Source organism: Amblyomma mixtum, chromosome 5 (genome assembly GCF_055824585.1).
Source record: "Amblyomma mixtum isolate Tamu chromosome 5, ASM5582458v1, whole genome shotgun sequence".
Taxonomy (NCBI): domain Eukaryota; kingdom Metazoa; phylum Arthropoda; class Arachnida; order Ixodida; family Ixodidae; genus Amblyomma; species Amblyomma mixtum.
The window spans coordinates 44,825,585-44,933,055 of record NC_143016.1 but is presented as its reverse complement, the minus strand read 5'-3'; the positions used below and the strand labels follow the sequence as shown (position 1 = coordinate 44,933,055).

Here is a 107,471-nt window from a genome sequence, read left to right as displayed (position 1 = left end):
CTGACAACCCACGCAAGGGGTAGCCTCCATTACTGGGGCCAAAGATTGGAAAGGTTAAAAACAATCGCAAATTAAAGCTCTGTAAAAGGAACATAGGCCCCAAGTCAAAGGTGACTCAAAACTAAAGATTTGAAACAAGCGGAGCGTTTCCATCTGTTCCTGGGTTTGACACGGCTGTTAAGTTTGTAGTCATCCATCTGCGCTGGAAGAGGTGATTGTCCGTATATTTTTATGTCTGCGTTCAGTTATCCCCGCGACTGCGCACGGTCTGCGAACATTGAGCGGGTAACCGGACCTTTTCTGGACCGGTCGGGCCAGCACAGGATAGACCATGTGAAGAGACGTGCAAACGTGCTCCACGGGGGTCTCACTGCAGGCCGGGTGCCGTGCCACAGGATTTCCGGCCACGCACAGGTTGTGGCAGTCCTCTTGGCGCTCGAACAGCGCCAGCCTGCATGCCGTGGGAAAGTTTCTGCGCAGTTAGAGGTTCCATACGCGCCAAGGCCACACTGTGGACTACGAACACTCGTTGGTGGAGGACTCCCTGCTATATCTAGCACATGGGATCTACTGAAACCTCAGTAGTCCGGCGTTTTTGCATTTTGCATAAACTGAAATGCGACTTCCGGGGCAGCGTCAGACACTCAGTCTCGGTCTCAGCAACCCAATATGGCACAGCCTTGAGCCATAGTGGTGTGAGACAAAATACAAGACCCTAAAAGCAGTGAACGTCACGGTCGCCGAACCTTACGAAGAGTGGTGCCAAAACAAAAACGTTAATGCTGAAATCGTGTCCAAGAGTGTCCGAAAAGTCAATGTTGCACTTCGTATGAAAGATGGCAGCAGCAGCTCGTGAGGCAAAAATGCGCGACACTACTTTACTGAATTGTCGCAATAGTCTGACTGGCATAAATATTAAGGCGGAAGCCTTTAATGCTTCATCGTTGTAAGCAGGAGTTGTCGACATAAATGTCACGCTTTTCAATTGGTCGAAACGGTCGTGACGCCACAATGCGCGAATTTCAAACTATACTTCGTCTCACAAGATGTTTGCAGCACTGCGGAAGGTAGAGCTCTCTCGTCCAATCAGGGCTGCAGAAACGCAGAAAATAGTCCCTCGAATATTTGAGGAGTGTATGACTATTAATCAAAACAAAAAGCATTGCAACTAAAAACATGATTTGGACAGGTATATTTAAATTGTAGGGAGTGTTTCAATCACTGGTGAAATTACCAGACAAAGCCCGTACGGACACAGCTCTGCGGAGGCCTGCTGCGAGGTAGTGATGCGTCGCCACTTTCCAACATGGCGTCGGTCGAGTCTGTTGTGTCTCCTGTGTGCTCTACACCGACAGTGCGCTGTTTCCCCAAGCAGGCGAAGCAGGTGGCTTTAAATGTTCTTGAAGCGCTTCGCGTCGAGTGCGGGGGCAGTTGGAGTACAAATGCGCTCATCAAGAGGACGGCGAAACTCACGCAGGTGAGCGAGCGAACGCTTTACAAGTGGACAACGGAGACGTTGAACGCGGGCCGAGTGTTGTTGAACGCGGACCGTTTAACGTGCGTTGCCTCTCGCGCAGCACATGGGCTTGTTTTGCATTTCGCCACCATCGACACTCGGCTGCCTCGGCACGCTGGAGTAAATAAATTTATATGCACATGACACGATTACTGAAATTTACTGCGACGCGACAACAGAGGAACTGATGAGAACAGGTTGCGACAAAAAAAAAGTGGGGCTAGTCCCTTTGAAACGGGCGTTCGCCTGTGCAAAAACAAACCAAAAAAAGAATAAAAAGACATCAAGCGCCACCTGCTATAGGTAGAAAGAAGCCACCTGGACATCAGGTGGATCGAACCACAGGCGCGTAGGAACACACTAATGTAGTGCGCGCCATCCTGATTGGACGAGAGAGCTGTACCTTTCGTAGTGCTGCAAACAGCTTGTGAGACGGAGTATAGGCCAATTGTACTTTGGCTAGTAACCATGTAACCACTTAAAGGGATCCTATAGTGATGCTCCAAGTATGCGGGAATGAGTTTAGTTAATTGCTTAATCACCCAATTAGCCTAATTAACCTTTCTAATCAGACCAGAGGAATAAATAAAATCGAGTAGGAAATTGGTCGAGTTCTGAAATCGAACCCCGGTCTCCGGAGTGCGAGACGAGCATGCTAACCACTCCGCCACGCCAGCTCGATGGTTTGGAATGAACAAAGGCACGTCTAGTGAATACGGTGTCTTCGTTCATTCCATCTTCCTCTCTCCCCGTTACGGTGAGGTTCAGGTGTCCACCGAGGTATGCGAGATAGATACATTTCCTTTCCTCAAAAACAAATTTACCGACCAGCAAGGCGTAGAACCGAACGGGCCATGGCGCTTTGTGGACTCCCTGGCAGCGTTGCAAGACGCTGTCGCGTTTCACTCTCAGAGGCGAAGCTTAACATCTTAACACATCAGTGACACGAGCAGCAACACAGCGCTTAAGGCTTTCGCCTCACCGCACTTTAGGTCAATAAAGTGCCCCCCTGAATTTTTTTACAGCGCAGCTCTTTGGCGCCCGTTTCTGAGTTTCGTGGTGTTGCCGTCGCCGTTGTCCGTTGTAACCAGGAGTGGGCACCTCAGTCGCGCTTTAAGCTGCAAAACCAATGGAGCGGGAGCTTAGAAAGCAGAGGGCAAAATTGGTAAGTTGGTTTTTGAGGAAAGGAAATGGCGCGCTACCTGTCACAAATCTCCGTGGACACCTGAACCAGAGGTAAGACGCATAACTGCCCTCTTGAAACAGTGGACACCTCAATCATACTCTAAGCTACGTGGCGGTAGCGACAGATGTGCGCGGCATGCGTTTCATTGACAACGTTGTGCCAGAAACGCGGCGCTGAAGCCATAGGCCTTCTCATCCCATAATCACACTCGCACATTTACCCAGACAAGTACACGGGTACATGTAAATTCTGCCCTCAGCGAGCCAACCTCGCGCATATGATGTGGCGCTGCTCAAACCTTCCCAAACGACATAGCAACATTGAAAATATGGAGCAGTGGGAGGCACTGATGCGCAGCTCAGACTCAGCCGTCCAAGTGGCGGCATGCAAGTGGGCTGCGGAGGCCGCCGGGGCTCAAGGGCTCCCGTCTGCCTGATCCCATCACTCTTCCCTTTTAAATTTGCGCACAAATAAAGTCTTAAACAACAACGGCATTCGTTGTGTTCATTGGAGTTGGCGTTGACAACGTTTTACTCTCCGCTCATTTTAAGGAAAGTAAGTGAGCATATAACTGACTCCCTAGGTCAGTGGACGCCTGAATCTCGCTAAAGGCACGTGGGGTGATGAGAGAGAGATGTGGGCTGCAGGCATTGACAACGTTGTGCCAGAAACGCGGCGTTGAAGCCATAGTTCGTCGGCGTTCATTGTGTTATTTGGCGTTGACGTCGAGAACGTTTTACACTCCGATCATTTTAAGGAAAGGAAGTGGACATAACGGGCTCCCTGGGTCAGTGGACGCCTGAATCGCGCTTATGGGTACGGGGGTTGATGAGAGAGAATGTGGGCTGTGTGCGTTAGCGCTGACAACGGTGAGCGAACTGTTGTTGTTGTTGTGACTGAGAGAAGGATGAAAAGGAAATTGCACGGGCCTGCCACTGACTCGAGCCAAGCCACCACTGCTGCCACGTGCAGATAGAGGAGAGTTAAAAGATCAGAGGAAGGAGAGAGAGGAAAGGAAAGACGCGCGTCGCAGCAACAACCGCGTCCGCCGGAGCGGACGCTGCTCAAAAAACATAAGCGGCCGAAGCCGCGCTCGCCGAACTCTCGCGGTCAACCATTATCTGCCACTAGCAAGGGTGGCAGCGTGGGTGGGGACTTTAATGTAGATATGAAGACAAACAAACAAGAATTGCTTGCCACTCATGTGGGAGAACATCCCGTTCCTCTCGCTCGTAACGCCTGGCCAGGCTGTGACAACCTCGCGAAAACTTGCGTAAACCTCTTTGAGCACCAAGCATTGGTGCAGCAAATCGAGTACATATTTATCTATTTTTCCGACCACAAACCTTTCTTTATGACAATCAAGAAATGTTAGCGTAGTGTTTCTTTATGAAGGAATATCTGTGAAAAATAACAAGTTGTCTTTAATTGTACAAAGGCCTTGCTCGAATTTTTTGCCTCAGTGTATCGAAAAGCTGGAACAACTGATGTGCTGCGCTCAAATTGGCGTTGGCGTCGAGAACGTTTTACACTCATGACAAATGCTTATTACACTAGTTCCTTATGCGTGCGTTCTTTTCCTACTGGAAGTCTTGTTCATTTAAATCAGGCGTTCGCTTGCTGTCGTTCTCAGGTTGAGCTTTCTTTTGATCTAGTCGTTAGCTTTCCTAGAGTAACAGTACATACCTGGGCGACACGCAATTCGAATTCGGGAATTTCCAAGAGTGGCAAGTTCCTTCCTTGAGGTACCACCACTGTCGCACGATGTCCTCGGCGGTGCACCTCTGGAATACCGGCTGAACGGAGCACCTATGCTCGGGTACCTTAACACGGAGATAAAGCAACAAGCCGCTCTTGATGAGTACGTGTCGCTGTTTCACTGTTACGATGCTAGCAGCGCAAAGCGTCTAGTGGGTGCGAGTGTCCCGTAGTGCCATTTTGGTTCAAGCGAGAAAGAACAAAGCGTGACAGGATCATGGAGACGTAAGCCCTGCGACATGCGGCGCGGCGAATTTGCTGTCATGCGCTTGTGCCGATAATCGTTAGACTTGTACGTAATGAGTTAGAGTTGATGTATTTTATTACTTTTTTCTGATCAATTCTAATTGATTACATTTTCTTAAAATTTGTAATGCATTGGTCACTTTTCAGTGTAGCGTCCTCGGTAATCTATATATATTTTGAGTAATCGATTACCAATAATCTGCCACATTTTTTACCTCCAAAAACAGCTGTAACCAGTGGTATAAATTCGGGTGCCTGCACTCAGTGACAATCGCTGGGGAAGCGCGGTATTCTCTTGTATTAGACCAGTTGCTGCGGAGAAGCTGAGCGCGAGATGTCGCCCTCTGCTAGCCCGAGGGACCTCGTCTTGCGCGCATTTCGCGTTTCCCCATGACGTCAAAACGAAATATTATGTTCAGTGACACGGGGCTTTGTCCCCTACGAGCGCTAACAGAGAAGCGCGGAGCTTTGCGCAGCATCGAGGTGGAGGTCTTCGAATGTTAATGCAGCGCACGTCTCCTCCGGCGCGTACATCGACATGCTATTCAATGTCGCTTCTTGTATGTTCACAAGGAACCGTTGAAAAATGCCCAAGAAAACAGAAAAACAACTTCTGGGGAATTACGAACAAGCGTGCTGCAACAGACAAAAGATCAATCAAGCCACACGTGCTCATCGACGTCCGTGTATAATGTTTCATGCAAATAAAAGATGGATAAAAAGTCGTAATAATCGATTACTTCCTTGTAATTATTCAGGTACTTTTCATGGGTTTTTCATGAGCCACTGCAATCGGTTACATTTCAGATGAAGGCATTGTAATCGCAGTCAGTTGCTGCTTTCTGTAGCCTGCACAAGACTAACTTATCTTTCAGTTGGCCATTCCTGTGACGCCCAGAAATAGTACTGTGAAAATGACCACTGGCACGCAAAGTGGAAACAAATGTGTAAACGGACTACAGTAGAACATGTGAAGGACTGCATACATGAGGCCTATGCGTTGCTCACAACCATGGTTACAAGAACTCATTCCGTCCACTAGTGCCAAAGACATCATGTCTGTCTTCAAAATTATTGACCTCGTTATGCCTGCGAAGGCGCTGGTCTGGAATGCGGCGGGCGCTACAGAGGACAGACTGCCAGAAACAGCTAGAGGGGAGAAGACGAGAGGTCACATGTGTAGCGTGACTGTGCGGCAAGGGTTTGCAGTATAAGTGCTGCTCCAGTAATGAAGCGTAGCTTGGTGGCGCATGATCACGGAAAAACCAGCAGAAATCGACTTCAGAGCCCGCAGTGTAACAAGCAGAAGAGGTCGCGATTGCTCTCGCGGCCTCACATTCGGATTCAAAACACATAATCACCGACTAGTGAGGGGCCTGTCGGAACGTCTTAAACAAGGCTGCACTCCATTCCTAGCCTATCGAATCTACCAAAATTGCATACGGGGTACGGACCCCGCACACCGCTACCTTATATGGGCCCCTGCTCATCAGGGGTTGGCAGGAAACGAGGCGGCAGACGCAGCCGCCTACGCGCTCTCTCACCGGGCTGTTTTCTTCTCCCCCCCCCCCCCCCCCCCGATCAGGAACCCGATTTTAATCCGGTCTATACGTTCAAAGATATTACAACCTACTGTCAAGAGAGTCATCGCCTTTACCCTAGCTCTTGTAAAGGCCTCAAGAAGGCGGATTAGCGGCTCCTTCTCCGCCTTCTCACCAACACATTGCTGTGCCCGGCAGCATTAAAACATTTTGACCCCTCCTTTAGCGGCAACTGCCCGCACTGCAGTGCGGTGTCTTCTGACACCTATCACATGGTGTGGTCTTGCCCCTCCAATCCGGCCATTTCCCCCATCCCCAACCCAACCCGGGAGGACTGGGAGGCGACCCTGCTCGGCTGCCACGACTTACAGGCCCAACAAGCCTTAGTCGGGCGCGCCCGGGCGGCAGCCACCGCCACTGGGGTCCCATACTAGCGACCTCCACCTAGTGCTTGTAAGGACCGGTCTCTTACGGGCTGATCCAAACATATCTCCTGTCCCTTCTTAAATGTTTTCACCACCACCGCCACGCATTCACAATAAGGAGTAGGCTGGATGACGCTGGAAACAACTGAATTTTGCTCGGTGAAAGTTGTCACAACGGAGCTGGATACACACTGGGCGTAAGCGACAACGCCTACAAAAGATAACAAAACAAACAAAAAACAGTCATTTGATAGTGCAGGTGTGTTACCCTGCCCATGACAAACTATGTCCCGTTCATGAAATGGAAATTCTCTTGAGGTAAACCGGACCGAGCTACCACTGACGCATGCAGTGCCTAACTTCTCGATTTTAAAATCTTCCAGGATTTCTCGGTCTGTTTTTCTCCGATCGATGATCCTCACATCACTGAAGAGGGGGTTGCAGTCTTAAAAATGGTTGAAATGTTTAGGCAGATCGGCTGTCTTATCCGGTTGCAGGGAGGTTCGGTGCTGTCTAAGCGATCGTTCATACATTGGCCAGTCTGGCTGATCTAGACCTTTCCATATGACCTAGGGAGAGCGTAAACAACATTGGTAGCACATTTTGTGAACATACTCTGGTGCTTGATATTGCTTTTATTCTGTGTGCTCTTATTGGCCGAGATACGGCACACAGTGAAGACAGTTTCGTGGGAGCAGAAAAGGCAACCAGACTCTCTTAAAAAGGTTGCCACGCGATGCGGTGTCAACGTTTTCACTGAATCAGTCACTGAATGAGTCAGCCACTGGATGCCTCGCCGGCAGCTCGATCCGGTTTACTTCAAAAGAATTCCATTTCATGAACGGGACATAGTTTGTCACGTGAAAGATAACATGCCCCTTTGTTGTTTGTTTTGTTACGTTTTGTAGGCGTTGTTGCTTACGCACATGTGCATCCTTCTCTGTTGTGACAACTTCTACCGAGTAAACTTCACTTGTGTTTCCAGCGTCCTCCTGTGTACTCCTTTTAAGGAATGCGTTTATTTCTGCTGGTTTTTCCGTGATCTGCTCCAGTAAGAAATTCTGTGCCTTTGGCCTGCTCCACGGCATCGATATAATGACCCTATGTCGTATGATATTGGTAAAATAATTGTGCAGGCTTTAATACACAACCGCCAAAACACGATCAAAACGTAGCTGATATTTCCGCTGCACAAACACGCAAAAAAAGGGATTGCGCATGAAGCTGATGCTGCTGCCCATTTAGCAAAATAAGTAAATATGTCTGTAAAATATGGCCCTGCCTGCAGGCGATTAGCCCGTCCTCTGGAACCGCTGTTGGCTGTTTGCTCAACACCGTGAGTGGAGCGCCTATTTACAAGACTGCACAAGCCGCTGTGGTGTATGACGTGTGGCTGCAGTGTGTTGTGGTTGAAATGGAGATGTATGGAGGGAGACCTATTTTTTTTTTGTTTGGGGGGGGGGGGGGGGGGGGGGAGGGCGGACCATATACATTTGATGCCTATTACGCGTTCCACCGTAAAGCTTTAGCGCGTAATAAGCGTCATGCACAACCAACTAAGCACCGTACTCGCTCTCTTAGCAAATCCATTTGACAATGAGTACAACCAATTCATTCCGCGATCGCTACACTACATTCCTACCTGGTCCATGCAAGCGAGCCTGCATTCCCGGAAGGACTTGAACCGGTTCACTCCAGCCGGGCAGGGCGGCGGCAGCTCCCATGTTTTGGATCGGCACTGCTGGCTCTCAGAGTCGAAGAAGAACTCATGACGGCTGTCTGGGGTGCACGCCGCAAACTGCGCCTTTGCAACGCATGGACCGCTTGGCTGTAAGTGCAAACGCGGAGAGCCACTAAAAATGGGCTCTAAGCTTTGCCTCCTAAAATACTCTTTTATTCCTGATCACATTAGCAGCTTTCACCTATGACACTAATTTAGCGACCGTCTGATCGAATGACTGCTTAGCAAGTGGTTAGCGCGAAAGAACATGCCTTCCCGCACACACTCAGATAGCCCTTGCCCATGGTGTGCAGCGGTCGGCTTCAGACCAATACTTGCGGGGCACATGAAATCGGATAACGCGGTCCTGCGTTATGTGATTCGTCTTCATAGCCGTTTTGGTTCTGGCAAACAAAGAAGCAGGCCTCAATCGTTCTTTACCGCATTTTAGAACGGCGGTAAAACTCGCTGCGTGGATATTGTTACGTGGCGGCCAGCCTAAGCACACGACATAACGAGGGATGGCAATGAGATGATATAATGGCTGCTGGCATAGCGCGAGCACTCCGACCATCGCTGGCTACTGCCAGCTTCGTCTAGTCCGTGACGCGACCCGAGGCACCGAGCGATCATACTTACCGCGAACCAGAAGGATGGCACCAACAACAAGACGATGGGCATGTCAGAATGGTTAGACGTAGCAATGCCGCGCGCGCGCGCGCGCGTAACGTCGGAGGAGAGAGCCAGCAAACGTGACACGTCGCCATAGAAACGGAGAGGCTGCCGTCGCACCATCTGTTTAGGCGCGGCGGCGGCTCCTCGAGGAGCAGGGGGGTCCACGGACCACGCGACGAGCGGTTAGGCCTGGCGTAGTATTGCTTTCGCAATGAAAACGTTCAGGGCGGTGAACAGCTTCGCACCTCATCCGGAGGTATAGCCTGCGGAGCGTCCATCTGGCCAGTGACGTTGTTGGGCGCGTCCGAATCACTGTAGTCCACCGTCGTAGCATCGGGTAGGGTTGAAGCACGCATGTCAGCCTCCGTCTGAATGCGCTCGGTGGGCAGCAGGATGCGTGCCAGGGGCTTGACGCTCACCTGGCGAGCCGCATCGTCCTCGTCGTCAACCAGAGTGGCCACGGCAGGCTCCTGCGACCAAGAAAGACGGCGCTGCCTTCATTTCCCCACTCTTCTCTGCTCAACAGATACACGAGAGATATGGCGGTCTTGACGGTGCAGGTAGCATACGAGAGTTCGCGCACAGCTCCCGCCCTCCCCATTCGACCGCGTTCCACGTGTCGCTCGTGGTAGTTGAGGACGTCCGCGCCATGGACGAGAATGACGCTGGTGAACAGTCGCAAGGTTAGGCTACATACAACATATACTATATCCTAGAAAGTGAACATTTGGCGGCAGCCGCCGCAGCTCAGATGATACAGCACCGCTCGCAAACTTCGAAAGTCGTGCGTTCGGATCCCACCGGCGGTCTGTGGCTTTTCTTCTGCCTTCTAATAAATTATCTCTTATTCACAAAGCAAACACAACACTGATTTGCCATTAACAGCACAAATGAAAAAAAAAAAACATTCCCCTGTGCTCTTGCGTTCCAGTGACTGCTAGCTTCTTTCATATAGTCTGTGGAAATCTTTTTTGCTTGCAGATATACGGTTTATGGGGCTTTAGAAGAACGTCAATTTGGGCTGGATGGTGCATTATTTGACACTGAAATGGCAATAGCGCTACAGCAAGAGGTACATAAAAAAGACTGACGCAGGACATACACTGACTTTAGTTAGCGCATGTCCTGCGTCAGTCTTTTTTGTGTACGTCTTGCTGTAGCGCTATTGCCATTTCAGTCTCAAAGGTTTATGGGGATCCAAGGTCCCATAGCGACTCCCATATAGCGACCCATTCCTCTCATCATAACCTTGCTCGTATTCTTGTATTACAGTACTCTTCTCAGTGTATTTATTGTACTGAAGTGCCATCATCAGTTTGATGACACGATTGCTTTATTTATTATTGCCATTTGTATTGCATGTTTTGCCTTTATTTTCTACTCTTAAAAAAAAAAAAAATTAGCACTGAACCTGTATTTGTATGTTTTGCCCTCTCCGGTAAAAATCCCAAGAAGGGATTGACAGTATTCCGAAATAAAATGAGTGAGGCTGTAGTGAAATGTCGGAAATTTCGACCATATTGGGTTCTTTAACGTGCACTGACATCGCACAGTACACAGGCCGGAATTCGACCGCCGCGCCCGGGATCGAACCCGCGTCTTACGGGCGAGCAGCCCAGCGCCATAACCACTGAGCCACCGTGGTGGCTTGCTTGCAAATATACAGATCACAAGATATGGAAATACCGAGATCAACCCAACGCTCATCGCTCCATACTTTGCGCCTGCAGATAATAAGCGACATCAATCAACCCAGACCAGCACCAGATAGGCCAATTACAGGTATACCTGCGTTACTGAAGCCATAGACCCGGCCAGAAGTGCAAGCTAGTAGTTCTTTATTAAGACATCTTTTGACTTGAACAAATTTTCAAGTCGTTATAACCGGTTTCGCACTTCATGCCTTACACGATCTATGCGCCTGCTTAACCAACTTAGGCGGAGACGGATAGCCAGAATTAGCCTCATATACCCGATATGCGGAGATCAGCCTCCGTGGTTTGCCGTCGTGACAAACGATATCAGGAGTCATTTCTCGTTGCGTCGCGGAGGCTGTTCGACAAATTAGAGTGCATCACAAGTTGGTGACTTTGAAAAAAGTATGGCATACTGCGCCATACTGTGCCATACTGTGAGGCTGCACAAGGGCAAAGAGAGACGCCGCAGTGGAGGACGCCGGATTAATTTATAAAATACATCAAGTCAGCGCACTGACAGTGGAGCACACGGCAGTTTTTGCGCTTCAGCTCCACAGAAATGTGGCCGCAGCGCCGGCGCAGTTCGATCTCTCGTCTTTGCCCTGAACGTCTGTACGCTATAGACACTAATGCATGCGGTGGCTGCTTTGAAAAGTACCATATCATTAAAATTAAATTGCATGAAACAATTACGCCTCTTTGCATCCGTCTAACAGCATAAGGGCATGCTTCCTTGCAGCCTTATCCTAGCGGTTCTCCCGCAGATAACTACCGCGGCTGTTGCAAACATACTGTTGATCCACGTACACCCTGCGTTCGGGCTCGGCAAGCGCAACCAAGCTGACCTCAGGCGTCCCGTTCTATTAAACACTCCGCACATAACAATATGCGTCTAAGCTGTCAAATGACCAAGGTACCTTCCACGCATCTCTCTCGCTGTCTGGAATCAATATTGTTCACCACGCACCTCTTCGGTCCGAGGTGGCATCGTCACCAGGTACAACGCCACGGACAGTGCGCTGAGGACCAAGAGCAGGCAGCCAATCCTCAAGGGGTTGAGTAGGCTTCGGTTAGCGCCGGTAGTCGAAGGTTCCTCCTTGGACTCGATGCCGGTGCCCTTCTTGATGGAGCTGGAGCTCAGCCTATGCAACGGAGACATCCTGCAAGCCCTAGTCCTCGAAGGTTGCTCGATCGGGGCTCGGTGAAGCAAATGCGTACGCGCTGCTGCCTCTGTTGCAGAGCTCGTGCAGCCTGCCGGGCTCAAGCGAACCGACCACGAGCGGACAAGAACGCGAAATATCCTTGATGATGATGATGTCCTCAGGCTTAATGTTGTTGTTGCCTTGGTGGCATGACACATACCCACGACGGGTGATTGGCCAGGGTTCAGTGAGCAGAGACCAAAGAAGGTAAATTGGTGCCAAGCTAATGGATTAACTTTGGTTGCCAAGCTAATGATTTAACTTTGGGCAAGAATTCAGAGGGATTAAAGATGGAATTATAGATTAAAAAATAATAAAAAAATGAATTGGTAAAAATGAACGGTCGTAATGATTAGAGAACATAATACAAGAAAAGTTGCTGAATGATTTTGCAATGCGGATATTACGGATGCCATTAGCAAGAGAACCTGCCGGTAGCAATTATGTAATTGTGGAGGAAATTGCAAACTTGATGCAATGCGTAACCTCTGGCGCTAGCACCGAAGGAGAGAAGAAGCGGAACCGACAAAATGAGTCCTATTCGAGTAATTGGAAATTCTAGATATGTCTTTCTCTGAAGTGAGAACCTCCGGCAATAGAGTAGGAAATGCTCCAATGTTTCCATCTTTCCACAAGTCGCGCAAAGGTTTGAGGTACTGAACCATCATCTGCATAAGCGGGGGATTCTGCACCGCATGAGTGTCATCGCTACCTCGCACTGCCGGGATTTACATTCACGAACCTTCCATTGGTACGTGAGAGGATGTTAGTCACCGGTAGAGAGCAAGGGATCGTTGCACAGAGTGGTAATATACTGAAAGCGCTGAAAGCGAGACATTCCGAAAAGGATGCGATTAGGGACGCTACAGGCGACCGGTGCATTGAGAGCTGATTTTGCTAAGAAGTCTGCTGCATCATTTTGAAAAATACCGCAGTGACCTGGGATCCAAACGAAGCGCACCTTTTTCACCCATCCAGGAATGAAAGACTTTAATGAGCGGCTCAAGAGATCGTCCCGTTTGGACTCCAGCGCCAACAAAACAGAGCGGCAATCAGAAAGGAATATCACCTGGGAGACATTGGGCGGAATCTTCAAAGCTGCCAGCCCAAGAACCATACACTCCGCTAGAAATATGGGAATGTAACCCGGGACTCGAAGCGAATAACTCCAAGAGAGAGCCTCAGAAAAAATGCCAATCGCTGCCTTCTGGCCAGCCCCGGAAGCATCTGTAGCAATCACACTGTGGTGGGGGAAAGTGTCAAGGTGTTCTGAGAGGAGACTAATTAGTGCCCTGGACGGCAGATGCTTTGCATTAGGTGGTAAAATATAATCAATAGCAATATCCACAAGGGACGTTGCAGAACCTACTCTGCGCACTATACTGAAATCTACATGATCGACAAAAGGTTTTGAGTAAAAACGACTTGAGGGAGGCGGAACCTTGGCCAATGATGACTAAAAAAGAGCCGGGTGGGAAATAGAAATGGGTGCAGCCACACCAGAATCACGCTCAAATGCTCGTAAGAAATTCCTGACAGTTAATAGCTGAAAACGAGAGTTAAGGTCGGGAATACGTGCCTCCAGGTACAGAACTGCGGTGAAAACTGACTGAGGGAGACCAAGGCAGAGGCGCAGTGCGCGCCTTTCTAACAGCAGCAACGGACGAAGCTTGTAATTGGTGAACTCAGAAAAGAGTATGCAGCCTAATTTCAAAATGGGTCTGACATAGGCTTTTTAAAGGAGTAGGAGCATGTCCCGGCGCATGCCAAATTTCCTATTGATTATTCGAAGTAGCCGACCGAGTGCACGCTCTCCTTTCTCAACGTTATTCTTGATGTGAGGCCGCCAGTGCATACTAGCATCATAAATTACGCCTAGATACCGCAAGGATTCTACCTGCGGCATGTTGTCCGTGCGATATTGTAACGATATATACAGGGTGTCTCAGCTAACTTGGACCAAGATTTATAAAAAAACTAAGCAGTCTTCAGAACTGAAATTGCGTGGATGTTGTTAGGGTTTATCTAAAGTTACAGTACCAATTTTTTCATTCCTCCTATTTGAATAATTGGTCGAGGTAAATAAATTAACTTTTTAAATATAGCTTGAAACGTTCAGACGTCAATCGGAAAGTTGTGGAGCTCCACAAATATTGCCAAAACCAGGGACTTCCAACGAGATTGACTTAGCGTGGCCGTTTTTATTCGGGGAAAACGAAAGCCCGCGGAATTTAACAAAATACCACGTGACAGCGTGCTCCGTGCGCCCGAATGCGCCGCGATTACAGCGCTCTCATCCGTGCTTTGTAAAAGCATAACTCGCTTCGCGCCTTTTGTGCTGCCCAAGACAGGGCTTCGCCTTGGTTCCAAGATAAGCGCCAGTGGGTTCGGGCGGCAGTTGAAAGAAAGCGCGGCTTCTGTTTTTCGTCGTGATTCACACGACATTATCAATCTTATTATATGCAGCTTTGCTTGTTAGGATCTTGCTCTCAAGTTCGAACTCATGAGATTGTCATTGTTCCTCCGCATGCATTCTGCTAACGTGAGAGCGCAATTATCGTCGCAGAAACGAGAGCTGCGCTTTCTTTCAACTGCCGCCCGTGCCTACATTCGCTTATCTTGGAACCAAGCACAACGCGAAGCCCTGTCTTGGGCAGCACGAAAGGCGCGAAGCGATTTATGCTTTTTACAGAGCACGGACGAGAGCGCTGTAATCGCGGCGAATTCGAACGCGCGGAGCGCTCTGTTACGTGGTATTTTTTAAACTCCGCGGGCTTTCGTTTTTCCCAAATAAAAACTACCACGCTAAGTCTACCTCGTTGGAAGTGCCTGGGTAGGACAATATTTCTGGAGCTCCACAACTTTCCTATTGACGTCTGAACGTTTCAAGCTATATTTAGAAAGTTAATTTATTTATCTCGACTAATTAATCAAATAGAAGAAGCGAAAAATGCTACTGTAACTTTAGATAAACCCTAACAACATCCACGCGATTTCAGTTCTGAAGAACGCTTATTTTTTTATAAACGTTGGTCCAAGTTAGCTGGCACGCCCTGTATAAAGGCATGTTGGACTTAAAAAGCAACACACTGCTTTTATGCAGATTTAACACCAGATTAATGCTAATAATCCAAACCTCGAGTGCATTGAGGTAAGCCTGAAGACAACGATACAGGGCATGAATGTCTGTTGCCGAGGCAAAGAAGGCTATGTAGCTGCATAAACATAAAAGTCAGGGTGGATGGGAATGTCACACATCAGAATATTTAAAAGAAGAGGCGAAAGCACAAAACCTTTTGGCGCACCTCTGGTCTGGGGATAGGTGTCTGAAAGAAAGGAGCCGTCAGTCCAAAAAACTGCCGTCCAGCTAAAAATTCACGGATCCACGCATAAACGTGGTACGACGGGTGTAGTAATGACAATTTCGTGAGAAGGATGGAATGTTCATCACTGTCGTATGCTTTAGCAATGTCAAGCGTCACTAACGCTGATACTTCGTTGTTTCGCATAGCAAGGCGGATTCTGCTTTCTAAATCAACATGGGCAGACCATATTGAGCATCCACGGCGAAAGCCAATCTGAGCTGGACACAATGCGTTGATTTCTGAAACATGCTTTGATGGGCGGCATTGCACAATTCTTTCCACGAGCTTTACCAAATTGGATGTTAGAGCTATCGGCCGATTGTTATCAAGATGAAATCCTTTCTTTGAATATTTCAAGAGTAATACTATTTTCGCCACCTTCCCGAAGTGCGGCAGCCATGCAGCTTCCAATGAAGCGTTGACCAGATCGAGGAGGTCCTGAGTGGACTCATGAGCTAGGATTTGCAGCATACCGTAACACCATCCGAACCCGGAGCCGAAGGTCGCATCGAAGAAATTACAGTTAGTAGTTCTGATTTGCCAACCACCACATAGTCTGAGCAGGGGAAGGGGTCAAACAGGGGCACTCTGCGCTGCTCCTGAAAACGTAATGCGAGCCCTTGTGCGATTCGCTTTAACTCATCTTTCGCCTCATGTGGAGAAAGCACGACCGAGCTTGTTGACTGCATGGCTGAGGAGTGGACATTCCGTTCCATAAAATGGTACAAAGCCTGCCTATTGCTTTGGGCTGACAAATATGTGTTCAAATTTTGATTGTAGTCAGCCTTTGCATTTGCTATTGTTCTTTTAATCGAGGCCGAGAAAAATTTATAGTTGATCCAATTAGCAGGGCTCTGGTTATGCGAAAGGCTCTTCCATGCTGCTTTCCTACGGCGGAAGGCTGTCTCACACGCAGCGTTCCACCATGGGGATGGTGATTTATTACTAACAGAAGACCACAAAATGAACTGTGAACTCTCCGTAGCCTTCAAAACGGAATGAAACACTCGCTGAGCCCTGTCGTTTCCGTTGGAACAAACATCAGATGTAAAGGAGGCGCGCAAAGATGATTTGTAGGCTGCAAGATTAACTAATTTTTGGGCAGAACCATGATCAGAAAGAAGCCAATAACTTCTTTCTTCAACAGAGTCGCTCAGCGGGTGCTTGCATTTCACACAAAGGCAAAACAAAAATTCGCAGGGACTCATAAATACGAAAAGGGTTCAACAACGCAGCGAGCTAAGGAAAGAAAAAGTCATAGGTGCAACGTTAAGACACCGAAAGCGGGCATAGTGGGTGAGGGCACAAAAGCGAGTTAATGACACGAAAGTCGAAATCATGAGGAAGAAAAACCGCTCGTCCTTAAAGGTAACGGACTGGATCCCAAGACAACGCAAGCGCAGCAAGGGGCGGCAGAAAGGTGGGCGGATGAGATTAAGAAGTTTGTGGGGATGCGATGGCTTTAATTTGCAAAGGACAGGGTTAATTGGAGATACATGAAAAAGGTCTTTGCCCGACAGTGGATGTAGTCAGGCTGATGATGATGATGGCTTTAGATTTAGTTTTGTGTCACTCATGCATGGAGGTTTCTGCGGACCCCTAGGCGTCTTCTGCACACAATAAGACATTCCTTGCGGTCATCTTGGAGGTAGTTAGGGCTGTACCCTGTCTGGAGGTGGCGACGCCTATGTATAGTTGTAGCATCCGGTCTGGTGATGCCACTGCCTTCCAGCCAACGGCAATGATTGGTTGGAGGGCAGTCACATCACCAGACTAGAAGCTACAACTATGCATAGCCATCGCACAAGCCTATGCATAGCACGCACAAGATGGTAAACATCCCGGCATGAATCAGAGCCAATATATGCGTCCCGCCTATGCCGCGGAACATGCACCCCGTGTATAACAAGGAAAGGCGAGAACACAGAGATAAGGCCTACGAGAGGAAGATGAGGGAGCGACTGGCAGACCTGGTGGCTTATGTAGACGTGGCGCGCGGACAGCACGGAGCGGCTGCATCCGCGGTGGTCGACGGGGCAGGAATACCAACGGTAGCGGCTTCGAGGAGGGTCCATCCGCCGCCCAACCGTTCCCTCGGAAACGAGGAGGCAATTGCGTGAAGAAGATTACAAGTGGGAAGTTATATAAGCCCCTTCTGGGTATACATAACAATCTCGAAAGAGGAGAAAGAGCAATTTGCACAACGTGCAGGGAGAGGGACACTCTCGACCACGTAGTATGGGAATGTGCTGGCAGCCCGGGCGCTGAGCAAAAAGGCAGAAGATAGAGAAGCCTGGGAGACCTTGCTGCGGAGCGAGGACCTCGTTCAACAGCAACAGGCCATCCGCCTGGCGGCTGAAGCCGTGAAGCGACAATGTATCTTCACCAGACCTGTTTGCGAGGCCTGCGTGCCGGGGGGGGGGGGGGGGGGGGGGGGGGGGGGGTCGGGTCCAAAAAGGAGTTTCATTTCGGTGGAAATAGAAGTTTTGATGATGATGATGATGAATGACAATAATTGGGTCTGGCGACATGACTTTCCTCCAGCCAATGGGCGAAATTTATGACCGACGACACATTTTCTTCCACTGAGGCTTTTATGCTGTCGCACCGAAAATGCCCAGGCAACTCCGCCAAAGACAGCCTAGAGGAGAAGATATACGCCGACTTCTCTCATAAACCTCGCTGAGAGCCCACAAAATGATATCAAGAAATTTGTTACTGGATACGCTCGGGAATATGTATGAGCTTGTATGCGTGTTACCGGGCAGAATGAATAAAATGTTGTTAACCTTTTCCGAAGGCGACGAGGTCTTGAGCTGGATTGCTTAAATTTTATTGGGGAAAAAATTCGCAGCGAAAATTAAACGCTTCCACTCGAAAGCCCTATCGACTGCATAAACATGCGTGTTCAGGGTGCCCCGATACAATGTAGCAGGGAACAGGGACCCTATGTGCTAACACCAAGTCGGAATGCACAGGAGGCCTTAAGGTATTTTACAGTCCAGAACATAGCTCACACCGGGCTTTGTCCACGCGTAGGGTGGTAACAAAAATGAAGAAGTTATCAACTCTGTTTAGTAACTCTGTTTAGTTACTGCTTCGAAAAACCGTATTTTTGAGAAGCTGCATGGTTGAAGCTGGTTGTAGGATCAGTGATGATAACATGAATACGGTTTCGTAAGTAGAAGTAATGCTTCTTGGTCGATTAATAAGTTGAATTCGGCAGGACTAAATGCTAAAAAGTTAATATACCTTAAAACTTCAGTGCGGTTCTTTTTTTTTTTTTTTGCGACAGTGTGCCTGCTGTTTCATTCGTACAACACTCGTTGCGCGATGGTGTAGAGTTCTATACATCTAGAAGTCAGTTTGGACGCAGAACGGGAAGATTTTCGCTCGCCAAAGCATCACAAAGTATTCAGATAATGAATGAGAAAGACCTTGTTAAGATAGTCTCGCCGCTGCCCCCCGACAGCTGAGCACACTAGGCGTACATCTTTGCCTTCTCTGAAATGAATTACCTCGATTTTGTTTTTCCACACTGTGTTCGATCTCCTCTCCCATCAGAAAATTCAGTATGACAATTCAATGCACGCTCCGCTATAAATATTGAGCCAGTTTTCATTTAAATAAACATTATAATGATTACCGAAACTTGGTACTATGACAGCGGCGACAGGTTTTACCTTGGTGGTTACAAAAGCTTCGTCATTAATAGTAATGGCCGCCGTGGAGGTGGCGTAGCAATCTATAGTATTGACTCCTGAGATTATGGGTCTGTACCTGCATACTGCCTGATTACGAATGAGTATGGAACTTTAACACTTAAGCATAACTTCGAAATCTGGCCGTTGTTTTAATGTCCCCCCCCCCCCCCCCCCCCACCGTGGCAGGTATGGAGGGTTTATTGATTTTTTTTAGAAGTTTTTGGAATATTCGTGGAATATTCAGTGTAAGGAAGACGACGGGCATACGCGCGAGCCGCATTGCCATCGCCTGGTGCACGCTCCTGTCGAGCAGCGGACTTCGGACTTCGGACTGCTGTTAGCCCTGCTCCCGTTGTGAAGCTTCTCCGAACAAATCCCACCTTACATCGGTTAATTTGTGGCGGTGATTATAATGTGTGTGAGAGAGAGAGACTCTTTAATGAAGAGCAGAGAATTTAGCCGGCGTTTAAAAATCGCTGGCATGCTACTCTGCGTAGGGAGGGGAATTTGGGAGATAAAGACAGAAGGAGAGCAGAGTGGAATAGGTAAAAAAAAAACGAAGATAAAATGCGGCCATGAAATGTGTACTAAGGATGCAATGGCGAGTATTGATGTAACCTATGGAATGATGGAGTGCATAGTCCGTCAAATGGGCTGACGAAGTTCACTGCATGAAGAATGCATGAAGGTAACGTGCAAGTGAATTTAGAGCTTATCGAGATGCCCAATGTCTTTTAGATATGTGAACATGCTAGACGCTGACGCCAGTACCTATGATTTTGTGACAAGACTCACTTGAACCGGTTTCACGAATGTGATCACAACGCCAACCCGTGTCACAGTGTCCACATTCTCCGCTCTTGATCTGTTAATCACAAATATTGAAACAGCTGTGTCCGTCGCTGGTACGATCACTGCAGATATAAGTGACAATTGCCCTGTTTTCATGTTTTACCGTTCACCCAAAATGTCGAACAAAAATCGTCCCGGCGCTTTTACTTTCCAACACATTTCAGACGAAGCACTTAAATATTTCGAGCAGGACATTAGAACACATGACTGGTAGTTTATATTTAGGAAGCGAAATTCGAACGATGCATCCACAGGTTTCTTTCAAACGTTTATAAAAACATACTGCGCGCACTTTCTCTTCAGAACATTTCACCAATCAAAAAAGATAAAAAAAGCCATGGGCGACTCCTGTTCACTTAGCCATGATAAGAAAGAAAAACAATCTGTATCACGCATTTTTTAATGCGCGCACACTGAATGCGTTCAAAGATTTCAAAGCTTTTCGAAATAAGTTAAACAGTGAACTTCGACGTGAAAATACTGACTACTTTAAGCAATGTTTCTTGGCGCGCCTGATAAGATATTATTCAATAATCGTGAATTTTCTGGCCAAGAACTGACTGATCACTTCAATAAGGCATTTGTCGATAGCATCACGTCAGATGCTATTTACAGCACCTTCAGTCAATAGCCCAGTTAACAGTTTTGTTTGTCACCCAGTAACCGCGGAAGAAGTATCAGAACATTTATGCAACTTAACAATAGCAAAGCTCTCGACATTAATAATTTGCAAATAGAACTGATAAAGCATGTTTTACAGTTCATTGTTCCTGTTCTCACATACATTTTTAATTTGATCATTGAGGATGGTGAGTTTCCTATGCAAATAAAAAAATCAAGATAACAGTCACACACAAAGGTGACGACCGAAATGATGTTAAGAATGACAGGCCAGTATCAGTAATACCGGTGTTTTCGAAAGGGCTAGAAAAAATATTGTCATCTAGATTGAGATTTTTTGATAAGATGAAGCTTTTTTCTGACGCGCAGTATGGATTTAGAAAGGGGAGATCTACTGAAAATGCATTCTTAACACTGAAAGAAAACATCCTGGAAAATGTAGAAGGTAAGCATTTCACTCTCGGCCTATTCATTGACTTTTCTAAGGTGTTTAACTCCCTCAGCCATGACATTCTTTTACACAAATTACATCTGCACGAATTACGAGAAACGCCCCTTAATTTCATCCGATCTTATTTACGCGACAGAAGCCAGTGTGTGCATGTTACTAATCAGCCGTCCTCTTTTCTACCCATTAAAGCCGGAGTGCCACAGCGCAGTATTACAGGACCATTTCTCTTTAATGTATATATTAATGACATTGTAGCCATTGATTCAAAGGCTCAATTTATTATTTATGCCGATGACAGTAACATTATATTATCAGGCCCTGATGAAAATAAACTTGTAATATGGTGTAATGACCTGCTCGGAAAATTTGTTTTGTGGTCACAGTGTAACAGACTAAAGATTAATCCGACAAAAACAAAAAATAATTATTTTTCGGCCGCGAAAAAAAAATAGTGAACCTGCAATATGTTGTTCAGTACGAAGGGGAAGAAATTGCTATTGTTAAGGAACATAAAATTCTAGGAGTGACCTTTTCAGAAACATTAACGTGGGATTCACACATTGACAACATATGCTCAAAACTTTGCAGTACAGCCGGCGCCTTATCGCGATGCCACTGTTTTCTCCCAATTCATATTAAACTTCAAATATACCACGCCCTGTTCTCGTCATATATTAATCATTATTAATTAATTAATATTAATTATTGCAATTTAGTGTGGCTAACAACTACTAAAGGGAACCTGAAAAAGATCCCCATGTTACAAAAAAAGACTGTGCGCAACATAGCTAACATTGACTAATTTTCTCCTACTGAACAATATTTCCCTCAGTGCAATATCGTCCCCATACAAAATATGTATGAATTTCGCATGTTGCGCTCATTTTATGTTTCATTAGGCACTTTCAGACAATTTATTTCTACAATCGCATTCCTTGAATTCAATATAGCTGCAATAATGCACTTACACGCAGCACTGATTTATGGCAAATTCCCCGTTTCCGCACCAATTACAAACTACAGTCTCTTAAGCACAACCTCCCGTTAATTTTAAATAAACATTCGCAATTTACCGATCCCAGCCTTAACCAGTTGCGACAGTATTTTTTATCCGTATAGATGTTCTGGTGAATAACCATGAATAACCGTTTTCCATTGTTCCAAATATTTATCTTTATATTTTTTTCACCAAACAACCATTGTAACCACAGTCTATAAACTTTTTGTTGTTTTCTTTTGCACTGTTTTTCTACCTCGTGTTGGACTCAAGTTATTTATTTCGATTTTGAATGTGTTTAAAATCATCCATATACACGTTTCATTTTCAGTTTTACATTACTGCAAAACTCTATAGACGTTCTACTTGTAACCACATTTTACACGTCTGTCCGTGCTGTGTGTTTAAGTATTTATAGTTTAAAGTTAATTTATTTTTCTGTTTTCAATATTTATGCGAATTGCCCTGCCTTGTAATATGGTGGGTCCTGGGCCTCGTCAAGCTGACAAAAGCAGCTTTTAGCTCAGGTGTCCCAACATAATTTTTTCTGGAAATAAAATAAAATGAAATGAATACTGACATCGTTTTTATTCACCCATTTTCTGCAGCCTTGGCTATCGCCGTGCTCTGGGCGAATGGAAGCAGCGACAGGAAGAAGAAGTGGAAGAGGGAGACTGGAAGCCATGCTCGGCGAGTGGACGTTCTTCCTCCTCTCAGAGGACCTGGAGGAGATGGTGCCTTCGTTCAACCGGCGCGGTGCCATCGGCATGACGCTGTTCTGCTTCCTCTTCATCACCGGAGCGCTGCTTGAGGCGCGCCGGGTGTCTGCGGAACTAGACGCCGGGGGGAGGAGGCAGCAACCTCGACCGGCGGCCGTTGCAACACGGGCTGGGGCCGTGCTGGCGGCGGCAGCCAGGAACGCTTCCCGAACAACTCGCTCCTGGGTTCTCGCCGCTGTGCCGAACACCCAGGCTGACTCGGCTGACCTTAGTAGGCGTGGCTACCCCGAAGCCCTCGCGCCGGAGGAAGTCGTTGAGCGTGCTGAAGAATACGTAGACAGACCTCCGCTGCCGCCGAGTGAACGGCGATCCTCCTATGCTCGCGGTGCGCGCAAGAGGAAATAGTGCTTGTGCAGCCGCTGATATTGTGAGGCCAAACAGGATTTTCGAAGATTTGCGGTGGACTTGATATTCGATGTTATCGTTCTATCATTCGACGTGAACCACATGAGTGGAAGACACATCGCCTTGAAGAAGTGTTTACGTAGCCAGTCCATATGCTTATGTATGCCTTGTAGAAAATGAAATGTGCCATCAAGAAAACGACCTATCATCACTGATTATTCCCGCTATATTTGATTTAAATATATAAGCTCACTGCTCATTTAGTGGGTGTATATAGCGCCACGTGGTCTGCTGACAAGGTAGCGGCCTCGTGGTAGTGCACGTAACCACTTACTGAGCGTCATTCTTTGCAGTAGTGCATTATTTGATCAGCCCTCAAGCACCGCTGCTGCTGTCACTTTTGAAAGTGGGCGCGCATGACGGAAGTCACGTTTTTGTATAGTTCTCCGCATAACATTCACTCAAAATTGAAAACACCATTTGTTCTTCCATTACTACTATCGACTTATACTATGTACTTCGAAGTCTAAATATCGCGTAGGCAAAAGAGCGCGCACCTAGGAAAATGCCAACGTACAATTTAACTTTTATTCTTTAATGTCAAAAACAGCCAGAATTACGGCAAAGAGAAAAGAAACCGCACACGAAGCGCTTAACTTACTCTAAGTTATAAGTTCAGCGCTATTTGGGCCGTTTCTTTTCTCTGTCCGGTGTTTCGCGCCCTTTCCGACATTCGTCATAAGCAACTTAGAACAGTCCTCCCTTTTGTGGTTTATTTTTTTTCTCTGTTGAGTTGTAGTGGACGTCTACCGCTTCTCTCAGCGATAGCCGCTGAGCCCTACCATGAGTCGAATACCTCTATAAACAAAACCCTTTCTATCTCCTGTTGTCTCCTACTTTCGGCACGTGACCTCAGATGGGAACAAATTATTTCTCAGCTACTAGATAACTTCCAGAAGTACAGAAAGGTGGGCAAGTTGGTTATTACTATCCATGGTAAAACCATGGTTGACAAAGGCGGTACAGCATGCATTAGTAAGCCCTCATTATCACTGGCTAACCGCGAAATCACCTTTTTGGAGCATGCATTTGTAGATATGTAGATTTAATATTTTCAGTGATGATGCAGTGTTTTCTTTTGTTCTGTTTAGTGTTTGTCGGGAATGCTATATATGTACACATGTGCGTAATAAATCGTCAGTTGAAAGTCAGCGCTCGTGTTGTCGTGTTGTTCCGTCCTCGTGTTTTTTTCCGCGCTGTTTTACCATGGAGAGATAACTTCCCTTTTGCTATGTTCTCCCACACTGAACGCAGTATAGCCCTTCAAACTGCCCACCACCTGACGGCCTCACTTGGCTAACGTAAAGGTCCCCTCGAGCATCGTGTCATTCAGTCCTGAAGGCGCATAATAAGCACGGAGCACAATGGCAGCGCTTGCGAAGGGTTCGTCGCGGCCCGGAATGGGGTCGAGGACGGACTCTGGCCGGAGTCCAGAAATATTCTGCGCTTGGAGCTCTTCCTCGCTGTCTTTCGTTTTTCGACGGAACTTGTCGAGTCGGCGGTGCGGCAGCCGGAATCCCAGCCTGGTTCGCCCGCGCCTCGCCGCCTCTCGCAAACCCGAGACTAGGGTCGGTTTCAAAAATAGACCTCACGCTCGCGGAAGGCCGTGGTCACGTGACAGCTACGTTGGGAACGGTTGGGAACCACGTGGCTGGAAACGTCAGAGTCCACGCCCCAAACACATGGTCCCTCAGTCGGGTGCGCGCGTTGCTTTTTTTTATATGCCCGGAGAAGCCGGCTTAACCGCAGGGTAAGTCACCTTTGCTCTCCAGTTATTCTACTCAGGAAGGCACTGAGGAGCGCTTGCGAATGGCTGCTGTCTGATACTTACAAGGACGCTTTGCATTAGCAATAATTTCGAGAACAAATCGAAGTGTCGGGTAGAGCAATGCGGACAGCAAGTTTCGTGCCAGATTAGTCTGTAGAATGGGTACTAAGTGCAGGTCAATGGAAGTTATGACCGAATTGTAGACGCGTTACGAAATTGAAAATAGTGGGCTTTGTTGCATTATTCTTCAAACACATCCGTTGCTGAATGTGTGTAAGCTGGACGAAACAATGGGCGTGACAGCGTGGGTCGTGCAATCTCACTCTTAGAACACAACACCTGTGTTTAAATAACATTTTATTGTACAGGCCAGTGATCTTTTTCGTGGTTTCATGAAGGATCTTGAAAACTGGCTGCAGCTTCATAGGTGTTCCCGCTTGTATTTGAGAGCGGTATGCCTTTTCAAAGGTTTGCCTCTATAAGTTGTGCACCATTGCAATTATTATCGTTCGCAACAGACCCGGAAGTCTTAAAGTAATGCATTCCAGAGGCAGTACCTTTCTATAAACAACCAGGAGAGGGAACGGCTTTCAGAGTATTATCCCGGAAGTGTTGTGGTTATACTTGATTCTAGCTTTTTTCCGGAACCGCTTCAAAGCTGAGAAATTGTGCCTCAATTTCTGCGGGCTCAGCACAGGCATAAGGTGAAAGCTTCAAGGAGTTTGCACTAACTGTGTCCCGAAACGATTATACCACTAGAAGCTAAGACTGTATATGGCTGGTTGTGCCTAATTAACCCCACATGGAGGTCAGTGCGCTCTGAAACGCCGCAGGCACAGAGGGTGATATCAACACTGCAGTCGATGCCATACTGCATAAAACATGCCAGTCGCATAAAATGCCAGTTCGCATAAGCCCAACACTGCCTCGCGTGTAATTGTGTTCCGTTTTTTTTTTTTTTGACACCACAGTGCTGTTTGTACATGATGGCCAGCGCACAAGAGATTGCTGAAGCACTCCACATTACCAGAAAGGGCGAGGGGTGCGTGAGCAAAACGTCTATTAACTTGTCATGCAGGGAAATGAGCATGCTTCACTGTGGGTAGCGGGGTTGAGATAATAGCGCACGTGCCTCGGAAGGGTGTTTCCGCTTCCTTCTTTCATTATCGGTTTTATCGCATGTGGGTGGTTGCAGTGCATCTTTGTTTGACAAGACGCCTTTCAGCGCACGCGTGTGCAAGTGTATAAAATGACTGCTTACTTTCGAATAAAATTCAGTTGTAAGTAAATCAGTGCCTTCAGTTTGTTTCGTCACGTCCTCTGTCTGTGTTCGTAAGCGCTGGTTTACAGTAAGATGGAGCATAAAATATGTGCGACATGAAGGCGGCAGCAAAGCGAGCTGCTTAATTCAGTGCACTCTTTTAGAGCATGATATCATCTGTGCATTCTTGTGCATACTCAGAAAGGTGAACGGTTAGGCTGGTTGGAACTACTGACCGCATTCAGCGCGAAACGGGAGTTAAGGCGGCCAAGAAAAAACTGAAGCTTTTTCTGCTCAGAATCATTACGGAGCTAAGCTGTACTGTTTCCCTTGTCAGGCCTCCTGCTCCAAAGTGAGTACAAGGAAAATAACATGAATTTTCGACTACTACTTCAGCCCAGTAGTGTAGCCATAAAATATAAAGCTCGTCCGATTCAAGTCCACCGCGATGTCGTTGAAACTAAATATTGTGAAAAAGGGCTTTAGCTTACCCGCACTGCTATCGCTCAGAGCAAGATTCTGCTGACCGTCACACACCAGGGACTGTGTTTCGCCGCCGTAGTTTCTCCGCCGGCTATGTGCTGACCTAAGCACCCGTTGTTCGGTTTTCCATCCTCTTACCACCCTGGAACTCCACAGCCGCACGCTATTGACCCCCGATATGACCGAAAACGCCAGCCACAGAGCCTCCCGGTTAAGCAGTCCTCTGTTCCGGCTTCCTTCGCCAGCGGGACCCCCATCTGTTCAGCGGGACTGTCAATCATGAAGCTGGTGACTGGCTCACATCATACGAGCGGGTGAGCACATATGATTCGTGGGACGACGCCAGCAAGTAGAAAACCGTCATCTTTGACTTGACCGGCGTTGCCAACCTGTGGTTTCGAACCCCCGAAGCAGACTTCTCCTCGTGGACCACTTTCAAGGCGAATCGCACCGAAGCGTTCGGAGGTACTGCTGTGCGAAAGCTGCGCGCCGAGCGGCACTTGCGCAAGCGTTCCTAGTAGTTGGGTGAGACCTTCACGAGCTACACTGAAGATGTGGTCGATCTGCGTTCGCGCGTCAACGCCCAGATGTCCGGGGCTGACAAGATCAAGCATTTTCTGAAAGGCATCAAGGATGACGCATTTCAGATGCTGTTGTCGCGTGACCTACGCCCGTTGCCGAAGTTATCAGTCTTTCCCAGAGCTACGACCAGCTGTGCACGCAGAGGATCCTGACTCGCCAGCACGCCGTGCCTGTTGAGTCGCTAGCGATCCTGTCGGCTGCACCCGACCAATCGGCTCTATTGGCACACCTTAAAGACTTCGTGCCTGAGGAAGTTGCATGTCAGCTCTTGCTTCTGCCACCCCACTTCGAGCTATCTCCACACCTGGCGCCGGACCTTCGCCTTGTCATCAGCAAAGAAGTTGCTGATGACACGTTGCTATTCGCAAGACCCTCCAGCAGTGCGTGAATAAGAGATAGTGCAGACTGTGCCTTCATAAATGTTTTCTGAGATACTGTGCATCCACTGTATCGTGTCCGTCACCGAAAGTCCCGCACTAAGCCTCATGAGATGTCATCAAAAGCCCGCAGGTAGTAATTCACATCACAATTTCCGGTCAACAGCAAAGCAGCGACTGCGCGTATAGGGTGTGTTCCCTGCGACAAGCGGGGCTTTGTATTCTTTTGCTTTCTTTATTCTTTCGGAGAGATTTCCCTAGCTGTGTACGGTTGGAAAGGAGGGGCTGTCTCGGTGGCAAGCCGAGCGTAAATCTCTTCACCTTACACCTTCCTTGTGATTGAAGCAACTCTCTCACTCCCGTTCTGAACTCTGTCTCGTTGCCGTCGCCGACGTGCAGGACCATCGTCGAGACCTTAGTCGGGAGCATGCGAGGGGCCACGACGTCGGAGCGCTGATGTGTGTCCAGGTAGCCGCCGGATGGGCGTCTGGGCTTCGAGGGCACGAGACGACACCATGCAACTGACCAAGAACGGGCCCGTCGACCTGGCCTCCTCCGACGGGAGCACAGACGACGAAAAATCGGACATGGCGGACCAATCCGAGCCGTCATCATCGGCCGACTTGCACGGTGAGGAAACAACCGGCCGAACCCCGTTGCGCCCTCGCAGACAACTGGTAGTAGATCATAACTGCTTTCATTTCTTCTGCTACCACTTAACCATGAAATCAATCACAAGTAACGGAGGGATGTTTCAATACTCAGTCGGTACTCTCGAGCATCGCAACCACCTTGGCCATTGACTGTCGCACATTGTTTGTGAACAGTAAATAAGATCACATAATAATTACTCTCCTTAAGAGTGCTGAGCCCCGTAGCTCTCCAAGCGACTCTGTAAGGCACAAGGCCTCTTCCAGAATTTTTTGCCTGTACTACAGAATAAAAATGCGGTGCCTGATAGCAGATTGCGTGTTTAAGACCCAATGACTGCTCAGCGCGCTTTGTAGCCCTTAAAGGCACCCATGAGAACAACTGCTCTCAATTTTTGTCCTTAATGAATGCAATTGTTGACCCTTCCCTCGGAAGCAGGAGAATCATTTGTCGATGAGAAATATTTTTTCATGCCATTTGATTCAAACTAGCGACTTTTACAATGGCGTCGAGATTGCTGGTGGAAGTGGACCGCGGTGTGACCGAGCCTCAGGAATCCGCAACAAAAAGTCTTTTGCGTCATCGGAGTTCGCTTGTTTTAAGACTAAATGTAATGATTATTGTGCCGGTTGACGCTTTGAGTATAATACGGCCTTTTTTTTTTCGCGCATAGACCTGACGTTGAGAAATGACACGCTGAAGGTGAGGCCTGCACCTGCAGCACTTTCCAGGAAGCTCAAGCTTTCGTTTAATTTGGATTAAGTGATTTCCTTATTGATTCCCCCGACAAACAAAATGCTGTGAAGTTTTTCTAGACCGATGTATTGATGGACAGTCGAACAGGAACGATAAGATATTGCACAGACGGTAATAACGCTCAAGCATTTATATAAGTGACCTACCAAGTGTAACTGTTTGACTAAAATCAGCAAGCAAAGGAAAAACAACCCAACTTACTTACTTAAAGTGAACATCAGATTTAAGCGATCGTACATCTGAAGAGAAATTAAGAGAGGTTGAAACAAATAGAACCGGAAAGCTCAAAATCTTTCTAGAGACGGTCACCTATCAACTGGAATCTGACCAGAACCGGACAGTGTGTTTCATTCTTTGAAATTATCACTGCAACTCCAGCGTCGCAACTATGAAACCAAGATTCTCACTACCGCTGCTATCAGAACGTATAAAAATATTCCGTCTTTGCCTATCCCATAAGATTTATCACGACAACCCTATTCTTAAGAATAACATGTTAATATCAGCTTGTTATGTTTCACGTAGCATTGACTATCGTAATAACGTCGTTATTTCTTCACGCCAAAGCAACCATTTTTACGATTCATTCGTCCCAAGTGTGTCAGTGAGTTGGAATCACGTTCCCGGATCTATTGTCGGAATTTGTGATAATCCTGCTTTCAAGCCTGCATTTCCTAACCTGCTACTGTAATGTACCCAAAAACCTGCAGTGTTGTAATTTTTGTTCTTTTCGTAGTTATAGATATTCCTGCCCAGCCAATCTTTTTGAAACGGTTGTTGTTCTTGTTTTGTATCCGCGCATGTTAATGTTTTTTGAGTGCGATATCTCTTGTCGTTTGTTTTTTTTTTCCCTGACGGTGCAAAGGTTGTCGTTATGCCTTGTACGCTTATCTATTTTTTTTCTACTCTGCCCTATTTGCTGTTAATTTGTTTGAATATTTTGATGTAACCTTTCTGTCCTTTTTTTTCGTGAGTTTCATTTATATTCCGATTTGTGCATACATACTGCTATATTTATGTCTCACTTTCGTATGTAACCGATTCTCCCCTCCTATGCCCTCGGGCCCTGAGGGTAATGAAATACGTGAATGACCATGAACGATAAGCTCAGGTGAAATAATTATACATAATGCCACCAACAGTAAGGTGTTAGAGAACTGTGGGGAGCATATCCAACCCCTATATATAGCCCTCGTAGCTTCGAGAAAGCATTTGAGTAAGTCGAACCCACAGGAGTTCCCGAGTGTGGATTTGTGGGCTTGTTGGTTCATAGTCTTGAACTTCCTCAGGAGTTATGTAGGCATTGTGGAACCAGGATGTAAAAGAGACACATGTAAAGGCACTAGAAAATATCTACACCGGCCGAAAATTCGAGGCTATTGAAAAGGATTGAAACCAAGCTGAGGGCAGCACAGCTTCCTGTGGAAAGGAATATGACAGGTGTGACGTTAAGAGACAGGAAGAGAGCAGGATGGAAAAAACGCATGTTAATGATATCGTTGTCGATATCAAGAAGATAGCATGGGCAGGGCTTGCAATACGAAGGCAAGGTAACCGATGGTAATAACGGAATGATGGTATTAACGGAAGTTTGGCGAAATGGAATGCAAGAGAAGGCAAAGCGAGTAGGCGGCAGATTCATATGCCGGGATGGGATCAGTGGATCTCGGCTAGTTGGTTCATAATGCACTCAAAAAAGCAGTCAACGTGGGACACCACACGGCAAGGAGACCCGAAACGAGGCAGAACCAGCCTCGTGTCGTGTCTCCTTGCCGTGTGGTGTCCCTCGTTGACTGCTGCTTTAAGGAGATCAGGAAGTTTGCAGGGATAAGGTGGCCACAGTTGACACACGGCAGGGTTAATCGCAGACCTATAGGAGAGGCCTTTGCCCTCCAATGCACCTAGCGTAACTGATGATGAAGCACACTATCCTTGAGCAGTCACATTAACATTTAAGTCATATTTTGCTGTTTCTTTTCCGCTCTTCGGTCAATTCATTATCGAAACATCATCCTGTGAAAGACGCGCCCATCTCATTTAAGCAATCACATTCACAAGAAGCCTCCTCGAAATTTTGGTGGGGCTGTGCAGACTCTGGGATAACGGAGGCCGACGACGAGCCATGGGGCATCAATGTGACGCCACCGGACACCGTGACGCTACACTGGGGACCACCCGCGCGGGGCGTGATCCAGGCACTGTCGTACATCGTGGAGAAGAGGGACCCTTCAGACCAAGACTGGGTGCCCGTAGTCATTGTGGACGCCAACGTGACCAGCTACGTCATTCACGAGCTGGACCTACGCACCGAGCACTGGTTCCGCGTGCTCGCCAGGAGCTCCATGGGGCTGACCACTGTCCTCGAGTCGGATCGGTCTGTGCAGCTGCGGGACGACGAATGTAAGTAGTGAAACGTCGCAGGAGGCACACGGTATGCCAGCGTCATGCTTTGTTCAAAGCTTTATTGGAATGCAGAGAAACGCAAGCGAATTTTAGATCTCCTGTCGTATGGTGGAGAACGGAAAAGCTGAAAATAAACAGAATATTTATTTTATTTATTTATTTAAATACCCTAGGGGCCCGGCTGGGCGTTACTTATGGGGGAGAGCAGGTAGCAAAATTCCACTAGGGTTCACTTCATATATAATGCAAATATAGGGAAAACAGGAATGAAAGAACAAAGCGTGAATTATCAAATTGGGTCGCTGTTTTACATCGTGGGCATGGTGCAATGTGCAACAAACAAAATAATATGTACACGTACATGGCGAAGCACTGGTACAAGACGGCAAGTTCAAACAGACTGCAATGCTGCACCTGATTCAAGGTATGTTAACAACGACGCACGAACAAAGGATGGTTCGTTAATAGCCACAATACTACCAGGTGAAGCATTTCCCTCCCTTATAGCTAAGACTACTGGGGAATTCTGATACTTCTTTGTGTGGGTAAAAATTGATGAATTTTATGCGTGTGGTCGGAACGGGATGGTATGTGATGTGCTGCTGAGATGTGCCTGCGTGCGAAAGATGAATGTTTGTAGTAGAGGGAGCAGAACGACGATAGGTGCAGTAATTTCAATTCAATTCAATTTAATTCAATTTACTTTATTTCGAATCTCTTTTACGGAAAATAGAAAACACTTTTTGGACCCATAGCCAACGGCTAGTTCGGGTCCAAGTCCACAAAATATGTAAAAGCAAATTCAAGAACGGCAGACTTATACAAAATAGCGTAAGCGCAGCACAAGATTAAAAGCAAAGTAGTCTAAATAACACTGGTAGATGACATTCGGCGACACACAAAAAAAGAAAAATAGCTTTGAAAACCTTTTCTGGTTTCTGGACCTTCTGCTCCTGTTTCTGGTGTCAAGGTTTATGTTCCCTCGAGATCAACGCGACCCTTTCCTGCGGACATTTATTGAAGTGAGGCTTTCTTCGGCTTTGCCAAACTATGTTATTTCCAGTGTGGACGGGATGAGATACAGTGCAAGTAGGTTTGCTTTCCGGTTTCTTAATGCTCGCTTCAGTTTGGAATATCTTTCTAATGTCACACGTAAGAAATTGTTAAAAGATTTGCTTGACTCTGTCTTCCCGGAGGCGTGTTCGCCAAATGCAGCCGGTACAGCCAGCGATGACAGCGCCGCCATCCGGCAGGTAGCAGCCACATTAAGGCTGGTTATAAATATTCATTCAGAACGACGGCTTGACATCGCCGCTATGGCGCAGTGGATTAGAGGCACGTGTTGCGTACGGAAGGTCGGCCGTTCGACTCCGCTCTCTGCACTGTAATTTTACTGATTTTTTAATTTAATTTTTTTACAATTTCTTCCCTTTTAGGTCGCAAATCGTGATGCTTAGTGGCATATAACGCCGTTTAAGAGGATTTATTATCCCTTTTAGGTAAGCCGTTGTGACAATCTTTAGTCACCGTGATCAATTCACCGCGGTTTCAAGCCTTGTGGCTGTACAGGCTGCAGTTGGCGAATACGCTTCCCGGAGCCAGTATATCGATCTCTTTAGAGTGGAGGCCAAGCAGGAAATGTTTTAAAAAGAGTACGAAAAATGGTGGTGCCAGCGGGTGTGAACACGTTTTTCTTCAAGTTACGCACAGGGACGTTGCCGGTTAAAACATGGATGGAGGAGAAGGGATTGTTTCTACCATGGTGTGCTGACTGCTTGTTGTGTCACAAACCAGAGTCAATAGAGCACGTCTTTATTGATTGCTGGGATGCGCTGCTCTTTTGGGACGTGCTCCAGCGTACAATAAAGAAAGACTTACCCTTGACGCCGTATGGGATGCCATTCCTGGACGTTGAGCCGGATCTTTATAAATATGGTGTAATTTTCCTTCTTGGCCTGCACAGTATTTGGCGAAGCAGGATGGCTGTACGACACTGCGATGAAGATGCGCGTTCTGTCCGCGATTACTTCAAAGAAAACATATTTAAGCTACGTGAAGTGTACAAGGATCTATGTTTTGGAGATGAAGTTATCGAGTTGATGGGAGAGTTGTGTTCCCTGAAACAGTTTTGATTTTCTCACGCGAGTGAAACACATGTCCGCTCTTGATGTTTGAGAGTGCAGCGCAGAACATATCTATGATCTGTTGTAATCTGTCAAAACAGGCAATAAAGACAAAAAAAGCCTTCGTGGCGGAGTGGTAGCGTCTCCGCTTCAAATGCCAAAGGCCCTGGTTCGATTCCCACCCTCGGCGCAGCTTCTTTTTAAGCAGTGACGCCGAAAGGCGGACAAATCTGCCGACACGGCTGCCGATGCGTCTGTCGACACGGTAGCCGACGCGGGATTCGCCGCTAGGGGGCCAACGGGAGCGGATGCCTGCAACGTCGGCTCCGGCAAACGGTACGTGCTTCTCCTACCCAATCTCTCCTACGACCACTAATCTGCTCGAAAACCGACATAACTGCCTAAGGAGGACAGGAAAGCCGCCCATTACGGGCAAAATCCGACCTATTCTGAGAGAAGAACACTTATCGGACCGAGACGCCAAGCCGCACAGCTAGGCCGCACTAGGATTCCTCCCCTCCGCCGACTCCGTCGGCGACGGCAGCCGTTGTCATGGAGGTAACGGTTGAAGGCCGCACCATCACCGCGGAAGAGCAAAACTCAAGCGACTGGACACCGGTGCTGTATAAAGCCTACGCCTCCCGACCAGCCAGTTCGCCGAAACCTTACCGCTCCGACAACGCTACCTCAGACGCAGCTCACCCGAACGCCAACAACGCGTCGCGCCACGCAGCAGCCGTAACCGGCAGCGGCAAGACGCCGGCACGTCTACCACCTGCGACTAAGGAGGCTCGCCTCGCAGTACAGCGGAGCAAGCAGCTGCCACCACTCCCACCGAACGCTATTCGAGTAGTCGTTCGCCCGCGAGGTGAACTACGACTCCTAGATGTCCCAGCACCCCGGCTCTTGAAGACAGTGCAGACGCAGCTCGATATCATTCCACCGGACGACTTCTGCCTGCGCGTCCACCCGACCAATAATACTTTCACCATGGCAACCACACATTTCCCAACAGTCGAGACTCTCAAGACGCTGACCTCTCTCACCATCGGAGGCAAAACATATCCCTGCGCGGCATACGTAGCACCACCACCGGGGGCTACCAGAGGAGTCATCAAAAACGCGTATGACGACGAGACGCCGACGCAACTGTACCACGACCTGGTGAAAAGAAATCCTGAATACACCATTCTAGCAGCGCGACGCATGGGCAAGACACACTCCATCCTGATCACCTTCGACGAAACCACAGTCCCTCACTCCATCAAATACATGGGAGCCATCCACCGCTGCACCCCATACCGTGGCAGTCCGGATGCCTGTACAAACTGCAGACAGCCGGGTCACCGCCACGACGTATGCCCGAGTCCCAAGACAAATATCTGCCCCCGTTGTGGAACACAACACTCCCAAGAAGACACACTTTGCACGCCCAAGTGCATTCTGTGCGAGGGCCCACACCTGACAGGCACGGGATCCTGCAAGGGACGCAACATCCACCAGCCACGGAAACAGCCAAACCACCGACAAACGCAGCAGCACGACTTAGTCCTATCCAGAGAAAATTTTCCCCATTTGTCATCCGGACTCCCACAGCCCAACCAAAACAAACCAGCTTGGTCAGTGCCGTTGAAACAAGACTGGGACACCTCCGCCTCTTCACACAGGCACACGACATCCTTGCCTGCACAACCTAGTCTACAACAAGCCCTGGCAAAATCTCAGGAGGAGGCAGCAGCGGCTAAAGCAGAAGCTACAGCAGCCCGAGCAGAAGCCGCCGCCTTGCGTCAACACATCGCCAAGCTGGAAGCCCAGATAAGTGCTCTTGCCGCTCGTTCTACCCTTCCACCTGCTCCCGCTCCTACCACATCCCAAACTCCTCCTCCCAACCCGCCTACCGACGATACCTCGTCCTCCCACTCCGAGCCTAATTCCTCTCCTGATTTGCTAGCAATGGAGGCTGACACTGATCCCTTTACTAATTCACCTCCGTGCACAACGCCCTCTCCCTCCACACCCATGTCACTAAACAACATACCAACCCTGCTTGAATCATTTGCAGCTCGCTTTGAGGCAAAACTGCAGGACGCTTTAACTCGCATCAACGAGGAATACACACCCATCAAAGACGCAGTAATCCGCATAACACAAGACAACGCTATTCTTAACCACCGATTCGATGTGCTAACTCAAGGATTCTCTGAACGCTGTAACGATCTTGAGTCCCGACTCCCAAAGCGTGACTCCACACCAAACAGACGCAAGAAGCCCAAAGCACCGGAGGAACAGGCCAACTCTATCCCTACCATAGTTCAGGGCTCCCAACCCCCCGTTACAGCTCCCTCCTCTATAGATTGTCATGATGGCAGTTCCACTCCGTAATCTTACACTCTGGCAGTGGAACTGCCGGGGATTTGGTCACAAGCGTCACGTAATCCACCAACTGCTGTCCTGCGCTACAGGACCCGACATCCTTGCCCTGCAGGAACCCTCAAACCCACTCACCCTACCCGGCTATGCTCCTGTTCTGCCCATATCCCCCACACCCCCTCGGATAGCATTTCTGGTTCGTCGTTCACTCACCACCATCTCCCATTCCATATAGTGATTGAAGACATTGATCACCTTCTTATTGAGCTTGTGCCGCAACACACTCGAGCGAGCAGTGTCTTCATCCTAAATGTATATAGCCACCCTAAGTGCCTTCAAGGTAACTTCGAGCGCCTCTTTGCCCTCGCGAAGCGCATAGCCAACAAGTGCCCCTTACTCGTCGTGGGAGACTTTAACGCCCCACATACAGCCTGGGGTTACCCACACGACACACCGAAAGGACGTCGGGTATGGTTAGCCGCGCAACAAGCCGGTCTCTCCCTTCTCACAGACCCCACCTCTCCTACACGCACGGGAAACAGTGTCTGTAAAGACACTACGCCAGACCTTACGTTCGCACATCGCCTCCCTCACGCCACATGGTGCAACACACAAGAGAATCTTGGTAGCGACCATTTCATCATCGAGATTCTCTTACACATTCAACTACATCGCAGGCCTCCCAGAGGCTCCACTCTTACAAAGTGGGACTCTTTCCGCTCATGTAGAACAGCACGCACTTTCGTTCCCATCACGGACATCACCGCATGGACCGAGCAGCTAAAAAGCGATGTCCGATCCGTAACTTGTACTCTACCCGAAGACTGCCCAAGCGACACAATTGACTCCCGCCTCCTACATTTATGGGAGGCTAAAACAGGCCTAGAGCGCCGCTGGCAAAGGCAGCGATGGAATCGGACACTTAAGCGTCGCCTCGCCCGCCTTAACAAAGAGATAGAAATACACGCAGCGAATCTTTCACGTCAGAACTGGGAATCTATCTGCAACAAGCTTGATGGCAATATGAGTGTGCCTCAGACCTGGAACCTTTTTCGGCGCTTAATAGACTCCACTCACTCTAAGACTGCCCAGAGACACGCCCTCACCAAACTCATACATACTTCAGATATACCTCCACCAGACCTCCTCGAAGACCTTCGAAATCAATACTTCCCCACATACCCTCCTGCACACCACCCTGATTATGCAGGCCCCCCTAACGACCAGCTTGACCAACCCATTACAGAAGCAGAGGTCCAGGCTGAACTCCAGACGCTTAACACGTCCTCAGCCCCCGGCCCAGACGGGGTACATAACAAGGCTCTCAGGAATCTCGACGCACAATCCATTGCTGCACTTACAGCATACTTTAATGAGTGCTGGCGACTGGGCACCCTCCCACCACAATGGAAAGAGGCGAGAGTCATTTTCATACCCAAACCTGGCAAACCTCTGCTTACTTCTAACCTCAGACCCATCTCCCTCACATCTTCTGTTGGCAAACTCATGGAGCATGTACTCCAGCGCAGGCTTTGCCAATACCTAGAAAGCAACAATCTCATGCCCACTAGCATGTTTGGATTTCGACCAGGGCTTTCCACACAGGACGTCTTCTTGCAGCTAAAACATCACATTCTCGACTCACAGACCTCCGACACTAAAGCTATCCTAGGGGTGGATCTCACTAAGGCATTTGATAACGTTACACACTCAGCTATCCTAGAAAACCTTACGACCCTGGGAGTTGGCGCCAGGATGTACAACTACATCCGAGACTTCCTCAGCCACCGCACAGCCACACTTACCTTCGGCGATCACAGCCTACCAGGGATCACGCTGGGAGCACGAGGTACGCCCCAGGGAGCCGTGCTCTCCCCTATTTTATTCAACATAGCACTTCTTCACCTACCACAACAGCTAGCTCAAATTCCCGACATCCATTTCAGCCTCTACGCCGACGACATCACTGTCTGGGCAAACCATGGCAGCGATGCCGAAATAGAAGAACACCTACAATTGGCACTAACCACCATCGACGCATATGTACGGGAGCGTGGCCTGACCTGCTCCCCTTCAAAATCGGAGCTTTTCCTCTACCGGCCCAAGCAACACGATTCAGTCAATGCACCCATCTCCCTCGCTATAGGTACCCATCCCATCCCACTAGTACACAAAATCCGCGTGCTAGGACTAGTTTTCCACTCCCACGGTGCGCACGGAGAAGTCATAAAGACACTTCAAACACACGCTCAACACACCACTCGACTGATTCGCCGCATAGCGAACCGCAGGGCTGGCCTACGCGAGCGAAACACGACTCGCCTCACCCAGGCTTACATCATAAGCCGCACAACATATGCCCTTCCATACTTACCCCTCAAACAGAAGGAGAGAGACCGGGTTAATGCGCTCCTACGTAGTTGCACGAGAACGGCTCTACGTCTTCCCCCCAGCACATCCAACGACCGACTCCTCAAACTCGGTGTACACAACACCTTTGAGGAGCTGAAAGAAGCTACCTTTATGGCACAACTATCCCGTCTATCCAGCTCAGAGGCTGGTCGTACTTTATTGTCCCAGTTGAGCCTGACCCCAATTACAGAGCCTACCGAGGGGGTCCCCCTTTCTGCTACCCTCCGCTCTAACCTCAACGTAACCCCCATCCCCAAGAACATGCACCCTGAGCGAGACAGGGAACGCAGAGTAGCAAGGGCTCGGGTCCTTCACAAACAGTATAGCGAGGACCATGAGGTGGACTACGTGGACGCAGCGGAATATACGACAGGCTCCCGTATGGCCCTGGCGGTAGCCGACAATAATGCAAAGCTTCTAACCTCCAGCTCAATCATTACCAATTCGACCACAGAGGCAGAAGAGGCAGCCATCGCGCTTGCTCTCATTTCTACATCTGCCACAAAAATTATCTCCGATTCCAAATCTGCAATTCTAAATTATGCGAAGGGCTACATATCCAGCACCGCTGCTCGTTTACTACGTTTCTGGCAGCCCCGGCGCCTCATCACCCTCATCTGGACGCCAGCACATGCTGGCCTCCCTGGCAACGAGGAGGCTCATTCCCTAGCCCGAGGTCTCACATTCAGGGCAGGAGTCGAGCCCCCTCTACGAGCCTCGGAGCGCCTGCTCTCCTTCCGTGATATTCTCTCGTACTACCGAGACAAACGAAGGGAATACGCACCCCCAGCTCCATCCCTCACCATACCGCAGGCTACACATTGGCGACAACTACAAACCCGAACTGCTCCATACCCAATACTGCTGCATGCCCGATACCCAGAGCAATTCCCGTCATCATGCAAACTTTGCGGCAAACCAGGAGACTTCTTACACACCCTCCTCACATGCCCCACCTTCCCTCATCCCCCATCACCAACCGCGGCGGAGTCTTACTGGGAGTCTCTTCTGACCAGCTCGTCCGCTCAAGACCAGCGCCGGATCATCTCCAGCGCTCACAGAAGGATTGCGCTCCAGGGGCTATCCTTCGCGTTGTAAGGGTGCCTCCTCCTCACATTGAGGAGGCATCCAAGTGCCATGTAGGGGGCTTCGCCCCCACGATTTACATCATTGGCAATAAAAGTTTCCACCACCACCGCCGACGCGTCTGCTAACGACAGTATGAGGCATTAAAGGTTTTAGCCTTAATATTGACATATTCTTGTAGGCCTTTTATTGCGTAAGCAATACTGCGCCAGGTTTCGAGCCGTCGCGTGGGCCCTGGCGGTGGCCGCAGTTGACCTTAAACAGCGTTGCTTCAGCCGCGCTCCGCCAGACGGCAGCGCCGTCGGCGCGCCGCAGCGGCGCCGAGCAGTTTGCTCTGTCCACGACAGATGGCGCTACTAGTAGGTCCGCCACTTCTGGGCTTCGAAGCTGGCGTTATCAGCATTGGCGCGCAGTGCATCGATGGCATTCGAATGATATCAGTTAAGCAATTGGCGTCATTTCTAGTGAGACCACATGAATAAAAAAAATTACCGACGATTACGTTACTTCCTAATGCGAAATTTGAGCGCAGCAAATAAGTTGTTTCACCTTTTCGATAGATTGAGGCAAAGAAATCGAGCAACACATGTATGCGCTATCACAGAATGTATGCGCTATCACAGGTCTAGCCGTGGGAAGGTGGTCACGTATTCGTCGACGTGCCGGGGCCTACGTGAAATAACCGGCGCGTCGGCAACTGAAGAGCACCCTATCCGCCACACAAGAACAGGGGGGGGGGGGACCCTTTCCTCCTCTTTCTGCATGGCGGCGACGGTGTTCTATGCAGTCACGTTATCTTGACTCTCTAGCGGCGTCAGCGGCATCCAGCGGTATCAGTCGGTCGCTGCTAGCGCTGGGGGGATGAAAGGGGGGCGGAGCTGGTTACGAGGCCGACGACGACGCGAAACCCAGGAACGGACGCCAAAGAGCTGCGCTCTAAAATAACACCGATTAGTGTCTCTTGTCTTGGTGTTTTGCGCTGTTCCGTCACAAATGAGTAACCAACATGCGCAAGCTGCTGTGCTGGACCGAGTAGAAAATTCGTCGAGTTAGGGAATCGAACTATGGTCTCCGGAGTGAGAGACGAGCACGCTAACCACTCCGCCATGCCAGCTCGATAGTTTGGAATGGACAAAGGCGCGTCTAGTGAATACGGTGTCTTCGTTCACACCCATCTTCCTTCCCGTTACGGCGAGGTACAGGTGTCCACCGAGATATGCGAGACAGATACATTTCTTTTCCTCAAAAACCAATTTACCGACGAGTAAGGCGTACAGCCGAACGGGCGATGGCGTTCTGTGAACTCCCTGGCAGCTTGGCGGAATGGTCAGGCGACCAAATATGGCGGCGTCCATGCTGCCGCGCTGTTAAGCGTCTATCAATGCGCGCTTGCCTTGGCGTGAATGCTTTGCTATACAGTCCTCTATGGAGAAGTGACAACGACACGAAGAAGCGAGAAAGCGACAACGTGCACAAGAGACTCCAGAACAGCGTGAAAAACGTCTTGCAAAGTGTCATGCTAAGGATGCAGCTCGGCGACAACGTTCTACCTCGCAGAGTGGTTCCACGTCATCGGTCACCGATGAATCTCAACACCTGACGGCTCAGGAACGCCGCAATGCTACCAGGCGAAGGCAACGCGCCGAGGAATCGCCAGAAGAACGCGCAAATCATTGCTTACGCAATTTACTCGGTTTAACCACAGCTAAACCACGGCCAATTTTTTTCTTCGCTGGAAGGAGCGATGACAGAAGCCGCTGTTTTGGCAGGAATTTTCATTTTAAGCGAGGGAGAGATATCAACGATTAATGCATAAAATGGTTCGGTTGGCCCTTATTTCAGAAGCTCATTGGTTTTACCGCCGTCTTTCCAGGTTCACAAGCGAAAGCTAGTCTTCCGAATGTGAACTGGACAACGCCGCCTCCCAGTCCTTTGTTGTTGGGTTTTTGATTCGTTGCATAGCTGGGTTTTCGTAGCGAAAGCTACATTGGCCACGAACTTGCGATTTCGCTGTGGCAGTGCTCCGAGGAGGCACAGAGACCAACCTTGAGCCGTTGCCTAGCTACCGCCGCAGCTGGCGGATGCCGCGCGCTCGCCGTGCTTCTGGTATGACGTCACACCACTTACCTCGTCGTTGTGCTCGCCTCCGCACGCTTCGCCAGCTGTGTCGCATGATATGTCGGAGGATTGAAAAGGAGCGCCCGCGTGTGCCGCAACCGAGGCGGATGTAGAATGGTGGCGAAGGCTGGGCCGAAAAACGGTTTAGCTCGACTGCAGCACAGCCACTTTGGGCGCCAAAACACTTATATAAAGAAATTCAAAAGTACAAATAAAAATTGTACAAAACAACAAAAAGAAATGAATATTTTAATGCTACGTTTTATAAAATAGGTAAATTATTTCAGCAAAACATTGCGCCGAATTTTGTAATTTTTTGCAACGCTCTTGATGCGCCCTCTGTTTGAGTGTGAGGTGCATTTGCAGCGCGACTTTGCAGGCCTTGTTTCGGCGCCCGGCCACACTGGCCGCGGGAGCTTGCGAAGCGTTTTCTTATCTCCCGCTGTCTGCTATGGCGCGCCTGGGAAAGCGTGTAAATTAAGCTCGCCGGTCGCGAAATGGCCCCTTAGTGAAGTTTTTGTCGTTCTTGCTCGTCGCTTCACTGTCACCGCTTGAGAAGATTTGCACCCCGCCGCACCGCTGCAGCAGTTTTATTGGTTCTATCGTTTCCTTCGGTGTACGGCCAGTGCGAAACCTTTCCCGTCATTGTGTCACGCTCGCACAGTGTTCGTTTCAATCCTTTAGCTCTTCATTTCAAGACGAGTTCGCGGCATGTGAAGAAATTCTGCTCCGTGGCACATTGCGGCAGCGTGTACTGTACCGTTGGTGTCTTACTACACCGCTTCCCACTGTACCTGGCTGTACTTTCACAGGTGAGCTCTTGTCATTGTCGTCTGCTCTAGATGTGCTTTTGTCGGACTTTTTGCGTCTGTTTCGTAGCTTTCATGCTATCCCGGATATTTAAGTAAACCGCAGGGCACGCACTTGCAGTCCTAAGGTGTGCGAAAAAGGCCCACCATTTGTCTTATTTATAGTTAGTTTCCTGCAGCGTACCGTCACCAACGTGAACTTGATATCGGGCTCTCCGGAGCAACCACGTGCCCTCCACTCGTCGCAAGGCCAATTTAAAACCAACTGTGCTGCCTAACAGCTATGAGCATGACATTAATAGGTTTTTCAACACCGTGAAGCCAATTTGAGGATCCCCTCGCAACTGAAAGTGTCGAAACTCAACCACGTGTATGTGCGCCGCCTTGACGGTGCCTTAACTGAATTCGGTCAGCAGTAGTTACTGCTGTTCTACATATACGTGACCGTCAATGTAGTTTTAAACTCATTTCGCTGCTTCGCTCTCGTCACTCTTTCGGCATAGAAAAGGAGCTAGCTGCGTGGTATCAGGCTAGCGTAACCGCACTCTGAGGCCCGGAAGCTTGGCGCGAGCATTTACTGGCACAGTTAAAATATAATGTACTGCATTTAGATGAAAGGAATCATGGCGTAGTGACGTTTGGAGTATATGGTATTGATTTGGGTGCAGTTGTATAACGTGCACGCTGCATCATGTCCAGGTGCGAAACGTGGATGTAGTTCTGCCGCAACCTCATCCTGGAGAAGACGCCGTGCCAGCTGCGAGACCTGAGGGTTTGTTCCAAGCACTTCGCACCGTCTGCGTGTCTGCGGCCAGGATGGCTGCGTCACGATGCTGTGCCTACTAGAAGAACTGGCTGTATTGCATTAAGGATAGTTGCCGGGCCAGTTGGTACATGATCACACCGTAAAACAGCGCGCTTACACCGGACGAAGAAAGAAGACACGCACACACACAGCGCTGAACTTACAACTGCGTCCGGTGTAAGCGCGCTGTTTTACGGTGTGGCTGTATTGAATGTCCTTGTACTTCACTGTAAACTACACTTCTTGTATGTTTTAGTTTGATTAGAATTGCTTCAAATTACTGCGGTTAGCGACAAGAAGCAGGTCTCGAGGTTGCGCGCAGGCCCTACGTATGTTGTAATGCTCTAGCGTTGAGCAGGTTTGTTGATGTTATAACTTGTTCTTAATATTGTCGTGCAGGTGTAAACATAGCTGCTATATTCTTTCAGTGCTCTATGCCCCATGTGTATCTTGGTGCGCCTATTTGATGTCATTTTTTATCTCAATTGAAGTTGCCATAGCATGTTTTCTGTACGTTTAAATTTTCCAACTGGCAACATTTGTAGCACTTCAGGGGTTTTTCCTGTCTGCACTGAGTGTATTGACATGATTAGCCAGCTTAAACAGTGCTACTCTTTGTGCTGCCTGTGACATGCGTTTTTGATGGTGTGCTTTATCACTGTATTCGTTTGGTTGATGTAATAAACCAGCAATATGAAAACGATACTTGCCGTACACTCTGTTGTGAACTGTGCACATGAGCCAGTGCTTTGTGGATCATACCTTGGTATACTCAGAGACCAAGTACTTGTAAAGGTACTTGCACCAGCATTTGCGCTGCGATTTATGCATACCTAGCCTAGGTGTGTCTAGGGTTGCTGCCTTTCTACGCTGCCTTTTTTGGCAGCAACTTTCATTGGGTTTCCAATTGCTCATAAATAAGGATATCACTAGCAGGAACTCGAACACATTTGACTGGCAAAAGTTGGCGCGCGTTGAAAGGCAACAACCTCCAAGGGACGCGGTCTCGAAAATGCGGATTCTACAAAAAACAAAAAAAATAACTGATTTATAATTCGCGTCAAAAGCATACCTCGTCGCCTTTTCCGAGCTACTGCCATAGCGTGGGCCGACCAATTGGCAGATGTTACTGAGTGTTTTGCGTCCGAGGGCATGGTACAACCGGAGACGTCCCTGGATCGCATCGATATTAGCTCCGGGCTATCAGCCACTCAACAGCGCGACCTACGCGCCCTACTGCTTCAATACCAAACCTGCTTCGCATCCTCCTCGAAAGTGCGGCAAACGGCGGTCACAAAGCATCGAATCATCACTTCCGATGATGCTCGCCCCATACGACAGCAGCCGTACCGCATTTCCCCGAAGGAACGCGACGCCATCCAAACGCAGGTGAAGGAGATGCTTACAGACGGCATAATTCAGCCTTCTAAGAGCCCGTGGTCGTCGCCTGTTGTTCTGGTAAAGAAGAAGGATGGGACTTTGCGCTTTTGCGTCGATTACCGTAAGCTGAACGCCATAACGAAAAAGGACGTCTACCCGCTGCCTCGCATCGACGACTCACTCGACAGACTTCGCCGCGCCAAGTATTTTTCCTCGATCGACCTAAAGAGTGGATATTGGCAGATTGAGGTTGATGAACGTGACCGCGAAAAAACTGCCTTCATCACACCCGACGGCCTATATGAATTTAAGGTGTTGCCCTTCGGCCTTTGTTCAGCGCCTGCGACGTTTCAGCGCATGATGGACACTGTCCTGGCTGGCCTCAAATGGCAAACCTGTTTAGTTTATCTAGATGACGTGGTGGTGTTTTCAGAAACCTTCGACCAACACCTTGAACGACTGCGGACCGTGCTGGATGCCCTGCGGTTGGCCGACTTGACACTTAAACCCGAGAAGTGCCACTTTGGCTACAAAGAGCTCAAGTTTCTTGGCCATGTTGTGAGCGCCGACGGTGTAAAACCCGACCCCGAGAAAACTGCCGCCGTAGCCGAGTTTCCCCGTCCTACTACAAAGAAAGCGCTCAAGCGCTTCTTGGGTTTGTGCGCCTACTACCGCCGTTTTATCGCAGACTTCTCCAACATCGCTGAACCCTTGACCCGCTTAACGCGTGAAGATACACCGTTCGTCTGGACTGCCGCGCAAGAGGCTGCTTTCACAGAGCTGCGACAACGGCTGCACACTACCCCTGTGCTTGCTCACTTTGATGAGGAGGCTGCTACCGAGATACACACCGACGCTAGCAATATTGGGCTTGGTGCCGTCCTCGTTCAGCATCAAGAAGGCGTGGAACGTGTGATCGCGTATGCAAGTCGCACACTCTCGCGCACCGAAATCAACTATTCCACCTCAGAAAAGGAGTGCCTCGCCGTCATCTGGGCCACGATGAAATTTCGGCCCTATATCTACGGTCGCCCTTTCAAAGTCGTCACAGACCACCATTCCTTGTGCTGGCTGATCAATCTCCGGGACCCATCAGGCCGCCTGGCACGCTGGAGCCTTCGCCTTCAGGAATTTGATTATACAATTGTCTATAAGTCCGGACGTAAACACGAAGATGCCGACACGCTCTCGCGCGCACCCGTTGAGCAAGCTGATGACAGCGCAGAGGACGACCATCGTTTCCTAGGTGTGGTCAGCAGTTCGGACTTGGTGGCAAGGCAGCGTGCTGACGCTGGCCTGCGGTCTGTCATGGATCACCTAGAGGGCCATGCTTCCAACGTACCTCGACCCTTTTCCCGCCACCTGTCCTCTTTTTGTATTCGCAATGGCGTACTCTACAAGAAAAACTCACGTAACGGTGACCGGACCTACCTCCTAGTCGTACCATCAGACCTCCGCGACGACATCCTTTCAGCGTGTCATGATGAGCCCACATCTGGCCACTTGGGATTTGCACGCACGCTCGCCCGAGTGCGTCAGGCCTATTATTGGCCTAAACTTGCAGCGACCATTCATCGCTACGTCAGAGGTTGCCGTGAGTGCCAGCGTCGTAAGTCGCCACCGCTAAAGCCTGCAGGTTTGCTCCATCCAATTGAACCACCTCGCACACCTTTTGACCAAGTCGGCATTGATCTTCTGGGCCCATTTCCTGTATCAGCATCTGGCAATAAGTGGATTATAGTTGCGACTGATTATTTGACGCGCTATGCGGAAACCAAGGCGGTGCCGCGCAGTACATCCTCGGAAATCGCGCATTTCTTCATACACCACATCGTTTTACGACACGGCGCCCCGTCTTCCGTAATCACCGACAGAGGCACTGCGTTTACTGCGCAGCTCTTGCACGAGGTGTTCCAGCTGAGTCACACGACCCACCGCAAGACTACTGCATACCACCCGCAGTCAAACGGGCTCACGGAGCGCCTCAACAAAACCTTAGCGGACATGCTCGCCATGTACGTCGATGTACAGCACAAGACCTGGGACGAGATCCTCCCATACGTGACGTTTGCCTATAACCCGGCGCTTCAGGAAACGACTCGCTTTACGCCGTTTCGCCTCGTCTACGGGCGTGACGTACAGACAATGCTCGACGCCATGCTTCCGTGCGCCCCTGACGACCAGGAGCTCACGTCGGACGCCGAGGAGTTTACCCGGCACGCAGAGGAAGCCCGGCAACTGGCCCGTATGCACATCCGACGGCAGCAGGCCACGGATGCAAAACGCTACAACCAACGACATCGACACGTAGAGTACCACCCCGACGACAAAGTGTGGGTATGGACCCCAGTACGTCGCCCAGGTCTGTCGGAGAAGCTCCTGAGCCGCTACTTTGGACCGTACACAGTGTTGCGCCGTATCACGGATGTGACGTATGAAGTCCTCCCCGATGGCACTCTACCGAGTTCGCGCCGTCGACCTCAGCCTGAGGTCGTGCACGTACTGCGCATGAAGCCTTACTGTACACAGTAAGGGACGTAGCCTCTTCCGCGTGTTCTTTTTATTAGTGCCTGCAGCCGTTGAGCGGCATGTGACCGTTTGTTCACTTGCTTACTTCCTCCCGTTCACTCAATGTGCGCCCACGTTTTTGCTTTCTTTTTTGGGGAGGGGGAATAATGCCGCCAGGTGTCCCCGAGCGGCGCCGAAAGGACGAAGTGAGGAACTCGCGTGCTCTCGGAGCTGGGACTCTGCTTCTCTGTTGGCGGCTTGCGCCTAGCCTGTGTGATTAAGGACCCATCCGTGACAATACGTATGAGTGACGTCATTCAACGTCACTCATCCGTAGGTTGCCCCCTAAAATAGGGGCGCTGGGGTGCCCCATGAGCCGCCATTTTTGGACCAATGGGTGTCTATGGAGCCTTCGCTACCTTGGTATATCTACCTTGCCGCAACCACAGTTGAGGCGGCAGTATGGCAGAGTATCTCAGCGGAAAAGGGCGGCGGATGCTGCCAACGTCTCCGCGTCGACATCGTCCACATGTTCGGTTGCCTTTCACTCTGTATAACCTGGCTCAGCCGAGCTGAGCCACAGCCAATTTTCTCGCATGCCCATACCATATAAGTCCGCCACTTGACCGCAGAAGGCGCAATGCGGATCGTACGAATTAGGAAACATATAGCTGAATTTCGTTTGTTTGGTTTATGCGGGTTTTATGTCCCAAAGCGACTCAGGCTATGAGGGACGCCGTAGTGAAAGGCTCCGGAAATTTCGACCGCCTGGAGTTCTTTAACATGCACTGTCATCACACAGTACGTGGGGCTCTAGAATTTCGCCTCCACCGAAATTCGACCGCCGCGGCCGGGATCGAACCCGCGTCTTTGGGGTCAGCAGCCGAGCGCCATAACCACTGAGGCATCGCGGTGGTTATATAGCTGAAATTGAGAGGATTTATATGAGTATTCAATGACAATTTCCTTAAAATGACCCTTTGCTCCCTGTTCAGATTTTTGTGCGGTTCGTCGTACACTTTCCTCGTTAATCTCAAATGTTGGAGTAAATCCCCATAGGTTACTAGTGCATCAGAATAATTACGTTCCTGGGAATCTTGGGGGAAGCCGAGGTAACAGCGCGCGGGCAGCGGGGCGAGCTCCTTCGTTTCCAACATCCGCAGAGTGTCCCGGTGTCGATATGGCTGTGGATTTAAACTCTGTATCTTCTTTAGTACTGAGTATCCTGTTTGCGTGTTTACAGTTACGACATGCAGTCTGGGAGTCGGTAATTGCACACTATAGCTTTCTGGAAACCATCGCCAAACCCATCGCTGCTTCCTCAGCCTGGGCGATTCCCTGGCATTGAATTGATGCCCCATTAACTAATTTCCCATGCTATCGCTGATATCCCGTTGAGCGCTCCTGCCGCGTCCACGTAGATTGCCCCTTCCATCGCGCCCCATGTTCTCCTGATGGCGTTCGCCCTTGCCTTTCTTTCCGTTTGATATTCGGGGTGCATATTTCTCAGAATGGGCTGCACCTCGATCTTGCTTCTACGCTGATCTCCCAAATCCTCTCTGTCCTCCGTAGACCAAATGCATGGGAGCCCTAGTCTATCGAGTACGTCCCTTCCTGTCCTGCTTCCTGGTAGCCGTATCCTCTGTGATATCGAATGGCCTTCAGTAATTTCATCTACAGTATTGTGATTTCGCTTAGTAAAACACGTTGCGGTGCTAGATGGTGATGCATTTTATTTTCTTCAAAATTAAACAGCGCTAACTTTTCAGACGAATACACAGATAGACATGACAGGATGGGCGCCTACTCCAGCTATGTTTATTGACACATATTTTCGTTGAAGATATATGAAAGACCACTGTGAACGCACGCGCATCTACAACTGACCACAGAAGGAAAGGAAAGGAAAGAAGGAAGGGAAGTTTTAATTTTTTCTTCTTTTTTCCCCCAATGATGACAGCAAAAGTAGATTAACACGAGCAGACTGCATTTCGTCTCCTGTTTTAAGCAAAGTGAAAATGCTGGTATGCAGGAAGACAGAGGTGGTGCTTACACACATGTCGCCTCTCACCTTGATAAAAAAGGCTTCGGATATTTACTGTGCTAATCTATCTTTTCTCCTGGACAGAATTTTGATTTTATCAAGCCGTGGCTCACAGTTCTAATCGTTTAGATCCTTGCAAGAACGGCAACGGGCGGGCAGATACATGCATGAGTCTGTTGTGTTTCCCAAGGTTCGCTCATATTCCCTGGCACGTTCGTTAACACAACGCCCTGTCTGGCCAACGTACACACAAACTTCCCCGCAAGAAAGGGGGATCTCATAGACCACACCCATGGCACACCGCACAAAGGGCTTAGCGTGTTTTTTTTTCACAGCCGGATGTTACAGGACCACTGCTGCTGACTTTAGGGCACATCTTGGTCAGTTTACAAGGTGCAGAGAACACCATCGGAACGCCGTACTTGTTGCCCACCCTTTTCAGGTTATGGGACACCTTGTGGATGTATGGCGTAACCATTGGTTTGGCATTCCCAGGTCTTTCTATTCTGCGTGTCTTCTTTTGCCTTCCTTTGAATTTCTGTAGGAGCGCCTCGGTGACAGCTGTCAACACGTGGCCAAGGAGCCCTGCTTTTCGCAGTCTGGCTACCTCACCCCGAACGCTCTCTTGTATCAAGTGAGGGCATGACTTGACCAGTGCGGTTTCTAGAGAAGGGGTCGCAATAGCCCTCTTAACAGTTTTCCGTTGGGCCGAATCAAAAGGCAAAAAAATCTTTCTTGGCTCTAGGGCGGTAGCACCAGCATACACACTTATCTCCGAGCATGATGTTCAGGTCTAAAAACTGGAGGCGGTTAAGCACAGGTAACTCGTACGTAAAAGAGAGCCCTTTTCCATGCTGTCCGAACTGTTCTATCTAAAATATTCATCGCAATTTCCTCATACCGGCCTTGGTCACTTTTCCTTAAAAGTACTAAAAATCATCTACATATCTAAAAGTCTTCAAGACATTGCCTTCGTCAGTTAATGAAGCCAAAGCGTTGTCGAATGATGCAAGAAAAATGTTACACAAAACTGGAGCGACAAATGATCCAATGCAAATGCCCTGGCGCTGTATATAGCGCCGGTTGTTAAACTGGATAAAAGTAGCGTTGATATAAAATTCTCAAAGTGACATAAAATTGTCTACGCTTAAGCCGGCCGTATTTTGGAAGGCGATAGTACCATTTGTTTCAATGCACTGTTTGACAGGAATAAACAGGTCCTTATGTCGTATAGAATAGAACAGATCTTCTACGCCTATGGAAAAGGCATATTCAATTTGCTCTCCTTCCAACATACTGGCAACTTCCAATGAATTCTTGGTGGCAAAGGGATTAGAAAGAACGAGATTATTTAATTGCCTAAGCATGAACCTACTAATATGTTGCTGCAAGGTCCCTTTCTCGCTAACAATCGTCCTGAAGGGTGCATCGAGTTTATGACTTTTCACCGCGAAGAACACGGACAAGGTGTTCACTCGAGAGTCCACAGTGGCTCTTGCATTCACAGTATTGTCACGGCTTGACGTAGCCGGCGGCGAGAACGGGTGAAGACAGAGAGCACAGAACAAAACAGGCAGGTCCACCAGCAGCAACGTCGTCGTCGGCGCGCCGCAATCGCTACTCGTCTTTTTCTTCCACTCGCGACACTACCTCCCCCTATAAAGAAGCATCGTCCCGATGCTAGCACGGAAGCAAGAGCACAGGAAAGAAAACCACACACGCGCCCAGCAACTCCTGCTGGCCAGTGTAAAAGGGAGTGGTAAAATCAGTTCGGGTCCAGGCGATCATCGCGCGTAATACGGTTTAAGCCGCACTACGTGCACTATTTCAGGGCGGGGAGGTAGTGTCGGCGTCTTGATCAAAATGGCCTAGTATGGGGGATGTTGCAAGGGCGTGTTTTAATTGGCGGAATGCTGATTGTTGCTCCTCGGTCCACTCAAAGACAACGTTATCCTTCGTCAGGCGGTAAAGTGGCGCCGCGATCTGGGCAAAGTTCCGTACGAAACGTCGGAAGTATGCGCAGAGACCAAGAAAGCTTCTGACGGTCTTCTTGTCCGACGGTGGAGGGAAGGATGCGACGGCGGCCGTTTTCTCGGGGTCTGGCTTCACACCCACTTGGCTGACGATGTGACCAAGGAACTTTAGTTCACTGTATGCGAACCGGCACTTCGAAGGCTTGAGCGTGAGTCCGGCGTTCAGAAGAGCTTGAAGAACCGCTTCAAGACGCACCAGATGGTCTGCGAAAGTGCTTGAGAAGATGACAACGTCATCCAGATACACGAGACATGTCTGCCACTTTAGACCGGCGAGCACAGTATCCATGACTCGTTGAAATGTCGCGGGCGCTGTACACAGGCCAAACGGCATCACCTTAAACTCGTAGAGGCCATCCGGGGTTATAAATGCAGTCTTTTCGCGGTCGCGCTCATCCACTTCAATTTGCCAGTATCCACTCTTCAAGTCGATGGACGAAAAATAGCGGGCATGACGAAGACGGTCTAGGGTGTCGTCGATGCGTGGTAGTGGATACACGTCCTTCTTGGTCACCTTGTTGAGTCGCCGGTAGTCGACGCAAAATCGTAGGGTCCCGTCTTTTTTCTTCACTAGTACTACAGGTGCGGACCACGGACTGTTGGATGGTTGGATGACGTCGTCCTTTATCATTTCGCGCACTTGCTCCTGTATGGTTTCCCTTTCCTTCAAGGAAACGCGGTACGGCGGCTGACGAATCGGGTGCGTTGTGGTGTCGACAATAATTCGATGCTTGGCGACGGGTGTCTGGCGAACTCGGGATGTCGTCGCGAAACAGTTATTGTACCGATGCAAAAGAGAGAGCAGTTCACGTGTTTGGGAAGGCTCAAGTTTGGGGTCGATATCCAGGGGCAACGTTGCATGGTCTCGAGACTCGGGCGGGGCCGCCTCTGTAGGCAGCGCAACAGCTTCACGAACGCCTCTAAGTTCTTCCATTTGGGCTATAACTGACCCTTTTGTCAGGTGCTGCGGCTCGTTCCTGAAGTTGGTCACGAAGATGTTGGCACACCCTCGTCGAACATTTGCGACCCCTCGCGCAACACCAATGCCACGCGTAAGTAACAGCTGGACACTGCCTTCCAGAACGCCTTCTCCACATGCTGTTGTATCGGCTCGGACCGGCAGGAAAACTGTCGACAACGGCGGCAAGTGGACATGGTCGGCATCAACTTTCATCGCAAAGCCTGTGGCCCGAGGCGGTACTGGCGATGAAGAACGTGCGCGGAGGGTCAACCTGTTCTGCCCTATGTCGATTACGGCGCCATATTCACGGAGAAAATCCATGCCCAGAATAACATCTTTAGAGCAATTCTCCAATATCACGAATGTGGCGGGGCACGTCTCACCGTGGATCTCGACGCGGGCAGTGCACTTGCCAACAGGGTTTACGATGTGGCCTCCCGCGGTACGTATGGGCGGTCCGTCCCACTGGGTGGTAACCTTGCGAAGACGCCGAGAGAAACTTCCGCTGAAGACCGAGTAATCGGCGCCGGTGTCCACAAGCGCCGTTACGTCGCGTCCGTCGATCAGAATGTGCACATTGCTAGAGGTTACAAAACGATTCGCGCTTCCAAGGATGCCATCGGTCGAGCTGGGACATTCCAACGTAGGCGGAGGTTCTTTACTTCGTGCGACTCCGGCAACGCCACCTCCAGGCGTCGCCGTACTCAGTTTTCCCGAAGTGGCGAAAGGCTCTCACGGCGAGACCCGCGAGAAGGGGATGGTGGGCGGCGAGGTGGCGGCGACCGGGAGGTGCGAGGAGAAGCTATAACCGGTGATGGAGAACGTCGAAGGTAGTCTTGTATGTCGCGGGGCTGTTCACCGTAGCGGGGGCACGGATCAGCCCGGTTAAAACCCCTTAGGCCAAGCTCACGGTATGGACAGGAGCGATACATGTGGTCAGGCTCACCGCAGTGAAAACACAATGGTCGCCGGTCCGCAGTCCTCCAGATGTCGGTCTTCCTGCGTCTCGGCGGTCCCAGGCGGGCATCAGACGGGTGCAGGAACTCGCGGCGTTGAAGGCCAGAATCGGGAGCGCTCTGGACTTGGCGGCGGCGTAGCTCAGAGTTGGTGGGTCGGCTGCAGCTACAATTGGGATGTCTTCTGGCGCCAGCGTGTGTCGCAGTTCCTCGCGAACGGCCGACGCGATGGAGACAGAGGCGGGCTGCTCAGGAGAAGGGAAGAGCTTTTTCAGCTCCTCGCGGATGACGTCGCGAATTATTTCTCGAACATCGGCTAGACCAACTCCGCCCAGGCCAGACGAGGCAAGACTTGAGACGACAGGAAGGGCGCTCAGTCTCTGAAAGTGACTGGTTCTTGTCGCCAATGCGTGCTCGATATTTGTAGCTTCGGCGACAAATCCGGCTACTGTGGTCGGAGGATTGCGTATGAGGCCTCCAAAGATGTCATTCCGGACACCCCTCATCAACGCCCGTACCTTTTTCTCCTCAGTAGCCCGCGGGTCGGCGCGGGCACTCAGACGCAGCACGTCTTCGACGAAGCTCCTGACGCTTTCGGTGGGTCCCTGGATGCGAGCGTGGAGCAGATCTTCTGCTTGCTGTCGCCGGTGTTGGTTCGCGAACGTGCGCACCAGTTCGCTCTTGCATGTCTCCCATGATGTTAAAGAAGCCTCATGGTTCTCAAACCAATACTTTGCTGTGGCTTCCAGGGAGAAGTACAGATTCTGCAGGCATTGGTCGGGAGTCCACCCGTTATGTCGAGCTACTCTTTCATAGTGCTGGACCCAGTCTTCAACATCGTCGAGGCCATCGCCACGGAACGGGACGACAGATCTTGGAGTGACAGGCACGTAGACGATCCTCGACGCAATCGCGGGGTCGGTTTGTTGTGACTGGGACGCCATGGTGACGTTGGCTGTCCTAGATGTCCGCGATCCCTCGGGCAAGAGTCCGAATTCCGGCGCTTGGCCTTGCTGACGTCGGCTAGCGCGAGTCTCAGTTTCTGCCGAGGGCTCCTCCAAGAAAACTCGACGGCCAGGACTTAGGACGGGGCTCGAACTACGAGGCGGGGTGCGCTGCATGAGATGCGTTACCCAGCACCTCCACCAAATGTCACGGCTTGACGTACAGGCCGGCGGCGAGAACGGGTGAAGACAGAGAGCACATAACAAAACAGGCAGGTCCACCAGCAGCAACGTCGTCGTCGGCGCGCCGCAATCGCTACTCGTCTTTTTCTTCCACTCGCGACAGTATTGTGAATGCCGATGTGTAGTAATCTTTCTTTTCCTGCGTTGACCGGGACACCAAGTGCTCTTTTATATACTTTGCTTATTTGACGTCCAGCTCGTTCTCACTTTTCTTCCATTTCAGATATAGTGCTGTGTAAGCGATCCTGCTCGCAATAAAAGCCTGTATTACCTGTATGGTTTCATTTTCCTTTGGTCCATGCTTGTGGGTTGATACCCTACTAATCATATACTCGCCACTTGTTCAGTTGTTGCCTGCAATCTCCTAACCACTTCCGCTTTGTTGCCCTTGGCGCCTATTAACAGACCTAAGAATTTCGCATGTGGCACTTCTTGAATTTGCGCTCCCCCGACAAATACTATAACAGGCTCAGAGTCTCCTTTCTTCCTAAATATTAGTTTCATTTTAAATGGCAAAAAAAGTCAGACCTGTACGGACGGTGGCTCCATGCTGAGTTCAAACTGCGAAGTAGTGCATTCTCGCTGCGTCATTTAAATAAATATACTACATGTTTTCTTTTTTTGCATCTAGTCATCCTTTCTCGCTCGGTTAATCCTGGTTTCTCATGTGCTCTTAAAATATTTTGAAAGCACAGGCTGCCACTATGCTAACAATCGGCAATCGTTACTGTCGGCAACGCTGTTACAGGAAAAAAAAAAAAAAAAAAACAGGGATCTGTGATAGATATGGCCAGTGTTATTTCATTGGTATTTTTTTTGTAAAACCTTCTATGCATATCGGTTTACGTCACACTGATTACTGTCACTGCCTGCCGAGGCCTGTCGCGCCTCTCTATGTCAGGTTTCGCAGGCGCCGACAGCCACAGGAAAGCTAAATTATCACTGTACCCCAAAATTCTGGACTAGCGCATTTTTAGAACGGAAAGTTGTTTATGAACGCATTTTCTTTCGCATATCGTAAGCTTCCACCCTAATAATCAATTTGCACTCAGATCCCTCCTCGTGATGAATGTAGTTTTCTGCTATTTATTGCCAAAAATGCACTCCGTTGGTTTTCTACAGGAGTCCCAACTATTCGGTGGGAACGCAAAACAAATATTAAAAGATTTTGCTAGACTCCAGAAGTTTAGATGATTCCGTCAATACGTTCACAGCAGTATTTTACAGTATTCCACAGTTCCCTCAAGATTAAAAGTAATCTCCAAGGAAGCCGGAAATTGTCCAAAAATTACGTCTTAAGTTCTTTATACCGTGTTTCTCAGCCGCACAGCTACGTTTTTTCGCGCAAGAAGCTTTTGACTGCCGCAAAAGAAAATGTCTCCGGTAAAAATACTGACCCTTTGATGAAACCACGAAACGGGTGCTAGGAAGAATGGGGGCCGCAAAGTGAAGAAAGTGAACATTTTTCTTAGCCTGAGGACTTATCAAACTTTCAAACATTGCGGGCTTTTTAAAACCACAGCTGCCGCAATTCAACGCCAATAAGTGCAAACACGTGCATTGCCAGCGCCCTCTTTCGAGGAAAATTAGAATGAATCTCCGGCAAGGGGCTCCTGTGCTGCCCTACTTCGGAAGCGCGGCGCTCTCGAGAGGATTTCCTGAACGGAGGCGCGATTACTGAATATTGATATCTCCTATTTAAACCCTCTTCTAGGTCATACCTAAAGGCGCCGTCGGTGGTATGGATATGGTGCAGCTGGCCTGTCGCTGTACATTGCTCGAGAATATAATAACTCTGTTTGCAAGAGTGGTCTCTACCGCAAATAAGTAAAGCAAAAAAAAGCTCGTGAGCCTAGCATTCGTCTTATTCTTTTCGTGATTGCAATTATGACCTCTTTACAGCTTTAAGACGGAGGTTTACTTAAAGGGAAGCTGGAACGGTTTTTTGTGAATTCGAGCTTATTCAAGAATTCGAATCTATCAAGCTTCTAGATAAAGAAAAAGGAGCCACCCTGGCGACTTAGGGCTCAGGCAGGATGACAGAGTCGCAGAATGGCTTGAGGCGCTGGATGTGAACCGTCTGGCGTCCACGTCGACGGAGATAAGAAGACGGGATAAGAGGTTCTACGGTGTAATCAACAGATGTGCGCTCCAGGACGCGGTAGGGGCCATGGTACTTTGCGAGAAATTTTGAGGACAGACCCGGAGTATTTGTCGGAATCCAGAGCCACACAAGGGTGCCATTGAGGGAGTGTGGCCTAGAATGGTAAGTTGGCCTGCGGCAAAATGTCACTTCTTTAAGTTGAGCTGAAGGCCGACGTCAGAGAGGCAGGTCAAAACGCGCTTCAGGCGGTAGAGGTGTGTGTTGAAGTCAGGCGAGAACACGACGATGTCGTCGAGGTAACAGGTAACAGGATCAGGTCTGCCACTTTAGTCCACGCAGAACGGTATCCATCATACTCTCAGAGGTCTGGAGCAGCCTCGTAGACGACGTAGGCCCTCGTCGGGGCGCGCGAGCGTCCAACTGCAGGCACAAATAAAGTTTACTCCAATCCAATCCAATCAGAGGTGGCAGGAGCATTACAAAAGCCGAAAGGCATCACAGTAAATTCATAAAGGCCGTCAGGGGTTACAAAGGCGGTTTTAGGGCGATCGGCCTCTTCCATCAGTACATGTCAGCACCCGGAACGTAAATCTAAAGAAGAAAATATCGGGAAACCGTGCAAGCAGTCTAGCGTGTCATCGATGCGTGGCAGGGAATAGACGTCCTTACGCGTAATCTTGTTAAGGCGGCGGTAGTCTTGACAGAAACGGATGGAGCCGTCTTTCTTTTCGACGAGCACAACTGACAAAGCCCAGGGACTGCTTAACGGCTGGATGACGCCGTTCTTGAGCGTTAGGTCAACTTGATCTTCAATAACTTTACGCTCGGTTGCCGACGCACGATACGGGCGCTGTCGTAGTGGAGAGTGGGCACCTTTGCCGATGCGTGTGTGACAGTAGATGCTGGCCCAATGAGCTGTGATTGCGCCGAACGGGCAATTGCGTTCTGTGGACTCTCTGTCAGCGTTGCAAGACGCTGTCGCGTTCCACTCCTAAAGGCGAAGCTTAACATCTTAACCACACGTCAGTGACACAAGCAGCAACACCGCGCTTAAGGCTTTCGCCTCATCGCACTTTAGGTCAACAAAGTGCCCCCCTGAATTTTTTTCCGTGTGCTCCTCTTTCGTCTTCCGAAGTGCTCTATAGGTGCGTGGTGCTTTTTCCCTGTGCTGTTTTTTGCGCGCTGTTTTGACGTGTGGTGTTCTTTCGTGTCCCCGCTTTCGCCGACATGTTGGTCGAACACATGCCACCTGTCAGTGCAAAAAATTACGTCATCTTCAATTGTGCATGTAATATGAGCTTTGCATGTAAGCATTCTTGTGGACAGCTTGCACACATGCGGTTTAACAGTTGATGCTCGGCTGCGACTTCTTGTTTGTTTGTTCGCTTAACCTTTTTTTTTACAGTAGTAGAAACGAGCCGTCGCATTCCACAGCAGTGCAATTGGCACGTGAGCGCCTGTGGAAGTCGCTGCCACGCGTTCGTAGCTTTAGCTGCATTGAATGAAGAATGTGTCCCCAAATAAGGACAAACTGGGACGAAAGAGAAACTAAATTACGGTTATCATTGTGTAAACACGCACTGCATGAAGTAGACAAACATTACGGCAAAGAGTAATATTAGAGTATATCTTGCCCCTTTGAACTTGACTTCGTCCGGCGCCAGTAGGCCAGCTCTGTGTTGATGTGCTCCCTCTCCGGAACCTTTCACAGGGCAAGCAGCCGAGCGACCCGATCCGCCGTCGACACCTCTTCTGGTTGTGGTGACGGGGCCTTTCTCCATGGACGTCAAGTGGGCGGCACCCACCTACGATGGTGGCCGCCCTGTTCTTGGCTACGTGGTAGCTGTAAGAGAGCCACGAAGAACGCTTTGGATGGAGGTATTGACTTCTGAGCAACTGTCATTTAAGCGGTAATGAATGGGCCAAACTATTTCCCATGGCTGGCAAACAGTTTCGCTCTTTGATTGCAGGCTGGAAATTCAGAATCCTGAGCCTGGAAACAAAGACGCAAAGAGAATAATGGACTGTCCACTGCGCCCACATCCTGTAACTGCCTTTTGGACGCAAAAAATTGCATGCAAGAATAACAATGGCAGAACTAAGATTAAGGTGGCAGAAATTTGCTTAGAATTCATAATTCAACGTAGAGCGAAGCGTAAAATAAGGTAGGAGTTTAATTGTAATTTTCTGAGTAACCATTGGATTAAGAGAGCTTGTTGTTGGGCTAGTTGGCTTAGGTTCATTTTTGTTCTTTAAGGAGAGAGAACAGCACTAAAAACGACTGGTCAGCAGAACGAACGCTTCGTCCTGTTGTCTACCGCCATGTATTGTCCTGTTCTGGCGCCTTAAAAAGCAAGAATAGTCACTGGGTTCAGAAGAGGTCAGTTTTCAGTCGGACGGCATTTGCCCTATGCAAAAACGGTGCACGTTTTGGTTTATATTACGCGGTAGGTAAGTCAGCGTTTCCTGAAGAATTATAATGTCTAACAACTAATGAGAAAGAGGCCCCTCCTGGCTTACAAATACCATTCTATTCAACGTAACAATATTCAGCGTCGCGATTTTGTTTCCAAGATGAAAAAAAAATTCAGGGGTGCGCTTTGTTGACCTAAAGTGCGACGAGGCGAAAGCCTTAAGCGCGGTGGGATGTGCACGCAGGCGTCCGGAGAGGGGCAGCGTCGCAGCTGGAATACTAGCAACGATATAGTAGCGCAGCTTCTGCTGCCAGGTGGGTAGCGTATCGTTGTATGCTAAGGTCGGCACTTCTGAGTATGGTCTCCCATTCCTCTGCATTATTAATTCTGCCATATCCTGGGGCACTGGGGCATCTCCATAATATGTGTTCGAGTGTAGCGGTATGCTCGCAGAACTCGCAGACCTCCGCATTCTCCCTCGTGTCACCTCCTGCCCAGCGCCTCCACAGCGCGGATGCGAAGTTTCTAGCCTGGAGTCTCCTCCATTCATAGGCCTCAGCCGAGCTGAGCGATCTATCCGGAGGAGGATAGTTGCTGCTTGTGTCACTGATGCGTGGTTAAGATGTTAAGCTTCGCCTCTGTGTGGAACGCGACAGCGTCTCGCAACGCTGCCAGGGAGTCCACAGAACGCCATCGCGCGTTCGGCTCTACGCCTTGCTCGTCGGTAAATTGGTTTTTGAGGAAAGAAATGTATCTGCCTCGCATATGTCGGTGGGCACCTCAACCTCGCCGTAAGAGAAGGGAGAAAGATGGGAGTGAGCGAAGACTTGGTATTCACTAGACGCGTCTTTATCCATTCCAAACCATTGAGCTGGCATGACGGAGTGGTTAGCGTGCTCGTCTCGCACTCCGGAGACCCTGGTTGGATTCCCCGACTCCAACAATTTCCTACACGGTTTTATTTCATCATCATCATCATCAGCCTGACTACACCCACTACAGGGCAAAGGCCTCTTCCATGTCTCTTCAATTAACCCTGTCCTTTGTCAGTTGCCGCCACTGTATCCCCGCAAACTTCTTAATGTCATCCGCCCACCTAACTTTCTGCCAGCCCCTGCTACGTTTGCTACGGTTTTATTTATTTATTTATTCTACTTAGAGCATCACTACACCATCCCTATAATTGGCTGCATAGTTACTAGCCAACGTACAATTGGCCCCGATTGAAATTCGCGCACTGTGACGTCACGACCACTTCGACCAATTGAAAAGCGTGACATTTCTGTCGACAACTCCTGCTTACAACGATAAGGCATTAAAGGCTTCCGCCTTAAAAGCTGAAAACTTCCTTCTATAAGTACGTTCAAATGTAGACGACTTTGAACATACTGACTACTGTATGTGCGCACAAAATTCAGAGAGAACTATTGCCCTTTCAAGAGCATCGCTGCATCATGGTATTCTAAACGAATCGTGCCTGCGGAAAATGCACCGCTGCAGGTGAGCCAAGTGAACGCCCCGACCGTGAAGGCTCAGATCCAGGACCTCGAGGAAGGACACGAGTATCTAGTCCGCATCTACGCCTGGAACGAGATGGGCTTCAGCGACCCCCTCGAAACTCCCGAGGGCACCAAGATCGTCCGACCACCCGGTAAGAATGCCGCTCAAGCTTATTTTAAGAGCGTTAACTCTTACTCATCACGTTTCGAGATTTCGTGCGGACTACTACCACAGAGCCATCTGTGGTAGCAACTAGAAAACAGCATATCTCGCATTGAGACTTGTAGCACCATCTACAGTAGCGTTGTAGAAACAACCACATCCCGCGTGCCAATAATGACGTCACGGTCCAAAATGGTGGATAGAGGTGAAACTATGTGAGTATGACGTCAGGGAAGAAATGGAGGCATAGTTTCAGCTAATGCTCATTACTTCAACGTCTTCCAGACAGTCGCGGTTTTTTTATTACGACAGTCAATATATACGGGCTGATAAAAAAAAAATGGCTGAGGCTTAGCTAAGGTTAAGCCTAGTCAGATGCGAAGCATATTGATGGCTAGGCATGACTCTTCAGTTGTTGTAGAACGTTGTCGCCGAGCCGCATATTGAGCACGCCGCTTAGCCAGACGTTGCTCCCGCTCTTCATCGGTCTCTGTGGCACGCTGAAGCTTTCGCTTCTGGTTCAAATCAGCCCTGCTTCTAGGCGGCATCCCACCACCTGGCCGCCTCGTAAGTGCCCGGAGAGCGAGGCAAGCTCAGCTTTATACCGCTGCTGTAGCGTCACGTGGTCAGCTGCAGCGCCTCTGATGTGGAGCCTCCACCGCCGCGGCCGACCGCGCGAGCCGGCAGCCCATCTCTCCTCTGCTGTGACGTCATGTTGTCACGTGGTCAGCCGCCGCGCCTCTGATGTGGAGCCTCCACCGCCGCGGCCGACCGCGCGAGCCGGCAGCCCATCTCTCCTCTGCTGTGACGTCATGTTGTCACATGGTGTCACGTGGTCACGCTAAAGGTCAATGGTAGCTCCACCGCCGCGCTCGACGGGCTGTAGTGTAGCTCTAGTAATATGCTTCGCATAAAACTGTACAGGCCCGCCGCAGTGGCTCAGCGGTGGCACGGCGCTCGGCTGCGGACCCGAAAGACGCAGGTTCGATCCTGGCCACGGGGGCGGAATTTCTATGGAGGCGAATTTCTAGAGGCCCGTGTACTGTGCGATGTCAGTGCACGTTAAAGAACCTCAGGTGGTCGAAATTTCTGGAGCCCTTCACTACGGCGTCCCTCATAGCCTGAGTTGCTTCGGGACGTTAAACTCCAATAAACTAAACCAAACCAATACAATACAACGAAACTGGCAAGAATATTCATACTCCGTCGTGTACAAGTCATGGCGTTACCACCAGGACGCTGACTGTTTATCCCGATACCCTGTGGAGCCACCTGACCTAGAAGACTCTGAGATCCTGCCCTGCCTCTAAGCTATCTCCGATCTCACCGATATTGCCAACGAACAGCGCCACGACTCATCTTTACGATCTATCTTTGATGGCATCCGCTCTGCAAACCGATCTCCGCCTCTGAACCTTTATGTGTTCCAGAATGGTATTTTGTATCGCCGCAACCTACGCTCCGATGGTCCTCTGCTGCTGCTCGTCATACCCCGACATCTTCGCTCTTCTGTCCTTGAAGAATTGCACGATCTGCCGACAGCCGGCCACCTTGGCGTGTCCCGCACGTACTCTCGGGTGCGGCACCGCTTCTTTTGGCCTGGTCTGTATCGTTCCGTCAAGCGTTACGTTGCCGCTTACAACCTGTGTCAACGTCAGAAAAGGCCCTCCACTTTGCCTGCCGGTCTTCTACAACCGATCGACGTACCTCGGTACCTTTTTACCGTGTTGGCCTCGACCTTCTTGGCCCTTTTCCCACGTCCCTCTCCGGCAACAAGTGGATCGCTGTCGCAACTGCTTATACGACTCGGTACGCCATCACGCGTGCTTTGCCTACCAGTTGCGCTCCCGATGTCCCGATTTTCTTCTAGAAGACGTCATTCTTCACCATGGCATCCCCCGTCAACTGCTCACCGACCGCGGTCGTTATTTTCTGTCCAGAGTAGTTCATGACATTCTTCGTTCGTGTGCCACGCAGCACCAGCTCGCGACAACTTACTATCCACAAACCGGTGGGCTTACGGAAAGGTTCAGCCGCATGCTCACCGGCATGTTAGCCATGTACGTCTCGCCAGACCACCGAGATTGGGACGCAGCCTTGCCTTATGTGACGTTTGCGTATAAGTTTTCACTTCATGACAGAACACGCTATTCCCCTTTCTACCGTTTCTTTGGTAGGCACTCCACCTTGCCTTTGGACACACTCATGCCACCTTCTTCGCCACCACTGCTTACACTCGGGACGCCATCGTCCAGGCCACGCTGGCGCGCCAAATAGCCCGTAGTCGGCTCCATGCCTTTCAAGCTTCCCAGAAGTCCTCCTACGACTGCCGTCACCGGGCAATCCAGTATAACCCACGAACACCCGTCCTTCTCTGGACGCCGTCTCGCAGTGTCGGTCTCTCCGAGAAGCTTCTTTCTCACTACCGTGGCCTTAACGTGTGGTGCGCCCTGTCACCGGCGTGAACTATAAAATTGCTCCCCTTGCGTCCTCGCCATCGTCCTCTGGCCCCACTATCGACATTGTCCAGGTATGCCGCCTCAAATATTGTCACAACGCTCACGCGTCGCCACCCTAACGCCGAAACGGCGTTTCAGCAGCCGGGGGTCCTGAAGCGGGTAGACGACGACGACGACGACGACGACGACGATGAGCGATGGAACGAGTGGGAGGAGACGAAGATGACAACGAAGTTCTGGCTGTGTTCTCGGTGCCGCTCGCAGCTGTTCCCTTCGCTTGTCTAAATATCTGTAAATATATTCTTTCCCACAATATATTTCCTGTAAAGTCTGGTAACTACCAATCACTCACTTATTTTTCTCCGATACCGGCAACCACAAAAGTCCAAAAAATATTCCAAAAATATTAAAAGTAAAAAAATTAATTTCCCTGAGAAGTTCACTTGCATCCGAAAAATATTAAAAGAAAAGAAAATAATTTTACTCCCGTCTCTGTCGAACGAGCATGACATTTATACAAAAAAAAAATTTAGGGGGCACTTTGGCTCTCTAAAGTGGTGCAAGGCGAAAGCGTTTCCTGGCGCACTGTGTGCTTTTATTTATTTTTCATGTTTTATTTTTCATTTGTTGTTATTTTTGTTTCTTTTCTTATTTTTAATGCTTTTTTATTTTTTATTTTTCGTATTGTTTCCTCATTCTGTGTTAATTTTTGTTTCTTTTCTTATTTGTATTGTTTCTTATTTTCTTTTTCTTTTTATTCTTTTTATTTTATTCATGAAACACATGCATTCACTAGATGCGCCTTTATTCATGCTCAAATCTTGAGCATTCGTGCCTGAGACCATTGAGAAGAGAAGAGAGAAATGAATTTTAATGAGGGAAAGGTGGAGAGGTCGGCCGGTGGTGACATAGCCCTGGCCTGCTACTCCACACAGGGGAAAGGGAAGGGGAGGAAAAGGAAAGTGCGAACGAAGGCTGATGATGCCATGTTCTTTTGGGACATACTACAACGAACTCTTAAGAAGGACATTGAAATTACACCATACACTATTAGATTTTTGCCTGTTGGCAAAAACTCTGTTGTGCCTTATTATCTGTTTGTGTTGATGGGACTATTAAGTCTTTGGAAAAACCGTATGATGGACAGACATGCCGAGCCACCAAGAACGTTCAAATCTGTGTTTCGTGAACAGCGTGCTTTGGTGAGGAGTGTATATGCTGCACGCGAAGAACCTCCAAGCTGGCTGCCGTGCCTAGATCACGGTGTACACCGTGGCCTAGATGCATGTGTGTGCCTCCCTGAATTTTGATGTTTTGATGGGGATGCAGTGTTGAGTTAGGGCTATGGCGGGCTCCTATTAAGCAGCCCGGTAACTTGAGACGCGAACCAGTCTCATTGAAGTTTTCCCCCTTTTTACGGAAGTTCTTCCATGCAATAAAGAAAAAAAGAGCATTCGTGGTAGGCCGCTAGCGTCTCCGTTTCAAATGCCAGAGGCGTGGGTTCGATTCCCAGCCTGGACACAGTTCCTTTTTATTAAGTAGTGACGCCGAAACGCGGACATATCTGCCGACACGGCTGCTAACGACAGTATGCGGCATTAAAGGCTTTCGCCTTAAAAGTGCAATTTGCACAACGCCGAGATGCCGCAACGCGTTACAGACAGCCCTTTACGCTTGTCTGCATGTTTCTCTTGTGCATCTTTCGGTTCAGCCATGGCAACATGATTCACACAAGATTTCTTTTCCCATCCAACCAGTGTCGAGAATAGGACAACTGTTTGTATGCAACGCGCGCAGCCGCTGACGTTGTTGAACTCTGCTAGGCGTGAGCCAAGAAAACGTCCGTTATTTTAGACGCGCGACGGAAAGGCTGCGCCAGACCGACGACATGACCGCGTTACGTCGTGGTTGTGACTCATCCGCACCTCGACATAGGCAGCTCCGTCTCAGCATTTGGAGCGTGGTGTGGCGCACTACTTGCGGTTTACGGAGCACATCCACCAAATTACCTTTAACTACTCGGCGCTAGCGCTATTGCGTATTGTAACATTTAGCCTCGTCGACACGTATGCAGTGCTGCAAAATCATTAATGTGCGTTTCACAAACCACCTCTGCGTAACGAAGTTCTTTACATCATTTATTTTTTTCAGAGCATACGAGTTATTTTGACTTTTCGTAGCGACAATGAACACAGAACTTTTGAACTTCATTGCTTCCAGCTTCTAGTGTTCATTGCTGTTATGTGACTTTTGTAGGCAACGCCCTTTACGGAATACCGGTTGGAGAAGCTTCTGTCACAAGAGATGCTATTACTCTGCAAGGCTGGAGCCCCATATCACTGACAAGTTCCTCCTCAAAGTCTGCTACTTTCACGGCCAATCTGCATTGACAAATGACGTCCCGGAGTAGAATAACTTAAAGATGTGTTCTAAATTGTTATCCCGACCACCCGTTGACGTTTATGCGAGCATTTAATATGACGGAGATGTGTTTCGTGCTGACGAACAATTTACCACTGTGCGCCACCATTGCTTTTCAAAAACTTTGGGATCACTGCAGCGACTCGCATTGGAGCAATGCGAAAACAAAACATCCACATGCTATATCGACATCTGCGGCTGTTTTGACGTCCATGTACTATATCGAAGTACATGGCTATTTCGACGTCTATGTGTATTTGTTCGCGTTTAGTTAATGAACTATTTATACCTTACAAACGAATTTTTCCTAAGGCAACACTTTATCACACACTATCTGTAGCAATCACAATTACACACATTTATTTTCAAAGAAAGACGTAATCGTACGGAGAAATTTTGGGACAGTTTTTGCTGACGCGCCAGAATTCTCTTGCATGAAAAAAAAAACACTTATCTCAGAATTGAATGATTATAGCATTAGTGATGAGGCTACGAGGCTATGTGTTTCGCACCCCTGCTGCGGAACACAGGGTGCCTTGCTACGACCAAAACTGTTCTGTTAAGGCCCCTTTTACAGCAACCTATATGGCTGGCAAGCCCTAATATCTTCTGCTTGTGCAGCTAGTGGAAAGCGAGTAAAGTGCACCTGAAAAAAAAAAAAATTTAATCAACAACAAAGCGCTCTCGTATCAGTTTCTTGGTCGCGGCCCTCATTTTCAAATGTTCTTTTACATAAGATAGAAGAAAACGTCGGAAAGTTAACCAGGCATGACGCCCGTTTAGGTATCTTTGATAATCGCAGGGTGCAAATGCATGTAAATATGTGTGTTGTTACTATTACATACCACATGCCAAGGCCACAACTGGTTATTCCATCCCCATAATTGATTAAATGTTGCATGCGATCTTCCGCACACGAATCCCTAATGTCCTCGAAGCCTTAACTATCCCTGCCATTACGCTTGTCGATCGTAAAGCGACACCAAAAACACACGCTTCAACGAACATTTCCGCTGCTGTAAACGTAGTTTGGCGTAACTTCCTCCATGGTGGTCCGCGGCACAGACGCACACTGCGACTACTTTAATCGTCTAAAAAAGCCCCTTCACCGTCGAAGCGTTTGTTTTGTCTTCGCCTCCGCGGTCGCCGGAGTTTGTGGCGCTGCAATGCTCGCTGACCCGAGACATGGCTGACGACAGTGCACACAGTTGGCGACACCCGCCGAGCCGGAGCGCGCACGAGCGGGACGCCGACTCAGCGAGATCTAAATGAGTGGAGCCTCGCTCCGTGCATCAACCGAGAGAGAACCGTCTCGGCCAAGCGATTCTTGTGCCACCCGCAGCGAAGGAGGCGAGAATGATGCGGTCGAGGTGGGGGATGAGGCGGAGGGAAAAGCAGTGGTGCTAGCGCGAGCCCCAAACCGTCTCGGCCTAGCCCGTTTTTCGCCTGAATCAGGGTTTATTTCGGGAGCGCCGGAGAGCCATTCCCTCCTTTCCGACGACGGGCGCACCGGCTGCCTCCCCCCCCCCCCCCCCTTCCTCTCTCCAACTCAAGCACACTTTCTCCAAACCCTCTTCTCTGTTGCGAGCCGCATAGCCGAGCCTTCGGCTGAGCCGGATAGATAGTTGCGCCGGGGTCCCGTGTTTTCTCTCCTGCGGGTATTGTGTCTGTGTACGCCGAAGGCGCTTCCTTCCTGAGCTCGTTCCACGGTGCGCGAGCGGAGAGCCGGTGTGTATTCGCGGTGTTGGTCCGTCTTCGAAAGGAAGGCTTATACACAGGCTGCGTCCCGGCAGCCGACGCCGTTCACTCCAAGGTTCCTCGCACCGTCAGCAACCGCGCAGGGAGCCCCCAGACCTTGTGAGCAAAACGTCCGCTTCTCCCCTCAATCCCTGCCCACCGCCCCTGCATGAAGCGTCAAAGTCGCAGCGTAACATCAGCAGCAGCAGGAGAAGCGGCTGCTTGCGGGCGAGCTTTTCTTTGTCTTGTTTGGTGAGAGTGCTCTCGCTTCGGCTGACGCCGCGTGGCTTCGAGACGATTTTAGCTTGGCCTCAAGTGTAACCTCACGAGAGAGTGACGAAAAAGAAAGGGTGTCAAGCTTGAGTCTCCTTTCTGTTTCGAGGAGTTGGGGAGCTTGAAAGCGTTTCTATGTTTAATTGCCTCGGGACCCTGTGAAGGTCAGTGCGTTTTGTACCGCGCCCAACGCTCTCTTTGACTGCGATTGCAGCTAGAGCTTCTTTATATTAACGGCTGCTAGCTGTAGGTTGAAAGAGTTTGGAACGATAAAGGGCATGCACTTTGGAAGAAATCTCTTGTGCTTTCAAACGCAGCATTCTCTTCTACAGCAGAGAAATAACAGCTGCGCCCAACTGGTAAACGAAATAAAAGAGCGATCATTTCTTACAGATAAGTCCCTCTCTTGAAAACAACCGCTATCAGAAAGCTTAGTACACTAACAAGATTGCTCGACAACAAGAACGAAGGAAGTAAAACAAATCGAGTGCAAACAAATATATTAAGAAGACGGCACTTTCAGTGTTCATGGCGATGGTGTTTATAAAGATGGATGATAAATTCAAGTATGCATAGAGAGGACTTGATGCGGAAGAGATCAGTGAAAGTTGGCTTTTAAATTCTGAAGCTTGCAAAACTCAACGTAGCGTTTTTACGAGCGAACCGCGATGTTCAGAGAAGTTATTACCAACAGACTTTGGCGGCGGGAAGCCGGAATCACGACATGTAGAAATGAGGAAGACCGTATTTCACGCTCTCAGTCATGAGCTCGAGCTGCATAAAAAAAAGAAGATCAAGTAGGCTTTCTACCTTCATTCCACTGTGCGGCTGCTGTTCGCTCCACATCACTTCGGAAAGAAATAAAAAGCATAAAAAGCAACGCATAAAGAATGATTGGCTTCGAAATTTATACAGTTTTTTTAGGCGCAGCTGGTTGGAGAGAGAAAAAGCATAAAAGATGCAAAACTGCGAAGAGTTCTCACTGCTTTTTCTTTAAGTTCCTCTCGTTCTTATTCTCTTGAAAGGAGTTTTTTTTTTACTGAAGAGCTGTTGAAGCTTGCTGAGCACTCTGCATGTTCAACATTCTCGAAGAAAAATTTTTAAAATTGAAAAATTGTAAGGCATTATTATGGAAATATTGAAGGTAATGGTCCATTCTTCTGATACGGAGCAAAATATTTCTTTTAAAGTCTTCGATCAATCGCATCGAACAGTTAAGTCTACCATAGAAAACCAATGGGGAACGCTTTTGACAATAGCATAAACATTAATAGAAAAAAAATTCAAGACTGCCGTCGGGTGATCTGCGGTTATATTGACTGCTATATAGAAATCTTACATAATATGAAAAAATTGCGCTCATCAATGTTTCCCGCTCAAAAATGCTTCTGTCCAGATTTGTTTGTTATAAATTTTCTGTTTGCTGTACACAGTGTTGAAAACGGTTGTGAGTTTTGTTTAGACTTGTGTCAGTTTTCTGAGAGTCTGACCTCACTGACTTTAAGCCGTAAGTTTGCGTCACTGTCTAGCAAAAATTCAGATTGACATGTACAATTTCTGTCGTTTTTGTTTATAGGCTCGCAACATAGCCACCAATTAGCTGCTATATATTTTATCTTGACTGTTCTGGAAGACATCAAGCAAAGAAAGCGAAGCCGGAAGTTGGGCAAGTTGGATGACGTTCATGATGTAACAATAGCGCAAAAGAAACACGAGGGACGCGTGTGATGGTATTATGCCCACCCCAACTGCCTGGCAAAGTAAAAATCTTGCGCCAGAGAAGGAATCAACATTCCTCCCCGAAGCGCCTCAGTACGCCTTGCAGCCCGTATTTGTCCATCCATAGGAGACATTCGTAAAACCGATTCCGTAACATGCTACCTTAATTCCTTGTCGCTGAGCTTCAAAGTGAGGCTTGCTCGATTTTAGCCTCGAATTGCGCTTCTGTACAATCCTGCGTGGCTGGTGGAATTCAGCTAGAACGTGGGGAGTGAGCTAAAATGGAAACTTGACGCGGCTAAAACTTGCGTAAGGATTATATTGCTATGCAAGCACTGTGTCAAGCGGAATTCAAGTGAGCAAGTGAAAGTGTCGAAAATCTGCCGCGAATCTTCATCTTCGTCCAGTTTCCTGATCTTTGCTGCGGCGGTTTTTAGGGCAAATCTTCAGACCTAACAGTATGACTTAAAATGCGCTTGTCAACTTAAAGCATCATGCTTATTTTTTGTACAGCATGTAGCATGTTACCAGCACTGACATTTTTTTTTTCAATACAGGAGTGGTTGTTCCGCCCTCGGCGCCACTGGGACCACTAGTGATCGAAGAAATCGCCGAAAACTCTGTCAGGCTATCGTGGAAACCACCTCTAAACGACGGTGGAGATATCATCACAAACTACATCGTCGAATATCGAGATGTATCTGCTGCTGAGGTAACATCCTTATGCGCAAAATAATTTTGTAGTTGCGTATGCTATGCTCGATTAAAATACGACAGGCTAAGCCTAACAGTGTGAGGCTTTATGTGAGGGAAATCCTGATCGCTCGAAGAGCTTCGATCTCAGAAAAGTTTTTGGGAGAATATTTATACAGGGCACACTTATTGAGAGCACCACACAAAATTTCTTGTTCTCACAACTGATTTTCGTGCAGTGTTTTGTGATCTGATGAGAGAAATTCTTGTCGTGACAACAATTGTTTTAAGCTTGCTTTTTCAACGGGGTGCCGGTAAAACTCATAAACAAAAGTTAAATTTGAAAGTGGATCTTGCAAAAGGTTGAACTTTCTGTTCCTTAAAAAAATGCGCTGGTACCTCTCTGTTGGCAGCTGAAAACCAGCTCGGGCAGTTATGCCCTTTGTGAAGCTATGACGCCCATACGCGGTGAAACACCGCGATGCTACTGGCGTTATTGAGTGTGACAATCTAGTATGTTGTTTAAATAAGTTTACACGTACTGCTTGTGGAAACTCTCCAAGTAAGGGTCGCGAGATTTCATATAATAGTTTTTCTTTTCTCGCTGGTTGCTGTCCTGCTCTCTGGGATTGCAAAAATTTCTTTCTGAGCACTGGCTAGGCGAAACACTATCTAGGGTATCTGGCCGTCAGGCGAATAAAAGAAGCAGAAAATGCCGGGTTTTACAAGACAATATACCCAGTGAGTAGGAGAAAACTCTAGGCCAGCTGTCATAAGAAAAGTGCAAACACACATTCGCACATCTGAGTAGCAACACAGCCGTGAGCAAGTCCGTGGCTAAGCCGACCGTTGAAGGACCTTTCGTCAATTTTCACACACTGCTTTCAGCTGTTACCCTGTATAGCACACAGAGCCGTATTCCGTTTGTAAGCGCCTTAGGGTTAGACTCTACAGGTGCAAGCTGTGAGTCCTCAGTACTGCGGCTCGAAAACGAAGCAAGTCCTTCCTTCATAACTTTACCAAACCCTTCAAGATCATTTCACAATACAGTGACGCACCTTGCCTTGCGTCGAGCCAAACGAAGTCTTCGTTGGCTCTGGCCCCAAACCGATCGCATAACGGCGAGCGTTTGCTTCTGCCCTCCGGCACAGATTGCCAAGTTCTCCGTGAGGACGCCCGACGCCCGTACCCGTTTCACGGTCGAGGCTCTCAAGAGCCGCCACTTCTACGTCTTCCGCATCTGCGCCGAGAACCAGGCGGGAGTCGGCGACGCGCTCGTGGACAAGAAGCCCGTCCGAGTCCAGTCAGCGCCCAGTGAGTACACGAAGGCCAGCTTCCCGAAATTATTTTCTTTGCTTGCTTTAAAGTAAAGAGGCATGTTGTGACATGATCTCTAAATCGGCTACCAATCCAGTTCGAACGGGGGTTCTTTACTGGCACCATAGCTTTTAACAAGGTTGCTAAGGATTCATTCCATTTCAGCTTTCAGGACGAAAAAAATTCGCTGTGGCTTAGCTTGGTTAAGCCCGGTAATTGCGAAAGCAATATCCGTACCTACGCCATGGTTCAGCTGGTAGTGTAGCCGGTGGTGGTGCTTGTGGTTAGACTTGTGGTGATGCATCGGTTATACAATCCAATCCAATTCAATCCAGTGTAATCTAATCTAATGTAATCCAATCTCATTTCATCTCATCTTATCTAATATAGTCTAATCTAATCTAATGTAATGCAATCTAATCTAATCCAATCAATTCCAATCCAATCTAATCTAATCCGATGTAATCTAATTTAATGTAATGTAACACAATGTAATCTAATCTAATCCAATCTAATCTAAGGCCGCCGGTGGTGGCACCGCCACTACTCGCAGACGGCGCGAGATGGTCGCCCAGCTCTTCGGCGTGACGTCACACAGAGGTCATGCGAAAGGTCATTTCATGTGCACCGCCGTCGCACGGCAAAGGCTTGAAAGTGCAAGTAGTAAAGCTTTCGCTTTAAAATGTGGTCATTTAAGCAGCTTCGCTGATATAAAAGCCATTATGGCTGCTTCAGCGAATGTCTAGCGGTAAGGCTTATAGGTCGGCACGCACGGTTAAACAGCCTTGCGTAGCATGCCGTCGGCATTGAATGATGTTCTTTAGCTGCGCTGCAAACGTGGTGCGAATTGTGCACATAGAAAAAACTACAGTTATACACTGAAACGCTCCTCTGAATATAATTTGCTTCACACAGACAGTTTAAAAGCATGAAAGATAGCTTGATCTGTTTCTTGCAATGAATCCTACATAAAGCACTTTAGAATGCTTCCAATAACCCAGAATTTCCATCAAGCTCCAGCTTTAATGCAGCCTTTCGTTTCCATGCCTAGATTTCCATGATATGAGTGTCTCTAAATATCCGGTCAATATTTCACTACTCCCGTCACAGCTTAGCTGTTTTTTTATTTGCAATACTGCAGGCCTTGGAGTGGCCCAAGCAGGAGGCGCATACAAATAATAATAATAATACGGCATAACCTATACAAGCTGAGATATAGAAAAGATTATTAAACACTGCACAGAATACCAAACCAGTCAACCAGCTGTAGAACAAATCATGGAAAATGATGTTTAGCTCATATAATACAGAAACTCCCAAACAAATAATGCAGATAACATGTGTAGAAATGAGTCATCAATACAATATGAGTGAACTGAATGAATGAATATGAGTGAATATGAGTTGTTCTTTTCAAGAGCTATAGTGATTAAGGCAGCGGCTGGGCACGGTTTCTCAGAAATAAAATTCTCTTTTGCACGAGCAACGGAAGCGTCATTACAGGTTTGCGCTATCGTCTTCATTTACCTCGATCAAAGCGCTGCCAGCATTCCCGATTGCCATGTAGTGAAACTGCTTTCTGTCAATGCCAGCCGCACTCATGACGACGGGACACTGATGCTTGCTTTGGCTGGCTTAGACGTTCCAATCGGGTCTACGCTGAAAAGTCAGCCGAGAAAAGGGCACTTAAATAAAAGTGATTCACACCGACGACCCTCTATGGTAGCTGCTCGCGGCTGTTTTATTGATAGGAAGTATGTTTTGTGAACGCGTACCAGCTATCAGCTGGGTGCCCACCGGTCGTCCACTGCCATCAAGATTCATTGTGCTTCAGACTGCACAAGGCTGAGCGAAGGGCTGAGATGGCCCACATATGTTTGACAGCCATGATCTGGTGGCACACCGACAATAGCTTCTGTGCCTCATCGCAGAGAAGCCCCCTGCTCCGGATCCACCTGTGGTGACGGTACACCCGACCATGCCTGACGCGTGCGTGGTGACATGGTCGCCTCCGTGCGACGGAGTCACCCTGTACGTGCTCGAGCGCTGCGACCTGGTGGGTGACGTGTGGATCGTGGTGAGCCAGCAGCGCGAAGCCGAGTTCGTGGCGCAGAACCTGGTGCCGGGCATCGAGTACTCCTTCCGCGTCAGCGCTGAGAATGAGTGCGGCATGGGAAAGTGGTCCAAGCCTTCAGAGCCCATTGTCATCACCAGGAAAGGTGCGGATAATTATCCCACATACGCTTTATTCCCTTTTTTTTTAACGCAAAGGCACTGGCATGAACTATTCCACGAATGGTTTCAATGTATGTGGCTTATTCTGAAGTGCGGAAGTGTCGTCCAGAGAGGTAAAGCGGTGACGAACGCCAGAACAAAAGGAAGTGCTTTTCTCTGTTTGCTCTCGGCTAGTTATCGCGTGCAACAATCGGTGTTAGAGTCTACATTTTTGCCAGAGTGCACTGAAGGTGATAATCGTCACATCTTATCGTCACATATTCAACCTGAAACTGCGCAGGCCAGTGGGAACAGACGGCTTGTCTGCGTATGTTCTTCACAGAAACTTCGAAGCCCTGAAAAATGTTCTTTTAGCAATCATGAATAACATTGTGTCAACACAAACCATACCGCCTGGCCTCAAGGAAGCTTTTATTGTTCCTCTTTACAAACGCGGACAAGGTAATGTTGTTGCATACTATAGACCTATTTCGATACTTTCGTACATTGCTCTCATACTTTAAAAGCATATTTTCCATGTTATGCAAAGCTTCATTCATGCACATAACATATTAACGCCTAACGAATATAGATTTACTTGCGGACGTGGCACTAGGTTAGTAATAAATGAATTAACTGATTTCCTTGACAATACGCTTGAAAACAGTGAATTTTCTTGTGCATTATTTTTAGACGTATCAAAGGACTCCGAGAACCATGATATATTACTTTGTAAACTTCATAACTATGGCTTCTGAGATCCCTTTTTAACTTTCCTTGAGAATTTTTTGCATAGTCGAACCCAAGTAGTAATCGGAAATATTAAAAGCAAGTCCAGCCAGTTGGCTGCTAGAGTTCCTGAGAGATAGATTTTAGCACCCCTTTTATTCAACTTGTTTGTTAACGACCTCAGTCAGGCTATTCTTCATAGACGGGCCTTTCAGTACGCAGATGAAATGCTTTGATTATCCTGTCCTACTAATTACGATCAGGCCGTGGCTGAATTACACTGTAAATTGACGCTGTAAATGTCATGAGTTGGTACTGTAATGACTTAATTTCTATTAACCAAGATAAAAATCAATTAATTTGTTTTCACAATTCCCTGAAAGTTGTTCCTGTCACAATTGCAGTATTTCTTCATTCTCGTTAGTGTAGCAAATGTGCCTGCTATCATATTCCGTACCTTTCACGTGTGTATTATGTTGGTGTTCGTCTCGATTCCACTGCGTTCTGGAACAGTCATTTGGCTAACGTTTGTGAAAGGCTGCGTAGAATAGCTTGCCTGCTATACTCTATTAAAGCATTATGCACAATTTACATAAGGGAATTAATAGCACATGCATTGGCGTACAATGTGCTGCGATATGGAATTTGTTCTTTTTACTTCTCATCAGTGTTTCGGCGCAACAAGGTTGATTGCTTAGGTATGGTGTGCCAATCGCCAACTATTCGTCTTTTCTCGTGCTCGCGTATGTCTGCAGTCACGTTGTTATTTTAAAAAAGACTTATTCTCAAGTATCGGTGTAGTAAGGAATTCTGCCTCCCGTATGTTTCCGCTCGAGCATTACGTCCGCGCGAACGTTTTATTTTGCCTAGAGTACGGACAAGATACGATGAACGTGTCCGTGTTTTCTATGTGCCAAGTGCGCTGAAGGACTTACCAAATGATGTTTTCGCTTTAAGCGCCGGAAAGACGTGAAGAATGTTACCTTAGATTTGTATGCTTGATTTAAACACAAGTTCAGTATTTATTTACTTATTTATTTATTTATTTCTCTTTCTCTTTCTGTCATTCTCTCTCCTGTTTCTTCCTGCCTATTCCTTTGTTTCACTCTACTTGCTTTGCTATGTGAACTGAAAGTGCCGTATGCTCTGACTTGACCCTAGCGGCCGGGCACTGCCCCACAAGCCCTCTGTTGGCTTTCGCAGGCACGTATATGTACCACGACATTGCACCAATATAGAATTTATTATTATTATCATTATTATTATTATTATTATTATTATTATTATTATTATTATTATTATTATTATTATTATTATTATTATTATGTCATTAGCAGCGCTGGGTAGTCGACAACAGCTGGCTCAAGAGAGGGACTAACAATAAATGCTTTATTGCAGCGAGGCAATAAATAGGCATGTTGCACACGCATAAACAAACAAACTGAAGAACCGCAACAGCAGCAGTCAAAAGTTACTAGCTATCTAAGAAGGCTATCTGTTTAGCCAGCAAACCAACAAAGGGAGCACTAGTACAATCTGCGCCTCTTTTGTTGATTGCGAAGGCCTCTATAATTCCTTGCGTGAGTTGAACACTAAGATTTTTCAAGACCTTGCAATGACGCAGGTCTGCCTCACACTCGCCTTCCTGGCAATCACGGCAACGCAACGTGAGGCTGCTCTTGGCAGCCCAAGTTCTTATCAGCTCAGCACGCTCCCTCAGGCGGTCATTCTGCGTTCGTCCGCAGGTGCGGCGCTTGCGATGGCTTTCCCTGTTATTGCTGCGTTGGCAGGCTTCGCATTCTGGTGCGGGGCTGGGCTTGGGCGCCAACGACCTCATCGAGGCGGTGTGCTTTCTCATGCGGTCGTTAATACACCGGCCGGTTTGGCGAATGTACGTACAGCCGGCCACATGAGAACGGGATGTCATATACCACACCTTCCTCGCACGTTACAAAAAGCGTCTGGTGCTTTTTTCGACATTCCGCCTTCTTACGTTAACTTGTAATAAGGAGTAATCACTCATTGACATCCACCCGAGCGCAGCCTTACGGCTACAAAGTAAAGCTATACAGCTTTCTCAGAAACTTCGTAGTTAAAGAAAAATTCGTCCTGGTCCGGGGTTCGAACCCGGGACCACCGCTTCACCGGAGCAGTCGCTCTACCAACTGAGCTAACCGGGACGTCAAGCTTATGGTAGGGCGAGAGCGAATTGATCAATAACCCGAAGTGGGAACAGTGTCGGTCAAATGTTTAGGGGAATCCCCCAAGGTGGAGTAGATTTGTAATAAGGAGTAATCACTCACTGCTCCGGTGAAGCGGTGGTCCCGGGTTCGAACCCCGGACCGGGACGAATTTTTCTTTAACTACGAAGTTTCTGAGAAAGCTGTATAGCTTTCCTTTGTAGCCGTAAGGCTGCGCTCGGGTGGATGTCAATGAGTGAATACCCCTTATTACAAATCTACTCCACCTTGGGGGATTCGCCTGAACATTTGACCGACCTTACGTTAACTTCCGTTTACTAAATGACATGACCCGGCCAGCTTGCGCGGTGCGGAAAATACCACTCGCACACAAACTTTGCGCCAATCTTCTTCAGCTTAAGCGGGAACGCGTGGATGTAGGAAACCAGCACCACCAGGCCTTTTTTCTTTTCAGGCAGTTCACCACGTAATTCGGCCAAAATTTTTGCAGACAGGCTACGTAGAAGCCGGATTGCTTGGGTATCACAGCTGGCTTTTAGTTCATGGCGACAGGACCTGCTGAAGGCAGCTTTCATAGCCATGATGGCTATATACCACGCTTAACCAATATTTAGTGAGCAGAGTGGTAAGGCACGAAGCCTTTTTTGAATCGGGGCGCATACCTCCAGGAAGCTGGTGGGGTAAATCAAAAGCACTGAATGTGCTCTTAAAAACGTCGAGCGTAGGCGTGACATATGCTGCTACATCATCCTTGGAAAGTTTGAAAATGAGCAGGAAATTATCTAAAAACCTGAACACTCTGGTGATGGGGGGTCCCTGGAGTGCACCTTCATGGTTTCGGTCGAAGTGGGCTAAGAGGCGGTGGCTCAGGACTGGAGCCAGCACGATCTAATACCAACATCCTCCTTCTGAACATAGACGTTCTCGTTGAAACTGAGCTAGACCTGCGTCATTGCAAGATCTTGAAGAATCACAGGGAGAAACTCACGCGAGAAGCTATAGAAGCCCTAACAATCAGCAAAAGAGGCGCAGATTGTGTTAGTGCTCTCTCTATTAGTTTTCTGGCTGAAGAGATAGCCTTCTTAGAAAGCTGGAAACTTTTGACTGCCGCGGTTTCGGTTCTTTGGTTTCTGTTTTTTTTATGCGTGTGCAACCTTCCAATTGATTGCCTCGTTGCAATAAAGCCTTTGTTGTTAGTAGCGCTCTTGGTGTGTGCTTCTCTCGTCTCGTTTCTTGCTCTAGCTGTTTTCATGGATTACCAACAGGCCAAAATTCACGCCTTAGCAGAGCAGTTGGTTTACAACAAATCGTTAGGCACAATACTGAAACTATTCATTTTAGTACCTGCAGGAAGGCACTGGCCTCTTAAAGCGAGGCTAAAGCGAAGTGTTTGCACGGATGAGCCTTTTGTGGGGGAGCCTTTGCTATCGGTATCAAAACTGCAAAACTAGGGGCTCATCTCCGGATACATTAAACTTCAGCCGTTGGGCGTTTTCTTTGCGACTAGTCAGAACGACCTATATTGAAACAGCGTAGAGTGTTCGTTCTTTTTTTGCCCACAGGCTGAGTGATCCAGATCGGAGAAGTTCAGGACGAATGAGTCGGTAGGAATGCCTAGGTGGGACTTGAATAAGAGAGACATAACTGTACGTTACCATGGTTATTTTGCCCTTGTAGTCGTCGCTGTAACAAAGCTTTGCAGCTCTCGCAGACATGTCGGATTTTCACTCATGTTGCGCGTAAGTTCATAATGCAGGCGCATCTCTGATGTGCCGGAAATAACTTTTCGCATCTATTCTTAGCTTGCGATATTGCTGATAACACCGGCGCACTAGGTACGGCACACTATCGCATTGCTACAAATAGCGCCAGTTAGCGTGCTGGATAATTAGGGTAACAATATTGTCTGCACAATGTGCAGTATGCCATGCTTATACGGTTTTCTGTGCGCCCGTTTCTTCTTAGTTGCATCTATGACGGCTCCGGAGTTCACCAAGGAACTGTCTGACGTCGACATCCTAGTTGACAACGACGCTAGCTTCACCTGTCAGTTTTCCGGGAAGCCTACTCCAGAGATCACCTGGTGAGATTACTTTTCATCAAGCATCGCGAAATGTGATAGTTCCCGGCATTTGACTGGAAGTATTTCACGTAGAGAAGAAGAAAGGCACGCGGAAGGCAGCAAGGTTTCCAGCTGGACCCTGTAGCAAGCTAGCTTACAAGAGAAACGAAAGCCATTTGGTTTAGAGAACGAAGCTCTGCAAAAGGCACGACAAGCAGGTATAGTGACGCGCGTGTCAGGAATCAAATACTAAGCGCAAAACTTATTTTTAAGCATGTTCTTAAGACATACAAATTCATATACTTCAGAGGGCACTTATATAGCAAGATGTTGATTAAGAATCAGCTTAATAATGAGCAATTATTAACATAGTGAGGGTACCCTTTGATGTAAGACGACTATGATAGCGCAGCTAGTGAGCAAAGCTTCAAGAGTTTCTCATTGAACGTAAATGTATTTAGAAAAGTCCTCCATAGCCTGATGTTCGACAGCATACCACCTGGTAAGAATGAAGCCGTATAAGGAGAGGCTTGGGTGACTGACCAAGTCAAAAAAAAACAAACGAAAAGACGTTTCGAGTCCCATACGGGACCCTTGTTGGGAGTGTGTCAGAAAAAGGGATGGCTTATAAGACTTGATAATCTCTCGTAATCTTTTACCATGCATAAGATGAAGTGTGCCTTGATCTTGTTTGATATGTCCGGGGTCGTCTGGATGACTAAGGACTTTAGATGCAGCCTTGGTGCAGTGTTTCTTTGGGTTGCCACGACTGCCGCTTATCTAGCCAGCCTGTCTAGTGGCCGGTGGTCTACACATGTTTCACAGTCGCATTATTTGGTGCGCGGTTGCTCCTGGCGTCGCCATGATGACCTTTGGTGTGTCGTTGGAAGTAGCTGGTTTCCCCGATATAGAGGGAGGGGCACTCATTGTATGGGACTCGATAAACCACACCTGGGAATTTGGCAAGTGGCAGAGGCTTCTTTACATTCATCTGACCAGAATGTATTCTGTCGAACGTTAAGCTACGCGAATATTTGCCATAAATTTAGTCAACAAGCTGTCACTGGAATCAGGCGGTTCGTAAGCATCTCAGCACGTCTTGCTGCCTTCAACACGCACTTGCGCTTTAGGCTGGAGTGCATATCCGACGACGTCGCCCTAATATTACCGAAGCTTTGTCAACCTGCGAACAACGCCTTGGACATCCACCTTCAAGCGCTTCAAATCCACCTTGAAGCGTCTACGGCAGAAGACTTTCTTGGGAGACGGTAGATGGAATTCCGCATGCCGGGTGTCTTACGTGGAGTAAAGATGTTAGGTTCTTCCTTCTTCACACCTAACTTCCTTCGAAGTGCTCGTTTATTTGGCGTTGGTCTCGTAGCAGACTACCATACGATGGACGGACGATGACAAAGGGATGAACAGAGGAACTGGACTTTTATAACGCTTAAAAACTGTACAGAAGGAAATACACAAATACACACGGGGAAGAAACAAAAGCTCCACACTCAGCTACCAAGGCTGACACAAAAATAACACTCGCGCCCAAGCTTGCTGTTCATGACGGAGCCTGACCTAGGACCGCATAACATGATGCGGTTACTCTTACTAACGCAGTTCGAAATTTCCAGGAACGGGCGAGGGCGCTGAGAGAGAAAGGAGGCGCCGCAGCACAGTCTAGGCTTCGTCTCGCTCCTCCTTTCTTCTCGAGAGCGCTGGAATGGAGGAAGAGGAAGAACATTCATTTCCGCCGAATATGGCGCGGTGCCCGTTCTGCGGAGAACCCGAAACGATAGATCATTTCTTGTTGACCTGCCGCCGTTTCTCCTCTTTACGGAGCCACCTGCTGGAGCTTCCGTTACGACAGCTTGGTCTAAGTCTGTCAGCTGGGGTTGCTCTGTCTCTTGGGGCTTCCTCCCTTGGGCACAGCAACTGGAATGTGCTCTCCGCCATGCAAAACTTCCTTACAGACACTAAACGGCTGCCGTCTTAAGCTCTGCTCTTTCTCATGATCAATATTTCTCTGGAATGAAAGCTTTCTGAAACGTGGAATATTTAGCCCCGTTCTCTATTTCAGTCATCGATCTCACAGCATTTGTTTAACCTATTTCAATTACACATCTGAGATCCTTTCATTTATTTCCTAATTGCTATTATTATCATGATTATTTTATTTCCCCCCCCCCCATTATTTTCTTGTTTAACATTTTGTACACCTATCAGTTGCCGCCTGTGTCTTGGCCAATCCCCCGCAGTGGGTATGCGCCATTTTCTAGAGGACAACAACAACAACAACAACAGCCACCTCCGGGTCCGCACGCAGGCGTCCAGGGAGGTAGTCTGTCGCACCGCGGAAGGAGGACATCTGACCCGTCTAGGAGAAGAGGTCTTCAGCCTCGGCCGCCAGGCGGACGCCGAAGCGCTGAGATTTTTCGTCGGAGCTTCTTAGCGTGATCTCATTCATCGCTAGTTTTAATCGTGTTGCGCCCTGGGGCACGAACGCATCTCCATATTATGTGACCTAATGTTGCCCTGTGGCCGCAAAATTTACAAATTTCGGTTTCTGCACCGTCCCTCTTCCGCCCTATGGCACCCGTCCAACTCCTCCACAGGGGCGAGAAGAAATTTAGAGCTTGGAGTCTTCTCCAGTCGTACGATTCCTTTTTACTCAGGGATCTATCCGGTGGCGGATATATCCGCCGGTCTTTCTTCAGATTGTCGGTTACATCCCTAAACGTACCAATACTTTCTTTGCTTTTAGATGTTGTTGTGGAGGCGTCCGCAGCACCCCGAGGTCGCAAGGAGCGGGCGAGCATGTGGGCAGCCTTAGTTAAAGAAACACAACTAAGGAGGGTGCACTGCGGGGAAGCTAAGCACAGGGAACGAGTTGAGGGTACATTGGGGGAAAGCGAACCACAGGGGACGAGTGCGTCCCCACAACAGGGATGCCGAGCGAAACGGTTACCCAAAAAATTTCGTCAGCAAAGTGAGAAAAAAAAACTCGAACAGAGGTGAAAAGCACGCCGGCCAACAGCTAAAGAGATTAAGCGCGCTACCATTCTCTGTGTGCCTCAAGTCATTGAGTCGCTGCCTGTATCTTCAGAAAGCAGGGAGTGCACATCGCACACGAGTTGACAAGCCAGGTCCGAGCCGAGCTTGTCAATGTAAAGGAGCTTCTGCCACGTGCCAAGTTCCCTGGTGTGGTTTATCGAATCCCATGCAGAAACCGGCAGCTTCTATCGAGGCATCAAAGATCATCAAGGCGACGTCAGGAACTACCGCGCATCAAAGAACGCGACTGCGGAACATGTGCAGACCACCGGCCACGAGATAGGCTCGGAAGAAGCGGCAAATCGTGGCAACAGGAAGGAACACTGTAACAACACTACATGTAGAGTCCATCATCCAGACGACGCCGGACACATTGAACAAGAATCTATGCACGCTTCATCATATGCATGGGAAAAGATTACTGGGAATCCTGAAGGCTATAGAAGCCAGCCCTTTTTTCGAGGCAGTCTTAGTGCGAACAAAGGTCCCGTATGGGACAAGAAACGCCATTTTCGTATTTTTTTTTTACTTGGTCAGTGACCTGCTATTCGCCTTGTTATAAAGAGCCTTCCCAGTTAAAAGTCTTGGGACCAGGGAATTAGACTCTTATATCACTATATTAAAAATAATGTTTTTGCTTCAACAATAGGTACAAAGGTGGTCAGGAGATTTTCGAGTCTCCGCGAGCGGACATCGAGACCTCCCTGGCGAGCTCTACTCTGCTCTTGAAGCAAGTTCGTCTCGAAGATAAAGGCAAGATCCAATGCCAGGCGCTCAACAATGCGGGTTTAAAAACGACGACGGCAAAGCTGACGGTATTAGGTAAGCCACAGTGCTTTAAATGACTTCAACGTGCTTGCTGCGTTTAGCAAACTCGACACTCCTTGCAGAAATTACCGTCTCCGCCGTAAGTAATAAAACCGATTGTCAAACGCCACGTAAGCAATTACATAAGGAGAGAGGGCAGACAAGCATTGTACATATTATGCTTGACTTTTTAGGTGAATAAGCGTAGGTGTCATATTCTTCATTGAGGCTGCACTCTGCTGTTTTGGTGGTTTTTGTTTATTATTAGCAGGAGCAAATTATTCGTTACAAGCACTCTTAGTAGTAAATGGACGTAGCAGAAAATTCTTTGTATTACTTTTTAGCGTAGCATGCGGCTTGTGCCTCGCAGGGCAGGGAATCAAAAAATGAGAGACACATACTAAAACGCGCCAAGAAAATTGCGGCATGATTTCCTTATTTAATAAGAGGTTCGCAAGCAGACATTGAATCTGCCCCGTCATTGAATGCAACTTTATGCGCAAATCTTGTGCACCGGATTCTACTTAAGACCTTACTTGTCTAAAAAGTTTCGATGAACTAGGATTAAGAGAAAGATTTTGTGAGGGACATGTATTTAGTTTTAGCATTTAATTAAATTTGAAAAGCTAGCCATCAGTACAACGATGAACGGTGTGGAACACGTTCTTGTAGCAAGTACATGTGTCAATCATAATTTTGTCGGAAATAAATTCAGACTCGGAGCTGATATCAGCACTGGAGAACGCCGAAGCGTGTTAATTGCTTTCCCGTAGTATTACTCGGCCAGCATAGCGAAGTAACAACAAATGCTGCAGCGAAATCAAAGGAGTAAAAGAAGGTGAATCGTATCATTCTATGCTACAGTAAACACCCTTTTTCACGTTTTTCGACACTGCCGATCCGTAGAATGAGCTATGGGAATATTTGTGTTTTTTTTTTGTAGAGATTATTCTGACTTCCACCTGGGAGCAAATAGAATAAGTGGCTTAGAATTTTTGGGCTAGTGCTCCCGCTCCTACTTCAAACACTGTGCTAACCTCAACGCTCATGCTTTTTCAGTATAATGCTGCAATTTCCCTCAAGTTAACAAAATTATTCGAGCTCTATAGCTGATTGCTCCAGAGGGGAAAAAAAATCTACGTTCCTTTGTGCTCCACGAGAGTGAATGAAACCTTGCCCTCGCAGCACCTCCAAAGATCATCAGCTCGCCTGCGTACAAGGATGGCCTTATATTCGACTCCGGAGAAACGGTGCGGGTCAAGCTGTCCTACACGGGTCAGCCTCCTCCGGTTTTCGTATGGAAGAGAAATGATGAGCCACTCGCTTTCGACGAACCAAACTGCTCTGTGATGGTGGACAGCGATGACCAGACCATCCTCTTCAAAATCGTCGATGCAGACTCCACACACCGCGGCACTTACACTCTGGAAGCTAGCAACGAACACGGCAGCGACGCGTTCTCCGTGGATATTATGGTCACAGGTGCGTTACTGCTTGCTATGTTTCTTTCTTGAAAAAGTGAGGAGGCAGCCGAGCTTTGCAGTGTTTTCTTTTACTATTTTCTTCACCAAGCAGTAAATTTAGGAAATGGCATTAACGATGGATTGTAGGATTGTAACGAGGATTGTGTATAAACGGAGGTGTAAGACCTGATGACTAGGAGCAGCAGAGTTACTGTTTAGCACGCGTGTCACAGATGCAGAACACTGTCACTTCTCTGGTCTTGTGCTCACAAATAAATCCTGAAGACGCAATCAAATGCGATGCCTAACGAGCAACAATACGGAGCAACATGTGCCTTAATATTAAAATGCACCATCTTTGCTCCACAGACTTGTGCTGTCTTGCTGGTGTGCATACTCATCTGAGCGAACAGTTTTCGGTTGCGTTATGTCCTGAGAGCGTCCGTAAGCATGATGCAGCAAACCTGGTAAAATATGCAGTACTGCTCCTTCTTGGAGGTGAAAAAGACACGTTGTCGCTTTCACACCTCTTGATTTTCCTCTCGTGATAAACTACGTAAGACTGGAAACCTTAACTGGGTGCTTAAAGGGCCTCATTGTTTTGTAATCGGGTAAGACACCTCAGTTTATTTAGTAGCTTCGTAACTGCTTTTCTTTCGTGTGTGCAAACTGTGCCATATTTCGATTTTTACCGTCGTAACTGCAGGTGAGCCTGACCCTCCTCACCTGCCACCAGAAATAACGTCTGTGGACTGGACCTCCTGCACGTTGGCTTGGAAGCCAACGGAGAGCGATGGTGGCAGTCCCGTCAGTAGTTATATTGTAGAGAAGCGCATGGTAAGCATAAGAAACTGCATTGTCATTCCACTTGCTGATGAGAAAGGTTTGCAGCAGTATTAAGCAAAATCATTAACTTCTTTTTTCTTGCAGATGGATAGCGAACTATGGTTGAAAGCAACGACGACTCATCACGAGCAGTGTACTGTCTACGGCCTAGAAGAAGGTGCCCAGTATGCCTTCAGGCTCAGGGCAGTCACGGTTTATGGCACCAGCAAGCCTGGTCCCAGCACAGAGCCCATCAGTCTTCCACGACTGGACTCCAGAGCGGACACGTTAGCAACGGAAGCCGAGTCTACAGAACGAACCGAAGCCATTGCTACGGAGCAAGAACTGGGCTCTACAGAAGAAGATGTCACGCTCACTGTCACAAAGTACGACAGTGACGACCAGCGCTCTTCTCTGGATGTCGACGAATTCCTCAATGAAGACGCTGCCTTCTCCGAGGCAGTTTCGCAGATCACTGCTCCGCTGGTCGCAAGTGAACTAAGCGACTACGAAACATTGGTACCCAGCTCAACGGTCAAGGCTGAGTCCGGCGAGGTTTCTGAGATCGACAACGACACGCTGGCTAAACGAGCAAGCCTCGAGATAAGTGACGTAACCACTCCTAAAGGTGGCACTGGAGAAGCCATTGTCCTGGAAGCCAAAGAACCGGAAGAACTAGTGGCTGAGCCGCCAACGTTGCCAGAACGAAAGGAGACAGCTGCTCTTCCAGTTCGAGAACATTTGTACGAAATTATTCCCTATTTAACGGACGAAACCTTTGACCTCTCACTAGAGGAGCAAAGGTACGAACAGGCTAATCAAGGTTACATTCCTCTAACCGTCAGCTGTACTGTCACAGTTTTAACATGGCAGAACGCTGACGATGTACCCTCTATCAAACGCCGCGTGGACATCGAGCAATCATCTGGAATTCATCTGGTTCCACACTCATTTCACCTTGTCGTCTTCTCGCCCCCTCTTCTCCTGGACCAAGCCCAGGATGTAGCAGCTCCGCAGCCTCCGGAAGGGATCGCTGTCCGGGTAGTCACTCTAGCCCAGTGGAACATGTACAGGAACCTTCTTCCGGGCTCGTCTTTCCTCATAATCGACGTGTCGCAGCCTCTGCTCGTCCTCGCGCCAGCGTTAGCCCTGGAATCTACAAGTGCTTTCGTAGACCCCCACAGAGGTTTGCCGGTGGTATGTCGCTTCACTCTTTGCGACCGCCTTCCCCTTCCAGTCAACTACATCATCGACACCTTGTTGTCCGAGTCTAACCTCCGCAGGCCCGACCACCCATCTCGTGCGTGTTGTTCCGTCGAGTACATTGAAACAGTGCCCAGTCCCATGGCGATCATAACAACAGTCAGACCAAACGAACCCCTCCCGGGGATCATCACCATGCCACAGTTATCGCCCGAACTCTTATTAGAGCATCCGTCGTTCGAAAAGCGCCGTGAACTCCTATCTGCCTCCCCTGCCGACTCGGGAGTAGACACGAGCTTCGGGCACCCGCGCCCATACGTGAGAAGCACTCGGCCAGTGGAGGAGCTTGACGAAGAGTTTTACTTGCACGACACCCTGTACTACAAGAAGGCGGCGAGGGTGAAGGAATTTGACATGCGCACAAGGCGGTCGTACACCCGCCGGATCAACTCTCTTTCCAGAACCATAGAGCGCGACTACAGCTCCAAGAAGTCTAATATCGACCGACTGGCGAGCCGGATTTCGTCCGAAATGTCAAGCCTCGAACGTGACCTCGAGCTCTTGCGCTCTATGCAGAGCATGCTTCGCCAAGAACTGACGACCAGAGAGAGACCTTCCGGGGACCATAACGGCGGCAAGGAAACCGCGAATGGCAGGAAAACCGAGGGCGCTTCGGACTCAACGGCCACGTCGCGCATTAGACCGTATCCCGAGTCTGGATCACGTGGCGGCCCGTCCCGGAGACTGTCGAGAAGCGACTCGTCCGAATCGGAGGAGCCGCAGCCGACCAAGCCGCGCGCCAAGCAGATGCTCAAGGGCGAAGCACCCCGGTTTGTAACCCGTCTGGACAATCGCATTGCGCCGAGTGGCTACCGAATCAAGCTTCACTGCACTGTGATCGGCGACCCCATGCCGCAGGTCACGTGGCTCAAGAACGGGATCAAGGTGGTGCCGGACAACAGGCATATTGAAATCACCCTCGTAAGTACATCGGTTGCGTTTTTATTGCGACAGGAAAAACATCAGCCCTTGTTTTCTGGGTGCAGCCATGTTAGCCTATTCCTTTCATGTCCTTGGAAAATCAGCGACACGTGGCATGAGAAGTATGGACTGTCCTGTTAAAATGTTCGAGGCCACCGGGTGCGCTTCCGCGCACAAATATTTTAATTGTATATTTTAGAGGCTGTATAAGTTGAAAATATTTGCTGCAGCAATTTAAATAATTATATGACCATTATAAAAATTAAATAACAAGGTAAATTGAATTTTTGAGCTAGATATTTTAAATTTGCTTGCAGATTGTTCGACACCCCAAAACAACAAAGCAAACATTGAAGAGGGGGCTGAAAAGTGGTAAATGAGACGCGCTTCCCCTTCTTTACACAAGTTCTGATGCTCCTGATTTATGGTGACACTGAGACGCAGGTGGCTGTTTGGGGTTTCTTTTTCCCAAGACCGTCTTGTTAATCATGCGCATTCTATAGCACAACAGGAGAGGTAATAAGATACTCAGGCCAGAATCGCAATGACTCCTAAAAACCCGTTCTTTCTTACTTTTCACAGACTGACTTCGGGATGTGCAGCCTTGAGATCTACAACGTCAAAACAGACGACACTGCCGAGTACACATGCCATGCTGTCAATGCCTATGGAGATGCAACAACCAGTGCCTACCTCCGGGTCACAGGTAAGGCAGCGCTGGGAAAGATTGCCGTTAATAGCGTCTGATTCGAGATGTACCACTCATTCGTGTGCTGTAAGAGAGAGAGATATAAGGAAGGCTATAATGCACGCGAACAAACCCCTATCGCGGTTTGTTTACCGTCGGCTTTACGGGTTCCTGTAAACATAGTTCAAGCCTCCTAAAGTAAGGCAGCAGCAAAAATGCAGAACGCCTGGCACGTGTAACAATACGTAACCTTTCTTTAGTTGGAATGTGCACGCCTATATTTGCTCTTCAGTGTCGGGCTTTGACAGATTGTAGGGCGCAGCGTGCGGCATAGGCTTCGAGCAGGTGTGGTGCCCTTTAAAGCTGTTCCTCGATGTACCTAAGGCTGCCCCGAGTGGCCCAGATGGTAATGGTGTTGGCATACAGCGAATGCTGCATACCTCTAACCTCCGTGAGTTGGCCAGGCAGGTAGATCATAGCACTGTTAAAGAGGAGAAGGGAGAGAAAGCGTAGTTTGTCAATATCCGGCCCACACCGAGGGATAGCACGCGAATAGTCCTCTCCTATCTAACGGCTATATCGCAGACGCACCAGAGATCAGGGTTCTAGGGCTCCATATTTACCACCAGCTTCGGGTGGATACAACGCTGGCCAAACTTCGTAAAGTAGAACAGGTGGGCCGTATGGTAAAACGTGTTTCCAATAAGCGTGGTGGACTCCGCAGTAAAGACGCCCTACGAATGGCGCACGCTATTCTAGCCAGTCGCATCCTTTATTCGGCGCCATACTTTCACCTCCACCTACGCAAGCACGAACATGCCAAACTCGAAGCCATTATTTGAAAAATCGCTAAGCGGACTTTGCGCCTGCCGGTCACTACATACAACAACCGCCTTGAAGCTTTGGGTATGACTAACTCCTTTCAAGAACTGAAAGAGGCTCACCTTTAATCAGTACACGTGCCTCATGCAAGCACCATCCTGCCATGTCCTCCTGGCTCGTTTACATATAAACACCCACCTAAGAAACAAGACAGGCACCCGGTACTCTAGCCATGGCGCTATCAGGCCCTAGTACGCGATCTCTACTCTAAGATGGACGCTCTCATACTCACGATGGTCGCCGTACAGCTCTGGCACACAAGTACGGTCCCAAACACGGCGTCTTCTACGTGAACTTTGCCGGCCCTGACCCCCGGGGGTGGTTCACAGCCGCAATTATACACCAAGATAGGTAGGTGGACGGTTTAAGCTTTAGGACAGCTGACCCCACTCACGCAGAGGAGGTGGATGTTACATTGGATATCTCCCATCCTGCTTCTCAGCACATCATCAGACTCCCGCGGAGCGTGCCGAAGCTACGAAGCCGGTCGCATAGCACACCTAGCAGCGTATTTCTTGCGTTGGTTCATTCGCGATACAAAACCCACCCCTAAACACATCATCTGGACTCCAGGCCATCAGAGTCCTCGAGGGAATGAGGCCGCACACACGACTGCCCGAGCTCTATCTCACGGGTACCTCATACCGACTCTGATACCTCAAATGAGGAGCAACCCGTATTACGCTTTTCTGAAATTCTGAAATACTATCAGTATGAACATCAACGCTACCCATCCCTGACAACAGGGCTCGGGAAAGCAGACGAACGCGTGCTCCTCCGACTTTTTACGAATAATCTTGTAAGCCACGCTCTACTGAACATTTCCACTCTATTGTCAGTGGCCGGTGCTTGCATTGTGGGGAGGTGGCTAACACCTACCACCCACATGGTGTGGGCCTGCGAGCCGAACACAGCCCTTTCCTAAAACCTCCACTCTACCCGAGTGGACTGGGAAGCGGCCCTGCTCGTCTGCTCGGACTTCCAAGCCCAGCGGGTCTTAGTCCAGAGGGCCCGGACGGCTACTTCTACCATGGGGTCCCGAACTAGGGACGCCACCTAGATTGTAAGGAGGTTGTATATATGTATATATATATATATATATATATATATATATATATATATATAAGAAGGTGTGAAGATCGGATGGATCCGGTAGAACATAAACGTAATCTGGTTGACACACGGTAGAAAAACAACAACTTTATTTAACGTTTCGACCAGGGTCTGGCGAGCCGAACACAGCCGAAGGCCAGACCCTGGTCGAAACGTTAGAATAAAGTTGTTGTTTTTCTACCGTGTGTGAACCAAATTACGTTTATATATATATATATATATATATATATATATATATATATATATATATATATATATATATATATATATATATATATATAAACGTAATTCGGTTGGCACACGGTCGAAACACAACAACGATTCTAACGTTTCGGCCAGGGTCGGCCCTTCGTCAGAGTGATATGGTACAGGCATGATATGGTACTTTTGCCTGTACGACATCACTCTGATGAAGGCCAGACCCTGGTCGAAACGTTAGAATAAAGTTGTGGTTTTTCTACCGTGTGCCAACCGAACTACATTTACGTTCTACTAGATCCATCTGATCTTCACCCCCTTCTTATACGCTTAAGTATAGGCTTCGTTCAAGTAAACATATTTATTGCACTCGACGTTTCGATCGGAAGACCGATCTTCTTCAAGAGTGATTTTGCTTTGCTGAGCTGGACACGCCTGTCAATAAGCAAGCCTGTGGTGCTTAACAAAGCAGAGGCCGCATCTGGGCATTGTATTTTCTTACTGAGTACCTGTTCTGCGCACTCTCCATTTACTTCGTGTGGGTCTCACTCCCTCTAATTTGTTTGTTTTTATGTGTATTTTTCTGCTATCGGCTTTGTGTTTCTCACTTACCTGTTCTGGGCTCACCCCTATAAAATGGGAAGCATCAGCAAAGCAAAATCACTCTTCAAGAAGATCGGTCTTCCGATCGAAAGGTCAAGTCCAATAAATGTTTCCTTTAACGAAGCGTATACTTCGCTATATACTCTTTTAAGCAGTCAAGTACTTCATGTTCTCGCAACCTGTATATATATATATATATATATATATATATATATATATATATATATATATATATATATATATATATATATATATATATATATATATATATATATATATATATATATACATATATATATATATATATATATCAGAGAAAGTCACCAGACATTGAAAAACATGGCAGGATTCAATTCACGACGTTGCGGCTGGCGGGCCAGCCCACACGAAACAGGCTGGCCCTCCAGCCGAAACGTCGTGAATTAAATCCTGTTATGTTTTTCAATTTCTAGTCACTTTATCTGATAGTGATTAATCGGCTGGCAAAAAACATATATATATATATATATATATATATATATATATATATATATATATATATATATATATATATATATATATATATATATACATGCACAATAAATGCTTTTCACCTCCACCACCACTTTGTCCCCGCGGACAGAAAATGCAATGCTAGCTTGCATTTTTGTTCCAAGCACTGCGCTCACTCTTCTCACACCGTCGCTTTACAGGCGAGAGAGACGTGACTCCTGAAGAACCAAAATTCGAGTCCTGCGCGCCCGACCTGACCGTTAGGCCTGGCGGGAAGGCAATCTTTTCGTGGAGAGCAACCGGATCTCCTGCGCCGACGCTGAAAGTGTAAGCACTTCACTCTTTCACTTTCCCTCTTCCTTCGTAAGAAAAATAGCGTGCGTGCACTTTGCGAGCTAGAGCGGGAAATTTGCGAACAAGAGAAAAGGTCGCCTGGGGCTCGCTGGCATCAAGTGAAGAGGAGTGGTACTTAATCAGGCGGAAATGTAAATCCAATCTATTTAGTCACTTCATTTCTATCTCCTTCTTTCCAAGCGTTGACAAAGCGTCATAGCGAACGCAGGCTCCCGTCAACCATTATTTGGGAGAGGCTTAAAACGAGCATGAGTTGTTTTTAACACTGCCATGTCTGTGTTTAAGCGCCTACACTTCTGTTAACATACGTATATGGAAGAACTTCTCGCTTCTGTTTTCGCCATCTTATCCATATGTACCCGACATCATACCATAAAAGCTCTCCATTACTGGCAGCAGTTGCTTGCCTTTGAACCACTTTCTGCGTTGTGCGTAAACACCTAGCGACGGTAACCTGCAGATGGTAGAAAAATAAGAAAAAACATAATAGTTGAAAGAGGGAGGTTGTAATTCTTAGGGCTACCATTTTTTATGAAACAATTTTATCTTGATTAGGTTTCAAGGTTAAACACAGAAAAAACTGTGATTGCCATAATTGCCGAAATTAATTTTGTTATTCATGGGGTGTGGTAAGTTTACATGTATGTACTCTGAACATGGGGTGCAAACGACTCCTTACTTGCACGAAATCGTCGTCGAGCAAACTTGTAGATTCACCTGATGTTCTTCAAAAAAAGTGCAAAAGCGAATCAAGTAAAGTATGAGAACGAACCGCATGATTTTTTTTTATTTTTCTCTGATGTTGAAAAAAAGTATAATAGTAGCCGGTGTGCACACGTCCTGCTACAAAGCGTAAAAGCTGAGTTTCAAAGCGCTGGCACCCTTTTACAGTGCTACCTCAAGAAACCATCAAACCATCTGGACTTCTTTTATCCCGCATCCTGTTCTTTGTTGTATTTAGTTTGTTTTTCGCCCCAATAATGTTGCAACCCTTTTATGAAATGTCATAGTAGTGCGACCTTTCAAGCTTTCTTTTTTTTTTAAGATACCCGTGCAGGAGTGTTAACACGCATGAAAGTTGGAGATGGCGAAGTTCTTTTTAAGATACCCGTTTCAAGAGTGCTCACAGGCATGAAAGTTGGAGATGGCGACGGCGCCGTGCTCATTTTCTCGCACGCCTACCCTGCTTGTGTGTTTTCCTTAGTTCTTCACTCTTGACACCGACGCAGTATGAAGGACTCCAAACCGCTGCGAACGAACTTGACGACGGACGTGATCGTCTCAAAAGACGGCTTCTGCCGCGTCTGCATCCCCAAGGTGTCTCCCTCGGACGCCGGCGTCTTCACGTGCACCGCGGAGAATGACTCTGGAACGGCTGTTTCTACCAGCATCTTAGCGATCGCTGGCCAAGGTGTGAATGTACTTCATAGTTATAGTAGACGGCGCTGAAGAACTCTAACTGGGGTGGAAAGGGCCTGAGCGAAGGAAAGACCGCAACCCGAGAACCTAAATCGCGTTCTGATTATGATGTCGTACGAGTTTAATGGCGCAAGGGCGAGAACACCGGCAGGGTGCTGGCGCCCTGTTCGTCTTTTGAGCAGGAGTCGGATAACCTGCTTGGAGCCACTTTATTCGTTTCCTGCAGCACTGACGACGGCACCAGCTGGCACGCTACCATTTAGACAGCAGCGCGAAAGGAGCGATGAGCGAAAAATTGAAGAAATATAAAGCCAGACAACTAGGGGTGTGCGAATATTCAAAATTTTCGAATATAATTCGAATATTAGATTTTTGCTATTCGTATTCGATTCGAAATCTAAGTATTCGTATTTTTTCGATTATTCGATCCCATGCGAATATTCCTATTTAGCCGAATATTTTATTGCGAGCACCAGCGTACATTTCGGTGCGCAAGTCCAATCGACATAGACATAACAACATGGCGGCGCCCAGATCCATGCGTAATGTTGGGCCATGCCGTAGCTGACTGTGCTTGTGAGCTTCTTTGTTGCTATGCCTGCGCAGCTGGTATAGTCAGAGCTGTGCACGAAATACATCGCAATACTTGCCACTTCAGTGCCAAGTGAGAGGGAATTATCTGTGGCTGGCGAAGTCGTTTCAGCTAGAAGGGAACGACTCCTGCCTGGCCATGTGGAGCAACTGGTTTTTCTTCACAACAACCTTTAATGTTTATCCCAGCAACGTGCTTTTGCGTTTATGACATGCTAGATTCAATCAGTGCTGAGTACTAGCCATTTTCTGTGAAAATTCCACTCTTCTAAGAATAATGTTCTAGACTTCGATACTTTCGGTGCAGCCACACACACCTTTTGTGTTCATTTACTTATTGATAGTTGAACTGTGATGTTCTTGGATGCTAAAATAAATGTGTTGAAGTGTTTAAATGCGTCTTTCCTTGATTATTCGATATTCGATTCGATATTCGGAACTAAGTATTCGTATTCGATTCGTATTCGAAAAATTTGATATTCGCACACCCCAAAAGACAACACAACTTAGCCACGTGTTGTACGCATATACATGGGAGGATCTGAGCTCTAGACTAGGTTATGTTAGTTTCTCACCAAAGACACGCTGGCTGCGAGCCAAAGGTGTCGGCTTAAAAAAAAATCGGCCTAAACTGTAAATGAGTCTAATGTATCATCGGCTGTAATGTGTTTCACTTTTACGACTCAGTGTTATTGTGCTGTTTAATCTAAGAGTATCGGTACTTGAATGAACTGCTTCGTGTATATGTTACCTGCCTTTCAGCCGACATTGAGCGGTGGGTCAACACTTACTCCGTCATTTCGCTCTCTTTAGTATACGCCAGCTCCTTTAGGGAGTGCTTCCAGTACTGCGACATAAATATTGTTTATCAGCTATGTAGCCGAACGTTCAGCGTATAATAAAATATATAATATACACTATTATATAATATACCATAGTGTACAATATGCCCAGCCATTATAAATATTAAGCCCGCGCTTTCCACCTGCAGCCGTGATGTGGTGGCTCTATATAGAAGCCTGCTACTGTAAAGAGAAGGCATTTCGTTTGTTTCCTCTTAAATATTGAAATAATTTATGGAGGTATCCCCAGCCTGCTCCGAGCAATGAATAGGAGGGATTCAAGATCTATATTTAGTTCGACGAGTGCTTCGTGCACACGTAGAGTGTGAGGCTCTGTTTTTTGTCGGAGCTTATAGCTCATATGTAGTGTCAGGTTTGGGTGAAGAATAACGGTTGCTAGCATGGTCGAGTATTTGAAAATAGTGCATAGGGACGCCTAACTTCATGCGGTTGGCAGTGTGACAGCACTAGCAGCCGTTGATGCCTTTACCAGAAGTGACTTTAGAAGAACTTTTTGTTGGGCTAGATGGTGCATGTTTTAAGAAAAGAACAGTGGAGCAACTAAGACGAACACAAGAGAGGACCACACAGGACTAGCGCTAAACTTCATCTAACTTTATTCACTAACAGCGCAGAAAATATAAGGAAAACCAGAACACGTACACAGAGATACTGGTTTCCACACAACACTATCTACAAAACCGCAAAAAGTGTCAACCACGGTTTCATGAGATAAAGATTTTAGGTAAAAGCAAAGACACAAGGGCAAGGGAACTATTGGAAGCATTTCATGTAAGAAAGAGAGGTGTATCTTGTGTTAGCGATACGTCGGTGAACCTCTTGAAATCGGAAATGGCGTATCTTGTACGGTTCTGTAGATAGTGTTGTGTGGAAACCGGTATCTCTTTGCACGTGTCCTAGTTTTCCTTATATTTGCTGCGCTGTTAGTGAATAAGGTTAGATGAAGTTTAGCGCTAGTCCTGTGTGGTTCTCTCTTGTGTTCGTCTTGGTTGCGCTACTGTTTTTTTCTTACGCCAGAAGTGACGCCCACTGAGAATGCTCTGGTCCGGGAACGTCACTCCCTTCCAGCCAATGTGTGAATTTTATGACCGACGATACATTTTGGCCCTAAGGCTTTCAGTGCTGCCGCATTAATAATTTTATGTCCTTAACGTCGCCAGTAGACACTACATTGATGATCAGCTGACTTAGCATCACCAATTACCGTAAAATGGAATAGCCGTCTCTGAAGAGCAAGGCTGATTATCGTTCAATGCTGACACGACTAACGGAGCACCGAAGCTCAGTTTCTTCTTTCAGCGGCATCTCTAATCTCATCGAATCACGCTGGTAGACCTGGGAACGGTTTTGGCTAATATTCTGTACACGCGATTGCCCCAAAAACAGTAGCATTGTTTAGAAGCTCCGTAAATCAGTGACCAATGAATAACCTCTCACATGATTCTATTTACGACGAATCAATGGGTCATTTTTCTGCTAAACTATGACGCCCCAAGAAGTCTCCAAGGTTTACTTATGCAGACTGGCGAGTAATGAACAACAGTAAGAGGAACGTCAAATCTTGGTGGTTACGAGCGTGAAGCGACGGCTTCCAAAGGCAGATTTTTTTGTTTCACGTGCTAGTAAGCGAACCACAAGTGTAGAAGCTGACAACTCGCGTTCGTTGTCTTTCCTGCAGTTCCACAGAAAATTGCATCCGAGTACATTCAGGAAATCCAAGATTGTTCAGGTCGGCTTCTTTATTATTAAAGCTACTCAAAGTGGGACTGCTACACTCAAAAATATCAATGATAAGCAGCGTGCAGCGCCAACACGTTGCCAACCTCCATCTTTTTCTTCTTTTCAGAGGAAAGAAGTGACGACTTCCAAGAGGAACGACGTCGGCTTGAAAAGATGCACGTGGAAGAGAAACGACGTAAGCGCTTACTGAGGGAACATTCTTCCCATACGGAAGCCTTTCGCATTCGTAGTTTCGTAGTTTAGCGTAGTTTAGCGTAGTTTAGCGCCTTTCGTAGTTTAGCGCACATTTTGGTCACCGGCTGATCGTACCGATCCTAACCTTTTGCTAAGGTTCAATGTTCCGCACTTAATTCTTATTGTTAGAAGTTTTGGGAATACTTGCCCAGATCCTCCCCAAATTGTCACAGTTAGGAAGAACAAAAGATGACTGTTTTGCGCCGGAACCATGCATTTCACATGGGTTACATATACCCTCACAGAAGATATAAATGACGAGGTTATTGAAATCTGTATGTTGGAGATTGCCCCAGACAGATGACAGGTTGTATTGTTCTGAAAGCAAGGAATACAATGTTTCCCTTGGCTTCTCCTAGTGCAATACTAATAAAACAAACTAGTTTATTAAGGCGTGTATTAGGACGTGGAAAGAATGAAAAAAAAATTTCCAAGGACGATTCCGATTCTCCTTAATGCGAAATCTGAGCGCAGCTTTGTCAGTGTCTTAGGCTCTCTAGGCTCATTGTTTTGCTTTGCTGGGTGGTCGGCACTTCTGGCGACGGTATTAGTTGATTAAGATGACGATGTGCAATGCACAGCGTGAGAGTGTGTTGTAGCTTAACACGAAGCGCGATCGACTGCGGCGATAGCCTCCTTTTGTCGGCAGAACCAAAGAGGGCGACAAGACGCTTAAGAGTGTACTTGAGGCATTACATTCGACAGACCAGTTGCGTGAGGTATGAGGTGCGCCTCTTAATTTAGATAAATTTAAGGGATTTTGGTTCGATGATTGGGATGCGAGGTCAAGTGATTTTGGTGGCATAAGCTGCGACTTGTAATATTGGCCGCGCACCACTGATGCTTGTAAGTTCTTAACGGCAGGCGTGTCACACGGCAAACATGAATAACAGAAAATGATGGAGACGAAAATGAAAATTTGGTTCTTTCATGACGATGGCAATAGAAGTGGATGATTGAGAAGTTCAAACGTTTTTGGCGGAAGCGCAAGTTGCTTACAGTGTGCCTGTAACAGTATTTTAGCATTTAATGAGCGTTTTGTCTGTTCTAATAGTGCCAAAGGCGGCAGAGGCTGCAGTTTTCTGCCAGAAAGGTGACGCATAAAGCGTGCAACACCTACATATCTTGTTAAGCTGGATACAAAGCCTATCGCGAAGGCGCCGGCTTAAACACAAACTCCTACTTAACATGGCAACCGGTTCTATTCGGTAGCAAAACAATGAACATTGAATGTCATTTATAACTCCTTAGCAGCAATGGGGTCAAGAGTTGTAACTATGTTGAGTCTTAATAACTTCGGAATTGCCTTTGATTTTGGAGACGTAGAAGGAGAAATCTGTTGAGGCACCATAAAAACTGTACTGAACAGGTGGTTTGGTTTCATGGACTTCAACGTCTTGAAGCGAGTAAGGCTATGAAGGACGCCGCAGTGAAGGCCTCCGGATAATTTAGGCCACCTTGGGTTCTTTAAGGTGCGCTGACATCGCAGAGTACACGGGCCTCTAGCAGTTCGCCTCCATCAAATTGCGACCGCAGCGGCCACGATCGGACAAGTGTATTTCAGGTTAGCAGCCGAGCACTGTAACCACTGAGCCACCACAGCGGCTCAGAATAGGTGGCACACTGCATGTAATAGAGGATATTTTGCATTATCTTTTAGGTGACCACATCGTCCTAGTTTTACAATGGTCACATGGTTATATTTTCCTAAAAAAAATGAATATTTTGAACGGTGCAGCACATGACCCAAAACATCGTACATTTAAAATGATTTTGATGTTGTTCACGTGTCCCTGCATTTCCCCGTCTGTTCTGTCCTACCACAGAGGAAGCTGCAGCTGTTGAGCGGGCGTCCATGTTACACCACCCAAGATACGAGCTTTCACCTGAAGAGGACAGGGAAGAGTATTACAAGTAGGTGGACGCCGCTTCTACGATAGCCGTCTAATGTGACCGGTTTTTTTTTCTAGAACGCTGGCCAATTGAGGCTGTTTTGACTCTGTCTCATCTGAAGGTTTACTTCCCCGCACAATGAGAACTTCCTCTGGAAAAGGGGTCAGGATTCTGAAATTCCCTGTTTTCCCTCAAGGCCCCCCTCTGTGTGTCGTATCGCAGGGCGCTGTGATCGGCAAAAGCTTGGCTTTTTTCCAGTCACAGACCTCACGATAGACATTAAAATTAGGTTCAAGTGTCATGCCGGCATCGGACAGACGTTGCAATCAACTGTATTTCAAGAATGAAGAGTATATGCTTCTGTTTCGCAAAGGCATCTGTTGTAAAGACTTGAATTAGCGTCAGTCAACCGAGCATCGAAGTGAACGTACAGGCGCGGACAAAAGTAAACGGGGCACGCAGCTGTCTTCGAATATTTTTCACGCATCACCTGATTGATATTTCCAGCAGTGGCACGCGCATGCTGGTAGAGAAGGCTGGTGGGCTTTCTTGTAGACAAACAAAGCTTCTTCATTACCAATGGACAAAGCGGGATTGCACTGCGCACGCAATAGCGTGCTCCGTTTATTTATGGCCGCGCCTGTACATGGTTCACGCAATATGAATGGTCAATGGATATATGCTTTGTCCACTCATGATAATCACAAAGATAATAGCAAAAGCACGAAATACACGTGATTACTTTGAGAAGTAAACAAGCTTCCATTGGGCCGTCTGAATAGCTCCGAAGTCTTGCCATTCGCGAATCCGGCTTACGTTACCAGTTGCTAGTTATTTCTTGACCATCATGTCCAGGGATCAGGGTCAAGGATCGAATGCGGGTTAAGGATATCCTAGTCGAAATCAAGAGGAACAAATAGGCTTGGGCAAGGCATGTGATCTGAAGGCAAGATGACCAATGTTTCTTATGGTTAACAGCCTGGATTCCAAGGGAAGGGAAGGGTAGCACGAGGCGGCAGGAAGTTAGGCGGGCGGATGACATTAAGAAACTTGTGGGGACTGGGTGGCGCAGCTGGTACAGGACAGGTTTTATTGGAGAGATATGGGAGAAACTTTTGAGGCGAAAGCCTTTAATGCCTCATCGTTGTCGACAGAAGGTTGTCAGCAGAACGTTGTCAGCAGAGGTGTCACGCTTTATCTAGTCAACCAGAAAAAAACCTTTGTGAACGATGGGATTCGAACCACCATCCTTCCGTTCAGCAGCCGAGCGTGCAAATGGCTAAACTACTTCCTGCCAAGGCATATGTAGTTCTCCTTGTCTAGGACGCTAGAGAGTGTTTGCAGAAAGGCATCGAATCAGGCGGATGCCTGCCAAACGCAAAGGCTTTCGCCTCAACGCACTTTAGGCCAACAAAGTGCCTCCCCTGAGTTTTTGTCCTGTAGTGGGTGTAATCAGGCTGGTGGTGGTGATGATGTTTTGACGATAGGTAAATACTTTCATTGTTTTTTTCCAGACCCAGGCGCCACTTCAAGACTTACGGAATGCTCGGCCTTAATTATTTAGAAGATGTTCCTCGTACAACTCACGAGCCATTCTGTAAGTATGAAGACAGCTGCAGACATTTACAGAAAGCATAGAGAGCCTTGCTATTCGCACTGAACACCCTACAGTTTTACTCAATGGTAAACGAAGGCTGTTCGCAGTTTTCGACAGAAGTTATCTTTAAGTTTTCAGGTAATGCACAAGTTCGGAAGTGAGGCAAACATACACGACGAAATAACAGTCTTATTGCGTTCATTGTGATTAGTTATTAGACTTCTACGCTCTGTAGCCGTCTGATACTGCTTAATCGCAGATCCACCGCTGTTCAGTTGGATACCTTATTGGAGAATTTGTTGTGTGAAATTATTTTATTCATATTATTACCTATCTGCTTCCATTGATGGTTAGGCTAGCTGTGCAAAATGAGTAACAGGCAATCAATGTTCTCAACACGCTGCCTGCAGTGACTTCGTGCACAGTGCAGTGCCTGCCGTGGCTTCGGTAATTAAACTTTTGTTGTCATTCATTCTCAAAGCCAACATATTGCTCAGCCATAACAATGATAAGGCTAAGAGGTTCCGGCCTTCGGCTGGTGGTCCCAAGGTCACTGATTCAATACCGGCCACGGCGGCCGTATTTCGATGGAGGTAAAGAATACAAAAAGGTCTGAGTGCTTTGCACTGCTGGAGCATGTTAAAGAACCACAGGTGGTCTAAACTGATCCCGGACCCTCCATCACAACGTCTCTCGCAGTCCATGTGTCGCCTCGGGACGCTTGACCCCAGTATTTACAATTTAAATGAGACTGACTAAATTCGCATCAAGAAACACAATTGCTTTCGTAAGTAATGTAAAATCGCATCCTCGGAGTTACATTATGGGCCTGCCTGAACGAGCATGGGCCAATGGCTTCTCCGTAACTGTTGCACGTTTATTCTGCGCAGCATGCGATTAAGGTTGACGAAACAGCGCAGATAATACAGAGGCCAAGAAATAGTACAGGGCGCCACCAGAGCTGGGGCAAATGAAAATTTAAGAACTCTGCGTAAACCTAGCATCATTCACAGTTATTGGCAACATTTTTCAATGTTTACATCGCGTGTGCGGTGGGATCCCTGATGTATTAACAGTTCGGTAGACGAGCCGAACTACTGGGTCTTGCTGCACCTCGCACGTGGTGCGGAATGTACAGTCTTTGTCAAAAGTAACCAGGTTGCGGGGTTTGCTTCTAGCTTGTATAATGGAGCCCTTGTGGCTTTCCTAAAGATCAAAACGTGTTGGAAGGTAAGAAGACCCCCCGTCCTTACCTTTAATGACCATTTCAGCTTCAGGGAAGCTTTAAGGGCTCCACTGTCCGAGCTAGAAGCAAACCATGCAGCCTGATTACTTTTGACAAAGACTGTACTTTGCTGATAGCTGCGTTCGAAAACATGGAGTGAAGAGCAAAAAATCTGCACGCATGGCCATCAGTATTATTCTGGAAACTGAGCATCGTGTCGCAGTGCTGAGAATAGAGCTTGCAAGAAATTTAGGACTGATTTACTGGCGTCCCCGTCTAGATGGAGAAACAAAACCATTTACCGAAAGCGGCCTAAGGCCCCGTCGGCGAAAGCTCTGCAGGACTATGAATAAAGTTGTTACCAACCCAACCGAAAGCGGCAGTAAATGATGCGCATGGACATGGCGCGAACTTAGGCCTGTGAGAGCGTATTATGAACCTTGGTTTTTGCGACGGCCCCCTTTTCTCAGCCCACGTAGCAGTTTTGGCCCAGGCCTGACATTCACATTGATCTGCAAGTAAGCACAGTCTTTGTTTACGAGAGATTACAACATTACCGGTGCCAACAGTGACGGTGACACCGTTTTCTTTAAGGATAGTACATCGTACGGCTGTCGCTGTGAAAAAAACTAGCTGCGGCAGTATCATGTCTTATACAAACGGTCTGCACTGCCCGCAGTGCAAAAAAGTGTGCAGCCTTAGCCCCTCACTGCCATGTCGCGCTGTAACAGCCGTCCCTGGACCGCCTTTGGACCCCGTGGTGACCGAGACCGGGCCGACATCGGCAACGCTGGTGTGGACCAAGCCGATCTACAACGGCGGATCGCCCATCACGAGCTACCGAATCCAGTGCCGTGAGGTGCCCTCCAAGCAGTGGCGTGACAAGGCTACCTCGCGCATCTGCCTCTGCGACATCTTCGGACTCAAGCCACAGACGTGAGTTGCAGTAGCGCTTAAGCTATGTGCTACGAGTCCTGCTCTGGGGACATAGCGATGAATGCTGTGACTAAGGCTGACAAGCCTAGAAAGTCCTTCCTCCTTCACACCGTGTGTGCCATTTATTAATGCAAAAGCACTATGTGGTTCAGTTTAAGGTCATTCGTCCGCAAAACGTGTCCGCAGAAAATCAGCAACATTTGACGTCACGAGTCAACGTTATGCCAAGTCACGTGACAACGATACGATATGACGTCATGCCAAGTCACGTATCAACGGCGCATCTCATATCATATCAAGGCACGTGAAAATGTTAATAATATGATATATATATATATATATATATATATATATATATATTTATTTTATTTATTTGGAACATACTGCTAGCCTCTTTCGAGGCTGTTGCAGGAATGGGTACATGTTGGTTTTATTTTTTAGGTACGTCAGGAAAAATTCACAAAGAAGGTTCACACACCTAAAATAACATTGTAAAAGGGATAGTCATGGGAGACAGTTTCACAATGCAAAACGCAGTATTAAACAACACAAAATAAAGCACAGTGTGAAAAAAAATTTCTTCAAAAAAGTACGTGCAATGCATTAGTGTAAAGATCAAATAAACAAGTATGACTGGTTACAAAGAAAATTGCTCACAGATTCAGAGATAACAACATTTGCAGGTAACATATTCCATTCCCTAATCGCTTGCGGAAAAAATGAATAACGAAAGGTGTCAGTATTGAACTTATACTCTGTTAAATACTGTGAGTGTTTCGTTCTGATATTGCATTTTGGTGAATGAACTAAGTAAAGGTCATAATGTATCTTTAGAGCACCACCTAAGAGGAGAAAGACAAATTTAAGGCGCGAGGTTCGGACGCGGTTACTAATGGTGCCTTTAACATGTACAGGTGAATAGCAACCTTTGACTTCCGATTCTTGGCCGATCCCCCAGTGTGGGTATGTGCCATCTTTGCAAAGGCTAACAACAACAACTAAAAGTGGAGAGATTTGCCTTGTTTAAGAGTTCATTTGGGTTTTGGTTTGGTTTGGTTTATGGGGTTTAACGTCCCAAAGCGACTAAGGCTATGAGAGACGCCGTAGTGAAGGGCTCCGGAAATTTCGACCACCTGGGGTTCTTTAACGTGCACTGACATCGCACAGCACACGGGCCTCTAGAATTTCTCCTCCAAAGAAATTCTAGCCGCCGCGGCCGGGATCGAACCCGCGTCTTTTGGGTCAGCAGCCGAGCACCATAGCCGCTGAACCACCGCGGCGGCAGTTCACTTGGGGAGTAATTACGTTGATATTTGTTAAAAATAAACCTTACTGCATTCCGCTGAACGCTTTCTAACTTACTTATGCATTTCTGTGTTCGCGGAAACCAACACAGGATGTTGTACTCGAGCACAGGAAGGACGAGAGAACGGAATGCCAGTAGCTTGGTGTCAGGAGAGGCAGTCGGTATTGATCCTTTAAAAGAAAAGAGTGTGGAAGATGCTTTTGACGACATATATATTCTACATGATTATCCCATTTCAGGTCAGAGCAGATGACAACACCGAGGTATTTGTATTTTTGGACTGATTTTAAAAGTTTATTTTCGACTTCATACGAGAAAACGAGCGGGTTCTTTTTTCTTGATACAGTCATGCACACTCATTTCCCTAGATTCAGGGTCATCCGCCACTCTCGACACCATTTTGCTATTCGACCAACTGCATTGTTTAATGTGACTTGATCGTCGTGCGACTTAATTTCTTCATAAATAATGCAATACTCTGCGAACATTCGCACTGTTGCGTTAAGATTCACTTTTAGATCGTTGATGTAAAGTATAATATGAGTGGTAATACCGTTCCTTGAGGTACGCCAGACATTACTCTGGCGTGGTGCGATGCGTGGCCGTCAAATTGCACATACTGGTAGCGGTCTGAAAGGTAATTTTGTATCCAGCTTGTAATTTTATTACAGCCAAGGAAGTGTTGAAGATTAAACACCAATTTTGGGTGTGATACATGATCGAACGCTTTTGAGAAATCAAGAAATAAGACATCAACCTGGCTGCGTTTGTCCAGTGCGGATGCGAGATCGTGGATCGTTTCCAGCAGTTGAGTTGTAGTTGATAGCCCTTTCCTAAAGCCGTGTTGAGTAGAACTCAGTAGCTTATTTTCTTCAAGGAGTCTTACTATGTGCTGAAGAAAGATGTGTTCAAATATCTTCGATGCAACACACGTGAGTGAAGCAGGGTGATAGTTTGATACATTAATAGTGTCCCCAGATTTATGAACAGGAACAACCTTAGCTATTTTCCAGTCTTTCGGCACTTGTGCGTTGTCTAGGGAATTCTTATAAACAAGGAGCAAATATTTAGATACCCACTCTGCGTATCTCTTGTGGAACGTATTCAGATTATTATCTGGGCCACTATATTTAATCTTGTCAAGATTAAGTAAAACAGCGAAAATTCCCGATTCATTTATTGTTAGTTCGGTCAGGTCTAAGCTACAATCACCTATTTTATGAATCTAGGTGAGGCACAGAATTGTCGTCAAGCGTGAAAACTGATTGAAAATACTGATTGCAGTTATTACCTATCTTTAAAGCCTCATAAGGAGGTACATGACTTTGTGTTTTCTAGAGTTCAGATATCTCCAAAATTTTGGGGGAGCGGTTTTGATAAATTTGCTGAGAATAACAATTGTATATTTGTTTTTTTTAAGCCCTAATTGCTTGCTTTAGATCATTCGAGAGTTTTCGAATGTGTTCTGTGTAAGTTTAAGTTTAAGTTTCCTCAGTCGTGACAGCTTGCGCTTCATATGTATGATGTCCCGAGTTATACAAGGATTAAACTTTTTTACAGTTTTTACTCGTGTGGGAACATAAAGTGATATGCAGTATTCCACTTTATGCTTAAACGTCAACCATAGGTCATCACATGATACCGACGGATCGGCGTACATTGCAGCAAAATCTGAATAAAAGTGATCAAAGACATCAAGACCGCCAACATCATCAGCATTTTTCCAATCATATACTTGTGTTATTACTTTCGCGCGTGCTTGGACAATTACGGACAGCGAACAGATGGTTGACCGGTGGTCGGATATACAATCGAGTATTTCATATGAAGAGACACCCTCATTGAAACAGTTGTTTATAAAAGTTAAATCAAGAACACTGTGGCTTGTGTCTGTGATACGGGTAGGTTCCTGCACAATCTGTTTGAGGCCGAAAGCAAATGCGACGTCAAGAAGCGCGTCGGCACTGGTTGGGTCAATGGATCCTCTACCCAGTGTTTCCCACGCTATGCCTGGGAGATTAAAATCCCCTGTGAGAATAATTTTTCTAGATTGGTTAAGATGACGGTTATTGGTTAAGATGCATGTATTCTGATAAAGACTGTATGGTATCTGCACTGCTATTTGGAGGACGATATATTGTGCCAATATAAATCGGAGCTTCATTTATAAGGATCTTACACCCAAGTGCCTCTGCGCCATTGACGTCCAGTAAAGGCGTTGTGTATATGTCCTCCCTAATCAAAATCATGACTCCACCGCCACGAGAATGGCTGTCTTTGCGCAAAATAAGATAGCCTTGTGGAAAGATATTATTAGATATATGCGAGGACAGCCACGTTTCAGTGGTGGTTACTACATCTGGATGTTAATCAAGAAGAAATGTTTCTATACTCCGTCTCACGAGATGTTTGCAGCACTACGAAAGCTCTCTCGTCCAATCAGGATGGTGCGCACTACGTTAGTGTGCGCACCATCTTGCGCATGTATGCGCATGTCACCCTGCAAATTACTGAGAGGTGGCTCCATCCATATGAAAGAAGGCGTACTAATAGCTTCTTTCTACCTCTAGCAGGTGGCGCTTGATATCTTTTTATTCTTTCATCTGTTTGTTTTTGGACAGGCGGACGCCCGTTCCAAAGGGACTGGCCGCGCTTTTTCTCTTTTTGTCGCCATTTGTTAGTACCAGTTCCTCTGTTGTCACGTCACAGTTATTTTCAATGTTCCTGTTATGTGTATATGCATTTATTTATTCCAGCGTGGTCACTACACTATGAAGCTGGTTTTAGTGCAGGCCGGGGCAGCCGAATATCAATGGCGGCGAAATGCAAAACAAGCCCCTGCGCTGCGCGAAAGTCAACGCACAAGAGGTCAAAACGAATCCGGAGCCCTCCACTACGGCGTCTGCCATATCTCATGAGAGACGATTTACTCTCACTGCGACAGTACTTAATGGCCCCGACTTTTCCGAGCACGTTAGCACTCATCGCCCTCATCACAAGTCCATTAGCATTCCTGGTCACGATCAAAGACATTCTTTCTCATTGCTCCACGTAAGCAGACTTAAGTGCCCTTAGAATTTTTTTCCCCGTGGAAACCATTTAATTCTCTTCTGTCTATGGCTCACTACCAAGAGCACACAAAACTGAAAGCAGTATATGACTGGTGGAGCCTGCCATTCAAATTGTTTTTATGCAATGCTCACTGTAGGATTCTCAAAGCAACCAGAACTCGTTTTGTTCTTAAAACTCTTCTCTTTTCTTTCGTTACAGAGAGTACGTGTTCCAAGTGAGCGCTGGAAACAAAAATGGATGGGGTCAGCCGACAATCGCAGTGCCTGAACTGAAGAACTGGCGATGGCGCCAGCAGTGATGACGGGACGTCCTGAGTTCTTGCGGAATACTGACTCGCTAACGATCTACAGAGCTGAGGATGGCCGTAATGACCTTTCCCAGCTCGAAAGCCTGGGCTCTTGATGTCTCTACCGATATAAGGACGGTGGCAGCCATACGAGATTATACTACACCGCCAGCGACGATCTTCTCTTTGTTATGTTCGCTCCCCACACTCCTACGCTCAGGTAACGAACAGACACAGCATTCACGGTATCGGAGGAGTGCAAAGTATGAAGCTTTGCGCGTTGCTGTGGCTTGACGGACGATTTCGCGTAGTTAGGCCGAATGCGAATTATGTGCGCTAGCACTTCGGTTTTTTATTTCTGTTTCATTCTTCGAATCTATTACGCACGGGTGGAAGTTGATGAAGACCGCGACATCCAAAGCACAGCGCGAGAGACTGGCAGTCAAACACGCGTGGTGTCCGGCTGCTGCGATGGTGCAGTACCATGTTTAAAAAAGAGGCGTTTGCGCAGTGGTCTGGTGCTGTGACCAGCGAACCTGATCTTTTCGCGCCACCGCGAGTTCTAAACCCACTCGCGACCATAGTGCTTAATTTTATTTAATTATATTTCAGGTCAAGCTTAGCTAGGCAGACAGTGGCGAAATCGGTGGTGGGGGTTTCACTGCGAGACTAGGCTTCAGACAAGCAAACACACAACGGCTCTGAATGCGATGATTGGCCACTAGAAGTGCAAGCCCACTAAAAAATGGAAGTAGGGCTTACGGCACTGCGCCCTAGCAAAAGTGAGCACAATTTGTGGAAATGAAAGAGACACTTTATCGAGTGTTAATAAAAATTTGATGCTGTTTTAAATATGCAATGGAATGTTCGCTGAAATATCAATTACAGTTTATAATTCATAAATCAGCACTACATATCGCCAAAGAATACACTAAGAATCTCAAAACATGCAGGAACAGTACTAAACCGCAGTGTACAACCAATACTGGTATTCTGTCGGGGGGTCTTCAAGGCTTCAAGCTGCGCGCTGTTCATTTGTGCTATTTTTCAGTACTTTCATTTTTCGCACCGTGATATGCGTTAAAGCAAACCAGCGTTCAAGCCGGTTAGGCAGGCGGGAAATTGGCGGTCAAACAGCTGCGACTGGCCGCCTGCCTTGCGAAGCTCAACTGAAGCGTGTCCACTGTAACCCTCCATTATAAACAGATTGCTCATCTTTGAATGTTTCTTTGCACCTGCCTTTGAGTGACACGTGAGTTTTCGAGTGTGGGCAAATCTGCATGAGATCTTAACCCATATGAAAACATGCGTGTTGAATTTGTCCAACTCAGAAACTATTTTACCCTTGCACTTAAAACGAATACAAGCTCGCGCATTGTATTGCGCAAAACCGCAAGACAGTTGTGCTCCTGTTCCAGCGCAGTGTCCAGT

General features: G+C 47.8%; 3 protein-coding genes across 3 annotated transcripts in view; 2 read left to right on the top strand and 1 right to left on the bottom strand.

Annotated features, from left to right (window-relative positions):
* The window catches only part of LOC149341951 (uncharacterized), a 13,122-nt gene extending 1,047 nt beyond the window's left edge, over positions 1 to 12,075 (bottom strand). Inside the window, exons 1-5 of the mRNA XM_089542048.1 lie at positions 11,732 to 12,075; positions 9,313 to 9,537; positions 8,315 to 8,500; positions 4,389 to 4,525; positions 296 to 451 (exon numbers count right to left, since the gene is read on the bottom strand). Coding sequence (XP_089398174.1) covers positions 296 to 451; positions 4,389 to 4,525; positions 8,315 to 8,500; positions 9,313 to 9,537; positions 11,732 to 11,923 — 896 coding nt within the window. The 5' untranslated portion in view covers positions 11,924 to 12,075. The remainder of the gene's footprint in view (positions 1 to 295; positions 452 to 4,388; positions 4,526 to 8,314; positions 8,501 to 9,312; positions 9,538 to 11,731) is intronic.
* Positions 12,076 to 24,806: 12,731 nt separating this feature from the next.
* MnM (myomesin and myosin binding protein) lies at positions 24,807 to 107,256 on the top strand. The gene is made up of 21 exons (XM_089544229.1): positions 24,807 to 24,890; positions 28,011 to 28,241; positions 31,110 to 31,418; positions 58,029 to 58,195; positions 60,232 to 60,382; positions 69,560 to 69,714; positions 70,847 to 71,009; positions 72,944 to 73,231; positions 78,122 to 78,239; positions 81,919 to 82,091; positions 83,262 to 83,558; positions 84,246 to 84,376; positions 84,470 to 86,548; positions 87,131 to 87,254; positions 90,725 to 90,851; positions 92,108 to 92,289; positions 95,598 to 95,666; positions 97,552 to 97,639; positions 99,133 to 99,215; positions 101,172 to 101,376; positions 105,953 to 107,256. Exons 2-21 carry the CDS (start codon positions 28,091 to 28,093, stop codon positions 106,050 to 106,052), a joined length of 5,160 nt encoding a protein of 1,719 aa, XP_089400355.1. The 5' UTR covers positions 24,807 to 24,890; positions 28,011 to 28,090; the 3' UTR covers positions 106,053 to 107,256.
* LOC149341950 (uncharacterized) lies at positions 33,845 to 36,091 on the top strand. The gene has a single exon (XM_089542047.1). The coding sequence runs from the start codon at positions 34,097 to 34,099 to the stop codon at positions 35,924 to 35,926; it is 1,830 nt and encodes a 609-aa protein (XP_089398173.1). The 5' UTR covers positions 33,845 to 34,096; the 3' UTR covers positions 35,927 to 36,091.
* Positions 107,257 to 107,471: the final 215 nt, after the last annotated feature.

What these genes read in the sequence shown, in the direction of transcription:
- MnM (XM_089544229.1), top strand. Translation starts at nt 28,091, where the DNA reads ATGGGCGTCTGGGCTTCGAGGGCACGAGACGACACCATGCAACTGACC. An exon ending in CCTACTCCAGAGATCACCTG is followed by an intron (nt 78,240 to 81,918) that starts GTGAGATTACTT and finishes CTTCAACAATAG; the next exon opens with GTACAAAGGTGGTCAGGAGA. An exon ending in GCACGTGGAAGAGAAACGAC is followed by an intron (nt 95,667 to 97,551) that starts GTAAGCGCTTAC and finishes GTCCTACCACAG; the next exon opens with AGGAAGCTGCAGCTGTTGAG.
- LOC149341950 (XM_089542047.1), top strand. Translation starts at nt 34,097, where the DNA reads ATGGAGGTAACGGTTGAAGGCCGCACCATCACCGCGGAAGAGCAAAAC.